Source organism: Sturnus vulgaris, chromosome 2, assembly GCF_052056855.1.
Source record: "Sturnus vulgaris isolate bStuVul1 chromosome 2, bStuVul1.hap1, whole genome shotgun sequence".
NCBI lineage: Eukaryota > Metazoa > Chordata > Aves > Passeriformes > Sturnidae > Sturnus > Sturnus vulgaris.
The window spans coordinates 112,733,924-112,878,102 of record NC_142244.1 but is presented as its reverse complement, the minus strand read 5'-3'; the positions used below and the strand labels follow the sequence as shown (position 1 = coordinate 112,878,102).

The following is a 144,179-nucleotide window of genomic DNA, read 5'->3' as shown; positions in this document are numbered from 1 at the left end:
AAACAGTGAAATCCACAGTTTAAAAGATGTGGACAAGTATTAATTAAAAAATTTATTTTCAACTCTGTACACTGTTCAGAAACTTGCATGTTGTATTAATTAAACAAACTATAACTGAGTTTTCTAGATTCCTTTGTGTGAAGATATAATGCCATCAGGTTTAACAGGTAATGGTTACGTAATTTGGTTATAATTTAAATTTTATTTCTCTAGTAGTGGGGGATTGTAGTGTAGGAGAGTTGGTGCCAAAAATGTGTCTGACAATCAATGGGATCTGAGCCTTTGAAATAATTTCTGGAAATAGAATTGTTCTCATCCTGCACTTAACCTGCCTGAGAGAAGGGAATGTGATTATGAAGTCTGAGCAGGACACAGAGTGGCTATTGCTGTGTACTCCTGGGCAAGCTGCTACTTCTCTCTTCCCAGATGTAGAAAAGGAGGTTATTCTTGTCAATGAAGTGTTAGAAAATCTCTGTCATCAGCACTCATGGAAGTACTTTGAGATTCTCAAAGGCACATGCTAAAGGAGTGCAGACCATTAACCAGTGTGTTCTGTCATGCAGGGAACTCCTCCAGCTTACTAGATTTCAAACATTTCCAACTCATGATGCTTGTTGAAACATAGGGAACATCTAAATTGTCTTTCTTTCAATGCTTCAGGTTGTCTGATGAATCAAGAGTAAAGGTAATTGCATTTATTAAATATAACCAGTGTGGAAAATGAAGTATAAATTAACAGTGATTTGACCCAAATGTGTTAGGGGGACAGGATGGAAATCGGTATTATTTAATATCTTTCTGCACACACTTACCAATGCAAGCATCATGCTAGATAATGCATTAGGAAGTAGATACATCTCTCCTGTTCTCTTAATATTGGTGTTGGTGGTTAAAAATTGATACCAAGAAGTGCAAAATTTGTGTAATGGTGTCTGAGTTTGAGCTAGGATCTCCAGGTATGAGGGGCAGTGAGCACCCACCTTGTGAAGGGGTTTTTTTTTTGGCATTATTGATGTCACAAGAGACAGTGAAGAGAAGTTGCTACACTGTGAGATTTCTCACTGAACTGCAGAACCAGGGAAGCTTTGAAATGCCAATATTGCACAGCTGTAAATGCCTTCTGAAAAATGTAATTTCTCTCTGATAGTCTTCAGTGCCATTCATTTGAACGCTTGCAGGATCTGCTTAAAAAGAAATCTTTCTACTTACCTTGATGGTAAAGCCATTGCTGTCATCATGCACTGTATTTTCTAGTAATTCATAGAATAGCAGCCTAAAATTTGCTTCAGTACCTAGGCAGCTCACTGTGTTATCAGAAATGCTTTGTTTGGAAGATTTTCCAAGCAACCTGCTGATAGTTTTGTATTTGATTTATTTCTTTACTTTAGAGGTCCATCTCTGCTTAGATGTTGTGATAATAAAAACGCCAAGCAAAGAATTTTAAATTTATGTGCTTTAATGTGAATTTCTGTTCTCACATTTCTGACAAATAAATCTACCTCCTGAAATCCATACATTTAGTTACTTATAACCTATACAAGTTTATTTGACATATTTTTCAAAAGTATTGGGGATTTTGCTGCTTTATATTTATTTATTGTTTTTAATAGGTGTTGTGTTTTGATGCCTATTTTGAAGAAGAAGTGCCTGAAAAAAATCAAGAGCTGTATAGAATCAGACACTGTAAAATATATTTCTACCCTGAAGATGATACAATTCAAGTGACTGAGCCTGTAGTGAAAAATAGTGGCTTAAATCAAGGTATCTGTTTTTATTTGCACCCTTTTTTCTCCCTTTTATATCTATTTTCAGTACAGTCTTGGTCCATTCCAAAGGATATATAATGTGAGTTCTTAAAGCTAAAATGGGGTATAAATGCACAGGTATAATTGTCTTTTCTTTTTACAGATCATGATGTGAACCTTTTTATTGTCTTAGTTTCTCAAGATGTGGATTTTGTAAGGCTGAATCCTCTCCCCTACTCAAACATACAATTTCTTCTCTAATATAATAGTTTGAAATCATATGGTGGTAAGGTCTTTGTCATTCCTGCAAAAACAATTTGTGTTCTAGATCTCCATTCCTGAGCCTGACTCCTCCCATCCTGGCACTGACAGTGTTCTGTGGCAGCAGCTCTGTAATTGTTCATGAGCTACTGCAGTGTCTCTGCCATTATTGAAAACAAGAGTCTTTTGTGCCTCTGGCTTTTGGTTCTTTTATGATTAAAGTGCCCTTGGCACAGTAATTCTTCCTTGATGCCTCTTAAGTTGAGAAGCTGCCTTGCCTCAGTGTCACATCCCTGCACTGGGACCAGCCTGAGGACTTCAAGAGGAGGGTTTACTATGCTGATTTACTGGGGTATTATTTGACTTGGTTTATATTAAGAAAATGTGATCTAGCAGTCAACATCCTGTTGCAGAGGGGGAACACAGCTGCTGCTTCTTGGTATTTATGGGTCACTGCCAGAATTAAAAGTTTTTAAGGGATATAATCCAGAGAAGCAGGATGTCTTGGGATGACTGCACCTCCTAGTCCCCAAAGATGTTTTGTACATTTTATATATTCTTAGCACAGCAATTTTCAAAAATAAGTTAACCATTTAACTACCCTGTTCTTTTCCCAGATCAGCAGGTGCTGTCAATTTCTCTGTCTACAGAGTAAGATAATATTTAAAGGTATTATGTGCATCATTACTGTTAGGACTGGGATAAAATTGCCTGTGAATCTCTTAAACTTGTATTTCAAATGCTGCTTTCCCTGTGTTGAGTAGTTCTTGCCAGAAGTTTTGTAGGCTCATCAACAGGGACTGATTTTGAATGCAATGAAACTTCCTCCTACTCCTTCCTGGGCAAGTGGTTTTTCATGTGGCAAGAAGCATGTTGAGGCTCCTTCCCTTACCCCCACCCTGCACCCCTATGTAAGACGTGGGAGACATCATCAGGTTTAGATTTTCCTTGACTTGTGTGCTCCAAGAGTGGGAGCAGCTGCTTCTGGGATTTTTGGCTTAGAGGAAATGTCCACTGACAAAGGAAGTACAGAGAGTCAGAGGTGATGCCTTTGAGAGAGAAGGTGGAAGCCAGATTCTTTAGAGCAGGATAAAGCGAATTCAAAGCTGATTCCTTTGAAGGAGTTATTTTCATTGTCTTTGTACTATGGGATGTGCAGGCTGCCTCTTCAGCCCTAATGTTCCTGGCAGTCTAGTCCTGTTCCTTTGGTGACAGGAAGGCTACAATTTCCTCCTGTTTCCTTGGTTGTATCTTGTGTTAATGATTGTTGGAGTCATCTTTGATACTGGGCCTAAAATTAACTGAATGATATTAGAGAGAAACAAGTATTTTCTCAGTCTTCCATACGAGGATGTTTTGAAAGTCTCTATGAGATTGACTGGGTACTTTATGTGGGATAAATACATATATGCAATGTATTTACATGATGGATTAAAAAGAAATGGTCCAGGATCTCCAAAGTACACTTAATTTATTTGTCACTGGTACCTGGGCTGGTAAGGAAGCTCTGTGTATTGGTTGTATTTAGGAAGGAAGAAAAACTGTGGATTGAAAGGCCCAAGGACTATTTAGAATGTGTTTCAGCTTCACAGTTGATACATAGATACAGGGCCTATACTTTATCATAAACATCTACATAAATATTCTTGTTGTCCTAGAAATTATTATGATGTAGAGTGAAAGAGATGATAGAGACACCTTCAGAGGATTCTCTACTCACATGCACTTGGAGTTTGACTTCATGCTCCGTTACTGAAGACCAATGACAAAGTTATTATGTTAAAGATATTTTTTGTTGAATACATGCAAAAACGTTTCTTAAAAATAGATACTTAATCATTAACTGCTAATCTTACAATTTTTAATAAAGAATTGTCCAATTTCTTCTTTTAATTCTATCTATCTATCTATCTATCTATCTATCTATCTATCTTACATTGTTCAAATTTTTATCCTGACTGGGAATTTTTAAGCCCAAGAGCAACAGGAGTTTAACTGTCTGCATTGTGAAGCTGGTAAACTGAAGCACAAAGGAATGAAAATCTTACCCATGATCAGACAGAAAAGGTCATAACAGAGTGAAGAGCTGAACTGAAGTTCAGGATCTTAACCATTATGCTGCTCTCTGCACATCTGCTGAAATAAAACTTTTCATTTAATTAAAATTCCAGAGATTTGTAGAGGAGAGTTCAGCTCTAGGAGAACTTGGGTTGCTAAAAGACAAACTGCACTGAACAAAAGAGCACAGGTGCGTGAAGAAAAAGGTGTGGGGACATCAGGAGGAGGGGTGAGCTCAGTCTGTGTGAAGAATTGGAGAGTTGCAGTGGGAGGAAAGAGATTGTGCAAAGGAGGAACAGCAAAAACTAGTGATGGATAAAGTAGAATTGAACTATTGAAGGCAGAGGGTGCTGGTCACCTTAACTTGGATGTTTGCCCTGTCAAAAAAGATGTAAACCAGACAGCTGGGATGGCTGTTTACAGGAGGCTTCTTGGAGAGAAGGTTGAGCTGTGACAGGGTAGATCAAAGGTAGATCTTATCTTGGCTGGTCAATGCCTTGATGCCATAGGATTAGCAATGCTTGTGGATTAACCCACAAATGAGACTCTGATGGTCTGAAGGGGTGTCCGGGAATGGTGGGATTGGAGAAATGCAGTAGTTCCCCATTGTACTCTTGTATTTTGTGGAAAGAAATTTGGAAAGGCTTACAGACTGCAGGAAGATCTGGTGAAGGAACAGTAGTCAAAGAATTTAGAAGAATTTCTAAGTTCAGTTATGATTTTACAAAACTAAAACAAATTGGCTTCAGAGAAAAAAAGCCAGAAAATGTGCTTTTACCATTGATGAAAATCTCAAAGCAATGAAGTAAATAATCTGTGAGAAATGTTTGTGACTTTAAAAACTGCTTTATGAAACTGGCTGCTGTACTTGGACATGAATTTGGACTTACAAAGTTGCTACTAAATAACTGAAATTTAAACATAATTTAATTTTGGATACTGCCTTGCTATTTGGCAAATATTAGAAACATTAGAAGAAATCTGCACTGAGGAAGGAATGCAGAAACCTTGAACTTGAGAAACCAGAATCAAAGCAAGAAACAGCAGGACAATCGCAGTGCACAAGGCCCAGGTCAAGATAAGGAGAAAAGGACAGTAAACTTGACCACATAACAAACTCCAAATGCTTCTTCCACAGCCAGAATGATAATTATTCTTTCAGTATAAAAAAATTCTCCCATGGAGAGCCAGGCTAGATATGGCAGTTGCAAGTGTTTTGTTCATGTAACTCCCAGTTAACAGGACTGTGGCTGGCTGATACTGTCTTATCAAAAGGTCATTTCTATTCCCGTGGGGTTGGCTGTAGCTTCCAGTGCAATCCAGACCCTGCAAGCCAGAGCAGAGTGGAGCAGCTGGCTGCTTTTCCCAAGGTCAGCCAGCTGAAAAAGAGAGTGGAGCTGCCTCCTGGCTGGGTTCCCAAGGCTGGCTGGCTGAAGAGGAAAGTACAAGTGGGAAAGTGAAGTTGCATCAGCTCCTCCAATAAAACAGATTATCTAAGAGTTTAAGCTTTCCCCAAGGCCTTGAAATAATTGTGATTTTGCCATATTTGATGGTGGCCAAATCATGACCTTGCTGTGTTCTGGAAGGGTGAATAAGTGAATGTAAGAAGCTTCCTTGTTTATTGGGATGAACTCTTTGTGTTGCAGGAATAATAGTGGTAGCTTCTCCTCCTTTCTGTGCAAGCAAAGCATGTGCAAACTCCAGGTATTACTCATTCCTCTCCTCTCTCTAAAACACTCTTGAGCTGTGCAGGGTCAGAGAGCTGTGCTGAGGAAACTCTGGATACCATTTAATTTCTTCTGCAGAGAAGAGAAGCAGCAGAGACCGAATCATTTGCTGCCCAGCTTTGTTGTCAAAAGGCCTTCACTACTAGTGAGATCTCCTTAAGCAACTGCTGGGGTTGCCAAATAATCCAAAGCCCCAAGAGAAAAGAAGATATGATACAAATTATGGTGTGGGAGCTCAGTACCACCACCACTGTCAGAGAAAAGCAGTGCCTCAACTCCCTTTCCAAGAGCACAGGAGAGCAGAGCTTTAGCCTGACCAGATGCAAATATTTAAATCAATGCTTGGTGGTACAGTAGAATGTCCTGCTCAATAAACTGCAATCCATTCTGAGCAGCCTGAAAACTGCACATTCAGATGCTCCTTTAACAGCTTGCAACAAATTTCTAGATGAAATTTATTATTTTCCAGAAGGAAGAACAATTTTAAAATGATGAGACCTAACCCCAGCTGATCAGGTTTTATTAAATTTCAAATTCAACCTTATGAAATGTACCCTCCACATGTGTACATCGGGCACAGTGATACCTAATAAAAGCCAAGGATTGCCAGAGATATTATCTTTACAAGACATTTTCCATTAGGAAAGAAATTCTTCTCTCTCAGAACAAAATGGTTATGTGTTTCTCACCCTTAAAAGTGATATGAAAAACAAGCTGAGGCTTATTCACCAAATCTGAGGTGAATATAATCTCTGAAAACACCTCATATTAGAAAATCATCAACCATTACATTTTAATTAAAGTGATGATTCAAGAGGATTTGCATAGTGTGACTTACCCCATTATCTGTTGATTGACCTAAGAATTAGCCAAAATCAGGTAAAATATTTTAAAGTATATGGTTTTGTTAAAGCTAATGCAATGCAGTTTTACATTCCAATAAAATGTGCTGCTTCCCACATTTTCTAACATCTTTCATGAGAATACATCCTAAATAGGTGCATAATATGCTTAAGCAGATAGAGGTCAAAGTTTATTTTACAGTAAAAGATCAGTAACCAGAATGTTTGATTTGGTACATGTGCAATATCAGGATAATGAATGGGTCTTAAATAATTATTTTAATGGGAACATAAAGTAAATCTGCTTTGTTGCTTTATTCCTCAGGAAAACTAAGGATATGTTTTCATTGTAGGAATTAAAACTTAACAAACAACTCTGATAATGTAGCAAAAAAAGGTATTTAATACAAATTAGTCCATAGGGAAATAAAATGAACAATAAAGAATTTCCATGGACTAACCTAGGAACAAGGCCCTTCAAATACCAAACAAAGCACACAGTGGTATCTTCCTCCCTTCTGCTCTTCCTCTCTTTATCCCTTCTCTCCCCAGGGCCCCTTAAGCTGGTTCTAAAATTCCTGTGAGTTATTTCTAAAATACTTGTGGTATCTCTAAATCACCAAGGTTGGAAGGGATTCCTTAAGCTTGTCTAGTCCATGCCCCTGCCCCAAGCAGAATCAGCTGGGGCCAGATGCCCAGAGCATTCTTTTGGGTTTCAGGTATCTCTGAGAATGGAGACTCTGCAACCCTTTTGGAGAGCCTGTTCTAGTATTTGATCACTCTCACAGTAAAAAAGTGGCTTTGTGTGTTCACCTAGAATTTTGTATCTTTTAATTTTTTCTCATACTCTTAATGGGCACCATGGAGAAATGAGATGAGAAGATGGCTCCATCTTCTTCATTCCCTCCCATCAGGTGTCAATAAACTTTGATAGGGTTTCCCCACCTTGAGTCATCTCTGTTCCAGACTGAACAGACCCAGCTCTCTCAACCTTTCCTCACATGTGAGATATTCCAGTCTCTTGCTCACATGCAGTGAATACTTTTGAAACATCACTCAATGTATTTGAGAGTTTTCAGCTGATAGGCCAATACCAGTTTCCTTGTCTTTTAATGTCTTTTAATCTTCAAAAGGTAATAAAATTCAATGCTTCAAGATAACAGTCCTTTCATTTAAAGACTATGAATTTAAGTATGTGATTGCTTTGTCAAAGTTAAAATATCTCTTTTTTTTTCTCCTCTCTCCTTTCTTTCTCTTTTGGATAGTGGTCCTGTTAGACTGTGAGTTGTGAGCTCCTGGCTCTGTATTTTTGAGATGGATTCTTTGCTTGAGACCAGCACTCAGCCCAACTCACCTCTCTTGTCTCTACTTTCCATGTGCTCCTTAAGGAAGCTCAGTTCAATGTCCCTGCCTCCATGCTTGATAAGTCATACTTTTTTCCCTGTTAAGGCAGGTTTTTCTTGTCTAAACTTTGTTCTATTGGGATTCTTAGAGCAAGTGTTATTTACTCTGAATTTATTCTGTTTTACAGGAACTCTTGTTCGACGGCACCAGATTCCACTTCCACCTCCTCATGAGGATCAGTTCTACACTATGTATGATTTCAATATCAACACAGAAATAACCCTTTATGGCCGAAAATATAAGATTATAGATTGTGATGAGTATACAAAAAATTTCTTGAGGAAGATAGGAATCAGACTAAATCCTCCTGCAAGCCGTCCAGACGACCCATACACCACAGAGCGGGAACAGGTCAGGAGAGACAGCACTAATGGAAACTTGATTTCAATAAAACTTGATTTGAATGCATATTAGTTATATGCACTGCATACATTATTTTTTTAATATCAAATACAAAGTAGCTATTTCAACATAGTAAATCCCAAGAGAAAACTTGGATTTAAAAATTTTGATATGTGGCTCATTGTACTATATAAATAATTTTCTGTTGATGTGTTCACACACCTTTTTAAACATAATAAAATTAATTAGGAAAAATGATATAAACCTTTCGGTATTAAACTGAAAAGAAAAAAAAAGACATTAATGTTTTACTGAAATTTACATGTTCTACTTAGGATTTTGCTGAAGCTAATCTAATAATAATTAACTCTTTTAAAGTGTTTAAAGGAAGATCTAATTGGAATTATGGATCCATCCCACCTGTGGCTTCCTGCAGACTCCTTTCTTCTATTGATATGTTATCTTTGATCTCTACCCCTTCATGTTTTTAACAGCCCTTCTGCCATACAGAACCCAGTGTTTTGCAGTTTTAAGACTTTTGAGGTTTTACTTGCCTCCTTGTTTTGTAATTGTGTGGGAACACAGATACACAAACATACACCTCCAGAAGTCTCACACACAACTCAGAGATTGTATGTGGATTCTCCTTTGCAAGATTTGGGTTTGCGGTTTTTGTTTTTGTTTTTTTTGTTTTGGTTTATTTTTTTGTGTTGTTGTCGGTTCTTGGATTTGGTTTTGGTTTGGTTTTTTGTTTTTGTTTTGTTTTTTTCCTCTGGGAGTAGTAATGGGAGTGATGTTTTCTGTTGGCAATAATGACAAGTTTCTTTCAGTCTTGTTTTTCTTGATTAATATGAGTGCAAATGGCACTTGACATGACTCTTAGGACTGTTGGCCCAAAATTTGCAGGCTGTTATGAGAGATCCAGCTTGGTCCTCTGAAAGTAGCAAATACTCCCTGTGTCTGTGGCATCCTTAGTGCTCCTAATGAGAAAACTGCTGCAGGTCTCAGCATCAGTAATGGAAGGTGACTATAACTGAGATGTGCAGGACAATTTCCATGTCTCTGAGGCACTCTCAGGCCAACAAATTGGTTTCTCTTCATTCATGCTGCCAGGCTTGTGCAGTCCTCCAGTGAAAAGCAGCACTTGTAATACATCTGGTTCTGTGTTGTGGTGACTCAGCCTGGCCATGGCTTCCTTTTCCCTTACTCAACCCCTGTAGGTAACAGCTGTGTATATAAACACATGCTGAGTTGTCTTGATATTGTCAGACTGTGTCAACATTATGTATGGTACTGCATAATCCACTCGCAGTTTAATTTTTTTATAACCACAAGCAAAACATTCAAGAATTGGGCTTATTGGTCCCTCAAGAGAATGGACAGGGGGAAAAAAGTTTGAGAAATAAGAGCTTCAGAGGACAAAAAATTAATAAAATCTATGTCTTCATGTTCTGAGTTATTGAGAAATTCCAGAAAAGTTATTTAGCAGATTCTGGCTGCCTTACACTTTCACTTTTCTGTGCCTAATTTGTGGAAGGTAATTTTTTTTTATTGCTCTGAACTATGAGCAAAATTAAATTGGTTTTCACTGGACTCCTAGTACATGGCGAGAAAATGAAGGCATGAAGGAAGGTAAGGAAAGGGATGGGATAGAAAATGAGGCCAATGGAAAGTGCAGTAAACCATTTAGACTCATATTTCACAGAATTACAGAATCATTTTGGTTAGAAAAGACCTCTGAAACCATCAAGTCCAACCTGTGGCCAATCCCTACCTTGTCACCCAGACCAGAGCACTGAGAGTCACATCTAGGTGTTCCTTGAACACCTCCAGGGATGGGGCCTCCACCACTTCCCTGGGCATCCCCTTCCAAAGCTTAAGAACCTTTTCCATGAAGAAATCCCTCTTGTATCACTGGAGATGGTATTTCATGGATGACAGTGGTGTTACCTGATTCTGTGGCTGTGTTTGGTTGTCTGTTGCATCTTCAAGGGTCAGGAAGGAAGAGAGCACTGGGAAGGTAAATAACTTGGTTCTGCTCTCCTTATTTTAAGATTTGATGCTCTGAAAGAATAGGCCTTTTCCCTCTCAGATTTTTAAGGCCAGGTGTGCTAGTGGATAAAGAGATATTTAGATAATTGTATAAACTGTCCACAGTCAACAATGTTTTCTGTTCAGGCAGTTCAGCTTACATTGTCTCATCAATGTCTGTCTCCATTCTTCTTTGGAAGCAGTTTTGTAGATGAGGATTGTCCCGTTCCTTTTAAAGCACTTTGGACATGTGGATTTTGACTTAGGAAAAACACTGTTCAGATCACTGTTTGTACATGTGAACTAACAGTATAGAAATGCAGTCCTTGGACTGGATCATCATCCTGGGACCCAGTTTAACCCAGTACTACTGGTTTTGCAGCAACCATGACTGCAGGAAGCAGCTTGTCATAGGTCACATCAGCTGGAAAGTTGATCTCTAGTTGAACATTTTCTGTTCCTTATCAAGACCTATGGGTGTGTTTTGAGAGATGAACAAATATACCCAGTACCTGCCAACTGTATAACATGAATCAAAAGTTAAAAATCTGTATTTTAAAGTTGACTGACAGAAAATACTTAAGGGAAAAGAATGAATTGATTCTTTACACACATTATCTATGAGAAGTACTTTTTAAGGAAGTATATCAAAAAGAGTGATGCTAGTTGGCGTTTTAGTCATCTGATTACAGGCAGTTTCTTGAAAATATGAACTGTACTGCAAATAGTTTAACAATTCTCTGATTCTAGAGGACCTTGCAAGTAAAACAAGGATTAAAACCAATCCAAAATTCTTTTCATGTTTTTTCTGAGTGCACAGCAATAAATACTTTTCTAAATATTGTAATACTCCTGTAAACACTTCTTTGATAATGGCATAAATCATGTTTCATGTGTGGTTTTCATTAGAAAATCCTTAACCCATGTTCTAAGGTTAGACAGCATCATGCAGTTGTGATCCTTTTTTTTAGTAGTAAATAATTAAAAATATGTTTTTCTTAATTTCTCCTTTACCAGAGACATCTGGCGAGCACGAATCCTTTTCACCCTTATGAGCGCTTTGACACTTTGAAACAGTTTCTGGAGTTTGATGGACAAGTTTTGGGGTTTTCCTGTGTGTGGAATGACCCAGAATCACAGCTTACTGGCCCACGGGAACTTGTTCTTCGTTATTATTTGTCTGATGATACTATTGATATAAGAGAAGTTTTACCACGAAACTCAGGACGAGATGTAGTTCCATTTTTCCTCAAAAGAGATAAACTTCCAAAGGTGAGGAATGAAAATTTCAAATTCTTCCACTAATTGAGAAATATTGAATTATTTGTTTTGAAAATCCTGTATTAGGATTGTAATGATATTTAGAAAGTGTTTTCAGAGTATTAATCATAATTGCATTATTTGGGTTTTGCACACATACTCACGTAGTAAATTAATAAGTGATGGAAAATTATCTTTAGGTTTGTCATGCTTAAACTAAAAGGAGCATTTAGTCACAGAGATGTCCTATGATTATCTTTCTCCTCTATTAATCTATTAAGGTAACTGTATTAATAGAACTCTGCAATAATGGAAGACAAGAAAATTAATTAATATTGATAAGCTTACGGAAAACTGAGGTGAATTCAGATTTGATCTGTGACTTACATTTCCAGCCTTTGGAAAAGTCAGTTTTAGTATTTGGTATTTAGTATTTACTTCTTTGTAGCAAATCTGGTGTGATTGAGTTTCTGGATTTGGGACCTTAAGCAGAGCCAATTAAAATCAATAGGAATCCATCAATAAGCTTTGTTGGGCATTAATCATGAGAAAGGCTCGACTCAGAGAAATCTTCAAAGGTTTTGTATCCTCTGTAACCTGTTATGATTATAAAATTACTGATCTGGATACACTTCTGTATCATTCCAGACAGATCCTGATGATAGAATAACATCAGCCAACAGACAGAATAAAATACTGGGAGTCTTTTCCTCCTTTCCTTCTAACATTGATAATCTATTTGTGATGCCATGAGATTTTATAATAAAAACCTACCAGCAAAATATTACACTTTTCTCACCTTGTAAGTCCTGTGTTCCAAGATGCTGATTTAGCAGTGGCTCTAGAATGCCAGACCCATTTGACCACTGAGGTGCATGTTGCAATTTTAAGCACTGGCATTTTTCCTCTGGAAATTTTGAGAATGGCAGCAGAGAAATCCAAAGATGTGGGGTCAGGAGAGGTGGTAAGACAAAATAACTCATTTTGATTACCCTGCATCAGCAGTATTTTAAAAAATGTGACATAAATATATACTAAGTTTGGTAATACTGGAATAATTTTAAAACTCACAATAGAAACAAAACCACTTCTTTGCCAACAGAATCATGCTGACTTGAATCTTCTGCATTTGTGCAGTGGATAGGACCAATCCTGGATGGTTCTTTGCATGTTTTTATAATTATTACCAATCAAAATAATAGCCTTTAGAGCAGATGTTGACAACTGTGGTACTTTGGATATGCTGACCTTTGCTTTCTGTTTGCTTCCAAGAGAAAGGAAACTTTACCCTTGGAGAGAGAGTAAGATTCTGAATACTGCTTTTGGCCTATGTACAGGCTTTTGGAATATACACTTTTGGCTTTTAGGTTTGGTGGTAGAATCTTAGAATGTAATAAAAATTATCACAGAAAATACTACAATAACAGCCAATGTATAAGAAACCTACTGGTTCTAAGGTAGCAGAGTTCTCTTTCTTCACTGTCACTCATATTTCTGAAGACTTGGTCTCTTTCCTTGCAGAATGCTCCTACTCCTCCATATCATCCAGGCACCATCACGAATTACACTCTGCTCAATGTGTTGGGAAAGCCAGAAAGAAACAAAGGCTATTACATTCGGGACGTTTTGCAGGTCAGAAATTACTGAGTGCCTCCAGCTGTTGAATATCTTTATTGTAGTTTTTGTAATTTCTATGGTTGTTATCCTCTGCAACAAAGAGTTATTTATAGAATTGTGCTGCCACTGGAAAATTGCTCAAATGAGAACTACTGAGATTTACTGTATGTAAATCCCACATTTGTAAAAGTGAAGGAGCTTAACATGAAGTGAAATATACTTGCCAATGGACTTTGAAGGTTATGTGTTAAATCACACACACTAAATGACCTGGGTTTTAAGAAAGGTTGTGTGATTCTGAGATTTATGGAACTGCTGTATAAATGTTCATTCTTTTATTAGACAGGAGCAGTGCATCGGGAATTTTACAAAGACAGTGACTTGAAAATAGGGGCAGTAATTAATGTTTGGGGAAGGCAAATATTACTCTGTGATTGTGATGAATTCACTAAAGAACATTACAGGAAAAAGTATGGAATTGGTAAGTAATGATAATTATCCTTTCCTTGTGAGCATTTTTATACTTCTGAATTTAACAGAGCTGTCTTCAAATTTTATTACTGACAAAACATGTTCATTAAAACCTTTAGCAATAACAATCTGTTGTAGGCTGTTAGCAGCAAAGCAGTAATTTTGCAGGTAATCCAGAAGGGTTTTCTTATACATTGCTCCATTGAAAACTAGCATATAACATGTGTTCTGCTCCTAATGCCCCTGTTTGAAAACTACAGTGACAAAATAGTCATATGGATAGACTTATATTTCTTCTTCTTTCCTTCCCCCTTCTCTTCCAATAGCTGTGTTTGCAGTCAGAAAATAATAAAGAGTGTGTAGTAAGTGGATAAGTAGAATGAGCTCAATTATTCCCCCTTATATTATATTTCATTTTATATGGATGTCAGAATCCTCACGTAATAAGATTTTCCTACATGACAGTTTTAGTCTATCACATTATTGGTTTTTACAATGCAGTTTTGTGTATTCTGGACTATTAGAGTGTGTATCTTGTGAAGTTTCAGTACTAAATTCTGGAGACATTTAACAACTATATCCATTATGGAAAAGCATTTTGGAAATGAATAACAATAGGGGCTTTCATTTATCTGTCTTTGAATGTCCTCAGTCAGACTTGCTAATGGTTCCATCATGGACATCTTCCTGCAAAAATTACTTAATTATTTTCTGGCAGTTTATTCATTCAATAAATATAGCTGAGCATCTGACTATTCAGAGATGGTTGGAAGAATCCTGCTATGGCCTTTCCCTGCCACTGTGAAATAAAACACCTGAGCAGACTATTTCTGTTACCTTGTGATCTGATAGTGTGTGTGTGTGTGTATCAGAGCTTGTCTGCTGCATTGGGGGAATTAAATGATGCAGCATTATCACTCAAACACTATATTTCTTAGTTGGCAAAATATTTCTCATGAGGACTTTTTCAATAACACCTTGGCATGTCCGTACCAAAGTAAACCTGATCTTGCTAGTGTGTGAGGAAGCCATGTTCAATAACCATGGTATTACCTGTAATAATAACAAATTTAACTCTAGAGATGCAAAATAGGGGGTTCTGCTCTGGGAATTTCTTCAGCCAAGACCACTGCTGCTTGATGGCAGCAATATCCTCTGTCTGAGCAAATTATCCTGAACAGAGAGTGGGGATTTCTCTGGGCAAAAACGGGCAGGCAATAAATGAAATGCAGCTGACCATCCTGGATCAAACCAGCAGTGCAACCAAGTAATACACAAATTCAAAGGCCCTTCCCCTCCTCTAATGCTGGCTCAGTAATTACTGTTTATGTCTCTGAATGTTAAAAGTTAGGTGGTTTGCAAGTTAGGGGAATTCAGAAGTTGCTGATGTGCAGAATTCTAGAAGACTGGGACTGTAGGTGGTCTAGTCTGTTCCTGTTCTGCAGTAAAAGAGATTTCTTTGCTGCCTGAGGTATCTTGTCCTAACAACATAGTTAAAAATGCTGCTTAAAAGCTATTCTGAAGCTAGTTTGTGTAAACTGAGAGAGTAAATTTATTCTTTTATCTTTGTCAGACTTGGGGAGCAACTGCTCAGTATCCTCATTTAATAACAACCTCATAGAGATCTGAGCACTATTCCAATACAAAACCTTACTCCCCTGCCCCCATCCCGGGCCATTTGCTGCTAAGGGAAAACCTTTCAGTCTTTCTCCATAGTCCATTCTTTTCTATCTGTGATAATTTTTCTCAGTGCTCTCTCCAGTTTCTCTGCCTTGTTGACACCAAATACACAAAGATGTGCTCTAGCTGAGGCCTTAGGGAGACTGGGAAGTGTTTTACACATACCTTTAAGGATATATGAATGGTAGAGACTCTGGCTGACATGGAAAACCATCCATCTTGATGCGACCTGTCTTGTTCACAGACAATACTTTCTTAGAGCTAAGGGATTCACACACTTTGCTGTAAAATTCTTTCCTGCTTTCCCCACAAGGATTAAAAAAATGTAGCTATGACTTTTCAACTGGAAGGGACCAGGAGTAGAATCAGAGTAGGTTTTGGCTTAAAAGCAGGTTTTTAGAGAGAACTAGTGAGTGTTCACCTTTTACTCTTAGTGATTTACATATTTTGTGTCTGTGGATGTACGAGGTACTCTCAGTGGGCTCAGTCCCACAAAGTGCTCAGAATTCCTCTCCGATCCAATTAAACACTGGAACGGACTTAATTGCAGTTCCAGTCCAGGGAGACCATTTACTTGAGCAAGAGTAAGCAAGTGGATAAATTAGTTCTTACATCAAGGCACAGTCCTCAGCACCTCATGGCATCAATCCAGCTGTTTCGTTATTGTGTTTTTACATTACTCCCTTTCAATTTATACTCTTCTGCCAAAGCCATTAAAGAAGCTGACATTTATTTTTGAGTCTGCAGTTTCAGCACAAGTTGCTTGCCCACAGAATTTGCCTTTTAGGAGAATGAAGAATAGTTTAGATTTTTCTTGAAGAACATGATATATTTCTAATGTGGGGTTTGCTTATTTTAATATGTTTGTGAAAAGCAGAGTTTTTCCATAGATGAACATATCTAATACTTTTCAGTAGGAAGCTGATGGCATTACTGTCACCTAGAAGTACTATGAATGCAAGAGAAAATGCATTAATGTGTGAAGTTACCTGTCCAGACTTGCTAGTTCAGCCTCAGAGAAGAAGAAAAAGACTCTGTAGCCATGTATGTGTTGTGGTCACCCTGCTGAAATGGGAAATAGGCTGATGTGCAATGGGGGGAAGCTGGTACTCATCCTTCTCACTTAATACAGTATCTTAGAGTATAAAGTATTTTTTCTTAAATAACAGATTACTCAAGATGGAACAAAACCAGGAAAATCTGGTTTCCTACTGTTTTTCTTCCCTGTCCCAGCACCTCCCAAGCCTGGCTGTTGAGGCTTTTCACAGCACCCTGCAATCCCTCTCCTGTGCCGGCTCTCCACCCCTCCCACCCCCTCATTTCTCAGGCTCCGGCCCTGACCCGCTGCTGGGGCAGGGCTGTGTGCTGTTGGCCAGGCAGCTGCTCCTGGAGAACAGGGAGAACAGCTGACTCCTTGCTTTCCCCTCAGCGGGGCACTAAAGCCTGCTGCCAATTTTCACTAGGCTCGTCAGAGGTCAGTGTCTCTGGTTTTAACCTCTCCACTACACGTGGTGGAGACTGAGCAGCAGCTTCTAAATATACTTGTGCATATACAGATGCTGTTTTTGCCCAGGTAACTGTAATAATGAAGAAGTAGGACTGTAAATGGAGATTTTCTTTTGATCAGGGTAAATATTGTCATGTTTTAGCTGCATGGACAGTTCTCTGAGCACTAGGTTTTCTTTATTCCTACATGTAGACATGTTTTTTTTTTCCTTCTTATTTTACTTCTTACCTCAGTTGTGAAGCAGACTATCACTAGAAGGTCTCAGCTATTTGTTATACATCTCCTCTGATGTATGGAGAGCACCATGCTAGCTGCCATCCTCCCAGGTTATCACCACCTCTTTATATTGTCCAAGTCTAGTGGGACTTCTCTTTCCTGTTCCTGGCTTTGGTGATCAGAGGTGTCTGTCCTCTTCCTCTGAAGATAGAATTTCATTCTTGCTTCTATATCCTGATATTCAGTAGAATTATCATTCTAATCCAAAGTATGTAGCACTTGGCTCTTCTTTGAAATATGGTCTTATCTAATATATGAGGATTTTCCTGCAGTTCTTCTATGAGGGCAGAAGGTAATCTCACACTCTATACTAAAATCTAGAATGTATATTGAAACTGAAAGCTGACAAACTCATTCAACCTGGTTTAATGCTGCCTCTCTGGCAACAAATTCTTCTTAAGGAATTTAGCTTTTCTTATTAAGAAGGCTTTGCTGTCTTCAAATTGTTTATGTGCTAAAGATGTGGTTGAAGCTGTTCTGTTTCTTGCTGTTCCCAGTACTTGTTTCAATCTCATTCAGGTTTTGATGTCGTGAGAAATCTACAAGTATGAGGTCCATGTTTGATAAATGAGGTGGAATAGCCCCCCAGGTTACTGCAGTAACAAGGGATGAAACTATACATGATAAAAATACCTGTGCTATTCTTTCTGGAAGTAGAAATTTGTAATCCCAGACTTTCACTTTATTCTCTATCCACTGTAAATTTACACTGAAAATGTTACAGCCTGGAAGGAGTGAGAATTGATTTCTTTTCCAGACTGGACAGAGGTAATTTTCTTAAACACCAGTGATCATCGTGAGAAGAGTGCATTTTTTATGTAAGTGCCAGCTGTCTTTCTGATTCTGCCCTAATGCTGTGAGGCAGAGCAAAGATGAAATGAGTTTTGAGCTGGGGAAGCTGGCTCTTCACAAGTTCCAGAAATGAGTTTTTGACTAGTTTTGTAACCTGTATGTCTCCATGGCAATTTCTTCCTGAATTTCCTCATTCACAGGAGAGAATATGAGTTTATAATTCTTGAAAATCCTGGAAAATATGGGTGACACAAGGCTGGATGTTTCCATTTTTTCTCTTTAGTGAACCTAGATAAGTAAAGGTTGGTCTCTTGTCTCAGGACAAGATGAAACAGTTTCAGAGGAGGATATATTGGATATTAGGAACCATTTCATGACTTAAAGGGTTGTCAGGCTAGAACAGACTGTCCCGGGAAGGAGTGGAGTTACCATCCCTGGAAGTGCTCAAAAAATGTATAGAGATGTGGCACTTAGGGACATGGTTTAGTAGACCTGACAGTGCTGGGTTAATGGTTGGACCTGGTGATCTCAGAGGTCTTTTCTAAAATTAGTGATTCTATGATTCTATGAATGACACAAGATATTTTACTTTAAGGATGAGATGGGAACCAACGGGCTGAACTTCCCTTTGGATTTCACTTATTCTAAGCTTCGCTTGTGAGGGATTCAACACATCTCCCAGGGATAAAACATTATTCCTCTTAATTTATAATTTCCTTGTACTTTATAAATCTAATTTTCATCCACATGTGCTAAAGTTTACAAACGGGAAATGCTTTAATGTCTCTTAATGAATGCCTTGTGCGGGGGTGTGAATGTGCCGACTGTGACCAGCGGGTAAACACAGGAGCTTCTTGTCTTCTGCGGCCAGGGTGCCCTGGTACCCCGAGCGCTTCCGGCAGGACCTGTGACACCTGAGCAAAGAGAAGGGACTTGTGTCTGCCCGAATACGCTGTTCCTAATTAATTGCCTAATCAAAAATTAGTGCTCGGGTTGATGAGCATCATCAGCCCCTGCCGTCTCCGCCGCGCCGCCACCGGGTGGCGCTGTGGGAGCGCGGAGCCGCCGCTCCCGGTGCTGCTCCCGGCGCGGGAATAGGGAATCCAGCGGAGAATCCAGCGGCAATCTAGCCCGGAATCCAGCGGGGAATCTAGAGGAGAATCCAGCCGGGAATTCAGTGGGAATCCAGCGGGGAATCAAGGGGGAATCCAGCCGGGAATTCAGCGGGAATCTCGCCAGGGGATCCTGTGTGCTCCCTGCGGTGCTCAGCACCTGCAGGCATCGGGGTTTACTTTCCTGCTCCATCTATGCCGATTTACAGGCTCCATGTTTATGGTATCAGGAATTACCTGTATCAAGCACACGCTGTGAAGCTGTGAAAATGCGGTGTTTTGATCACAAACAGTGTGTAGAAAATAGGAGATCTCATAAAGTTTAATAGGAATCTCATAAGGGTTAATAAGAACAAGGTCAAGGTGCTGCATCTGGGCTGGGGCAGCCCCCAGTATCAACCCAGGCTGCGGGATGAGCAGATCCGGAGTATCCGGGCAGAGAAGGACTTGGGGGTACTGGTGGGTGAGGGGCTGGACGTGCCCTGGCCATGTGCCCCCTCAGCCCAGAGGTCAAGGGTGTGCTGGGCTGTATCCAAAGCACCGTGGGCAGCAGGTGAGGGAAGGGAGGATTCTGCCTCTCTGCTCCACTCCTCTGAGACCCCACCCCTCTGAGACCCCACCTGCAGTGCTGCATCCAGCCCTGGGGTCCCAGGACATGGACCCATTGGAGAGAGTCTAGAGGAGGCAACAAACTGATTAGATGGAGGGAACACCTCTCCTGTGGGCAATAACTTGGAGAATTGGGCAGTTCAGCCTGGAGAAGAGAAGGCTTTGGTGTGACCTAAATGTGGCCTTCCAGTACCTGAAGAGAACGGACAAGAAAAATGGAGAGAGACTATATAAGGGCCTGGAGTGACAGAACAAAGGGGAATGGCTTCACACTGAAAGAGAGTATGCTGAGATTAGATATTAAGAGGAAATTCTGTGCTGTGAGGGTGGTGAGGCACTGGAACAGATTGTCCTGAGGAATGTCGGGCACCCCATCCAGAGCAGGTCCAGAGAAGGGCAATGGAGCTAGGGAAGGGTCTGGAGCACAAGTCCTGTGAGGAGTGACTGAGGGAGTTAGGAGTGTTCAACCTGGAGAAAAGGAGACTCTGGGGTGACTTTATCACTCCCTACAACTCCCTGACAGGAGGTTGGAACAAGATGAGGCTCAGGCTCTTTTTCCAGGCGAGCAGCAGCAGGTTGAGACGACATAGCTTAAAGCTGCTCCAGGGGAGGATCAGGTTGGACGTTAGGGAGACATTCTTCACAGAAAGGATGATTACATATAGGAATAGGCTGCCCAGGGAGACAGTGGAGTCACCACCAGGTTTCTAAGGAAGGACAGGACATGGCATTCAGTGCCATGATTCTGTGATTCCTGGAGGTGTTCAAGACCAGGCTGGATGGAGCTCTGAGCAACCTGGTCTAGTAGAAGGTGTCCCTGCCCATGATAGGGGGGTTGGAACAAGGTGATCTTTAAGGTCCCTTCTAGCCCAAACCATTTTATGATTCTATGAGTCTGTGATTTTGGTGCATGTTTACACACACATACTCTTTCATGGTGAAAATTACTTCGAAGATTTATGAGTGATCTTTCTTTGGGCTTGGCCTTTTTGCTTCTGAGTCCCAGAAAGGGCACATGTAATTTTTCATGGAGAAGAATGTTGGTGTGGTTTTGCAAAACAACTTTTTCACTGATTGTATCAGCTTTTTGAGTCAGACCATATTCTTCTGAGAGGTAAAGGCTAAAGGAGAACTCAGAGTGTTTTCAGGCTAAAAGAAAACTTGGACATCTGAATGCTTGCTTTATTTTTCAACTCACGCTGCAGTTAAGCAAGTCAGATTTTAGGAGTGTTGTGCTGTGATCTTCTGATATAGCCATGTTTAAAACATTTTATTCACAAACCAGTTCAGTGTTCCAAGTGTCAGCAGTTTTGTCATCCTCCTCTATTTATACTGAAACCCATGCTACAAGTTTAGGTTATCCATCTCTCTTCAGTTCTGGGTAGAAAAGTTAAGTTTTAAAGGAAAAATAACCTTTATTTCATGGGCTCCACTTTTATACACTGTTCTCATATCTCTTTTATTCCTCTGACCTGAGGCTGACTCTGTGCTGAGCAGAAGACCTCCCAAGGTCCTGTCCAACCTAAATTATCCTGTGTTCCTGTGGCTCATGTCTTCATTTGCCTCAGATCTGCCCATTTACTTTCTCACACATGCAAGTTCCTTGTTTTCTTCTCACCCTTTCCATTTTCCATTAACCTTATTTAAGCAGCAGACTGAGCTCCTCTGTTAAGTTTTATGTGGATGTACTGGAAGCTGCCCTGCAGCAGAAGAGCAGTGCAGGGGCCAGATGGGACAAGATTTTCACCAAGAGAGGAGTCATGAGAATCAGGGAAGCAGAACTTTTGGGAGGTACCTCTGTGGGAATTGAGTGTAGGTCCCTGACCAGATGTGCTTCTGCTGAGTCAGGACACTCAGCAGCTCCTGTTGTGTACTTGGGATAGTGAGGACCACTGATCACTGCAAGACAAGACTTGAGTCTGGGGGAAATAAAGAAAAACAAAGCTTCCCAAACTCTGGATATAGTGAGTTGTGGGCTGAAGTTATTTGCTTTAGTGTACCAAAGACTTTTTATATATGTGTTTTAAATAATTAATAAAATTTTATTTATTTATGTATTTTTTTTCTTCTGGCCAAAAGCGCAGGGCAGGAAAGTCATAAGACAGTTATTTACTTAATCATGTTGTCTCAAGGATGAAAGTGAAAAATTAATTTAGATTTTTTAATTTACTATTTTATCCCGTTTTGAAATTGTATTTGTCTTTCCTTTTTTCTATGTATCTTAATGATATTTTTCAAACATTTTAAGTTTATAGAGGAAATCCTGAAACCCTTGAAGAAATAATTTTGCTGTTGGCTCTACGGAGTCTTTTTCTACCCTGTAACAGTAGGAGGGATCCTGGTTTGGCTTTGATCAGTGGTCTATTACAGAAGTAGGCTAATAACTATTCATATTGGAAGTTTAAATTCTTGATAAAATGCCTTCATCACAGCAGTAACAATTAAGTCTTGCTCTCTTTGCTGCAGTGGATTTCACCCCAATTCAGTATAAGACTCCACCGCCTCCAAAACCAGAAAAAATTATTCCTCCTTACAATGGATTTGGTTCTGAAGAAGATTCTTTGAGCTCCTGTAGGGGTGTGGTTGTCAAGGCTCTCCATAAGGATTACAGGCAATTCCTGGAGAAAGACAGGTATTTTGTGTGAAAAATAATCTCAGTTTATAAAATTATGTATTTTTGTGAAGGAGACAAATGTTATGTGGGAGTATCATTTTTTTTTTTTAGCAAAAATATGCAGCTCATCAGACTTTTAAGGGACAGGTGCATGAGGCCTGGGTCAGTGACATGGTATTCCAATTTTCTGCAAACTGCAAAATTTCTCTTTGGAGACCGCAAATATTACTACTCTTTCATCCTCTACCTCCTTCCCTCTGCTGTCTTCAGTGGGAACTTGACAGAAATCTTAGTCCAGGCATTAGTCAGGAATTTTGGATGATCCAGCAGACCAACGCAGATTTGTTTTTGTTTAATTTCCTGATAATTACTTTTTTTTTGTCTGCTGAATTTCATGCAGTTTACTGTAGCACTACTAAACTTTAACACTTTACTTTCCATTATGTAATGGTTCATTAGGCAACAGTTGTTGAAGCTAAAGCAAAAAAGCAAGTCTCCTGTTAAAGATGCACCTGGAGAACCTTTGTAAAAGAGGAAAGCTGTTAAAAAAGGCTTGGGAGTGTATTGATAGTGCATATACAGACACTGCAAATTATTTAAAACACAATCACTTAATAAATATCTAGCTAGTAAGATCACCTGGTGGACCTAAATCTGTGAATTGCTATTCATAATTTGGTTTGAGAATATACATACCTAAATGTGTTCTTTCTTTACAAATTTTAGAAAAGAAACTTAGGGATTGATTTGCAACTCAGCCTGAATAAAAATTAATTCCAGACCTGTGGCGGAGAAGTAATTTTTCCCTGAAAATTATTCCTTTCTATCTGACTGACTCTATCTGGTTCTGTTAATTTAAGCTGAAAATGGTTTTTGACAAAGTAGTGAATCTTACACTATTTTCCTTCTTGGCGCAGTAATAACACAATTAATTACAAAACTTAGAGAAGGCATCTCTCAGGGGTGAAAACTTTTCTCACACTCTGTTTTTGACTTCTTACCTGTTCCTTTGCCTTTTTAGATATGGCATGGACAGTAACGTACTGCGCTATGCAGCGAAACTCGTCACCGACAGTGCTATTGACAAGGATCGTAAATTCATTATTTCCTTCTTCCTGAGTGATGACACCCTTTCCATTTTTGAATATGCAGAGAGAAACTCAGGTAAGATATAGCAATGTCTCTAATGGCTGGGCCCAGAGAGTGGTGGTGAACAGTGTTGCATCCAGCTGGGGGTCTGTCACCAGTGGTGTCCCTCAGGGGTCTGTGCTGGGGCCAGTTCTGTTCAATATTTTTATTGATGACATAGATGAGGGTATTGAGTCTTTCATTAGTAAATTTGCAGATGACACGAAGCTGGGAGCATGTGTTGATCTATTGGAAGGTAGCAGGGCTCTGCAGAGAGACCTAGAACGGCTGGATGGATGGACAGAGTCCAATGGGATGAAGTTTAATAAGTCCAAATGCTGAGTCCTGCATTTTGGCCACAATAACCCCCTGCAACATTATAGGCTGGGGATGGTGTGTCTGGACAGTGCCCAGACCTGGGGGTATTGGTCAACAGCCAGCTGAACATGAGTCAGCAGTATGCCCTGGTGGCCAAGAAGGCCAATGGCACCTGGCCTGTATCAGGAATAGTGTGGCCAGCAGGAGCAGGGAGGTCATTCTTCCCCTGGACTGGGCACTGGTGAGGGCACACCTTGAGTGCTGTGTCCAGTTCTGGGCCCCTCAGTTCAAGAAGGACATTGAGACACTTGAGCATGTCCAGAGGAGGCAACAAGACTGGTGAGGGGTTTGGAACACAAACCCTGTGAGGAATGACTGATGTAGCTGGGGTTGTTTAGCCTGGAGAAAAGGAGACTCAGAGGTGACCTTGTCACTCTACAACTCCATGGAAGGTGGTTGTAGTCAGGTGGGGTTGGTCTCTTTCTCCAGGCAGCAACTGGCAGAATGAGAGAACACCTTAAGCTGTGCCAAGGGAGATATTGGCTGGATATTAGGAAAAGGTTTTTTACGGAAAGAGTGATCAAGTACTGGAATGGTCTGCCCGGGGAGGTGGTGGAGTCACCATCCCTGGATGTGTTTAGAAAAAGACTGGATGTGGCACTTGGTGCCATGGTCTAGTTCAGGTGTTAGGGCACGGGTTGGACTGGATGATCTTGAAGGTCTCTTCCAACCTCGTCATTCTGTGAATTCTGTAATCAGCCCCAGTTCCCCTGCTCATTTAGTTAGATTTTACAGTAAACATTGTGGCCAGACTCAGAAGTAGCAGAAGCAGCATTGTGGATTTTTAAATGCAATGGGAATTACATCATCAGGCCTGCTGCATTATCCTGCATAGATGGATGTCATAGTAATTAATGATCTTCCTCTCTCAGAATTACATTGTTCATTGCATGATGGTACTTCACAATATCCTTTGTGGGATACTTCAAGTATAATGCCTTAGAACTTTTATTACATTTTAATTTGAAAATCTGACCTTTAAACATTTGCTTTTATTGTGGATAACATACAGGAATAGTATTGTAACTGATGATAAATAGGGACAGGAAATATAAGACATTGAGAATGAAAGACTAAATCCTTTGTTTTGCAAAATTGTGTTATGAAACCTATACAGCATCCGTTGTATAGAAGCAGCTCATGAAAGCCAAACAGCTGTGACACTTTCTAACATACTTTACCATTAATCATGGAGTGCTGAGCATTCAAAGAGGGAAGATTGCCCTATGCTAGAGTCTGGATGTGTGTTTGTGTACAATACTGAACTGTATTCCGAGCCAGACTGACAATGTTCAAGTGACAAGTAAATGCTTTGTTACTTCTCAGTTGCTTGACCACATTTATCCTATTGCTGGAGCATGGTCGCCAAATGTTGTCATGTTTAAATTCTGTTGGCCTCTGTTCTCTATTTTAGGCTGCCTCCAGCTGAGGATATGAAAGGTTTTGTGATTTTCAAGCACCTTTTTATTTTCCTGAAGTGTCTTGTGCAAGGATGGAAGGACATAGCAGTGGGAAGGATGTCAGGAAGTTATTCTGTAGTTCAGAGAGATGGGGGAGTTTTGGCTAAGCATGACCCTGTTGGAGAGATTAGTGTCTTTCTGTGAAGCCCACTGAACATCATCAACAGTTTCAGAGCTGATAACATCCAGAATTGCCTTTTTCAATCCAGAGAATTTCTGATGGCATCTCTGCTTGTATCCAACTATATTATGAGCGCATAAATAGAGGCCTCAACCCCAACTAAAATACAAGCAATTCTCTGAGAAGTGTTTTAATAAGGTGTAGAGTGCCTTGTTAGGACTTCAGTCAGTTAATTCTGCTCCACTACAGCATCCAGATTTAACACTTTCATGGCAGCAGCATCTTGTTATCAATATTTAACTCACTTCCTGGCATCCAGTGGCCTGAAATTTATGCAACTTCTTTTGTTGCAGCTAAATACACACACACACTTCTGTATATGTATATATATATATATATTTAATATGTAATGCTGCTGTGAGGCTCAAGAGCAGCTCAGTTCTCCACCACTGAATGACATGCTTGATTGGCATTTTTTATGTCCAGAGAAAGAAAGGGTGCTAAAGGTACAGCTGCACTGTTAAATTGAAGAAGCCCAGGTAACAATTTGAATCTTGGACTGCCTATGCAGTCACTTCTAGTTCTCCTTTGCACCATTTCAACTAGACAAGGCCCCAGAGAGCCTTGAACACACAGTAATAATAGCTGTGACCTGGGACTCCAGATTTATCCCACAGCACCCAGAGAGGAGTCAAAGCCACTCACTGCAGAGCAGATGTGGTCAGCTGGTCAAGCCATCAGCAGCATGACTGGCAGGCCAGAGATTGCTGCCTGCCTTCCTCTTATTTTGGAATGAGAATATGTGCTGGGATTTCTTCTGGGAGCCCACTGAACACTGCTGGTCAAATAAAATGTGAAACAATAAATTGGAAAATTTGCCCACTAATAGTAACAAATGCTTCAAGGCACATATGAAAGGCATGTGTAAGTGGACTTTTAACTTCCCTGGGTTGTTAAAATGGATGGAATAGCTGACTTTTAGAGGTGATAGAAAGGTGAAATGGAAGGACGTGGCTGAGACCTGGCCATTGGAGAGTTTAGTGAGAGCAGCATTGAAGAGGCAAGGAATGTGGAATGTGGTGGAGGAGTTAGAGCAGCAGCTGGAGAGAGGCCTGGGTCTGCACAAGGTTATTTGTTCCCACCTTCCTTTTCTTTCTACTTATTTTCTCTCACTATCTCCCTCTTTTTAGTAATGTCTGAAGGAAAAGTGAATTAATTTCTTCAATATCAAGAATGGGAAGGCTTTGTAGAGGTCAGGTAATTGTGGCTAAGGAAAAGGAGTAAGGCATCCAAAAAAACAACCTGGCCATCCCTTTTGTGCACAGGTTCACAGGGCTAATTTTAACTTTTTATTTACATGAACTGGTACAAATTGGCAAGTAATGCTTCAAATCCCAATCCAAAAATGGAAGTAGTAAGTTGCTCTTAGTTCTCTCTGTTCAGCAACCTGAAGGTTTCAGAGAAGTACTTCACTCTAATATTAGTAACAGTGAAACTCTAAGAAATTCACAGGGCTGGACATCTTGAAGCACTTCTTGAGATGGGGATCAAAGCATGAGAACTTTGGCTCCCCGTGAAGAAGATCACAACCTCTTTTTTACTCAGTGTAAGACCCAGCCAACAGCTGTACAAACACCTGCAAACTCTGATCTGATCTTAATGGAAGAGGGTCTTTCTTGGTGGTGTTTATTTTATGCTTTGAGCCTGGGTTTTGTAGATTTCCATCAAAACTCCTTATCAGGTTTCAGTGTAAAATCTCTAACTTAATGAGATATTTTCAGTCATTTTTCTTTATACCACTTGTAGTGTATTAACCTGTAACATTTAAAAAACCATTATGGGGCAGAAGTCGGTTTCCAAAGTAAGTGCACAATTGCAGGGAAATAGAGAGGCAAGAGCGAATTTCCAATCTTACAGAGACATATTAAATATTAAAAACAGTTGCCAGGATTATATAACCTAAAAAATTTCTTATTTGTTTTTATAACTGGGTGAAAATGAATGTGTTAACATTAGAGTCACATTAATGATTTGAATTGTTTTTTGGTTCAAGCAAGGTCTGATGATTACCATAGTGGAGGGTTTTTTTGTCTTTTATGAAGCTAATAAAGCAATTAAGACAGACATCTGCTCCAAATTCTGGTTTAATAAGTAGTTTGGGTTTCACATTCATTTATAATTTTGACTATAAAAGGCATTTGATTACACTGTTCATCAGCCTTTTATTGGACTTGTATCAGTACCTAATATTAAGGCATCATTAAATGTTACTAAAGTAAGCTTTTGCCTTTTGGCTTGGAAGCTGAAATATAAACAGGAAACAAACCCCAGAGCTGTTGTAGGGTACCTATGCCAGTGAAACTAAACATCAGACAGAAGGTTTTCCAGAAAGCTTGGTACATGTAATGCAGTCCTGTGGTATACCAGAAGTTAATACAGAAAAGTGAAATGTTCTCTTTAGCATCTTACCCATCCGTGAGTACCTCGTGCAGTTTCTAATGACACGAATAAAATCATTATACTGTGAAAAGGAACCATGTGACATACCCACCTCCCAAAGCAAAGAGCAGATCACAGTTAAATTGCATTGGCAGAACAATGTGTGTAAGACAGTATCATGGCACTCCTAAATTTTTTAAAAATTTCAGAAGCTCTTTAAAAGAAGTTAGAATTACAGTGCATCAGAATTCACAGTGTTCATAGGACAGCGCCCTCGAGTTGTGATTTTTATTTTCCTTTTTCTGCTTTTAACAGCTTAAAGATAATTGCCTGCATCTTAGTGTTTGGATCTTGGGTTTCTAGGGGCCAGTTCCAAGGCTGGCAGCAGGGCTATGGGAACGATTTGAAGAGGCACATTTCTGTCCTGTTTTAAAGAAAAGCAAAGCAGGGAAGGTGTTTGGCAGGCATTCAAATGAGACATATCACAGAATGTGCACAATGTCACTGTTGCTGTGGACACTGGCAGAGACAGTCCTTTTAGCAGTGAGAGGGAGGGGAAGAGAGTGTTCTGAGACAGGAAACTGGAATGCAAAATGTGGTATTTAAATACCAATAATCTGGTTTGGGGTGTCTTTTTGTTGATGACTTGGAGGTTTCTTTTGTGTGTGTGTTTTTGTTTTTTTTCCCCAAGTAAAGATGTAATTAATTATTTTTAATCCTGTTCCCACAGGGATAGCTGGTGGAAAGTTCCTGGAAAGAAGTCGCATTAAAAAGCCTGGGCAGAAACTCTTTAAGAGTGAGCCATCTGAATACTACAAGGCTCAGGATCTGTTTGTTGGAGCCAGAGTTTGTTTCCATGGTCACAAATTTCTTTTGGTGGATGCTGATGAATACACGTTCAACTACATGGAGAAGAATGCAAATGAGGTGAAGCAGGCTCTTGTTAATTTTTATTATCTCTCAGGACTGGTTTATCCATATGTTTTTTAGAATTATTTATACTCACCCAAAGCTTACAGCCCAGTGCTTTCTGTCTAGCAATGGATTTAGGGAGTGCATGCAAGTCTGGCCACTCTATACTGTCCATTCCCTTTTCCTTTCTCAGAATCCACTCAGTCTACATTAGGGGTTGTTCATGAACCTCTTGTCCCTGAGTTGATCTAACCCTTGCTGAACCTACAGATACTGTTAGCTTCTACAACTTTCTGTGGCAGTAGGTTGAAAAGTTCACTGCCTGCTATGAAAAACAAATATCTGATAAAAGAAGTACCTTTTATCTGTTTTAAACCAGCCTCCCACTAGTTTCAAGACCAGTTCTACTGTTCTGAAGTTTGGGGAAGATCCCATTCACTTATGCACCACCTTGATAATTCTGTAAATCTCAGACATTCTTCCCCCTCAGCCTAATCCTGTGCACTGAGTCTCACCCTTTTTAGTCTGTCTGTGCAAAGTAACTGTGAGATGTGGAGACTAGAACAGTGTTCAGTACTCAAGATGTGGACACATCCAATTTAGTCTTACTGATGAGGCTATTTTATGTCCTGATTGGATTTTTTGGATTCATACACATTTTTCTACCAAAACGTTTCCCTTTTAATATTAGAAATTCATATCAGAGTCAGGAATTCAAGCTTACAGTGTTTATTAAGTTTTCTTGTCTTCTCTTGTTGCCTTCAGAGGGGAGAGCAACAATAAATTGCCAGCTGGGGTGCCTTTGCTGCTTTATACTTTTCTAGAATGGTGCAATTTTTTGCTTTCCTTGGAAGAATGAGGAAGATCTGCAAGATGCTTGTGGATGTGAAATGCTAAGGCTGTTAAATGCTTAAAGCAGTAAAATACAAAGCTGAAATCTCAAAAATACAACCCAATGTGTTTTCTCTCTGCTGCATGGTTTCTCCTCCTGGTAGAATCAAAACCAAACCTTTTCTCCAAAATGCAGAGGTCATGCTTTAGACTGTAAATGTTATTTGGAATGTTGTTTGCATTGATTGTCCTGGATCAAATGGATGAGACTTCAGTTCTCCAGACTGAATGATTGTATAGTATCAAAATAAAATCTGCAAAATGGAAAGAGACAACATTGAAAATATGTCCTTAAAGTGAATTTTGAAAGGTTCTTTGCACGGTTAAGGTTTTAATGCAGCTGGTAGAAAGAAAAGGTTTATTCTCTTAGAGGTAGGTGCTTCATTCACATCCTTTGACTAGAGCTCCAGAAATCTGCCTCAGTTCATCAGGGGATCACATACTCAAATCACAACTTCAGCAATTACTAGAGCAGATCAGAGCTGGAAGATTGTTTTGAAAAAGGGGAAACAATATAAAGATGGTTATTTGTTAATTGTTTCTAAAATTAGAAAACAAGTAATTTGAATAGATCTCCTTCCAGCAAAACACATCAGGATGTTTTCTAAAAACTGGTGAAAGAAATCTGTACTGAATGCTTTTTCATGGAAATTGCCATTTTGACCACAGTTCTATATGCATATGGTGATTTAGATGAAATTTTGATTGGTAGTCATAGTGCAGGTGACTATTGAAAATTTGTTTGACACCATCGAAAATAGTTGGAAAATTTTAATTTTTGCTTCAAAATAATACTTATTATATTGTTTTTATGTTAAAGGGAGAGGAAAATCACAGTCTTGTCATTTTGATTGCCACCTTTACTGAAAGTAACTTCAAGGACCTAGTTCAAAACTTTTCAGTACTTCTGTTTTCTTTTTCAATTTGAGGGAAAAAAATATTTATTTAGAAATAAATATTTATTTATGTAGATTTGCTTGCAAAACAGAACAGGTGATGTGCACAGTCCTACTGGTATTATCCAGGTTTGGGAAGGACTGTTTCTAACAAGGCATCACTGGAAGGAAATTCAGCATCTCTGAACTTTGCTGTGTGCTGCAGCACAAATATGGAAAAGGATTTTACTTCCATTGAATTCAGCATAATAATCTCTGAGTTAAGCAAGATAATCAAACCAAACTGTGAGTAGAAACATGTCAGAAGTTACATGAAAGGGGGAAAGCTGGTGAAATTATTGCAATGCTGCTCGGATACTCAATGCCTGTTGGAATATGTAGTTTAGGAAAAAAGATGTAAAAATAGCTGTTTTGATAATGTAGAGAAGACAGGCTCTTAAATATTCTGAACACTTTGTCCATCCTGAAATACTCTGCTCTCTGAATCCTTCTGCTCAGTCTTTTCTCCCTGTTCTTTTGCTTGGTCAGCAGAAGGCTATGTGCTTATGCCTCAAACAGTAACATCTTGGAGAGGGGCCTGGAAAAGCTGCTGCCTTTAAAACCCTTTGATTGCTGGTCCAGCTGCTCCAAGCCTTTGCCTTGCAGGGCATTGCCTGCCAGGGCTGCACCTGGGGTTTTGGCATAGGCAGAAATTGTCTTCTTCAGTTCTGAGAAAAACCTGCAAGAGCTGATGTATTGATTAAACTAGGATCAATTTGTACTGCTCTGGCAGTGCCATAGGGACTTTAAATACCCTTTTCTAGATCACTTTGAAGTGATACAAAGCTGTAGACACACTTCAGCACAGTTGGAACTTTGGCCAAATTTTTATGTCCTGGTCCTTAATACCAGTCATACCAAATTTCAAATAATTGCTATTGGAAGAAACGGGAGAGAAGTATTTTCAGGCAGTTCATTGTACTTTTTAAGCTAGACAGAGCATGAAAGATATAAGGACATAGCAGATAATCATACTTAAAGTCACCCCCAATTTAATGACTAAATACTTCTATGTTTTATATTAAAAATGGATATAGCAAATAAATCTTTGGTAGAGCACTAACACAACAATCTGAATATAGATTGAAAGCCTTAGTGCTTCAGTTCTCTTTATTCTGAGTTCAAACTTATTTTAATGGTCTATTTAGGAAGAAATAAACATTTAAACATTTTTATACACAACGGGTAGAATTGATTCCTAAAAAATTTCCAATGTGCTATTTCTGAGTATGTAAGACAATGTAGTCCAAAATGAATGAGACTGTTTGATGGAACATTTCACTGGAGCCAATAGTGAAAAATTAGCTTTAACATGGTGAAATTTATGACCTGAGAATTCAGTGAGGTGCACCAACATAAAATAAGGACCAAGTTATTAGAACTGTACTTTAAATGTTTCTACTTCTGCTTTAGAAATGCAGTGTTTCAAGCAAAAGTTGAAGTTCTTTTATGTAGCTGCACTAAACTTTCTGAGAATGGATGATCTGATGATTTTTGTTTAATTGTTTATATTCTTGATAGTCTTGATAAACTTTTCTTGATAGACTGAGATTTCTGTGGGGCCATTTCTCCAGCCTGGACAGGTCCCTCTGGATGGCATCCTATCCTTCAGGTCTTTATAATCTATGGTTTCCTTTCCTCTTTTAAGTTCCCCATGGCTGATTTTTGTGTCGTCTTCAACAAACTGAAGAGCATGACTGAATCTCGTGCCAAAGAAATCAGAAAGACATTTGCTATTACTGACCCTGAGCATACCAGTGTGATTGGGTATGACACTTTCAGGTAAGACCATGGGTTTGAGGTTTTAATATTTAATAAAGGCATATTCCCCCAAAATGTATAAAGCATGACTGGGTTTTGATGCTTTCTGCCCAGTAGCTGACAAGTGGCATAGATTTGTTTTACGTTTACTTGGAGATAATGTGTGAAAAAGAAAGTAAACCCATGTTCCAGAAAAAAAAGAAGTGATAGTTTCAAGTAAGCTGAAAAGCACAACAGGAATCTGTCTACTTTTTATGGAGCTGACACAGAGTATTGTGAAGAAGGGCACAAGTCAGCAGTAATATATATGCTGAAAGATAAAGAAAAGTGCATCCTGGGAGTCAAACAGTAGTTTTGAATTTCAAGTAGGAATGTTCAAGTTGCCTCCTGAAAGTGATGTTTGGGTTTTGAACCATTGGTAAAGAGGACAGTCTTTACAGAACTAAGATGTATTGAAATTGTAGAAGGCAGTGCTAAGCATATTTAAAAAAGATTGGAAAGCAGTAGTAGGAACGATAATTAATACTTGCATAGTAATTGAAGCATAGATAAAGGGAGTAGAAATCTGGATTCTGGCAATGATCCAGATATGGCAATGGGCAGATGAAGAGATACTTGAAAGAGGAAATCATGTTCAAATACAAACTGTTTTCAGTTTATGCCACAGCCAGAATACTTGAATGCATGAATTATGTTGGGCACACTACTGGTAAGGTTAATGATGTGAAACAGAGGAGAAAACTTTACTTAGAAGCATTTGGTTTTCACAGAAGTAATAGTCTGTCTTTAGGAACTGTCATAATAACTAAGGCATGTAAGTAGATGAATATTGTATGCAATGTCATCTCCATAGGAATGCTAACCAAGGCTGGAATTGCTTCTGAATATCTCAGAAGATAAATAGATCAGCAGAAGGTTCTTTCAGCAATTCAAAGTGAAAGTAGTGAGAAATTAAAATAAGCTGGTATTCAGAAATGAAAAATAAGTGATTTAAAGGTAGGATTTAAACTAAAAGAGGCCACAGATTTTGGCAGCTTTTGGTCAAAATATTTCTGGACTCAGATACTGTACTCAGCAGAAGCAAGATTTTGAATTGCTAATTGCATTAAGAGGGAAGATGTTATTACTTGAATAAGAAGGGAGAAAATTGAAAGTTCATGTTTAATGGGAGAAAGTTTCTGGCACCTGGAAAAGGTTTTTAATTTATGTACAAGGTAATTATTTAAAATAAAAAAAAACATGGTTTTAATTCAGATTATGAAATAAGTATCTGCAAAACGTTGTGCATGCACTAAGAGCAACTCAAAGGTTTGGATAGAATTATGGAAGCAAACTTTTAGAAGGGATGATTGTGCTTTTAAATGGCAGGGAAAGGTTTTTATTTTATCCAGACGAGGCTCAGTTGGGTGTAAATTTAATCATGGACATAATCTGTGCAGCTGTGAACAGCTCAACTGTTTAATTTAGGGTGGTGCTGTTCTGTGACATGGAGATATGTCTGATTGTGTGGTATTGAGGGACTTGGTTTCAGCTACAAAACATGCAGGAGCCTTCTCCATGAGCAGAAAATCTGTGGAACCCACATAATCAGGGTTGTCTGAGCTTCAGAGCTCACCTGGGCCACTCTCAACACCCTTTAATGGTCCCCATCCCTCCTATGGGGGAAGGCCTGGGGCCTAACAGAGGATATTTACAATTTCAGAGGAAGAATTTTCCTCTAAAGAACCTTGAACATTTGTGCTCTATAGTGATAGTAGGTTTTGTTTCTGTTAGTTTGTATTACATCCAGTAATCTAAAGGATCTCATTATTATTATCCGTGTACCTTATTTTAGAATGAAAGAAACATTTTTAATGACAAAAACTAGAGCACTTCTTTGCATCTCTGAAAATTCCACGATACTTTTATGTGAACAGAATATTTTTTCTCTCAGTTTCTTATTGTGTACATCTCTGTTTATTTTTAATCTGCCATGACATTTGATGACTATAACTAACAACAAATGATTATTTTTAGTACAGGCAATTATCTGTATGACAGCATGTAAAACTACATCTATAAGTACGATGTAGTGAATAGAATTGTAATTATACTATTTAACTGCTTCCAGAACCCAAATCTTCAGTACTTCATCCAGGAAATGAATGTGTGATGTACACTGAAGCTATCCCCTAAGCTATCATTAGAACTATTGAAAGCTTTGTTTAAAAGAGAATTAAAAAACAACTAAAACTTGGATGTCTGTGCATCACACAGCTCTATCCAGTCTGTTTTTTCTCATAGGCTACTGGCAAAACTGTTTGCTGTTAGAGACAAAGAACCATGCAGGTCTAACAAAGATGCCTATCTTCAATTCAGCTTGAGAAGCAGCTCTCTTGAGCAATTAATTATGACTTCTTCTTTCTGTAATAAATTCAGATTGCAATCTGTCTTATTCTTCTAAAACAAAAAAAGAAGTAAAGGAAGAGATAGCTAAGCTGTGGGAACAATTATTGAAGCTTGGTTTTTTTTTTTTTTTTGTCAGGAAGAGTTTAGATGTCGTTCTGGTTTTGAGTCTTGGGTCTTACTCATTAGTCCCTCACAATACTAAAATATTCCTTAATTCCCACGTGAAATAAGTTTATCTGCGGGTTTTGGTGATTTGATTGTCACTGACTGGATCAACAAAAGAAAAGACTCTTAAATTCCTGACGCTGGAAAATCTGTTCCATGTATGGAAATCCAATCTGTGGAAATGTCTGATGCTATCTACAGTCCCCAGCTCTGCCAGCCCAAGCACTGGAGTGCCAGGCTTATCAGGCAGCACTGTCCTCTTTGTGTGTGCAGTGGTGTTTATTGCAGGCTGCAGGAAGGAGGCTCCAGCTTTGACTGGATCTCTGAATGCTGCTGCAATATAAATAATAATATCCAGCAAGTGGAAAAAATAATACTGACAAGATAATTAATGATAATATTAGTAGATGGACCAGGTCTTGGTCATTAAGTTTGTGTAATCTCAAATAAGGTTTGCTACTGTCAACAACTTGTCACTTCCTTGTATTTATTTCCTGCCACTGCAAATGAAAGATCATTCTGATTTATTTGATATATAAAAAAAGCAGTTGAATCAAAGTAGACATTCTACAGTATTTAACCTTTCTTTAATAGTTGTGTAAGTGTAATCATATTACATGAAGTGATCCCTTCATTTGAACAGGACCACACAAGCCTCTGAGAGGAAGCAAGTGAAGAACTGTATTTCTTGTTAAAAGTTTGCAAATTTGGAAGGGTCCTAGGTTTCTGTGCTTGCAGTTCACATGTGGATGTTAAAGAGATCCCTCATCAGATTAATTCAACAATTCAAGTATTCTCCAGGCAGCCATTTAGGTCTTGTGTCAGAACTTTGTACATCACTACTAATTTCATCCATTTGTTTTCAAGGATTAGTGTTTAATCACAGTGATTCAGTGTCCTCATGGGTTTCACAAAGTATAGCACTAATTGCACCAGCAATTACGATGAAGTTTATTCTTAGTGCAGTTTATCCAGAAGTATTATATATAATTAATCTAATTTTGACTGAGACACATAGGCCTGTGCTGATGCTTGCTTGTTAAAAAGCCTGGTTGAATGTGAGTGCACCACAGGCAGATGTTTGGGATCATAGAGCCAATGTAGTTACACTAATCCAGATTTGACAAGAGACTTTGTAACAGCTAAGGGAGGTGATACTGACCCATCAGATGGATCTCAGGAAAATTTCCTCTTCCTTGAGCTGGGCTGATTTGTCTGAGCAGCACACACAGGCTTGGAAGAGCACATCCCAGGCTCATCCCTGCATGGGATCTGATTTTGCACTAACAGCATCCAAGTGTGAGCTGCTCTTGCTGCTACCTCCTGTCTTACATTCCTGCCAGGGGATCTTGTGATTTAGTGTAATTCTCTGTATGGCATCTGTGGTAAAACACTTTAGTTGTGGCTAGGATGTATTTTGTATGTATAGACAGCTACTGAGGAAATTTGGACATCTTCCCCCCAAATTAGTGATTATTAATTGGTTTTAGCTTATTTACTTAAAACTAATGTAGACTGTTGTTCTTGTGAACAGAAATTGGGTAGTCAGTGTCGCTGGTGGAGGATTTTCAGAACATGAAATTATGACTCTTGGGCGTCACTATGGCATGAGAGATGAGAGTCAAACAGACCTGCACTTCCTCCTTTCAGTGGCTCAAGATAAACTAAAGAAAAATACCTTTGAAAACTTTGAACAACTGAATGCAGTGTTTTTGTACAACGACCGAGAAAAGTAAGTTTGCTCTATTTATCCCAAGCTGTTATTTGAGAAGCTCTTCTTGTAAACCCTCCTACTTTGTGTTTGTTGCTAAGCAAATGGCATATTGTAGCCAAAGAATATCATGTGTAATCTTAAGCCTCTCTCAGCACTTAGCAATAGACAGGAAGAGGACAGCCTTTTTGTCTATTTTACATTTTGTATGTGGACTTTTTATTGTAGATGATGTACTGAACATTCTGTGACATCAGATACCAGTTTCCTGGGCAAAACACAGGATTTTAAACCAAAGAGGAGAAATAGTGATTTAAAGGGAGGAAAAAAGAGAAAGAATTTGGATTCTTTATGTGACTCATTTGCCCTTTTTGTTCTCTGATATCACAGATAAAGAATCACAGAGAATCACTGAGGATCTCAGTATGAGAAAGGCTACAATGTGACCTTCAAGTTTCTCAGCTTTTTAATTGCAAAATTTCATAAAACTTTGTTGTCTTCTTCTCTATCCTGATATTCCTCACCTGTTTTCCCATGCACAGAAACATCCACTTGAAGTAAACCTGGAAAATACCTAATGTATATTTCTACCCCTCTCTTTCTGATGTGCAGATGTGGACTGTTGCCCTATGAGACCTGCAGGACTATTTTCAAATCCTTTAAGTTTCCACTTCCTGATGATCTTCTAGAAACTTTACTGACCAGGTAATTTAAGGGCAGATAGTATGACCTGCATGCATGGGTGCAAATGAATGCTAAATATCTACTGCAGACACAAATCTTCAGAATTTATCATTTATCTAATATAAGTAATCTCACCATGCAGATTTTGTCCCTACACACACAGACTTTCCTATTTATAGAATATTTATAATCAACTGAGATGCATCCATCTTAGCAACTTCTCTTCATATTGCCTAGCAGGGTAAATCATCTGGGGTTTGTCAGAGTTCTATAGAATTAATCTTTCCAGAGTCAGTTACTGATACTTATAATTTTCAATGAGATTCACTTTTTTTTTAGTTGTTCCTGTGCATAGATGTGAGTTAAAAACAATAATCTTAGGAAAGCATATTGTGTGAGTTCCAAGAAACACACTAACATGAATATAATGAAGTGTCTTTATCAAGTAGACAGCATCAGTAGTAAGCAAAATTGGTTTGCTACTCCTATTAATCTCACCTGAAACATATTTTATTGTCATTTTTAAAAAGGAAAAGGAGTGTTGGCATAGCTTTGGTACTTTTCCATAGCACATTTAGCTTTTTTGAGACAAATTGCTTTGCTAGCTGTATTAATGGGAATAGAAGTGAAAAGAACTGCTATTTAGTGCACTTGTATTAAAGACTAGAGTACAGAGCAAGCTGTGGTGCTCTGAACACTCATGTCTTGTTGAGTTTGGTTTTCCTGGTCAGATTTTCTGATAATAGATTTGAAGGCATACTAACTGATTTCTCTTTTCCCTTGAGGGAAATCCTTAAATCACGTGTTTTGTGTGTGCTTTCATACTGCATTAAAAACAGGGACAGGTCTTGTCTTCTGTCATGTTTAGATGCTTTCAGGTAAATATACTTCTTGATTTCAGGAGGCGTTGCAAATTAAGTATCTGGGTTTAGTAAATAATGAAAAGACTCTGCCTTGTCAGGCAGAAATGTGGAATCCATTTTGATAAAGTTTCTTCATACTGCTGTTCATCACTTCTGACACTGAGTTATAAGCATTAGTCTTCAGAAATGTCTGAATTTTAACAGTAATCTCCAGCTGATATTTTAGAACTCCCACCAAGCTGCCCAACACAATTGTTGAAGGACAATTGACATCTCATATTAGACAAGGGGCTCTTACAGATTCCATTTCTTAAGGGCTGAATTGAATAGATGCACAAGGCACTGGAAGCTTTCCTTTATGCACTAACTCGTTCTGATAAGAAGCAGACAAGCCTGACACATCCTGGGCTCTAGGGACAGGTTTATTGTTTGTGAATTTATACCAGGGAAAACTTCTGTGCCCTGAACTTCTACTTTCCTAAGGAGTGAGTGTAGGCAGTTAAAAAGAAAAAGCCCAATACACTATAGTAAAAATTAGAGATAAGCTTAGAACACAGGGAGGAGATCAAGGGCTGGATTTCATCCAACTTTAGCAAGGTCTCCATGACAGCTGGATGAGGTTTCAGCTGCTTTAGGTTCTTTCTGTAGGTGTTGGAGGAAAGAGTTACCTTCTCAGCCTGCATCAGAGCTGTATTTCTAAATTCCCATCCATTTTCCTTAGTTTCTAAAGGGGCTGAGGCAAGCCTGTTTTACAGATTTCTGTTTGAGAAAGGTAAATGAGAATGGTGTGAAGCTGGGCCTCAGAAATCAGTGTATGAAGTGCTTCATTTGACAGAGAGCCTCGTGTAAGGCACTTCTAAGTTACAGCATCAGCTGCTTCAAAGGTGGCAGTTTAGGTGGTGTCACAGCACTGCAGGTAATGTGGAAGATTGGCACTTTCTTCATCATGTATGCACTTGGCACTGCTTGGGAAGTTTGTTGTTTTATGAGGGTGCAGAGCCAGGGAAATATTTTTAAACTCTATTTAATAGGACTTAATTTCTAGTAGTCTGTAAAACGAAGAGTTGAGTGATCTTAATGAGATTTAAACTTTTCCTTTCTTTCCATTTCCTGTAGTTTTATTCAACACTGAACAATCATGAAACAGGCAGGTTTATTGTTAATGAAGAACAGTTTCATTCCTGAAGAGTTTGCAATTCAGCATGGGCCAAGTTTGTTAGCAGTATTCTTTCTTCCTGTCTTCCCTTTCTCTCTTTCTCACTTTCTCTCTTTCTCTCTCTCTTTCCTACCTTCCTTCCTTTTCATGAGGAACCATGAAGTTTTGTGTCCACTGATGTTTCTAAAACAAGTGGTGGTGGTTGTCCTCCTCTGTCTGTCTGTATTTATGAAGGAAGAAAGTGGTACAATAAAAGTTGCTGGACTGATTCCCACAAAATCAGTATATATAGCTAATGCACTAGCTGGACCCTATTCAGCTATAAAATGATGCTGGACAATGTGATCAGATAATGGTTGAAGGCTGAAGCTCTGTGTTTATTCAGCTTTGCTATCTGAGATTAGGTGGCAAAGACTTTCTCCAGGACTTAATGACTCTATTTTTCCATTTTGAAAGGTAGTACTCTTAAAGTATTTATTATTTACATTTGTAAATTATACTGCAATGATCTGTCACTTATTAAAAGCATGGGATGGGACTAGAAATTACGGTCTAATTTTGTGGTCACCTCCAAATGACCCAAGACTTTGTTTACTGTACCCAAAGACCACTCAGTTGCCGTGGAGTGAAGGGAGAGTTAGCACAAAAACTGGAGTTTCAGAAAACCTTTTCACATTGTCCATCTAGTGTGAATTTATGTTTTTAATTGTGGGATGTTGAAATAGTAGGGTTTAGTTACCCAACAACGTGGACGTTTTTCCAATTTACCTAAGCTGGCATGTTAAAAAGTATTTTCTTTCTCCATCAGCATTTTCTCACTATATTTTTTTACCACAGAAAAATACAGAATCGCATTGTATTAAGCAATGCAGACAGTACACACTTGTTTCTTCCAGAAAACTACAGTAGTCATGATAAACATGTCTTTAAATTTATGCAGTGATAATTAACAATTACAGTTTGTTTAATAAATAAATTTTGCGAAGTGCTTAAGTAATGAGTTTAGGATTTTTCTGTTATTTTTATTTACTGCAATGCTAAATTGATGCTAACAAGGACTTAAAACGAAGCAGTCCTTCCCTGGAGGATTTATAAACAGCTGTTGATAAAGAAGGAAAAAACTGAGAGAAGAAAGAACGGTGACAAGTTTAGAAGCATTACATGTTGATTATTCTGCATTAATTTGGTTGTTAATTGTAGGTCCTTAGTTTTTGAAATTATGTTTTAAAATTTCTATTAAAATCAGCTGTGTAGTCTTTCACCTCTCTACACTTCTGAGGTGAGTCTGTTTGAAGGGTGCTTGTTTTGAGAAGGTGAATCTCCAGTCCCTCAGGTAGCCGTGCTTGATGACAGAGGGCCTCCTACATGGTTATCCCAGTTCTCAAATGACTTTCAAGTCAGGTCAGGCCACGCCTGCCTGCTCAGTTTTTTCCAGGATTGTGGCTGGGTAATAATTTTTTTACCTGATTTCCTACCTGTAATGTTTTTTTTAGGGCTGACCTTTTTCTTTCAGGAAGCAAATCCTCTTTTCCTGCTACAGCAAAATGTCCAGTAGCAGGAGCAGCAGTGGAAATGATCACAAGATTTTTCTCCTGCTGCCTTGTTACTTTTGGTGCCTGAGACTCCCTATGCCATTTGTAATTAAAAGGCTCTCTAGAATTCATATTTGAATCTCTTAAGACAACTTATTCCTGCTACTCAGTTTGCTGAGGAGCTGATGGTTCAATTCATGGTTGTTCGATTCATGGTTGTTCAAGACATGAGTAAATGTAGTATAAATATAAATTTTAAAAAGGAGATGGTAGCCATTATTATTTAATTGTGACTTTTTGTGCATGCTGGTTTAAGTCCTTTACTATGACCAGTATGACAATTTAGGTGCACACCTGTGATAATTTAGTCCCTGTAGAATTGTGTTGCACAGAGAGTATCAAACAGTCTGAAGAATCTCAACATTTTCTCTAAGGTAAAAGCAGCAGATGCTTCTGCTCTGTTGTTATCAGATTACCTTGTTAATAAATATTGTTTGAAACAAAGGAATTAAAAAACCTCTGCATGTATATTAAACTTTCACATAATCTTTGGGGTGTAGATTTCCTGATGGGAAAAGAAAAACATACTAGGAAGTAATCTTTACTCACCAAAGCATACTCAGGAATGATCATAATATGACTTGACCAGATTTTTCAACTATTTGGAGTATTTAATTATGAATGTATTTTTAGAAGCAGAAATGTGTAATTATTTCTGTAATGATAAAAAAGATAAAAAGCTCTGCAAACTGATAGGGATGGAGGAGTGACTTTCATAGTCTAAAATCCCACGCATTGGTGAAGTAACAGGGCAAAACTGAAAAGAAAGGTGGTTTAAAACTATCTTTGGTGCATCTTCTTGATAGGACAAATCTAATTTCCTTTTCTGAAGAGCACTGTCTCAGCATTATTAACTCCAGCCACTGAAATGCATGGCATCTCTGTCCTAATAATGCACAAATTGATAACATCTCCTTAGTCCATCTGGGTGCTCTGTGCCAAATCTCTAGTTTGTGCTTTTAGTAGGTTGATACAATAAGTCACAGCAGTAAAAAGATCTAAAGAGTAGATTTTTTTTTTTCTTTCTGGGTTATTCTAGAGTAGTATTTTAAGATGCTTTCTGTAGCTATTTAATTACGGGATTTAGGAATCCCATTTCCTCTGCCCATGTTAAAATTCTTGGTTATAGATAATTTCAAACCCATATTGTCATCTCAGCTCACTAGTGCTGTCACATCAAAGGACTTTTCTCCTTGTAAATATTTGTCAAAAGTAGAAGCAATGTTTTCCTCAACAACAGAAAGTTAAAGTAGTTACACACCTTCATTTGTTCTTTGTTTAAAAGTCCTGCTTATACAGCTCAGCATCTTGGTGGAAGAATTAATATTTTGACTTTTCACAATGAGCAAAAGGTAACTACGTGATAGTAGAAGGAAAAAAGAATTCGCCTGATAGTTCTGAAATTCTAATCTGTGTGCTATTATTTTTCCAAGAGGTATAAGCTCTTTGATTGTCTTATTACATCTCATGCAAAACTTGTTTCTTTTCCCTATTGCCACCTGCAAAAAAACCCCCCAAACCTGAAACTAAGAATCCACTGGAAATGGGAATGGTGGTTTTCTTATTTATTGGATATATTCCCCAAAATAAGGCTTTATGGAGATGCAACTTGCGTGTGAACCATGATAAAGAAGCAGGCTGTCATAGGAGGGTTTCTTATGGCAGTGTTTCAGGCTCCATTTAATTCTGGTAGCAGTAGCATTCTTTTCTGACTTTTCTTTCATCTTCAGCATAACTCACTGTACTTAACATTCTAGTTTATCATTTCCATCTCTGTTTATGGCTCTCAGCATATATTATTATTATCTTTCCTGCTGACTATTAAATGAAAGGTGTGGGGGGAGGAGAAGGAAAGGATGAGTTGCAGTTTATTGCAGTTTATTTTTGTTACCAGATCTATTTCTCCTCCAGCATTGTTTTCCAAGTTTGTGCTGTAAATTCTCCCTTAAAGTGCCTTCATGCTAAATATTTTTTAGAACCAGTGATTGAAGAGTTTTAAGGCCTGTGCTTTGTGCACTGCTATTTCATTAAGGACAGGGCAAAATGATTTTCTGAAATACTTGTTTCCTGTGCAGCAGTTTTTGTCTCAACAGATGGCAGGGCAGAATTGTTTAACCTGGTGTCTCCCACCAGATAAGAGGTATTGAGTCTTGCTGAGTGTCTGTGTCTCACCATGGACCCCAGTGAAGCACAGACACTTTTAGGCTATGTTTTTGTGCCCAAACTGGGTCCCTTTTGCAGGTGGGTGGTCTTGGGTGAGACAGGTATCCTTCAGAAGCTGCCAGTGCTGTATTTATCACAGAGAATTCCAGCTGTTCTTTTCAAGCTTCAGCCCAAAGGTATCTTTCAACATTTGGTTGGTGACACTGAAAGAACAGTGGTTCCCAAGGGCCTGGGTCACCTCAGTGTTCTGCTGAATTGAGGACTTCTATTTCTGAAGCTGCTTCATCCAAATCAATGGCAGAAGGATGAAGTGACTTATAAATCTGTTCCCATGGGGCTTATTAGTACAGGGTAAGGATTTTAGAAATCTGAGGGAGGGAAATAGCATTTTCCACATGTACCTGTAGCTGGCAGCATATATATCTTCATGCATTTAGGGGACAGCCACAACTGATACAAATATATCTAATTTATCCTTAGAAATAAAGAACAATGCCATAAACCTGTTACCAAATGATTTAAAAATCTGGCTATTATTTGATATGTTAGCAAGCTCTGTGTTTGTCAATTGCAAATTGATCCCAAGGTGTGAGCAAACAGCATTTTTGAAGGATTACTTCTTTTCAGGAAATGATTGGAGAAGTCATAATAAAGCAGGTCAGTTGTGTTACAGCACAGATCTCCTGTATAATTCTGTTTCTTTTCTACACAAAGGAATCATACACTAGTCATCCCAACTCTATGTTTGTCAAAAGCTGTGAGATCAGTGTTGGAAAAGACTGAGCAGTGCTTCAAAACTAAAATGAAAATAGTTGAAATTAAGTAAAACATGAAGAAGTTGAATTCTACTATTAGACACAATAATGTGTAAGAATATGGAAAATAATGTATAATATAGGAGTTTCTGACATTTTGTACTGTTTTTTCACTGCTGCCAGTGTTTGGGAGTAAAGTAGTATAAAAATTATTATCCCAAAGGCAATGATTAGTATGCTGTAGATAACATGACATAACTTTGTTAAAAATTCTCTTTAACCTTGAGTCATCTTATGGATAATCTGCTCAGGTTTGAAGATAACCAAAAGCAAGTAGACTACAGAAAGTTTGTTCATGCACTGAACTGGAGAGAGAATCAAGTCCATGTTTTCGAGGTGATAAAGGAGCCCCCCAAGGTAAAACCAGTGTCTCAATATAATTTCTCCAACTTTAACATGACTGTTTTAGCCAACACACACTACAACATTCTTTCATATTTGTGTATTTCTGCCTGTTTTCTTCAAGTAATTATTTTTAATAGGCTTAATAGGGGAGGTTTAGGATGAAGCAGACAAATCAAACAGGGACAAGAAGGTGCCTAGTAGGTATCACATCTCTGGGACATTTTAGAGAAGAAAAAAGAAAAAGAGAAGGGGAAGCAGGTGTATTTATCCATGGACAATGGGCATGAGTACTGCTGCCCCCACAGATATCATTGTCACATGCCAAATGTCCTACTCACTTGCTGAGGTAGTCAGAAAATACTTTAAACTCTGCTAACACATATGCAGAAAATAGCTCTGCATTTTGTGTAACTCCTCAGAAACCTGTACATAACACACCACATCTCTGGCAGGCGTGCACAGAGAGAACTGATGGATCAGCTTTGTGTATCTGTATATCTTCAGCCTGCTACTTAGGGTAAATAAAAATGCAGTATCAACAAACTGCAGAGACTAATCTGATCTTCCCATCTTGTGCTGAGTGGAACATTTTAAAATAGAAGGTCCATAAGGCAATTATGCTGAATTTTAAATACTTTGTTACAGATAAATCCAAAGGCCTTCTGCCAACACATCATTTTCTGTTCTGGCCTGGCCAATTTATTGTACAGAATATGTTTGATTGTGTTCTGACCATTTAGAAATAGAGCATTCCTTTAAATTCAAGTTCACTCATGACATAGTTTAGACCAGTGTTCCTCAGGCATTGTGCTCCTGACTCCTCACTGCTTCCTGACTTACCAAGACTTTCTTCTGTAGCATCTCAGACTGTTGGTGGTGTCTGAGGGCCCAGGGCTGTTGGTTTGCTCTGCTTTACATGGATGATTATTTTTGCTTTGTCTTAGTGAAGAATTTTTGTCTTCTACAGATGAAATCAACCCCCTTCCACGTGTTTTATACAACACTCCTGAGGATCATGATGTTTACTAGGCTTTGTTGAGGGGGTGTTCTTTGTTTTTACAGATGAATTCTGTGCTTAAGTGGTAATTAAATATTTAATATTTAATATTGTAAGAGATGTAACTACAAAATGGAAAAAAATCAGAGACAGGAAAAGTTTTAAATCTTGTTCAGCTTTTAGAATTCAATTGTTATTCTGTGCATGACTTACCACAAATTAATAGCAGTATTTTGAGGCTACAGTACCTGTATATGACAGATAGATTTCAGCAGCAGAGTTGAGCTTGTTTAGCTGTCTTTCTCTTTTATTCCTTCTCTTTATCTTGTTATTTTGTATGATTTTTGCTGTTGAGACACAGATGACTTTCAAGAATTTCAAGTATAAGCATTTTAATGAAGAAAATATAGCATTATTTAATTTAAAAATGTCTGCAAAAGGGCTAATGGTAGAAAATATTTTTAATAAACTCTTTTGCCACATTCATAAATTTGTGCATGTTGTAATTTTTTAGGAAGATGTGCTATATAAAGACCCAGTCTTTCACAGATTTTTCTGTGGAATTGAAGTTTATTCAATCTTATGTTGACCAGATTTAATAATTCTTGCTTTCATTATTATGTGCTAAGATATTCTCTGGGTTGCTAATTTCAGAGGGAAGATATCTGGAACCAACTACCACGATCCCCTCCTGTGACTGGGATCAGATACCCTCCTCTTCTGGATGATCTGTTTGGCAAGGAAGAATAATCTCATCTGTGCAAGGCACTGATTTAAGATTGGTGCTTCAGCTCTGAAGATTACTTGGAGAGATACAGAAAACACTTCTTGTAAAATAAGAAAAAATCAGATATATGTTTTATTGCATTTAATTTCTTGTTCCAACAGAGATGTGTACTTGTGTGTTTTTGGAACTCTTTCTAAATCAACAGCACTCTGTCATACAAGCATAATTAAAACTAGATCCTCTAGCTGCATGGAGAATTTGCCAGTATTGAGAAATCTTTGAGTCAAACAGTGCAAAATCTGACTGACCCTGCTTTGTTCTGCAAAAAAAGGTTGTTGGATGACCTCTTAGAATTGGGTCATACTGCATTAGCACAATAATGCCATTCCATTCATGTTTCCTCCCTTGCTCTTCAGCTCTTACCCGTGGTTTTGCTCTATCCCTGTGGTGATGCTCCAGGGCTATTCGTGTCAAAGTTGGTTATTTTGTGGAGGAAACGCCAGCAAGGTTTTTGCACACTATAAAGCTGCTCTGATATCAGAGATAATGATAGCCTTCCAAAGTGGAAGCAAATGTTTTGCAGGCATGGCACAGAAACTGCCAGTTCTTGTTTTTTGTTTTTGATGTGACTCAGGTTAGTCCCACCCCCTTTACTTGGTGGGACATGTCTGAAGAGAAGGGGTTTCAATGCAATTTCACTGTGCAGCAAAATTCATTGATGCCCTTATCTTTCTCTATGGCTTAATGGAGTTCCTGTTAGCATTTTAGTATCTTTTTAAGCTCAAAGCTCTGATTAGATCTGGATTTACTTCGTGCTTTTGTGAGAGGAGTAACTATCCCACTCTGAGGAATGGAAGAGTTGAGGTGAAGGTGGAGCTGATTCATCCACGAGATTCCACTGGGGAGGGGGAAGAGGTTTGAGCCAGTACACCTCTTCTGGTGCCTGGGAAGACTTAGAACCCTGTTTTCTCTTTAATCTGAAATTGCAGTTTTGGGGAGGAATTGTTTGATTTAGAAAGATGAGAATTCAATGTATCTAAATACCCAAACTGAGGGAAAGACAATAGTAATTTTTTGGAAACTTTGAGATCCCCTTACAATTATGATTCTTTATAGAAATGCCTTCCTACACTTTTGCATGATAATGTAAATGAAATCCTTATTCTTTGTGTACCGTATAGGAAAAGATGAAGCTTTTGACAGCTTTTTGCCTTTTTTGCAGCAAAAAAAGATCTTGAGACAATGCATAATTATGTTGCTGCTGCTGAGGAGGAGTAGCAAGAAAATGCAAGGAGTACCTGTATCCAGAGGCTCAAAATTAAAAAGTCAAAAGCTTAAGGTGCTCCAAGTTGTAAAGACCATAATTGCTTTTTGATCCAAAAGAGGAAAATAGTTCCTTATATGACAAGAAATATCTGACCACAGGGACAGTGTCAGGATCCAAAATTCATGTTTGAAGCCAATTTGGTGACAGCTGGATATTTTTATAACATACCAGCAAGACTGAGATTGATACTAAATGAGTGCAGTTTTCCTTACAAATTTTAATGTTCCCAAGACTTCAGAAGGATTTGTTTCAGTTGTGGAGATCTTGTGCAGCTGAGGGTTTCCAAGAAAAGGGACTCTGAATATTGAGAACCTCTCAAGTAGCTTCTAGAAATGATAAATTCATTTAGTTTGTTTCTCATTATGTGTATGAGACAAAAGAAACATTTTGTGAAGAAAAAATTAGTTCAAGAAATATTTTATAATTTCATGTGGAGCCATGTGCATAGATCTATTCATTCATGGTCTGGTCCTGTCTGGTCGTGGTCAAGAAAGGGTCTGTAAACTGGATCAGTGCACAGAAGAGCTGGAAAGGTGACCAAGAGAATGGAGATAAGAAGGGTGACTGAAGGAGCATGACTTATTTAGTGTAATAAAATGAAGGCTCAAATTGAATGAATATCCTTTCTCTCTGTAAACACATTGTTGCCAGATAAGGAAAATTATCTGATTCAGGTAAAAACATTGGTAATCTTAAGGAAAAAATGGGTATAATTTGCCATGAATAAATTAAACCTGGACAACAAATGGTGGTTTCTCACTTCTAAAACAACGAGGGTCTCAAACTGCCTTCCAAGACTGAGGCATTCAGTTTTAAGGTTGAGATGGATTCATCTGATGATGGCAATTTTAGGAGGTTTATAATACCATTCTGAATTATTAGTCTCACTTCTGGTTTTCCCTTTTTTCCCATGCATCTTGCATAACCCTGACAAACATAAAACAAACTCCTAGGAGAGGGCAGACAGGGCCTGAAAAATATTTTCATTGCTTGTCACTGTGCTCGGTGTGTCATACATTGTGCTCCGATGTGCTATAAACACTTTTCACCAGGTTTTCTCTCCTACAAGCAGCAATGCTTCCAGAATGGAAGCATGGCCAATGAGCAGCCCAATAATCCTCTTTGTATAATGTGACTTACAGCATATGCTGCCCAGAATATTTCAACCTCTCCTCTAATCCTGCCACCAGCTTCTTCTCTCTTTTCACATTGCTGATGAGGGGCCTGAATGAAGACAATACCGCAGGGTTATGTTTCAAGATGGCAGGAGGCCACGGCTTTAAAGCACGCATGGCACAGAGGGGAAGGCAGCCCCCACAGTTGCCATTAATCTCAGCTCTGGATCTCTGCAGGGCAGCCAAGGGTATCTCCTTTCCACAAGTGTCTGCGCTGGCCCGGCAGGAGCGGAGGGATTCACGTTACAGCACAGGCTCCCCATCCCACGGCTGGGCTCTGCTGCGTGCTCAGTGTTAATGTTTGCTTCCTCAGCCTGGCATTTGGGAAGAAGAGGCTCCAAGTTCTCTGGAATAGCTGCTGCTGCTGCTGCTGCTGCTGCTGGCAAGGAAATGGCTGCAAAACAAGTTGGCTCAGAGTGCCTGGGCTGTCACCTGCCCCCTTGGACACGGGCAGCCACGGACATCTCCTGCTGGCAAAACATGGGTGGACCTCACCAGGCAACATTTTCTTCATCATATAGGCAGCTACTGGATTTTTCCAGGCAGAGCCATCTGCACCAACATCAGGCATATGTTCATCTGCATAAATGAAAGGATGAAAGTCATCCTGCATTTGCTCCTCGTATGCTGGTGTGAGTTCATACTACTTCATGGGAAAAGTTTGGGCTCAGTTGGCTCCTGTGTCTGCTCTCTCTGTTTTGTCCTTTTAGCCCAGGGGACATCGCTGCCTCCCAGAGGAAAACTTGCTGTGGGAAAGCTTCAGGGATCCTAATTCCACAATAACCAAAATACTGGATGTTCTCAGTCACTTGAGTGCATTCAGAGAACGGCAGTCCGTGTATCATTAGCAGTAATTCACCAGGTGTGTGGTTTGAGACATGGAACTAGTAGAAGAATTTTCCAGTTTTTAACATTTAGTAATTCAGTGTCTTGGAGGGAAACATTAGTTCTTTAAGCAATAATGTCTTGTACCCGTCTTAACTGAACTATTGCATGTTTACTGGCAGAATTTCTTCATCTTCAAGGCTGTTTAACCATCGAGCTGCAGTACAATGAGAAAGACAGAATGGTTGCTTGTTTGTGAAGAATTTACTATATCAGGAGGAAAAAACTACAACAATCTGAGTTCAGTCAGATTTTTAAAGTTATTTTTTGAGTTTTAGAGAGCAGTATAGACAACATTTAAGAGAAAACTATATGGAAAGAAGACTTTTTTAAAGTTACTGTTTTCTCTAAATCAATTTCTTCTTGTAGTTTGTTTGGGGGAGTGACTCAGACCCAGTGAAAAGCAGCACTCCTGATTTGGACAATGGTCAAAGAAGCCAGAGAGAGGGGTGGAGGAAGGTCCATGTCCCTGCCAGTCTCCAATTTAAAACTAGGAAGCATAACCCAAGATTAGGAAGTTAATATAGCTATAATATAGTAAGGTTATGGATTGATTAAATGAGCTCTTCCCCTGCTCATTTCTCTGGTCATTTCTGAATCATCTGGAAGTATTTTCTGGTATGTATTACAAATGCACGAGCTATCCTCATCTGCCCTTCACCCCAGCCATCTGTCCTCTCTGCTCTCCTCTTTCATCAGGAGAGTTTCATATTTGGAACTATGAACAAAGAGAAGTAAAGGAGCTGATTCACAAACCTACCTGAAATCTGATGCAGATCCCTGGCAAGCAGCATGGTGGGATGATCTGTAACAGCACAAATTCACTGTATCACCTGACAGCACTTGAGAGAGCTCCCACTCCCAAAGCAAATCCCTCAGGATGGCATTGCCTTGGAAGATTAAAGGAGGACCCTTTGCAGAGCTGCCATGCTGCAGGTGGGACAAGGCCACCTCCGAATTAGAATGTTTCTGGGTGATACTCATGTCCCCTGCTCTCAGATGTTGGCAAAGAAGATGTCTGCACCTGCACTTGCTCTCTGGATCCCTTACTGTTGATGGAAGGGTGATCAGCACCTCTAGGGAGTGACCAGCCCACAGGAATATTTAGAGATTTAGAGGATGCCTGATATCCCTGTCCATCCCTCTGCAGGGATTGGAAACAACCAGTTAATGTAGATGTTTGCATTTCTGCTGGGGGAGAGGAGCCCCACCCTTGGGGTACACTGGCATTGTGAGAGGAGCTCTGAGGCCAAGCAGGGTGACCTTGGCTGCTCCCCACCCGTGGGCAGGTTGTGGCTGATGTGTAGGATGGGCCAGCTGTGGATAGTCTGGGCTGAGCTGGGTGGAATGGGCAGAGTCCATGAGAACACAAGTCCATGAGACAAGGAGTCCATCCATGTCTGTGAACCTGCACAGGGTCCCTCTCCTGGGATATTCTGGAGCTCGGGATGAGAAGATTCAGCCCCGTGTTTATCAGGTGGACCTGACTGTGCTTGAGCTTGACTCTGCCTGGTGAGTCTTGCTCAAACTTCACTCCAGCTGGGTAAACAGGAATATCTGGGTTGACTTAAATGGAACTGCGATTTCTTTTGTTAGAGCTCTCTGAGAATCTGATTTGCAAAGTATTTTAACGTGTATGTAAGGCTGTCCTGTTTGTTCAAAGCCACCCAAGTGTGTGCAGGCAGCTCGCTAAAATCTGTCACACAAAGCACTGCTGGAAATGCCTTCCTAACAAAGAGAAATCCCTAATTTGAGGCATTTAGGAATTAAATCATTGTAATAACCCCCCTCCATATAAGAAGGTAGCAGTGAAAGGAGGTGATATAGAACTGTCTGGACATGTTTATAGGCTATATATTGTGTGTTGTTATTGCAGTTCTTCTACAGTATAAGCCAGCAATTAGCAATTAAATTCCCATTATGGGATCATGTTGGTAATTGAGATAAACTGTAAGTGTGTAACTGTTTTGAATCTGTCTTTTAACTAACCCAAATACTATAGTACTTCTATAATATAGAGATAATATTCCCATTAGTAGAGTTTATGACTCAATAAACAGCTCCCCCAAGTTCATAAAAGCCCAAACTGTAAACACCAGTACTATTCATGCAATAGAAATTCTGTGCTTCCCTCTTCTCTTGGTGGTCTGGATAGAATAAAGGGAAATTGCTATCTCAGAAGGAAAAAAACAACCAACATTTATTTTGGCTATATAAGTATAAATGAATTGTCTTAAAACCCATCTGGAAATTTTCTCTCCTCCCCGTGTCCCAGGTGGTCTGGCAACAGTGATGCATTCTGCTTTTGTCTGCAGGCAAGGGCAAGAGCTCCTGTTGGAAATCATTTACATGAAGGGATTGCATTGAAAGCCTGGTGGTATCCTCACCCTGCCTCTCCCTTGGGAGGAATAGGAACAAAATCTTCTCTAGAGCTGAGTTTCAGTACTTTTCTATTATTATTGTTATTACACTTATTATTGTTTTAAAGGAAAATCATCACCGAAATGCCTAGTTCACAGTTTTTGAGCTCTCTGCTGCTGGCATTTTTTTAACAGCTAAATGAATTTTAGGGAAGTGCATGTACTCTCCTGGACATTAATACAAGCAGAGCTTTTGTAGCTCAAGCCTCTTTCCATTTGGGGCTGCGAGTAGTGAGTAATTTAACTATTTTCAATAAAAAATGAGCACATTTCTTTATCCAAAAGAACTTCATTTTGCAGTGTGGTAATGCACTGTTCTGCTTAGCAAATCCTTGTGCAAGGAACCACTTCTATCCAGTGTCTTGCTTTGCTGCTGAAGGACATTTCTTCCTGTGTTGTTAAAATCATATTGCTCAAGTTCATCTAAATGCAGGAAGTTTTTTTCCTCACTCACCATCTGGATTCAAGTGGTTGTGAAAAGCTGGGGGAACACACAGAGCCACTGCTCCTGCACTCCCTCTCCCAGCAGGTAACTCAGCCTGGGATGGAACACACAGTTTTCATCTGTTCTGCCATTGCATCAGGTCTCCTGTTCTTGCCACTTTTGTTGTGAGTTTGTTTCCAGAGTAAGCATCTCAAGTGACTGCTGGGATTCGTGTCTATCACCTCGCTGCTGCTGGATTCCTGACCTTTACGCCTACAAGGGAATTTGGCTTTCAGGACTGTGGAAGGCTCACACAAGGCAGAAACACAGACATTTTGTTCAGCAGAAGCCTGGTAAGGAGTGAGAAAATGGTCTGTCCTAGGCTTCCTGGCATTTCCATTTCACTGGCCTTCCTGAAGTTTCGAGTTTCCATAACAATGGTATCAAACAGGGAGAGCACTCCATTGGGAATGTGCCTGCCACTTCCTCTCACCCCACGCATAACATTGTCCAGTAAAGTTTCATGGCCTCGCAGCAGGTTCAGAGATGCCCCTTCTGACTCCCTGTTGGCCCCTTTTGACTCCCTGTTGGTCCCTTTTGATTCTCTGTTGGCCCCTTTTGATTCCCTTTTGTCAGGCGCGGAATGAAGACAACACAAGACCCGAAGTGAATCAAATATGTGAATTAGAAAGACTCAGCATCCTAATGAAGCAAAATTCCTTTTTGAAGGCAAACAATCATGAAGGACCTGAGCTGTCACTCCTGAGGCCCCAACAGTTTCACCATTGATTTCGGTGAAACAGGGAAACAGGTTTTCCTGTGGGAACAGGGTTTGGCTTTACTTTCTGGGAAAGAGTGATTGCTTTGCTGCATTCCTATCCTTGCACACAAAATCCCTGACTTCTCTCAGGATAGTCCACATGCTTCAGCTGCAACAGCCAGGTCCCAGGACTGGGTCAGATCCTGGCAGATCCCACCGCAAAATTCAGTATTGCAGATATTTAGGTGTGGGGGTTTGTGACAGATGCACTCGTCCCCTTAACAAAACTAGTGGTTGGCTCCAAAGGACACAAAGGCCTAAGCCATAACTGGGCCAAGAACTCCAGTTCCAGCCTGTTCTCTGCAAACCCATGAAGGAGCAGGGTTAGAAGCTTGTCCTTTGAAGTCTGCACATGGCCATGGGTCTCCTTTGTGCAGCTCAGGAGCTGATGGGGGACTTGCTTGCTTTTCCCAAAGCAAGCCCAGCAATTATAGGATTGCCTCCTCACCAAGGAGGTATTTCAGCTTTTTGATCGTTCTTTTCCCTCCTGGTTGCTCCTCTCAGTGGCATATACCTCCCCCTTTCCCTGGGTAAGAGGAAACACTGCCTTTCTTGGGGGTCAGGGTGAGTGCACAGTCTTCCTCCAGCTTCATCAGCTGAGGTTTTCAGATACTCTGGGCCTGTTGAGCCCTGCCCTGTAAACCCCAGGCTGAGCTTTTCCTGGCACATGGCACTGGTGGCACAAGGAGAGCTATCGAAAGCACGAATGGCATGAGCATTAACACCCAGCAAGCAGGGGGAAGAGCTGCACCACGGATGTGTGGATGCTGATGAACACTTCCCTCCCCTCATAATCTTTTTATAAAATAGTACCACTGGTGGCATTTGAGGCATCTCTGGCTCAGTGTGCCAAAGGGCTCTCCTCTTGCAGGAGGTAAGCTATAAATCGTAGTGCAAGAGACATTTTTTTGGATTTAATATTGCTAATTTAATACATGTTAGTGATGTTGAGCATGCATCAACTAAAGAAAGCAATCACTTGGCCATGTCTGGGGAGCATTTTCAGAATGTTTAAGGTCCAAAAGCTGAACCCCAATTTTATGGAGCAGGAGGTTTACAGCATAGGTGAACAAAAAACATTTTCATATAGTATAATGTTGCATTTATCTCAGGAATATAATAAATGATGTACCATTGCAAATAGATTTTAAAGTATGATGTCATAGCAGCCTTTCATCTGTATGTCTAAATATTCAAACCATCCTTGAATGAAATGGTCACTGTCTTTCTGAAGGGTAATAATGTAGGATTCAGCATTAAAAACTTGCCTTGTTTTGGACTCTATCAGTTCATACGATGGTGGTAAACAGAAGAGAGGTGGGTTTATTAGGATAGTAATTGTTGCCTCTTCCCTCCTCCTGCTCGCATCACTCCCTGTATCTACTATGGGTGATGCAGGGAAAATGGGAACCTGTGTGTCTGCCAGGAAAGCAAGGGTGGGTTGCAGCAGGACATGTTGTTTCCAAGAGCTGGTTTTAGGAATGATGAGAAAGAAGGACTGGGAAGGACTGGCTGCACAGAGATGATTACAGTTGGGTGAGTAAGCCTTGGATCACCCTCTGGGAACTCATGGCCACTGCTTCAAGAAAATCAGATGGCCAAAGGTGACTCATTAGACAGCATGAACTGGAATTGCTCTGGTGCAGTGGTGAGAAGGATCAGGAATGGAAAGTGAAAGAGACAATCAACAATTATTTCAACAATACTGAAATGAAGTTTGTTTTTTTTTCCTAATTTTCATGAGGTTGCTGTAGTCCTTGAACCTCCATCCAGAGTGGTTTTCAACATAAGGTGAAAGCCACATTATGAGCTGGGCGCTGGCTGATGTGACCAAGGAAGGCTCGGTCTCTGCCAGGCTGCACTTGCCATTCAAGTGGTAAAGATTTCAGTCTGGCTTTTTTTCAGTTTGTGAGTGTGATGCTGTAATGTTGGCCTGGTGGAAACACTGCTGCACACAGTTGCTAGGGAAACATCTTCAAGTTCATTTTTCTTTGAGTTTTGTCATTCAACTCACAGCATTGCTGTAATTATTCTTTTAAAAGTGGGACGTGGGAGCCATGAAGGGGTGCCAGTCACTGATGTAAGAGCTGGCATTGACCAAACACTCTGGCTTGAATCTCACCAAGGGTCTCAGGGTCAGCAGAGAGGTTTCTGCAGGTGCTGGAGGGGTGTGGGAAGCAAAACAGCTTCAACATGAATTTGAATAATGTGTTGAGAAACCCCTTCAACTATGCCTGCATCAATGAGTCAAGTTCAAGCTTATATGAGTGAGATGTTTGGCTAGACTTTGTATTTACATTTCAGTAGCCTTTTCTTCTGACAGTGATGCCCCTTGTCTTGTTAATGAGTCTGCTAACAGTGTATTGGTGGGCTCTCTAATGAAAAGAAATGTGACAGGATTTATTGACACAATACCCAAAACTGATCAGAAAATTCTCCTCTAAAGAGGAAAGGAAATGACAAGCCTGTTTCAATTATTCTACTTTAATTGCTATTAAAATCACCCCCCATCAGATGCCACAGAGGTGGTGATGGATGCTGTAAACACAAACCTTTGAGGAAGAAGAGGCCTCTCAAAATAGGTGCATCTTCCAAACACTTGTATGTCTAAACTCTACCTGGAAGAGATAGTCAGGCACAAAATCACTCATCTCTTTGTGAGGAATGAGCTGGGGACTAATTTTCTAGTGGACAGTTCCAGGAATTGCTTTGTGAGCAGAGGCAAAGCAGAGATTTTGGAAAAACAGCCACACTTTTGTCATCACCCCTCTGTAATGCCTATTTGTCAGCAAAGCTGCTCCCCCAGACTCGTTGTCTCTGCACAGACACAGCAGGAGCTTGGTTGTGATCCACAGGTACTGCCCTGCAATACATCCAACAAAAGCCAGGAAGGGATCCTGAGCTGTGAGATGACGTGGCACATCTGAGATCAGCACAGCAACCCCAGGCAAAATCCTGACCCTCTGAAGCCCTGAACAGCTCCTTCTCCAGCGTCTTCATCTTTACCTTTTCCCTTTTGTGTCTACAGCTCAGGTAATGTCTTCAGAGGCCGGATGCTCTTCCCCAGGACTTGCCAGCTGAACCAGCTGGGCTCTTCTGTGGGTTTTGTCTTCCCTGGGGCCCAGTGTCCTGCACTGGGTGATGATGTGCAGAGAGGGGACACAAGGAAGGTCCCCACATGTCCCAGGGCCATGCAGGAGGGTGACAAACTCTGGGTCATGAGCTGCTCCTGGCAGGCTTGGCTTCTCCTGCTCCTGTCCTTGGTATCCTGCACAGCTACAGGCTGCCAAGCCCAGAGGGGCTTTTTTGGAGTGAGGTGGGATCCTGGGCTTTGGGAGAGAAGAAGAATGATCCCCTACCAGCTCTCTCATCCCCCACCCCCGCTCTGATGGAAAGTTGGGTCAGTGTTGTTTTTGTTTCTGCTTCTTTCTCCCTTGCCAAAGAAATCATTGTGACTAACTCCTCATCATACGTGTTCAACAGTGTTTCTGGGATCAGGTCCTCCTCACGAAAACAAAAATAATCCCTCTTGTTTCTCCTCCCAACTATCCCATAACATACGTAAGTGCTCAAGGAAGCCAGGAATGTATTTTAATTCAGATCATTATTAATAAGTTCAGGAGCTATGAGTTTTCCTCTCTTCATTCAAAATGAATTATGGCTTGGAGAAAAATATATCCATCTTATAAAATTTTAATCCAAAGGGGCACCTCTTAATTAAATTAACCAGCAAAAAGGAAATACTTGTAATAAGGGTGCAAGATAAATATTTGTATCATGCACGTTCTAATTTATCATAGCCTTAAAAGTGTCCATAAGATTTGTTTTTCTTCACTGAAATGTGATGCATTCAGATATCATTCTCATTTATAAATCAGTGTGTGTCACATGGGACACCCCCCCATGGGTTGGGGTACTGGCCTGCCAGTGATATATTGCAGCTGGGAGAGCTGAGAGGTGAAGACGAGTAGTGCTCAAACTCAGGCCCTAAATTTAACATTACCCAGAGACAAACAGAGCCCTGAACTGACTCAAGGCTAGAGGCAAAGCTGCACAGCTCTGATGAGTTATCTTGTGGGATTGCACAGTGCAGTGGTGCTGCCAATTTTGAGGGAGCGAGGGGAAAGCACCTACAGTTCCTCCATTAATCTGCTTTTATTTACCTGAGTGGTACCATGGTGGTACTCACTGAAGCCCTGGGTGGGCAAAATATTTAACTGGGAGCTTATTTTTAAGGCAGCTGATAGATTGTATTAATTTCACAGGCTGTCTCTCATATTTGTAGTTGTGTTCATGATTAAATACTCGATGCCTTTGCTGCTATAGGTAACTTTTACATATTTGGGTTTTATTTATCAGTTTGCAGGAAAAAAAAATCCCCAAACCACCACTTTTGTATATATGCATTTTTTTGTACACTTATCCTCTCCAGTGTCTGCATGAATGGTCATGGAGTATTTTTCATACTTACACATGTGCTCAGGTATACAGGACATACAGACATGTCAAATATAGACTTTCATGTTTTTACCCAATCTTATATATCTGACTACATTTTAGAAGTATGCAAGTTTCTGGTTTGCAAAACTGGGAATAATCAGGCTGAAGGAAAATATGCGAAAATATCAGTAAATATGCACAATTATTCCAGGTTTTGAGTGTGCATAAGGAAAGGTCTGACTTAGACTAGACTAGACTGGAATAATTTCAGTTGGAAGAGACCTACAAAGATCCTCTAGTCCATATGCCTGACCACCTCAGAGCTGACCAAAAGTTAAATCATGTTGTTAAGGGCACTGTCCAAAAGACCCTTGGACAATGACAGGCTTGAGGCATCAACCACTGCACTAATATATTTGAAATTTTAGAGGCAAGACAACACTAGTGCATTTCCCAGTGTAGGAGACCTCTAATTATGAACTCAGAACACAGCATTAATTGCAGATGCCAAACAGTGTGACAATATCTGGATGTTCAATTGGTGTCTTATGTTGTGTTTGACCCAACACAGGGTGAAAAAATTGTCAATACAAGATTGGAGTTTACAGGGGAAAATTTTCATGCATTTTGTGGAAATCAATGCTTTATTCAAGGAAAAAGGAAATTTTTCTAAGTATTTTAATTGTGGATATACTTTGGCCCAGTTTGTGGAAACTGCTGCAATTTTAACAGGAAAATTAGCACAGATAACTCAACTTGTCTACAGTGAATATTTGTTGTCCTTTTAATTATCAATAAAACCTCACATTTGAACATTTTATTCCAGGTGTATAAACTATAACTAGAAATAATTCAAGAACAAACCTAAGAACTGCAAACTAATGTGCTGACCTTCTATACCAGTAAGGGAATCGAAAATTCTATCACACACTAGAAGTGGCAGACATGGATGTGCATGAGAGATGATGGGAAGAAAGAAATGTTGCTTTTATTGGGGAGATCCAGGCTTTCCAAATTTGTTGGCAGGCTTTGCAGAGGTCAGTGAGGATGTGCCTCAGCAAGGCATCACTGATAAAGCACATCCAGCTTTCCAAAAATGGCACTTTGCCCCAGGCACATTGGGGAGCCAAACTGTGGATGAAAAAGGGCTGGAGTTCTCTCATGGAGATGCTCCAGTCTGGAAAACAGTGTAGATGTGTGCAGTGTCCTCCAATGGGTTAATCAAATGTCAGTAAGATGGGATAAAAGTGAGTTGATCACATTTGTGGATTGTGCAGAACTCTTCAGAATTGCCAACAGCAAAGAATTGCAGGAGGATCTCACTCACTCCCAGCTGAGTGACTGGGAAATCAAATGACAGCAGAAAACCAGACGGGGAAGAGCAAAGCAATGAAACAGAAGGGAAGTGACAAGGATTTGGAATACTGTTGGAAAATTTTTCTGGGAGTTCTGATACTCAGCAATGGAAGGAAAAAAATAGTCAAATGAAGTACTGGATACTACAAGGAGTGGAAGTTGTCATATGAATCATAAGCCCAAGCCACGCCATGCTTCAACCACCCTAAAATGGATATGAGGGAGTCTGAGGTAGAGAGATAATTAAATCAAGGAGGCTGTGACCAAGCCTGCACAAGAGGGGTGATGGAACAGCTTATGAAAAAGATCTGTGCAGGAAAAAAGAGCCTATTCAGTGTTTCTTGTAGTGTAAGAACAAAGAGTCTCCCAAGGACATGACCAGGTTTAAAAAGAGGGTGGGGATGAGGATTTGCTGATTTCACAACATAGCTGCCTCATGCCAGTGCCCTCACCACAAGATTCTGCAAAGGCCAAGGGGGCAGAGGGGCTTCAAATTAGAGTCAGAGAGGACCAGGCTGTTGGTGACTGTTAAATGCAGCATTCCAACTCAGGAATCCCAGTGCCCATGGAGTGGTGGGAGCACAGCAGAGACACCAGGAAAGGCCCTGTGGCACTGGTCCTGTTCCCTCTTTGCTGTGCTCTGAGCATCTGCCACCAGCCATGGTCAGAAACAGGACCAAGGGTTGGACCAACCCTTGCTCTGACTTCACAGAGCAGCTCTTGTGTCCCTCTGTCTCACCAAGAAGTACAGATGTGCTGTGCTGATTTCTGAATAAAATAAAATAAAATAGTCTAACTCTAAATAAACAGAATGTTCTCCTTGAACTTAAAAAACAAAACAACAAAAAGCCCCAAAATAAAACCAAGACAATGTTTATACTGGGAAATGTGCATTTTTTTCTTCCTGGATAACTCAAAAACAGCTGTAGGGGTTTTATTCAGACTCCCCCTCTCCAAAGTTCACTTTTAGGTTGAGACAAATGTTTTCAGTGCCAAAGAAGACATTTGAAGAAGACCGTAAATGAGAGAAAACAGAGAGTTAAGATGCAAATGGAGTTTTGCTGCAACCTTAACCAGAAATCTCATGATTTACAGTCATTTTGCTAACATTTGCTTATCTTCAAGGAGAAAGGGGCTCTGGTTTAGAGGAAGCTGTGTTTTACCAGGAGGATAAACAATGGTCTTACTGACTAACCAGCATTTCCCAATGTTGTCTCATGAAGATTTCAGGAAAAATCTCAGAATAATGCTCTTGGTGCTAGGGCAGAGAGATTTGAGAGAGAGCATTGGACCTGATAGCACTTAAGCAGTGCTGGGACAGGCCCTGTGCATGTCACAAGAACCTAAGGAAATCTGGAACTAATCTTGGTGGCAGGCCCAGTGGGGAATTTTGCCTTCAGTAAAGACAGGATTGCCCAACATTTCCCATTATAATCTCTTGCTTATGCTTTCTCATAACATTGGCAAGCTTTACCTCTTCAGGCTCGTATCATGTACAATGGATGTCTTTCCCTTAGGAAAGACATTTCCCTTGGGAAAATGTCAGTGCAAATGGAAACTTCTGAGGAGGAGGAGAGAAAGGAAGCAGAAATGGGAGTTTACAACCTACCTGCCAGCTTACTCCTGTAAAAGTCATGAAGTCCCTGTGGAGGTATGGCAGTGACTTGAAACCTGGGAAGAATTTTCCTGCTGTCACCACAAAAACTAGTTGTCATTTAGACACATGATCCTCTAAAATCCCAATTTTACATGTTCAGAGATGAGCAGAGAGGCTGCCAAGGCATCAGCAGAGCCAGCAATGCTCCCATCCCGTTGTACCATTGCTGGGTGGTGGGCACTGTGCTGGAGAAGAGGAATTATCCTAAACAATCTTTTGGGGGGTAGGATGAACAGTACCTTATTGGTTTGGCTCTTCTCCTTGCAGGTAACTGGAAGGTGATTTTGGAAGAGCAACAGTGGTGTCATTTCAGGCCCTGCTGCATGAGGGAGTGCTGGAACACAACGAGCAACCTTGGCAAGGCTGGATTTCAAGGACAAGCTCCCAGAACTTCAAGAAGTCCCAGCACTCTTCCATCTTCCAGGTGAGGTCAGCCTGGCTCTCCAGTGTCAGAGGCAGGGCTGTGTGTTAGCAGGCATGGTCATCCCCCTCTGAAGGGGAGATGAGAAATGACCAAAGGTGATAAGTACCAAAAAGCTGTTGACATGCATTAAGGACTCTGGGAGAGAATGTAGGAAATTTGTGTTTCCTGTTCTGCCAGAGACACATTTGATGAAACAACCATAATATATATGTGCAGAAGGTTTGAATGAAGGGTCATTATATGTTAAATTAACTGTACTGCAAGAGCATTAAAGAAAACAAGAACAGGAGAAACTCTTCAATCCATGAGAGGATTTGTGTGATGCCTCAGAAAAACAGATCTTTGTGTTAGCAGGAGGCCTATGATTCTTGCGGGGTCATTGGAAGAGACCCAGGGCCTTTTGCACTCTGCATGTGCAGCGTAAAATAGCTTTGCATTTGCTTGATCTTTTCCATTATATTATACAACCTTGAAGAAAGAAAAGCAAGCATTGAATTTGTGATTTATGGCTTGATATTTACTTGCTGTATCCGGGTGCGAGACCTCGTCCAAGAAACAAAAAGAGACCGTGAGCCCAGAACGAAAAATACACTCTTAAGGACTAAATGTATTTTTCTTGGAGCACTGTCCCAGAGAGCTCTGCTTGGAAAGCCGACCGCCTGCTCACCCTGCGAGGGTTTCCAAGTTCAGCCTCCACGCTGAAGTTTCTCTCTCTCAACACTCTTTGCACTTGGCTCAGCAGACCTTAACCCCCATCCCCACTGCTCCTTGTGGAGGAGATCCCTGCACCCCTCGGCTGGGCTGAGAAAACCCCTTTTTAATAAATTAACACAGTGTGATGGGATGCGGGAGCATCTGGTGCTCCCAGTCCTGATTTATTTCTGCAGGAGCACACAAAGCATCGAGTGATAAATTATTGAGAGTCAATGGGCCCTTGGAGAACAGGGCTGTGATGAATAGTGAGCAGTTGGCATCCCACATAGCCGTGGGTCCCAGAGGGCTACCTAGGGAGAGGGTAAGGGGAAAGAAAAGGCCAAAGCCTTTGAAGGATACAGCTGTAGGGAAAGTCTTCCTTTCAGTGAGACATTAGTTTTATTTTTAACGCCTTTTTCAGCAGTGGGAAATGGGGTAAGGAATCCTCTGGGGATAAACAGTAACCACTAAACCCATGTTACCTGTAGCCTGGTCTGATATAGGACAACAATAAAGCTGAGTATTGATCCACCTAAGTGAATTTTTCATTAAGAACATCAAGGGCTCATTCAAAAGATGTTGCAGTTATCAGAGCTGTCTTTTGCAACTTCCAAGGCAGAGAAATCCAAAGTCTGTGTCTCACCAGCAAAGAGGCCACAATGTGCTTGTTTGGTATGGAAAACAGAATTTGGAGTCAGTGTTTAAAGACACAAGAAAAAAGGCCAGATAATGTAAACACCACCTGATTGCCTTGCTTGTCGGGCACTTTCACAAGGCAATGGAAAAACCATTAAGAAATATCTTTCCTTAATGACCCTGGCTATTGTGGTCATAGGGAAAAATTCCCCAAGCGTGGGGAGGTGGTGACTGGGATCACTGCAGGGGACTGCTGGGTGGCACAGGGGCAGGAAATCAGTCCCTGTGCCTCCATCCCATCACTTGAGAGGTGGGTGCAGAGAAAACATCACTGATCATGCAAGACCAGTTGGCAGAAGGTTTGCTGTACATCAGGTTGTGAGAGCAGCCTTTTCCAAGCCTGTACATATCATGAGTTATACGCCCTCCAAAGCAAAATACACCCATATCTGGCATGCAGGGGTGTGAGAGTTAAAATGAGCCTTGTGCCCAGAAGTGAGAGAATTAATCCAGAACGAGAGCTAAAAAGGGCAGTGCACTGGACACTGACCTCCCCTGCCTGACTCCAACTTTCCACCCTTCAGCAGGGCATGAAGGAACTTGTTCATGGACATCTGGAGCATCCTTATGGAAGCACTTTAAAAATCTTAAGCTGCTTCAGCCTGTCATACTTTCTGAGTTATCTGTATTATAATTGGCAGGCAGGTTATATCTCACACTCACCTGGCCATTAGTGACAACTTCACTTTGGCTTGAAAATTTTCATTTTAATTGCCACACAAGCCACCAAATGCTACATCTTCCTGGCTGCTTCTGCTTCAGACAGCTCTGCTTTCACATACTTGAATTTGGAGGAGCTTTTCATATGCACAGCTACCACAATGAGGAAAAAAAGAAAGAGTATGACATTCTGGTGTTTGTTTTCTCTTGTTTGCATCTGGAGCTGGCCACATTTGACAGTATGTTGGCTGATAAAATTCAGCTTTGACTGTCCTAATCTAACCGGGTCTGCTGTGGAGTCTGGAGAAGACAAACTTGTGCAACTCCTCTGGAGGACTTCACAGCCCAAGCTGGGCTTTGAGCTGGCAGGGGTCAGTTCAGACTGCCTCCAGTGATGCTTTATCCATTTCTATTCACACCCTTAGCACCATTTTACTGCAGCTATCACAAGGCAGTGTCTTCTGAGTTGCCCCTAGAAAGGTGTTTATAACACACCCATGACAGGACATTTTGGTGCCCATTCAAAACCTTCCTTGTTTCCTCTCATCCTCTCTAACTTTCAGAATTCTCAGAGTCTGAAGTGACATGAAAGTCTGAATAACTTCTGGCAGTCTATTTCCTTTGCCAACTCTGTGAATCACTGTGAATCTGTGAATCACCTCCTGGGCTGGGAGACCCCCTCGGGGTGTCCAGCAGGAGGTACCTACTCTGCCCACTCAGGACTTCATTTTTATCAGAATTTAACCAATGGTTTTCATTAGTGCACTTCATGAAAGAAAAACACAGCACAGATATGTCATTGAATGTATTAATTAGAATAAATGCACCACCAATGTTATCAATAGTATCCTTCTTAGAGCATGAAAAAAAATTCGTTCTTTTTAATGGAGTATTTTTCCCCTCTGCTTCCCAAGTGAACAGGGGTTTATTATCATCGTTCCCACTCCTGTATTCCATATGTGACTCCAAATCAGACCCTGAGGTATTTCATCTCTTACCTGGCAGGGTCAGTTTAACATATCAAAATCAGCCTGACTTCCATCTGCTTTGCAGATCATCACTGGCATACTTTAAAAATTGTTATAAGTCTATAACGATGCTTTCCTCCCCTCCCCCAGTGCTCCAGTAATGTCAAGATTTATTGAATCTGAAGGTCCAGTTGTGACCTTGGCTCCCACTCACTAAATCTGAACCTCTGGGGTCCATAAATCTTTGTGTGCTGCTCAATTTATAGAAGTGAACATCTGCTTATCATACAATATTTAAGTTGCAGGTGTATTCCACCAGTAAAATAAACACATGGGTTCAGTTGCCTGGGCTATAGGACATTAGACAGACGTTGAGGGGATGGTGATGGTTTTGCCTGTTGGGAGAGCCCTCACCATTGGCAGAGCTGCTGTGTGGTGAGGTGGCTCTCAGGATTCCATCCCTGAGAAGTGAGGATGGCACAGCTTTAACCCCAAAACTCTGCCTAATCCCGCTTGAGAGCAATGCCTAAGATGCACACAAATCACACAAGAGAAAAACTCCTGTCTTCCTGCCTCTCCTACGTCTGGTGGGAAAGGCATCAGCCCACGTGAGGATGGTTCTGCACAACCTGGGGAATGAGAGGCAGAGCAGTGGTTCTGTTTCTTCATTCACGTGATGAAAAATACAGTGCACAAGAGAACCCTGTCTCAGAGAGGGAGAAGCCTACAGACGCCTGAATATGATGAGAAAGGCTGAAAACTCCTGCTCCACAGTATAAGCAAAGCACTGCTGACCCCAAATCATTGGAAAGAGAGAACAAAAGGAGCAGAAAATATCCACTGTGAGTGAAAAGGAGGGAAGAGGAGGTGACAAAGGAAATATAATTGGAAGGTCAGTGGTGGCTGAGCTGGGAAACAGAAAGGCAGCAGAAAAGCAAGGTGCCTTTTTATGACCTGTAGGAGATGACAGGACACAGGATTTTTGACAACAACTGAAGAAGCCAGAGGAGATGGCAGATCCACAACAAAAAGAGAGAGATGGAACAGTGAGATCACCCAGCTCCTCTGCTCTCCCCATGAGCTGTACACTCAAACTGTACACAGAAGTGCCACTCCAAGCAGTGTCTGGTGAACAGCTGAGCTCAGAGTGTTGTGGGCATACACAGAGGCTGGGGCAACATTTCTGTTTGCCTTCCATTCCAACAGCCGGCAGGGAGAGTGCCTTTCTCCTGCTTTGCCCAAGAGACTCCTCCTAAAGGGCTTTGGTTCAGTGCAGGGTGAAGTGTCAATTGCAAGCAGGTAGTAAAAGCACCTTTGGGCACGAAGCATTTTAAAAAGTACTCATGGTCCCTTGGGGAGAGAAAAAGCCCCTCTGCCAAAAGCCCGGCTCCCATGCTGGAGAGTGGGGCTCTCTTCTCCCTGTGAGCAGCTGCCTGGGGAGGGAACTGGCTGGAATGGAAGCAGCTCCTCAGCACAGCCTGTGCTGGGTGAGGAGCTGGGCAGGGGGTCCCTCAGGCCACGGGGCTGTGCCAGCAGTGAGCTGGCACCCAGCTCAGTGGCCCTGTTTTGCAGGAGGACAAAGGAGGAGCAGCACTGCAATATTTCCGAGGCACACCCTATTCTGTCCAGGTACATGGTTGGACACTCTCCTTCTTCCTGCTCACTCCTCCCCTGCTGCTCCAGGGTGTCCATGTGGCCCTGGAGCAGCCTGTGACACTGCTGGAGATACCTTGCACAGCCTTGCACTGAAAATGGGAATTCTCTAACTGGATATGAGTTGCAGTGGTGCAAGATGTATTTTCCATTGGTTTTTTGCCTGTCCCAGCTGCCAGAGGTGTCCTCGTGAGCCCATTGTACACATGTTGGAGAGTGACCAGCTCAGATCATTGTTGCCCACAAAGAAGGGCAAGAGGGCATCTAGTTAACAATAACAAAGCACCTGAAGAAAAAATATTATGAAATACTGTAGCTCTACTTCAATAAAAAACATCTATTAATATATTTCAAGATCTTCCACAGTTGCTTTCTCCTCCCTTCAGGGTAGTCTAACCCCAGCCATAATTTAGTGTGAGGCATGAATATCTTCACTTATTGTACCCATAAAAGAAGAAAATCGAGAATTTGCTCAGACTGCCAGGAATCTGGAATTTGTTGATGAATGGACATTTGGCTGAACACAGTGAATTCCCAGCTAATTGAAAGCAGATAATGAAATAATGCATTTACCTTGAAAAACATAATTTTCTTAATAAATAATTGAAATGGCACTCTTCTGACACATGAAATAAGAAAAAAAAGAAAAATTCAGGATTAATTTCTGTCCTATATATAGTAGCATACTTCAGTCATACCTTATGAGGAGATTAAAAACCATAAATCTTTTTTTCAGCACAGTGCCAGAGAGTGCTTTGGTGTAGAAAATGCAAGGGCCATCCTGTTCAGGGGAGTGTGGTTTCAGTCATCATCAGCCTGTGCTTCTGTCTCCAAATATCATACCTAGGGAGAAGAATGCAGAGGCCAGGGCAAAAAAACAACCTTGGAAAAATGTAGGGGGGTATGCAGCATGATCACAAATACTTGAATTAGCATATCTGTATGTGCTCACCCTTCTCATCCTAGGGGTGGGCCAGCAAACCTGTTTCACATTGCACTGGTGGGAATCTGTGGCTAGGATTCAGTCAAGGAGAATGATTTTCAGCTGAAGGGAGGCTAATGGCTGAAAACATGTCAGCTTGAAACACTTGCAGATGATATGATCACACCCTCCATTTTAAGGAAAAGATTAGCAAAGGATCCAAATAAGAGCATATGGGTCCAAATACCCCAATCTGGGTAGGGCTATGACTTGGAAACCCTTCTGGATCTAGAAGTAGGTTCCTCCCATATTTATGCAACAGGACAAAATTAAACTGCACAACTGAACTCCAAAGTGTGGAGCTTACAAAATGCAAAGGTGGATTTTTTCTTTTAATAGCTTTAGTTTGACAGTAATAATTTCTTGTCAGATTGTGGTTTGAGTGGAACACAATGTTCCCAAAGAGACACAAAACCTGACAAATTTTAATCTGCTAAACTGCAAAACTTGGCTATCCTAATTGGAAGCATTATTAATCTGGGTTAAGTTTGGAATTATTTTTCAATGAATTTGCAGCAGGTTGTGGTTTTGGGCAAAAGCCATGGAAAACTTGGTAGTTACACAGATTTTTAATGGGAATAAGGGGGAAACCACAAAGATTTTGCTTGAGTTGTGATTTAGAACTTTAGACTTGGTCAAATTGATGGGCTGCGAGGCCATGTGAAATAAAAGAACAAGTCTTGTAAATGGAAACTTCCCCACCAAGTGCAGCAGATCTGCTTACAGAGGTGCTTCCTCTCAAACTCAGACTGAGTTTTAAGCACAAAGACATGTCCAGCTTCTTCCTACAATCAGTGGGCAAGAAGTCCTACAAGGCCACAAAAGGAGCTGAGGTATATGAAGGAAAGGAGTGAATGGTTTTGATTCATTGCTGCAAAATGTTCACTGATTTGCAAGACCTGTTAAGTCCTCTGCCTTGGGGAAATTTGTGTGTGGTCAAGACAAAATTAAAAGAATAATTACTGCAAAACTTAACTGACTAAGCATGGTGGTTGCAATAGCTAAGACGTTTTATTTTGTCTATAAGAGCATCAATCTGGTAAAAGCAAAGAGTAACTTTGAGAATATTTGAGCACTCTAAGTTGCAGAACAGAGCCTTCCCAGTTGTCTCAGTGGTGGGACAGCCTGATGGTTGAAAGGCTCACTGAAAGAAAGTATGTGTCACCATTGCCACTCTATTTTCTCAGATTTTTGAAGGGTTAAAATAGATCTTAGGGACTTCTTGAATGATCTTCATTGTAATCCAGCCCATGGAACCTACATCAGACTCTTCAAAGTGAGCTTTAAATTCCCAATATCAATGTTTTAGAGTACCTTTTTAAAATTTTTTATTGTTTTGTGGTGGTGGTGGTGTTTTTTGTTTTGTTTTGTTGGTTTTCTTTTTGGCTTTTTTTTTTTTTTTTTTTTTTTTTTAGTTTAGGGAATACTCCATGCTTTATTAGAAACTGATTAATAACAAGTACTGGCAAGTACTTCTGGCAGTTAATTATTTTCCCCTCTGAAGAAGAATGCCTTATTTCCATCAGAATGAATCTATCCATCATCAGACCATGAGATTTGTTAAACTTTTGTCCAAGAAGTGAAGGACTTTGTCTTTGGGCAAGTTCTGCTGTCTGTGCAGACATAACTCATTAGCATCATGTCATCCCTGAGCCTTCCTTTGTAGGAGTCACATAAACTGAGCTCTTGAATCTCTCAGAGTAAGGCACGTTTTCCTATCTTTAATCAAATTAGTGTGCTTTTTTGTCTGAATCCCCTTCATTTATTTGATTTTTTCCTGAACACCAAAACAACTGTAGGAGCCATCACACCATTGTGAAACACAGCAGATACCTGCTCCGTGGTGAACTCTGCTTTGTACAGCCAAAACCTGTCTTCAGACCCCGAGCTGAAGTTTGTCTGCTTTCTACCAGGACCTGGAGATCTCTGCAGAATCACCAATCTCCTCACCTGGAAAGTCTGGCCTGCTTTGCTCTCCCTGGCTGTGCTCTGCCACAGTTAAGGAGCAAACAGGCTCTGCCATTCACCAGTCCCTCAGGCTCTCTCTTCTTTGCCATCAGCAGGGAACAGTTAAACAGTGATGAGCCAAGAATCCCACTCATGAAATTGGACAATTCCCCAAAGACAATTTTATCTGAGGTAAAATAGTCCAACAGTATCATTTATATCAGCTCTATCACCTTTACTGATTAAACATGTTCATGTTCCAGCATTATAAAATATTTTGATAGGGTCTGTTTTTGATAAGCTCAGGATAATTTCAATGTAATTCTGTTTTCCCCCTGTAATTCTTAAGAGAGTTCCCAAATAACCATTCTATTATTTTGTTCAGATTGGTGTCAGGCTGACAAGTCTATATTTATTCACATCATCCTAGTTGCTGTGTTTAAGTGCTGGCACGATTTTATCTTTGCTTCACATCTGTAACTTCTCTAGTGTTCCAAGACCTATTCAAAATCAGCAGCAGGGGTTTAGTGAATATCTTTCCCTTTTGGATGCAAATTATTCAGGAACTGCCAATTAAAAATTTCCAAGTTTAGAAAGCATTGTTATAAAAGAAAGGCTTGTTTTTCTTACATAAGATGCAGTGCATTATCTGGCTTTCTCCCAAACAGAAGTGGGAAATATTTACTCATAATTTTTACTGCTTTAGGTTTATTATCAGCAGTTTTAGCCAATAGACTTTGTCCATTTAGAAGCAATCTGGTACCTTTCTAGTGATCCCATTTGTAGCTAACATACATTTAAAACTCCTCCTGACTGTAGATGTGTACATTTGTCCTTCTCTTACCATGATGCTATAGTTCACAGCCTGAAATTCATAGTCATTACCACCAATTCACTCAATTTTTTTGATTAGTGACTTCTCTGGACTTAGGTCTTTAGTACAGGTTCTGAGCTGACTAGGCATCAGAGAACCCCCTCCAGAATGTTTGTCCCCAAGTTGCTAGAAATCTGGAAGCAGGCCAAAACCCTTCTCACCAACAGTGCAAGTCCTCCTCAGATGGTGCTCAGCTGATCCTCCTGAAATACCCAATAAAGATTGATTGAAACATTCCAGCCATGGGAATCTTCCTGCCAGATTTCAGCCATGGTGACCAGGTCAAACTTGTGTTTCTAAAGGGGTAAAAATCGTTCCCAATTCACTCTACAAGCAATTACAGACTTTTTTTTTTTTTTTCCCTGCACTTTTTGATTTGATGCTAAATGAATGGTTGGATCTTCTCTTGCTTGTCACTCCTCTGCTCCAGTGAGGTCAGGCCCTTCCTGAGACAGGCTCTCCATCCCACCACAGCCCCTGCACCAGAGAGCAGAACCAGCCAAACCACAGTGTCATGACAGCTGCTCTTGGTATTTAAAAATGGCCAGGGGTGGTTTTGTTTATAAAATAAAGTTTCTAGCTGTTTCTCACGTAACACAGGAGACAGCCTGTCTCAGTGCAGATTGGATTATTATAATGAAGCAATCATCCTTTTATTGCAAGTCTACCCAAGTGATAAACAGAAACAATACACAGCTAAAATATTGGCTGGCTCCCTCCAAAAAGTGCCCTCAGGTCTTTACAGAGATGTGGAAAAATAGTCTAGGTTAGGCCAATGTTCTGCAATAATTAGGATAAAGAAGGGAAACGTGAAGTCATTCTTCTTTGAGCGTCTCATTCATCCTAATTATTAGGATTATCTGGCTGGCCTTCATGTTGATTTAATGGGAATGTATCACTTCTTAAAATTCTCAACTTTATTTCCTTGTTGATATTCAGTGTTGGATGAAAAACACAGAAAGAATAATACAAATTGAAACAAATTCGTCATCTAATAGCAAATGCTTATTCTGCATTTTTTATATACAAAAGTGGGATAGTAGTGGTGAGGTTGAGCCCAGTCATCTTAAGAATCATTTTCTAGAATAAATCTTGTGGTTCATGGCTTGCTCAGGTAGATTCAGGTGGAATCTACCTGAAGCAAGTGGGCACTCAGGGTTCAGATGAACTCAGGGCAGGGTTCACCTCACCTGGTTTTAAGAAGATGGAAGGAAACTTTTATGTCTTCAGTGGAGAATGGCAGTTTTGTCAGGGGTGTCAGTTCTCCTTTCCTGTAACAGGTACCTGCACAGAGCAGAGCCTTCAGTTTTAATTAACCATTATTGTTTGTTCTTAAAAGCCCCAAACTGTGGGGCAGTGCTGGGCCCCTCTACAGGGCTGTGCCAGGAGCAGAGTCCTGCCCAAGCTGGGTGAGGTGGGCAGAGAGCAGATCTAAGCCAGCTCATCATTGTGCGCTGAAAATGTGATTTGATCCTCTTACATTTTGGAGTTTGAGAGACACAAGGGAATTCCCACAGTTCTTCCCTTCCAAGTGTCCTGCCAGATCTGGAATGTTCTTCAGCAATTTGGGAAGGTATTAGACTTGCAAATCAATGTATTACTTTGACTTTGGCATTCTCCTTAGGGCCCTGGCTGTACTCTGAACTGTTACCCCAGCTCAGTTTACCTTCTTGTAAACTTCACTGATATGTGAAGTGTTGGATGGGTCCTTCCTAAAACATATTGTCCTATTAAAACACATTTAAAGAGTCTTGTAAACCCTGGAGATTAACCCCAATGTTTATGGAGAGTTATAGATACTAATTCTTGCATATTTGTCATTCCAAAGCGTGGCCTGGTGGCAAACATTCCTCCTATACCACAGCATTTGCGTCAGTGGGATTTGTCCATGCTCTGATTCCTTAGGACAGAGAAAAGAAATGGTGGGAAAGTGAGGAATATGGGCATTTACCATCCTAGACTACATTAGCTGCTCATAAAATCTTAGCACTAGCTCATAGCAGGAGACTGGGAAATTGAAGGATCATCCCCAGAGAATGGTTTTGATTAAAAACACAGACATAAGAGATGGTCTCACCCTGAAGAAGAAGCAGAATTTTCTCTTTCAGGGTTTGTTAATGTTCCTGTTTCAGAGCACCTTTGTGTATGATCTCTCTCCCTTGTCTTGCCATACAAACTGAGTTGGCAGCAGCAACCCCACAAACCTTCATCTTCCTGTGGTGACAGCTGTGGGTGTCTTAATCTGCCCAGAACTCATCAGTTTCCTCCCTTCTAGGGATGGAAGATTTTTGACATCTGCAAGCTTCTGTCTGGTGGCAAAATAGCAGATAAAACAGTGAGAGAGTCAACTGTTTGGGGTATAAGGGTATAACTGCAGGGAAATATGTCCTGTGTGATCATAAAAGTATGTATGTGTATTGTTTTGGTGTATATATACATATATACACACATATATATATAAATACACTTGTGCACACACAGTAAGAGTTTAGCACATATTTGTATGGCCAACACAAATCTGAACAAATTCAATTTGTCTGAGTTAAACCTTTATCTCCATAAATCTAATCCTGGCAATTTTTTTTTTTTTTTTTTTTTTTGAGAAGGCACATTTTGGGTGATATAATTTCTTTAGGTGACAGCAGATGTATCAATTATGACAGAGGAGTCACAACTAGCTCAAGAATGCAAACCTCATGGATAGATGGGCTTTTTGGGGAAAACTGACATTGGAAAGAGAGACCACTATGGAAGGAGACATCATGATGATGATGATGATGATGATGATGATGATGATGATGATGATGATGATGATGATGATGATGATGATGATGATGATGGAAAGGTAACGCAGCTCTGACCAAGCACTTTGTGAACAGCTGCTGTTCATAAATGTTGTGAGAGGTACCTGCAAAGAGCTCCATTGCTGATGTTGATTATTCCTACCTTCAGGAGAACAGGACTTCATAGTTTTGGTGGTTTTTTTCTTCATGTCTAATTTGTTAAATAAACAGATGCTTTCAGTAAATCAACTGGATTTATTATCTATTTAATTTGACAGTCTTCTGCATCCCAAATTTTGGCTGACCACTGTGACGAAGATGAGTAAAGTAGATGGAAATTAATTATCCTCAGGCTAGCCAACTCCAATTTTTTTCTTTTTGATGGAAAATTCTTTTAAACTCAAACAAAGAGAAAAAATTCGCTATACAACTTGGAATCCAAGAGGCAATTACAGGACAATTACAGGAAAGTAGCTCATACAATCCTTTGTTGCTACTTGAAAAAGTTGTGTTAATAATATATCAGCAGAAATTCGTCTGATAAATTTCATATATAGATTTTTTTTTTTAATGCATTTCCATGAGAGCTCATTATTTTGAAAACATTCATTAATCAACAGTATTTTCTGGACAACTTCTCAAAAATATTTCTTACTCTCCTGGCTAGAGCAGACCACGTTGAGTAGTCGATACTTACATGCCTTGTTTATGTGTTTCATTATGTTTCACACTTCTGCTCTCTGCCTCAGGAAGTGCAGCTCAAAAAGTCAGGTTTCTAGTGACCATATCTCTTACCCAGCTACATCTGTGATGTAACTCAGAGAAAGGTGCACTCACTTGTCTAAAAAAATTTTATGTGCAACATAGCTGGTAAAAAAGACAGAATCCTTTTGGATTTTGGAGCATGCTAGGGCTCTGGGTTTCTAGTAACAGTTAAATCGTTGGAAGCTCTTTCCCTTAATTCCTTTGCTGTGTCCAGCCTCAATAAACAGATATAACTAAGAGAGGGCAGCCTGTGAGCAGCAATGCAAACCCCAGCACGCTTTTCTATCTGTTTATTTGGTTGTACTTTTCAATAATTAGGTTCTCCTGTTAACAGTTGTGTGGGCACTGCATAGAAATTTTACTGATAATGCTTGAATTTCACCTCTTGCCCTTCCTCAACATCTCATTCAGGAAACTTGCCTCGTGTGGGAGCAGCTTCTGTGTCCTGCTAATCCAAGAGCACAGGTCAGAGTGAAAATGAAGCCATAACATAAAGACAGTTTGGCCTTAGGATGACTAAGGAATTTGAGTTTGTTATCTCAAATAGCTAAAACTCAGGAAGCCAAATTACTTCATCTTGGAGCAGTGTAGAGCTGGATGAAGACAGCTCCTCCAGAGGCAGAGAAGAGGGAAGGCTCTCCTTCCCAGTAATTTATTAATTTCACGCCTGACACAGGACGGGTGATAGCTTCAATAACAAATCCAGTCAGTGCATTTCCTTATGGGAGCAGACTGCAGCAGCTGATCCTGCAGCAGGGTGTGGACCAGGGAGCTGCCTGCCATTCCTAGGGCTGTGCAGGATCCTTCCAGGCCCTGGGGCTGCCAAAACAGAGCCAAGGCTATTCTGAGTGTGCTGCACCCTGACTGGGTACAGCCTCTCCACCCAACGAGAGAAAGCTTTTTAACTGCTAAAGGGGTCAGTAACAAAAGCCTGTCAAGTTTTGCTCATATTCTGAGATTCATAGTGGCCCCCTCAGGGTTTGTGTCTCCACATTCTCTCAGTAGAATTCAAAATTATTTAAATTTAAAATTTAAACCTTTATTTTGCAACACGTGTTATGTGCAGGCTCCTTATGCTCTGCCTGAGCTGGAATTCCTTCCATGGTCACAGCAGGTCTTTGTGTGGACAAACGTAATCATGGAAGTGATTTCAGTCTCACTCCTTGAACATGTCCAGAGGGTGGGGAAAAGCCTCCAGGCTGCTTTGTGACCTCCTTCTGCAAAGGCCTTGGGACAAGGTGTTGGGCAGCAGGAATCAGGTTGTCAGCATTACAGGGAGAACCTGAAACTTCAGGATTTCCCAGTCACTTACAAATGTACCCTGACTGTGTAAAGGTGGTATTTGCACCACTTGATTAGTGTCTTGTCTGAAGTTTCTTCTGTCTTCACTCAGAGTCAGGATTAAAAACACAAAGGAAATGGATTATTCTCATGTTCAGACTTGGTTGTCTTTTAAATTTTATCTCAAGTGCAGAGAGTTCTGCAACACTTCTAGCATCCTGCTAAAAGTGAGCAAAACGGAGGTGAATCCAGTTAGTTACAAGGTCCCTTAAAGCTAAACAGTCCAATAGAGAATTCACACCTATATTATTTACACTTTTGACCCAATGACCAAACTCCTGTGACCCACAGTGCAGCACTGACTGTCCAACCAGAAACTCCCTGAAATCACGAAGAAGGAAGATGAACACCAAAAGGAGACAACACCTACGTCCTCCATCTTGTCCCATACTTATTACTATATTATAAAAACCTCAAACTTAAACTCCTTCACCATGTGAAATCACACACTTCTATTTAACTACACACCTGTGATTCTGAGCCCATCACTCAAATTTGGAGCCTTCTCCAAGGCCTTAGGCCAAAAGCAGTGTTCTCCAGGGGTCAATGTCAGAAATCACAGAAAGCTCAAGAATTCCAGGTGTCTGGGATCCAACATCACTGTACCTGGTGTCTCTCTTCCTTAGTGGAGAAAGGAGAAGATGTGGTTGGTCTACAGTGAAGACTAATGGGGAAGATACCAGAATAGTGAGTGTCTAACAAGCCAAAGCAACTTGATTGAGTTTGGTCCAGGTGAATGAGCCCTTGATTGTACCTCAAAACATGGCATGAGTTCCAGTGCAAACAGCTCATCATGAAGCCTTGGGAGACACTGCATTCCCAATAACCAGAGAATTCTACCTGTCCTTGAGACCACTGGGAATCAGGAAAGCCAGATGAGATTCCTATTGGGACCACAGGCTCTTTGTGGAATCCAAGACTGCAGCACCACCAAGGAAATAAAAAGTGGCAGCCTCAAGTGAAAACAGGCTTCTCTGGCTTTCTCCTTGTGAGGAGACACAGACAGCCACCAGCTCATTGTGTGCAAGGAAGAGCCTGTGTTAATTACTTACTCTCCCAAACAATAGCTTGTGGGAATTGATCTGTGGCTCTTTGTCCCTCACTGGAGCTTGTGGTGCAGAGCTTTAGCTGGTTGGGCTGCAATAGGATGACTTGATTTCAGCATTTTTACCACTTTCAGCCTCCCAGGCTCCCGTTTAGCACTGCAGGGCTGAGCCAGGGCTGCCCACAGCAGCTTCTCCACCTCAGCTCTGCACAGGAACTCCTTTGGATGAGCAGGGCTGGAGGGATGAGTAAGTCAGCTTGTCTGGGCTGACCCCTGGATGGTGTTTCCCTGCTTGGATGAGCACAGGGGAAGGAAGAAGATGCAGATCATGGGAAAATGGTGAGAACCACCCTCGACGAGCCAATTACTCAAACTTTCCCCCTTGGATTGTGTCAGGTGCCTCTTTCAAAAACCTTAACTCACACTGTTAGGAGTTTAATTTTAGGTTTTTGCCTCCCACATATGGCTTTTATACTGTGGGAAGCCTTCAGACATATCACACTTAATCACTGTTTATCCTTACTCATTTTCTTGCCATGCTGGATATTTGTTTTTAATCAAGAACAACTTTTCTGTGTCATGCATTCATCCAGCTAAATGATAATGTGCAATTCTGCTCCAAGGAGTCACTATATCTTGCTGTATCATTTCAAAGCAGGGCTTGCTGAGCTGAGTAACAGCTTCTGCCACCCTGGGGCAGCTGGCACAACTCTGAGGCAATAAAATAATTTTTTTTCTTGCCTTGTCCAAAGAAATATAATATATATTTCCTGTCTCTGGCCAGCTGTGTGGCATTTTGGGGATGTAGGACTTTTGCTAGGAGAGAAGTAAGGACAGAAAGATTCCTGTTTGAGTGGCACTGTCTGACTATTAATTAGAAAAAACACGAGTGAAATCTTGGCCCTTCAGAAGCCAGCTGCAGACTGTCATAAAACCAGGATTAAACTTATATTTAACATTAATATAGCAAATTTTGCACCCAAAACCTCTGACATGTTTCTCATTGAATTTACTATTAGCTCAAGTGGGGTATTTGGTCTGAGAGATAGCAAATTCAGAGTCACAATCGTATTCCACTGGGGAGCCAGTGCTCTCATACCAAGCTGATGTTGCCAAGGCAGAAGTATGTGGAAGACAAAAGCAGTTTTAGCTCTGTAAACCTTGGATTTAAATTGGAGGAAGAACTGGATTAAAGGAAAATACACTTTTGGGTCCCATATTGTCATTGAAACAATGAAGGAGAGAAAAGAAAATGCTTGCCCACAATATGTGTTAATGCAAACATGAGATTGCAGGGTGTTAGGGGAAATAACTTATATGAAAACACCTTTGTGAAAAGATAATGAAAAGAGGGGATTTGGTTTTGGTTGTTTGAAGTTTTTTGGGGGTTTTTTTTGTTGTTTTGGGGGTTTTTTTGTTTGTTTTTTTGTTTTGTTGTTTGTTTTTTTTTTGTTCAGCCATCACATTCTAATCTGGTTTTCTACTTCCACTGTCTATTTCCAAGAATGAGAGTTGTTTGGGAATACCTGACACACACATCACATATTTTTCATATCAGAATCACCAGTAGGAGATATCATTATGTTGTTGAGAATTCATTTTTATCTATTAGTGAAAGAGATGAGTGGATGAATGTATGTTCCCAGCAGAGCTGCCTGGGTGGGATGGACATCCTGTACACACACCAGCATTTTAAAACTGCTTATCTTTCACCTTCATTTTGCCTACAAAACACCCTGCAGAAAGTGTATGTTCTGGAGAGATGAAGGTTTATGTGAGACACAACCATATCTAATTACTCTTTAACCCTTCCCCTCTCACAGACACTACCCTCCAAGCCCCAGATTTTAACATCTGGTTTATAAAGAGTTTACTTTTTCTGCATGGCCAAGTTTTACAGCACCTGCACTGATGTTGGGCAATTCCTTCTCTGCTCCTGGGAGCATCAGCTTGGTGGCCAAGAGGGCAAAGCTGGGGTGGCAGGGGAGGACAGGGCACATGGGGGCTGCTGCTTCACTCAGCCATAGATAAAAGAATAAGTTTTAGCTGATCTGTATGTAACCCTTGGGAGAGCAAAGCCCTGGCCTGAGGCTTTTTATCTTCTTGGAGTCCAAAGCCTTGGCACTGTCTCAGTTCCCATGTGGTTTCTGGAGCTGACAAATGAAAATATCGCCTACATCTTGCATTCCTGGATGGTGCTGCATTCGTGGGACAGCTGGGAAAGTGGTGGCATTACAAAAACCAGAGTGACCACAGGGCAGCTCCAAGGGAAGAGATGCTCAGTCAGATGGTTTGCTCTTCACAGGGTCAGAAATGCTCCCCTGCTGAAGGGATATCTCAATCTCAATCTCCGTCTCAATGTCTGTTTCCTGTTCTGGTGACAGACAGTTTTGATTTTGGTTTCTATCAACACTCATGTAAGCCAGTGACTACTTCTTTATGGAAATACCCATTAAGGACTCAAACTATCTGACTCTTCACAGGCATGTTTAAATGACGAATAAAAAAATCCATAATGTCATCAAAACTTCTAGAACAAAGATGACATCTGATGGGTTTTATTTCAGAGACAGAAATCACGTCTTTGGACTTTGATCATCATTAGCTAAAGCAACTATAATCCTAGGTTAAAATAAAATATTCTTCTCGAGTCCTCTTTAAGTTAGTCTTACATTTCAATCAGGTACCAAAGAACAAAACAAAGCAAAGCAGTTCATAAATCCAAAAGCTCTTCCCATCTTACTAAAGTTTTGTGTCAGAATGTATTTTATAGATAAATGTACACACATGTTCTTTCTGAAACACCCTCAATTGCTAGAAAACTGAGAAGCATTGAAGGATTAAAACAGAGCATGGGACCTGCAAATAAAGATTGAATAATTAGGTTTTTTTTTCAATTCACTGGCAGCACTGAAAGAATTAAACCACCGTTAGTTTCAGGTTGCCCCAAAATAAGAATATTCAAATTGTTTTAGATGAACCAAAGACTGAAAAAAGAATTGTGACTGGAAAAATTACTTTTTGTCCCATAATCAAACATTACAATTACCTGACTGAAACTGAAACTATGTTTTCAGACATGAAGCAAAGTATTTAATCCTTAGAATATGAACATTTAATTATTTTTTTCACCTTGTTAGGGTTTTTTTTGGGTCTTATTTATCTGACCAAGTCCAAGGCAACATTGGGCATAAATTAGAACTTTTTCTTTTCAATCCGTGCCAGCAATTTCCAGGAAGAAAACTATAGTTGTAAACAACATTCCTCTGTCCAGGCAGAAACCATGATGTTAACTGCTTTTAATTTGTATGACAAGTGTGATTCACTAATGACATGCAACTGTTTGGAAATGATCATAAATTCTCAGCCTTCAGCAGACCTCTAGTTTTTCACCCTCCTACAGTTATATTGTACTGAAGAGGAGATAGATGACACTGGTCTCTGCTACCTTCTTGGGAGATGTTTTTTCCCTGAACTCCATTTCCCATGCCTTTATGTGAATCATGGAGTTTGCTAGGGCTGCCTGGCATGATTTAGTTTATAAACCTCAAGTGAAAAAGTTCTTGAGTGTTGCAAACAAATAGCATTTTTTAATGCTAGGAAACCTCCAACTCACAATGGGTTCTTATTTAAAATTCTGTATATGACAGATTTTACCATCCAGTCCTGAGGTTACACAGAAAGCTTTTGAAAATGCGTTATACATGTTATTTTACACACTAATGTTCTATGTGCAGCACATATTCCAGATTATTTTCTGTGCAAAGACCTGTGGTAACACTGCATTGACTTGAGCAATATTTTCTTAGTCCAATGTCCATGGCTGTTGGAGAGCCAGGGCTTCCCTATCCATGACAGCTGCCTTGCATTTCAGGGCCAGGATGGGAACAGAAGGCTCATATAATGGAGAGTTAAGATATCTACCAACTTCATAACTCTTTATGACATATTAATCACAGCTGGGGATGCAGAGCCTCAGTTTCTGAATATTGGGCCCCAATATTGAGCAATTTTTTTGTTTGTGTTTCTTCTGTATTGTGTACTGTGAAGTCCAAAATGTAATACTAAAAAAGCAAACCCACTGAGCCTGGAGCAACTGCAGAATTTCATAACCCAGAACATGAAAACAGTGGGATGTCACTAGGACTGTCAAAGAAGCTGTCCAAACTCACAATTCTGATGGGTTAAAGCCGTGCCTCAATCAATGGAAATGAGGACTTTGTGAAAGTCAGCATTTGCATTAATTAGAATAACTGAGACACTTTGTTTTTTTCATTTGATCTCTACTTTCCATGGATATGTGTGCTCAAGCTGAAGAGTATTCCTCAGACTGGGAAGCCCACAATGCTTTTTCTGTCTTGGTATTGCCTTGACTATCTTCCTGGACTCAGTGGAGAAGGATTTTCAAAGGGTGGCTCAAAAACCTTTTCTTTGCTGGAGACTGTGTACAACCCCAGGAAACAAACTCAGGAAAGGGCTGGGAAAAGCAGCAGACATTAAAAGCACTCTCACACGCTTCTCTTCTGTTCTCAAAAAGCCTGGTTGTATACACTGCTTGCTCCCTATGAGGAAGAAGTCATGGGGGTGAGGGCAGGGAGGGCATCTTTCAGTTCCCTGAGGAAACAACCTCCCCCTGCCCTTCTCCAAGCTGCGATGGGACCCCTCCAAGACAATCCAAAGGGATGCACAGTCCCAGAAGATGTGCTAGCAGTAAAATACAAGGCTTTGCACAGCTTAGCAGACGTGCATTAAATCATGTTCTTTGATGGGAAAGACATTTCTAGCTCGGGTAAGATCACAGTGCTGCAGATTTACTGCTCGGTTGGGGCGGGTTCATGGAAAGTCCTGAGTATTCTGGTATGAGCTGTGCTGTGGAGGGGGGAAAGGTTTTCACCTGCCGAGGGCTGGGCCATGTCAGAGGGTAGTGGAACTCTCTAATGTGATCCAATCGTGGACTACAGAGGACAGCTACTCAGAAAATTAGTCTGAAAGCAGCAAGTGCATGAAAAATCCAGAAATCAGCAAAAAATGGTCCTCTTCAGTTCCAGTATCCGTCTTGAATGATTTATCACTAACCTTCTTTCACCAGGAGTGGTGTATGGGTGAGGGAAGATTGCAGGGCAGTGTAAAAGTAGCCAAAGGGCAATTGTGAGTAAGAAAGTCCCTGGACATTTTGGTCAGTACAGTGCAGCACCAGCCAAGTAGTGACACCATGCTCTTATTGTCATGATCTGCAAAGCAAACAAAGTTCATGGTCACTTTGTGAGCATTTCTTTCAAGAAAGATCCAGGCAGAGAGGGCTGTCATGTGAAGCACAGGAAAAGCGAATGAGATTTTGGTTTTCCAAAGGCAAGCAAGTCTAATTTTGGCAACTGCCAGAGACACGTGTGATCTGTCCCTCACCCTCCCACCCCAAAATGAGTGTTCCTTGGCAGAGATAACCCCAGACTGTATTGCTGGGAGGAGATACCCTACCCTCACCCTCCAGAGTGATGTCTGTTCATAGGAAGACAGTCCTGGACAAGAGCAATAACCTCCAGCTCAACCTCTCCAGCTGACTGGTTCACTCATGGAGATAACCCACCTGCAGCTTCACATTCAGAAATTATTTGCTGTTGCCTCTTTTGTTGGTTTTTTGGTGGTGGTGGTTTAGTTTGGTTCACCTTTTTGGGGGTTTGGGGAGTTTTGGGGATTTTTTTTTTGGTTGGTTGGTTTTTGTTGTTCTTTTTGGTTTGGCTTTGTTTTAGTTTTTGATTTTGCTTTTGTTTTTTGGGGTTTTTTTTTGTTTGTTTGTTGATCCGTTGGTTGGTTTGGCTTTTTGTATGTTTTTGAGTTTTACTTTTCAGGAGACTATTATTGCTGTACTCCTGCCCAGCCGCCCCAGGGTGCCATGTGGCAGAAGACAGACTGAAAATGGGGTCTGTCCTTCCCACCCTGCATGCCCAAAGCTCATCAGGGCATCCTCAGGGGCTCAGCATTTCACAGAAGTCATACATTGAAATGCACAGCATGGGACTCGCTTCCTTGGCTCCATTCAGCAGAGCTGTCAGCTCAGAGCAGCGTTTCACAGAAGGTGGTAGCTCTGGTGGGTTTGGATCTTGGTCAGGAAGAGGATGGGACTGTGAAGCAGTGGCCTGTGGGCTCAGCAAGCCCCCATGTATCTGCTTTGTCTCTGGAAGCCTATTTGTTCCCAAGCATTTTGAACCAGTTCCCCACTTCTGTGCCTGATGTCTCTCACAGATGACCAGTGTAGCTTCCCCGTGCCAGCAGCCCCATGAATTTCCTCATTTAATATTGTTCTGTGCATTAGTTATGACAGAACCCTTTTTCCAGCCTAAACAAATTACTCCTTCATCGTTTTCCCGTACAATAATCCATTTCAGTCCCGCTGCTCCTCTTCCCTATCCATTCTCATCTGCCTAAATCCTCTGCAGAGCCTGGTGCCAAGGTTGCAAAGGGATGCTCCTCAGGGTTGTTCAAAGCAGAGCAGAGTGGAGTAATTGTTTACAGCACTTGCTGGCCTGTCCCAGAATGATATTTGCCTTTTTCCCAACAATATCATATTGTCAATTCATGCTGGATCCCTGCTTTTCTGTGGTGCCCAGACTGGTTTGTGTAGCAGCCCAGTCCATCTGCTCAGCTTGGCCTTCATGTGGGCACCTGAGTTTTCCTTCCTGAATGCTGCCTTCTCACCGAGTTTCACCCTGCTTATTTCTAGATCAACTTTATTTTGTTTTATCAGGGCTGCTTTGAACTCCAGTTCATCTGTGAAAGTGCTGCTCAGACCTCTCCAGCCTCATGCTGTTGGAAATCTTTCTGAAACCAAGATGTACCACATCCACAGCATACCCTTACCCACCAGCCCTGTGACCCTCCCAAAGAAGGAAATTCAGTTGATTTGACACAATTTGCTTTTCACAAATCCACGCTGGCTGTTTTCCTTTATGCTCTCAGAGTCACTGACTGATTGTCAATAATTCAGCTGAGTGTTTTTCGTGGTGTTGAGCTCCCACTGACTGCCTTATCATTGTCCATGCAGACCTTCTCTTCCATTCTAAAGCCAGGTACAGTGCTTTTCCCTTTGGTTAGAGAATCTCACATCTCAAAACTCATTCATGCCTGACTTTTTGGAAGCACTCTTCCTGGGATTGCCATACTTGCAATACTCAAGGGGTACATGGCCAGTCCTGTACATAGATCAGCGTGCCCTTACTAACCAGCTTTGAATGAGCTGTGTGTTTTTAAAAAGCAATTTGCTGCTTTCCAAAACACTGCAAGCATGATGTCATAGGAAGAAATGCCACTGCAAATTAGTCAAGTCAAAAACTTCTGTGTAATTCTGTGAATTGAATTTGTCCCACAAGAGGTGGGTCTCTGTGTACTGGTCTGGGAGTGATCCCTGAGCTGACCAACAGAATCACTGTGTCTTGCTGTATTTTTTGAAAGTCTCATAGGAAGACAGCTCAAAAAGATCCTCCAAACCCATAAAAACCCCCACAAAACAACAACAACAAAGTACAATATCCTCTCTTTCACCTCTGCCTTAAATAATTTTTCTACTGGAGTTCTCCCCATTCCTTTGAGATTCACTCCTGAGTTTTCTGAATTTGGGAATGACGTAACTTCCTTAATCTTAGCCTGGTTCCTCAGCCACCTAATCCTGTGCTACTTGCACCTACCCAGATGACTTAAATCCCTGTGCAATACCTTTCACAGGCACCTTCTTTAAAGATAAACATATGTTACAATAACAGTAAAATAACACATTACTCTCACAGCCCTTTGCACTTGTTAACACTCATCTGGATCTATGCAACCTCAGTTTTACGTTTATAATTTTATTTCCATAAATTTTAAATCCATACCTGGGCTGTGGGATTTAATCACAGGTAACTAATGGCTTTCTTTATGAATCTTATTGTTGGTGCACTTCAGTGTAGTGCAGAGTACAAAGTGTAAGAGAAAATTTCTTTCCTGGGGACCATATGGTAAAAGAATAAAGCTCTGACTTAATGTCCTTGCTTTGCAGAGTAGCACAGACAACAAACCCCTATTAGATCATGGGATAAATATCGACAAGTTCCAGAGTATGGTTTCAGCCTGTTGCTATAGTAATTTGAAATTTTGTTCTATGAGCCATATAAAAAAAGGGATGAAATAACACATTAGTATTTAATTATTCCCAAATTTGCTGCACTGGTACCACTCAAACCAGAATCACCTGCATTTAAAAGAAAAGTAGGATGTGGGCATTTCTAGGCCAAATTGCTCAGTGTAGGCTTTCATCCTGAAATTATTTATTCATATTAATGGGGAAGAGCAGGCTTTTCCCTGGCCTTTAAGCCAATGATTTAAGGTTCACAACTCCAAACCAGATGACACTGTGTATTTTTGGAGCCACATGAGCTTATAATTTCATGTGAAGGATAAGTGCTTTCTTGGGTACTCACAGAAGGCCAAGGGGTCACGTAGTGACCTTTCCTGAGCAGTGAGTGCCGAGGCACTCAGGCACAGTGCAGGAAGGCATGTATCATCCATAATGCATGGCTTGCCCCTGAGCAGGCTGTCTGTGGTGTGAAAAGATGCTGTGAGGGCATCAGGGAGCAGCAGAGACAAAGGTCAGGAAACAGGGCAAGCCTGAAGGGACCAGATCAATTGTAGGATGTGACATGGGATCAAGTGACTCTTATCCAAGTTACTTCTTCATAGCTGTAGCAACTGTGTGATGCTCATGTCCCTTATCAGGACTTGACAAACTGACCAAAAATATTTTTAACTTATGCATTTCCTTCCAAACCCATAGTAAATCACAGAGGAATCTTCTGAGACTGCTTCAGTCCCCTCCTGCTCATACAAGTTACTATAAAGTGTGTGTAATTTGAGAAGAACTTTCTTTTGCATTTTCTCTGAAGTTGGCAATATTCTTTAGCCCTTCTGTATTTTAACTGCTACCTTTATAATAGGTTAGAGATGTCCTGCTAGGTTGTTTCTAAGGATTTTATAGTTGCTCTTTCTTAACATAAAGCTGTAGTTTAGCTCAGCATTTTGTAATGCCAAGGCTCTGGAAGGGAAAGTGCTTTTCAGTCTGTGGTACACAACTCGTTGTGCTGGTCTGTGAGGCAGCAAATGGGTGGTCTGTAGATGGATAAAAAAAGTAAGAAAATCAAAGCGTGCCCTTACACACCTAACAAACAAAGAAACTGAGGGTGGGGGTGCAGGGGAAAGAGACTTAAAAGTCTAGAACTGCAGATCAGCTGCATTTGGCTACAGTGGAAAAGCAAACTGACAGCACTGTACAAGCTAAGCTGTCTTTGCCTTCTCTTTTGCATGATGTATTCTTTTGGAATGAGGAATGCTGAGCAATGGGGCACAGAGCTGCACAGAGTTGTGGAGACTGCAACACCACCCTGTGAAATATGGTAAGGGCCTAAATGTCTGGGGCTAGTATAATTTCTCTTGTGCCTTTGATTTGGCACCACGCTGCAAATTATTAAATAGATGTCTCTCTGCTCTGGAGATGCTGCATAAGGGCTTTTCATGCCCAACTCTTGTAAAAGTGATCTTCATCAGCTTGTGCTAGACAGGATTTGTCACTGGTGAGTTTTGGTTTTGGTACACTGGGCACACCAGCTGCCCCTGTGACATTCTGCAAAACCAACCAACCCTGGAAGGGTTAAATCTTTCCAGTGCCTGTGTCCAGCCTTTCTCCAAGGAGCAGCCTTTCCCCCTTCAGAAGCATGCAGCTGGCACCCTGCCCACGGCTTGTTTGTCAGAAAAGGGGGTCCTTTCTTTGCTGAGAGCATGGCCCAGGAGTGGTGAGTGAACACAGTCTGGCCTGGCACTGCACCCACTGCAGGATATTTCCCTTCCCTTCCCTTCCCTTCCCTTCCCTTCCCTTCCCTTCCCTTCCCTTCCCTTCCCTTCCCTTCCCTTCCCTTCCCTTCCCTTCCCTTCCCTTCCCTTCCCTTCCCTTCCCTTCCCTTCCCTTCCCTTCCCTTCCCTTCCCTTCCCTTCTTTCTTCCTTGCAGTGCTCCTGGCAGGTACAAATCTTCTATTCACATCTTGTTCAGCCAGATTTTTCATAAGGAAGGGTTTTGTCCCTCTGCTGTGCACTGGTCCTACAGGGATCACCCAGAAATGAGGGAATGGATAGAAAGGGGAGCAAACACTCTGCTCTCACCCTGAGGACTTGTCAGGAAGACCCCGGAGGTTTTCCCCACAAAGCTGAATTTCATGCAAAATGGGTAAAGAGAACTCAAATGATCTTATTTGCATCTGCAACTCATTTGTAAAGTGCCACGTTTCAGGTGCAACTGAAAGCTTTGGGACAAGATTTTTAAATTATCTGCCCTGAAGCACTGCTTGGGCCTGCTTGGGCTGCTGGCAAAATCACTGGCTCTGTGGTGGGGCCAACAAATGCTCTTGTACATTCATTAGTTTTCATAAATGCAGGGCTCCACACACAGCACTCATCTGGATCCTGGCACAAAGTTTATAAATGTTCAAAAGTTGTTGATCTAGGGGTTTTTTTGCATAAGTAAGTTGTCTGGGCAATAGTAGGTGCTGTTCCAGCCTGGAACTGAGGTAATTTGTGTCTCTGTCTCTTTTTTCCACAGGAAGTAATGGCCAAAAATCCCATTCAGCATTACCCACAACGTCCAGCCCCATCTGCTCTTGACCACCTCTTCTGCAAAACACATCTGGGGAGTTTTCCTGTAGCTACACCTGGTGATGTGCAAATTTATCCACTTGCCTACACCATACAGCCACCCTGAAGCTCTCCATGGTTGCAGAGGAGCTGTCTCTGAACCCTCCACAGAAATGCCCAAGGTACATAACCTATCCATAGCCATTTTTAACAGATTTCCATGGTTTTTGTGGCAATGTGAACTTTATGGGCCAAACTCCCTGTTGACATCAAACAGGAGAGTGTTTAGGACCTGGTTAACCAAAACTAGTTGTGCACATCAAAGCACTTAAACCACTGAGGACAGCTGTGGTTTTTCTCTTACTCAGCATAAGTTGGACCGAGTTCAGTTCTGCTTTTCTCTACTGGATGCTGTTGTCCCCTTGAAGCTTAAAGCTGTAAGGAGAAACCTGCTCAGTATTTTTTACTGGTGAAACAAAAGCATAAGACCCCTCATTTTGGGGCCACAATCTTTGTGCTTCCCTTGCAGCTTGCTGGAGTGGGCTGGAAAAGAGAGATATTGCAGGTCCTCATCTCCCTAAGTGTGAGAATTGGTCTTTTCCCTTAAGTCCAACAGGAGTTTTCTCACCTCCAGAAAACCAAAGTTGTCATAGCTGCAAATTTTGGGTGCGGGAAAAGGAAGAACATTGTCCACTAAAAATCAGCACTGTTGGGCAGGTGGAGCTCTGGGGCAGCACTTTGCAGATGCTACTGACAGCATCAGTGAGAATTAGCAGAAAATCTGGACCACTTTGTGAAGCAGCAGGTTGAATATTGAGGAAGAAAAGAGATATTTAATGAAGCTGTTCTCTATGCATGAGAGGAAAATATGCTAAAAAAAAAGTGATCCAAAAAAAAGTATGCATTAAGTAATTAAGAGGACAGTTCACCTAAACCCCACAGGAAAAACATTTTTGGACACTCTTAACTCACTAGCACACCCAAAGAAGTGTTGCAGGTGTTAGTATTCTTCAGATATGACTATTGTTTTTGTTTTTAGCACAAATTCTTTGTAATGCAGGGATAGTCTCTGCAGTGCCTCTGTAGGGAACTTTAACTCTATTTATGCTTATCTGTGGGTTGAGGGAGAGAACAGAAGCAGGTGACTGTCCTCTAGAGAAAAGGCTCTTGAAAAGTGAAAAGTGACTCTGTAAAACTGAGATGCTCTCTAATAACTAGGAGCTGTTGGAAGGTCTAAGCATTGGACAGGGCTGGAGGCAGGTATGCATAAGCAAACATGAAAACAGATATGGAACCAGATAATATTTATTTTGCTTAATCCTTGGTAGGGGCACATTCCTGAAAGTAACTGGAGCACCAGGGCTCACGTGCATTTCAGGAAAGCTGTTTCTGCAGCAGGGACTGTGCCAAAGAGGCTCACAGCCTCAGGATTGCAGCTGCATGGGAAACATGGACATGGGCATGGTGGGAAGAGCAACCACTGCCATGGGTGCCACACGGCACAGCCAGTGCAGCCAAACCCCTGGAGGAGGGGTGGGAGCAGGGAGTTTGTCCCAGCTCTCAGAGTCCCAATTTGCTTTCTATCTGTAAAGGGTGGTATTTGCACCACTTGATTAGTGTCTGGTCTGAAGTTTCTTCTGTCTTCACTCGGAGCCAGGATTAAAAAACACGAAGATTAATTTCTCGTGCTTGGGCTTGGTCGTTTATTAAATCTTATCTAAAGTACAGAAATTTCAGCAATACTTCCAGCTACAGGTAAAAGCGAGCAAAATGGAGATGAATCCAGCTGCTACAAGGTCTCTTAAAGCTAAACAGTCCAATAAAGAATTAGCACCTATATTACTTTTACTTTTGACCCAATAACCAAACTCCTGTGACCCTCAGTGCAGCACTAACTATCCAACCAAAAACTACCTCAACTCATGAAGAAGAAGATGAACAGTGAAAGGAGACAATGCCCAAAATCATCTATCTTATCCCATATCTATTACTGTATTATAAAAATCTCAAATTTAAAACTCTTCACCGTGTGAAATCACACACTTCTATTTAACTACACACCCATGACTTCAACTCCATCACTCAAATTTGGAAGCCTTCTCCAAGGCCTCAGGTTAAAAGCAGTGTTCTCCAGGGGGTCAGAGCCAGAAAGCACAGAAAGCTCAAAAATTCCAAGTTCTGGGATCCTGATTTTTTTTGTTAAGGTTATATCAACTTCTACCCGATTTGAGTGTATCTTTCATTTCTCACTCAGCACAGGCCAGTGGGCATGAGAAGCACCTGAACTCTGTTCCTTGTGGCCCAGGGAAGAAGGTGTGTGGCACTTGTGTGATGTGTTTTTCCCCAGCAGTATTCCCTGGACACCTCATTGTGCAGTGAGGGGCTCGAGAGATTGTGAAATCTTTCATTAGACCAGCTGAAATTAAAAAAAAAACACAACCCCCCCCCCAAATCCTGACAGTTATATTGGTGGACGCACAACTCTCACCTCATGACTTAGAAACCAGTAGCAGCATCTTCCAAACAGGAAGCCAAAACACAGGTGAGAGACAATAACTCTTTGTTCAACACAGTTGTGCCAGATGACCAGTCAACTTGAGAGAAGAAGGGTGGTTACAGTCTGTGACCAGATGAGGTTTTAGCAAGAGGAAGCTGATAACATGTTCATTTCTTCAGAGAAAAGCAAGGGGAAATACATTGGCAGGCAGCCCATGTGGAACAAGCTTCATTCAGCCAGACAGAATGAAGATCAAAGCAGGCCTTAAGTACATAGACTTTGTAGAGTCCATAATTTCCTTTTTTTCCTTTTTTTTTTAATATACTCTAGTAGATTTGAGCATTTTCCTTTCCAGTGTTGCCTGTTGGAGTTGTAACAGAAGCCACTTTTCAGGATGGTCCTTTGAGACATCAGTGGGAACAGTTAGTGAAAAATATCCTCTGAATGGTAACTGGGTGCTCTGGTCCTTTATGGATTGTCCAGCAGAGCTCACTGCAGCACATAGATATTGTCCAACTGCATAATTTCCATCAGTGCTGTGCTGCACAGGTGTGGTGTGTGTCAGGTTCCATGGGGAGCATGTGAAGGCTCCCTGGATTGCAGTGGGGCTGCTTGGAGGGCACTCGTGCCAGTGGCTGCAGAAATGGGATTACAGACTTTATTTTCTGCTTGCTGCTGCTCATTTTTTCACGGGAGGGTTCAGTTTGTTTTGCTTCTGGTTATGAGTTTGTTGAGGGTGGCAGTTGTTTTTAAGATAGAAATGTAGATGCTGGGGGAAACTTCTTTAAAAACACATGGCATTCTATTGCTGGTTTTAGTTACCTGATGATTTTCCATTTGGATCCCATTAGGGTTTAGTATGTGAAACCTGAGGGATAGAGGCAGTTGGTTGGCTTGGATTTCTGCACTCAAGCAAGCTTCTGGTTCCACACAGAATATGCTGAGTTGGAAGAGACCCATCAGAATCACTGAGTCCAGCTCCTGGCCCAGCACAGGACACCCCAGGAGTCACACCCTGTGCCTGAGAGCATTGTGCAAACATTTTTTGAGCTCTGTCAGGCTGGTGCTGTGACCACTGCCCTGGGGAGCCTGTTCAGTGCCCAAACCCCCTCAGGGTGAAAAACTTTTCCTGATATCCAACCTTAACCTCCCCTGTCTCAGATCCATGCCATTTCCTCGAGCCCTGTCACCAGAGAGAAGAGATCAGTGCCTGTCCCTCTGCTTCCCCTCATGAGGATGCTGAGACAGTGAAGTCACTGTGAGGTAAGAACAGTTCTTTTGTTCTTTTGGTAATGCAGAGCCCAGCCTTACACCAGCAAAGCAAGTGCCATCATTGCTCTCCTCCAAGGGACCAGTGCTGCCTGAGAGTCTCCTTTAAGGCACAGCAGTGTGATAACTTTTAAATATATTTGGTTGCAAGTTCAGTGGCAATATGTGTGTTGATCTGCAGGCATGCTTGTGCATGGAAGATTTAGGGTCTCACTTCACTAATGATAGTGCCCCTGAAGTTGATAGAGGTGTAAGAATATTTCAGAGACAGCTTGATGGCATTGTTGATGAATTGTTGATGGCTGAATTTGTGATGGGAACTGAAAATAAGATACAGGCTTCCAATCCAGATGGTGAGCATGTGATTTCTGAATGTTGGTTAAGGCTTGGTGACAGTTATTTAAAAAGAAAAGATCTTCTGTGAAGTTGGTTTATAAAGAAGTTGGAATCTTTTGGGGTAAACTGGGTTCCTGTGGCCTAAATTTATTGAAAAAAAATTTACAGAGTCAGAGATGCAGTGGGTGAATTTGGTGGTGTGTTTGAGTCGGGAATCTCTGCATACATTTTATTTTGTAGGTTCTTAAGACAGGCTGTAAGACTCTTACTGAGGATGTAGTTGCACAGGCTCTTCTTGGCTGTGGCAGCATGAATGGTGCTAATTGGAGTGCTTCATTTTACACAGACCATGGGAAAAATCCTCAGATTTCTGAGTGAGGAAGGGCTGAGGATGATTTCTCCTCCTTGTGATAATTCATTGGGAAATCTGGAAGAAGTTGATCTGCCGAAGTTTGGGGGGAGGGGGGGGAGGGATTTTTTCATTGGCTCAGGAGAGTAAAAGCACTGAATTTAGGATTGTTGTCTCCGTGCAACAGGGCTTTATGTGCCACAGAGCTTCCCAAACTCTGCAGCCAGGCAGCCCCTGGCTCCTGACAGCCAGAGCTATGTGTGCATGCAAGCAAAGAGCTCCTGCTCTGCCCTCTGCCTGAGCCCCCACATCTCCCCTTCTTTTCCATTCAAATCCTCCCACCGAGGAAGAAGCTGCTGCACGGCTGAGGAGTTGCACAGGCAGGGAGCTCGGGGGATGTGCTGGGATTTTTGGTCGTGTTATTCTGACTTGGGGAGCTGTTTGTCCTCCTTGTATTCCAGGCAGCCAGCCTGAAAGGAAGTCCTGATCCTTTGCTGCAGGCCAATGGTGTTCACAAAGATCTCTTTGTTACACCCGTGTCTGTGGCATTGTTCCTCTCCAAAAAACTCCCCTGCCAAAGCCCTGATGTGCTTGGCTCTGAAAGTGCCAGGCTGGTAATTCCTGCTCATTCACCCCATCCTGCTCCTGCATCCTTCTGCCCTGCTGCTTTCTGCTTTCTCAGGCTGTGATGGTTGGGAATACAGGCAAGACATGGTGGTTTATCCTCCTTGCAGCCCATGTGTTACACAGGCCCCACATTATCAAGTCCTGCTCTCCAGTCAGGTTTGCACAGAACCATAGAATCATTAAGGTTGGAAAAGACATCTAGGATCACCAAATCCACCTGTCAACCTAGAACCACCACCACCATGTTCATCACTAAACCATATCCCCAAATGCTTGGAATATTTCCAGTGATTCTACCACTTTCCTTGAGCAGCTTGGTCCAATGCCTGACATCGTGGACAGATTGTTCGTGGTATCTAACAAAAACCTCCCCCATTGCAACTTGATCTCTCCTTTCAGGTAGTTGTAGAGCACATTAAGGTCTCCCCTCAGCCTCTAGGTTTGCCCTCTGTCAGACCCAGCACTTGGTTTCTGAGCAGATGATGGTGAATGGGTTTTCAGAACCAGAGCTGACCACTCAGCCTATGGGGAACAGGAGCACTGAACTCTGCATCATACAGGGGTTTTTAATGCCTGTGTGGAGAGATCCTTGGTGTGTGTGTACAAACCACAGAACCACACACACTTGGCAGATTTTTAATCTAATACACCTATTTCTATCCCCTGGGGCAGGACACAGTCAGGACAATGAACTCTGCAATCCCAGCACAGCCAAAGGCTGTGAGCTCCTGTTGCTGGAAGCTTTACCTGGCTTGCCAAGCAATATTGGTTTTTTCTAATCAACTTGCCCTATACTCCTTCATGTATACCCTACTACACTTTTCACTACCTTAGAGGAAAATCTGGAGCCTTTTCCAATCAGTTTTTCCATGCAAGCTGACTTGCATTTCATAACATGAGGCTTAATAGTGAGGGAACACAGGTAGGGAACACTGAAGACCCTCACCTTTTCCTCCTCTGTCTCTGCACTGAAAGGTCACTCTAAGGCATCCATCTGCTCCTGGCAAACACCAGTCACACACCTGTGAGACAGATGTAAACAGCTGCATGGTAGGTGTCATTTGTGATCCAGACTTAATACAAGCCATGCTAAGGATTGGTTACAAATGGCTCCATTAAAAGACAAAATGCATAGCACAGGTAAGTAGCACCTCGTTTCATATTTCACATTTCCTTTTATCTTATTTGCTTTCATATCTATGCTCTGGAGGACACTCTTGTGTGGTGGGATGAATAGCATTTGAATTTCATTAGTCTGGCCAGGGTGTATTAAATTACTTAAATAAACACTTAAGCAATATGCACACTCTAAACATTTGTTTAAGTTCTTACCTGAGCAGGGATACTTCACTGCTATTCCTTACCTGCACCCCGGTGACTAACCTGGCAGGCTGGCTAGTTCTCTCTTTGATATTCCACCTGGTGCATGCAAAATTTCCTAATCCAAGCGTTTCTAACAGCAAACCTCTTTAAATATTGCAAGGGCATTGCCTTACAGCAAAGCACCTTCTGAAAACACTCCAGGTAAGGTAATGTACCTGTTGCTTTTGAAATATTAGTGCTGCAGTTGCCCCTGTTCACCCCTCCACTCTGGATTTAACACTACTTGTTTCCCATTAAACTTTCTAATTTTGAATACTTTGGATTGATATAAGAACGCTTTAATTTATTTTTACTTTGAACTTGCAACTCCTCACCTTATCCAAAGAATGCTGGTAGCAGCTCTAGGGAATGCACTGACTGTTTTCTAATGGTCCATGTTCCTTTCCTGGCAACTTTAACAAATATATTGATTTTCAATCTGGATCATGATATTTTATTATCTCATGTTTTATAATCTCACATTCCAGACAGTAATAATTTGATTCTCCTGTCATTATGAGCTATTCATATTTTTACTGGGCTGCTGAATAGCTCATGCTGTGTCAGATCGTGCTGGTTTCTCTGTAGTAGTTGCATTATAAACCCCCAAGGAACCATATTCTGTATAACAGGTCTGGCTCAGACTGGGTGTTAAATCAAGGTTATAAAACAGTTTGCACTTTCTTTTCTGCTTTTCTTTTTCTTTTTCTTTTTCTTTTTCTTTTCTTTTTCTTCTTTCTTTTCTTTCTTTCTTTCTTTCTTTCTTTCTTTCTTTCTTTCTTTCTTTCTTTCTTTCTTTCTTTCTTTCTTTCTTTCTTTCTTTCTTTCTTTCTTTCTTTCTTTCTTTCTTTCTTTCTTTCTTTCCTTTCTTCTTTCTTTCTTCTTTCTTTCCTTCCTTCCTTCCTTCCTTCCTTCCTTCCTTCCTTCCTTCCTTCCTTCCTTCCTTCCTTCCTTCCTTCCTTCCTTCCTTCCTTCCTTCCTTCCTTCCTTCCTTCCTTCCTTCCTTCCTTCCTTCCTTCCTTCCTTCCTTCCTTCCTTCCTTCCTTCCTTCCTTCCTTCCTTCCTTCCTTCCTTCCTTCCTTCCTTCCTTCCTTCCTTCCTTCCTTCCTTCCTTCCTTCCTTCCTTCCTTCCTTCCTTCCTTCCTTCCTTCCTTCTTTCTTTTTCTCTTTCCTTCTTTAATTCCTTCTTTCTTTCCTTCTTTACTTCTTTCCTTCTTTCTTTCCTTTTTTTTTCCTTCCTTCTTCCCTTCTTCCTTTCCTCCCTTCCTTCCCTCTCTCCCATTCCTCTCTTCATCCATATCTGATTCAATTGCTTTCATTCTCCAGAATTCTACAGAATGGGAATTGTCAGGAAAAAGATCTTTAGTCTGTTCTCACCATCAGCAAAAGTTGCTGAAATGAACTTGTAGCCACATGAGGCAGGATCAGAAGTAAATGCGATCCTCTCAGATACCTTTCAGAAACCTTTAGAAAGTGGAGTGCCTTTAAGGAGATTTTAGTGGTTTTCTAATCAGACCTCAGTAAAGCACTGCAGACTCGATACTTACAGTCAATTGCTCGTGTTTACTTTATAAAACAAACAGCAGCCAAGAACTGGTACCCTTAATTGTATCCTTACTAAAAATTGAAGAGGTAAATAAACACAAATCTAGGCATAACAAGCACATGTCTATCAGCTTGATTTGCACAGGAATAGAGACCTATAGCAACTGCTCAGCACAGAAGGGAAGCAGGGCTGGAGATTTTGTCAGTGCTCCCTTTAATCAGGAGATGAATTAGTTGTGGTGGTCTCCTGCATGGGTGTGTATTCCTGGCCATCTCCTGATGCTGTTTCCATAGCATCCCTTTGGCGACAGGTCCTGCAGAGGTGGGGAGAGACTGGAGTCAAGTGTGTGCTGGTACTATCACACATAAACATGATTTACCTAATCTTCAAACGTCAAAAGAAAATGTATAAACGTCAGGCTTGGCTGGCAATAGCAGTTGTAGGTTGTAGGTTGTAAACTTGAAAATCAGAGGTTCAGTAAATGCAAGACTATTTTTTTGCCTTGTTTGCTCTCAGTATCTCCCTGCTCTTTTACCACCAAGTACTCCTCTTCCTAACCAAGTGACAATTTGAACCATTTTTGTTCTGGTTCCAGGTGGTTTTAAGAACAAACTTCAAACTTTAGTAGAAAGCAAGAAATGGGGCTTGGAATCTTTTTCCTGAGAACAAATTGGCAGAATTTGTAAGGTAATCTAATTTATAAGGACATAACAGAAAATGGAAGATGACATTTAAACATGTCTAGTGTCTGGGCAAATTCATGAAAAAATCACTTTGACTTTCTTTGAAGTTCTTGCATTAAGACAGAGGTTTACTACTGAAGGAATTAAAAAAATGTGTAAGGGGTGATAGGTATGTTGGTTTTCCCCATGAAAAACACGACTGAAAAATATTTTTCATTTGGAAGGCAAACAAGAAAAAACCTCGACTTTGCAGGGTTGAGTAACCCTTGCTACCAGTGTCTGGCACTTTACTTGAATCTAAATGAGAAGTGAATGTTGCATTGGTCTGTGTGCTCACCCTCTTAAGCTGCACAGCAAAGAAGGAAAACAAAATTGTGCCATCTCTGCAATTGATCTAAAAACTTATTTTGGGAAAAGGAGTGATAGAGTAGTACAGATGGACCAAGTAAAAAAAATATCATGCAATGATTCCTGAAAAATTCCAAGCCTGTATGCTTCTTTCCAGACCCTGTGTAAAAATGTTTCAGAACTTCTGTTTCAGAGCAGCAAGACCCTATAGATCCCAAAGGCAATCACTCTCTGGTCCTTGGTGTTTGGTGTTTGGAGGGTGGCTGGACAGTGCAGGCATCCCATGGATGTGTTGGCATGTTGTGTAAGTCCTTTTTTTCCACCTCCCTTCTTGGGCTGTGGGACAAGTGCCCTCCTGAGAGAACCCATGGCTGCCTAATGTGAGTCAGAGCTGCTCCAACCATCCCCTCTGAGTTTTGCTTTCTCACAGAGGGTTTCAGTTCCCTGAGGCCAGATTTCCCCATGGCTTTGTAGGTGGCACTGCCCCCACTGCATATTCCTGGTGAGGGGACTGGGTACAAAGATCCAAGTTGGGAAGTAAGTTTTGGGGGGAAAATGCTCCCAACTGACCCTGGCACCTCTCTGTAAGGGTAAAGCAGGATGCCAGACCATGCTTCATCCAGACTTTTCTGCATGAGAGCTGAAGGGGCTGTTCATCCTCCCCAGCCTTAGTGTGAGTTGAAGACCAGAATGAAACCTTTCAAATGAGATTCACAAGCCCCTGTTGTGTCTTACTTCTGAGAGCTGCAGCATGCATCATGGCAAGTAGGGATTTGTTGTCTACCAAAGATCTTCACCCTCTCACCCTGGATATAAAGCTAAATACTTTGAAGGACACAGCAGGGGTGACAATGAAATACCTTAAGTCTTTGCAGTAATATCTCTTTGGTCTGCCTGACACACAGTGCCCCACAAACATGCCATGTCTATGGAGGAATGGAAGTGCAGGATCCTGATGCCCTGCATGTCATGAGGGGATGTGCCTGGACCCTCCCAGTGCAGTGACTGCTGCTGGGACTGCCCCATCCCTGACACTGCAGCCCCCAAGCCCATCCCACCAGATTCCTCTGGCAGTAAACACTTGCTTTTCCTCTGCCCATTTTTTAAGGTGGCCCCTGCCCACCTAGAATCTGCCAATGAATGGACGGATTTTGGTTTCCCTTCGCGAGCTGGATGGCACCTCTGGATCATCTGAGGGACCTGGAAGTGTTGATATCTGTTAGTGGGAGCTGGAACTCATCTTTCCAGACAACGTTCCTGCTCATTCCTGTGCATCTGGGAGGATGCTGGGGTATTGCTGCTAATGGAGTTCTATCACCTGAAGATCTGAAAATTAATTACATGTTGACTGGTGGGTTTTGCTCTTATCTTTAGATTTCTGGTCCTTTGTACACACGAGACTGACCAGACAGGTTAATCAGATCTGGATATTTTATTTTTCTTTTGGTAGCACTATATTGACTACAGGCATTCTTTTCATTTAAGATCATATAAATGAAGTCACTGCACAGCTCCTGAAAAGAGTTGTGTATTTGGGAGAAATCCTATTTTATTAAGTCTGTCACAAATTAAAGGTATTTGTGCCTGTGACTACAGCTACAAAAATTTTTTGCTTCTTGTTATCTAATGTGACTCTTTTATGTCAGACAAGATGGTAATGTACATAAATTATATTTTATATAGTCTGTCAAGCTTCATAGCAGGTGGTGCTTTGTCTTACCATACTGTAGATAGAATGCTTTGAGATCAAAGCATATCTCACTGCACAGGAGGATGCCAAGAGACTCTTCTTCATGACAGGCGATAAATGATTTCAACATTTGAGCAAAGTGGCTGCCTTTACCTGGAAAATCAGAATTGGCAATGGTAATTAAACAAACTGTTCATATAGAGACATCAATGCTTGAGTGTTATGAGCAGCCTGTGCTGTGGGGAGCAGGGTTGTTCATCAATTCATTACAAACTGGGTGGATAGAGCTGGCCCCTCCAGCTCTGCAGACCAGGCCATTAAAATAAGTGTGTTTGATTTACAACTGCAGACAATCTGAATGGTAATTTTACTATTGCAAAACTCCAGAAAAGATATATTATGTTTTCTAATGACAGCATTTTCTACAGTAAAATATGGCATAAATGCAAATGAAATGCTCTGTGAAAATGTAATAATCTCAAAAAAACCACAACCCAAATCCTTAGAAAAACAAAGTCATCAAACCATGATATTGCATTTCTGTATCAGAAGGCTTGATTTTAATTATTTTGAGAATTTCTGCTCTGAAGAAGCAAAACCATTTTGTATGGACTTCACTGTTTAATTCTCTTAATTCAGTAAACTATTGTGCCACGATAAAACACATCTTACTGCATCCATCACAGAGCCCTAAGCGTGGCTGTGCTGATGTGCACCCATCCAGAATCCTGCTCCACACTGGCCAGCAGTGGATGCTGGAGCTGAGGAGCAGCCAGGATTTTGGGGAGGCTGTTCCTGGGGGCAGCTTCATGGTTTGGAGTCCTCTGCAAGATGTGACACAAGGGCTGGTGTTGGTGCTGCCCTGCCCTGGTGGCAAACTCCTCCTGCCCTCTGCATTTTCTGAGGCTTAGCACTGTGACTTTTCCCTACTGTGGAAGCTGCAGTCTGGATCTGGAAGCTGCAATTCACCCCAAGTAACAACAGGAGAGAGCTTTGGATGAAGAAAGGACAGGGATTTCTCCTGACTGTAAGCAGCTTTAGAAGACACAGTTCCAGAGATGCTGGTGTCTTGTCTACACTACAGCTCCTTGTGCTCCACGTAGGTGAATGGGCTCGATCTACTTTCAGTGTGGCCCTACAGCCTTAACTCTCACTTCAGAAGCACCAGAAAGGTGAGTTTGCATGGCTATTTACAGGTGCCAGATCTGAGGACAGGCAGCTCAGGCACACAGGAACTGCAGCTCTGATAGCAGGGACCAAGGTGCAGCTATCATTTGCACAATTCCCAGAGCCTTCATTGTACCACAGTCTGCTCTGTGACATTAAAATGATTGGTCTTGTTAATTATGAGTGTATCTCTCTTTCGACAACTAATTTTGAAGAGCTCTCATTTTTTTTAAGCGAGAACATCAACAATGAAAGAAGAAAATAACAACAATTCCTACAGACTGATCATCCTTTTTCTGTGTTCAGCAAAGTACAATAAACTGGAGGTACATGCAGGTACCATATTCCCAATCTCCAGAGGGTTTTAGGAAGCTCAGAGCACAGCCTTTCCTTCCCAAAAGTACCATGAGAAATCAGCATCACACAGTACTATGTTTTAAGCATTCAAAAAATGCAATTGCACCATCCCATTAATTGGATTCACTAGATCAATAAGTATTGAAGATACCAAAGTAGGTACTATCATTGTATGGCTGGAAGGGGAAATTTAGTGTGATGTGAATTTAGGAGCCTCACTGATGGAATTCAGGTTAGGCCTCCTGTTTTGCAAACAAGGGATACAGCCTGGCTGCTTTACTTTCCAGAGTGGTCTTTTGAAATGGAAGGGTGATCTTAACTGGATGAGCCCATCCAGTTCTAAATCATCACTGCAGTTATTCCAAAGAGAGTTCCAGGCTGGTAGAAGATTATGACCTCAACCAAGTCTTATAGAAGCTGTATCTGCCCAGGGTCTCAGTGCAGCCCAGGGGCAATACATTCCAATGCCTCACCACCCTCACAGCAAAGAATTTCTTCCTAATATATAATGTAAGCCTACCCTCTTTTAGTTTAAAGCCATCACCCCTTATCCTATCCCTATATGCCCTTTTGAAAGTTCCTTTCCAGTTTAAATCCCTTTCCAGGCACTGAAAGGCTGCAATAAGGTTGCCTTGGAGCCTTCTCTTCTCCAGGCTGAACAATCCCAGTTCTCTCAGCCTTTTCTCCTATGAGGTGTTCCATCCCTCTAATCATCTTCATGTCCCTCCACTGGACTCCCAACACCAGAGCACTCTTTGGTGTGTCAGGTGTCATTTGTGCTGTCAACTGTCCCCTAGAAGCCATTCCCTCTGGGCAGAGAGGAAAACTCGTCCTGTTCACATAATGACTTAATTCTCCTTATCTGCTAAGGAAGCAACATTTCTTCCTGTGGGTGGATGTGGAGTGTCTGCAGGGCCGAGTTTCTCCCTGGACCACTGATTCTCACAGCAGTGTGCTTCAAACCTCACCCTGGGCTGGGGCTGCAAGGCTCCAGCCACCCTAGTGGAGATGGGGACAGTGAGATGGGGAATTGAGGAGTAAGGAGGTGTTTCTGTGCTCTCTTCTGCAGTTTAAAGAGTCCTGCAGCCATTTCTGCTGTTGTTCTGATCCAGCGTGCTCACCCTGGGGGTGAGATCAAGGATGTGACATTTTAAAAATCCTTGACATTATTATGAACTCTCTCTTTCATTTGCACATGCCTTTATCTCTTTCAGTGAGGAACAGTCCTTCTGAGCCCTTCCTTCTCCTCCCTTATGCTGCCTGCAGCTTTTCTCTCAGTGCTCGTAACCCTGTCAGACCCTTATCAGCTTCTGCAGCTCTGTCCAGATGAAAATTGATTATTGCCATTTGCCTATGGGCTGGTTGTCCTTTTGTCTTGCCCCACAGCATTTTTCATGGCTCCTGTAAATAAGCCCTTTGCCTCTAATGGTGCTGTGACCATTCTGCTCTCCCATGCTATGCCCCACAGGTTCACGTTGATTCTTTCCCAGAAAAGGTAATCTGTTGTTACTCTTTTCCCAAATTCTGGGCTCAGCTGTGGCTTGCCAAGGTATGTACATGATATGTGGTTTTCAGTGTCTCCTGCTGCAGCAGACTGGGCTTTGCTTTCCATTTCAGGGCTCTTTTCAGTCTCTGTGCATCCTTGCATCAGCCTCAGCCTGTTCTGATTGACTTCCTTTGCTTGGGAAATCCTAGTTCCTTGCTCCAGAGTTAATTCTGCTTCTTGCAGTAGCCTCCAAGTTCAAACCCAGGCAGTAATTCCAAGAGAGGCTCTTGCCAAGGGTGTGTTCCTGAAGCTCCTGGAGTTGTGCTGTAGCTTTGGCTCTGCTAAGTGAGGGCAAACTTTCCTGTTTCTAGCCTCTGTTTGATAACCTGGTATTTATCTTTTTAGTTTTCAGATGAAATACAGGACTCACATTTCTACAATGATTCTTTTGCCCAGAAGAACTGGGGATAATCTGGAACCACCAATGAGTGGCTCTTTCTCCTGCCTCTCCTGCCTTTGTCTTGCAAGCTCTCTCACCCTTTACCATGATCACTCTCAGTACACCACAGTTTATACCCTTTTCTGGTGTCCTTTCAACTCCAGCATGCTTCAGCTCTGCCAGGACTTTTCCACCTCTGGTCTCACACAAGTAATGTTTTTTCAGTTTTTTTGCTCCTGAGGCTGGGTGCTGATGCTCTTGCTAACCCCCCAAAAAATCCCTCTGTTGTCTGACTTATCACAGCCCAAGTAGCAGCTCAAGGAGGATGGTGAGTGCTTTGGCTTTCCATGACCTCTCTGTGCCCCAAGCATCCACTGCAGTTCATAGGGCCCCAGGAGGTGGAGAGTGACTGGCTTTTCTTCTGGGGTCCTTGGTCATGCACAGCACTGGGGCTGCAGAGCATCTGTCCTTGTAGAGAGGAATCCAAATCCCTCTTTTCTAAAGGTAATAATGAGGCAGTGGTTTAAAGTGCTTTTCTCAAGCTCAAAGGTACTTAAATGTATAACTGCATGAGTCTTTAATCTCTTTCTTTACCTGAAGCCTGCCTCTGATTTACACTTGCTGTTTAAGACATATTCTATATTAGAAAAATATTTCTGTTTCTATTCAGAAAAAAACAAAATCATTAAAAAATTGCATAAGATGCCAAAGCTTTACTCACACCAAAAATCCATAGCAAGAGCTATTTAATTCCTTATTCTAGGCTAATGTTATGGTGGAATAATTAAGTTCATATGTCCTTTTGGACTGAATAAAGGGCAGTACTGTGAGGAACTTCAGTGAGCTTCACCTCTGCTGTGGAGACCAAGTAGCAAAGCATCCATCTGCCAAGAACCAGGCAGTGGTGGCACCAGATTTGCCCCTGGTGCAAGGTCACAGCTTTTAGCAGAAGTCACAGAGCATTGCTGGCTTTCACTAGGTGAGGACCCAGCCCCTGGGCTGTCTCATTGTCTGAATTGCATCATTCTGCAATTTTGGTATCTGCCAGGTCCTCAAGCACATCCTCGTGGCTCTGCTCCCACGTCCTTCTGGAATTCCTCCAGGCTCACAGGAACCTGTGTGTGTAAAACTGGACACCAGCATGGATTTCAGTGCAATTAGGGAGTGCTAAAAAAGTACTTCTTTCTGGCTCTGTCCAGTAGGTGGGAGATTTGACTGAGACACTGGTGAAGCTGGAATTTCATTGCATTGGCCAAAATGACCAAATGTCTGAAGAGTTACCTGCAAAGAGGTATTAAAATGTGCAGGCTTTGCAGCTGAGGGCGCAGTCTGAGCATCTGACCCTTCCACTGTAATGACTTTTGTCCTAATAATAACTTAAATGGTTTCCTAAACATTAACTTGAACTTGCTCAAGGGAATGGCCTTTCTTTCCTTATAATAATTTCGCATGAAGTACAGCATGAACATTGGAGGGTAACTGGAGTTAATGTCAATTATGAATCACCAATTTCCTGCTCTAAATAGCATTTCTTCTCAGCAACTTCCCATAAGATGAGCTGCCCTGTAGATTTAACCCAAACTGCTTAGCTGAGACTGAATTTCATTTAGTGATTCCTTTTAAAACATGAGGTGTTGCACAGGGAGTGGCCACACAAACCTGAGTCACAGACAAATGATTTCACTTTAATTTTTCATAGTAAATAGCACAGAAAAACATCATCTCCACTTTCCTTATTGCATTTTTACTGCAAGAAAATAATATTGTGTGGGTATTGGCAGGAGACCACAATAAAATAAGGTTGCTATTCTTGGTAGCTGGCTGTATCTTTCCAGGTCAGTTTTACAGCTCTAAGCAAATTTATGGGTAGTTTTTTGCCATTATGGAAATGTTGTTCAAACCACAATCATAACCTGATATTATCCTGAGGAAGGCAATGATGCTTTTCTCAATTAAGTGGAGATATTCCTGCTACCTTAGAGTTTTCTCCATCTTGTGCAAAGCATCCTAGAAATGAATGCAGTTTGATGCTCAGTGACATGGAAGCTTCAAGGGAGCCCTCATGGTCTGACCCTCGCTGAGGGAAGCTGCTTCAAACCACATTCAGAATGCTTAACCCTCACTTTGTATCCTTGCAAAACTTCCAGCTGTGCCACTGGTGCTGTTTAGGACTTTTCAAAAAAATTCTCGAGAAACACTGGGGAGAGGAATCAGCAGAAATGCTATTGTTTGTGGTTTGGGATAAGGGGCTAGAGAGCTCAGTGTTGATGCACAAGGTGCACCACACTTCAGCCATGTGGAAAGGTGGAGATGCAAATGCTGGAGAAGCATGGGAGAAATTTCCAGAAATCCCACATGTAAGCTGTACCCCAAAGTCCCAAACTCCACACTGGAAACCTGGGGGCCATGACTAACTCTTTCCTACAAGAGACTGGGGTTAATACAGCTGCTTTTAGATATGGCTGGGGATCCTGAAGGACACATCCACATCTTTGGTACTCGGATAAACATCTGACTTATTACAAGTTTTCACAGAGATATCCTTTTTATCAGGTGGAAGACATATGCTGCAAATTGCACACTGCACATCAGGTGTCATTATCCAACAGTGTTTGATCAAAAGTTTCCCTGCAGCCTTGGAAAAAAGTGTGGTATTTAACACTGACCTACATGCAACTGTAGATTGTTAGCTGGTATGTTAAGCATCTACTGCATATGATTATAAGATAATTTGAAACAACCTTAAAGGTGGAATTCATCTGCCCTAACCAAGGCATTCAACAGCTGGATGACTAAATCAAGCTGACTCTTGGCTCCTCTTGTTATTAATAGAGATAAAGAGATACTGCCAAAAAGCAGCTCCACCTCATCCCATCACGAGCAAAATGAGCAGTACCTGTTTGTGGTTTCCACTGACAGAGGAGCCCAGCTGGCACAGCTGCCTTCAGGAAGGGTGGATGAACCTCAGAAGTGCGTGCAGAACTGTTGATCCATGCTGTTGAAATTCAGGCAAACGCAGTAGCTTTCCTCTTTCTCCATTAGGCATAAAGTAGTGGCAAAGGACACCAGAGAGGTGCAGCCAGTCACTCTAAAGGTGATGGGGACAGGGATCAGGGAAAAGGCACTCCACTTCCAGCAGCCTGAAGGTAGAACAGAGATATTTTTACTCTTATTTACAAATTTCTCATAGTATTGAGTTGCTTTTTGTCTCAGCCCTGATATTAGTGTCTCCCTGCAGCTTTTCATCCAGCTTCTCAAATTCAATCAATTTTAACAGCAAGGCTGAGATCTCACAGAGAAAACAAAGTTTCTGGACAGTTTCTTGGACATGTGAGGAGACGTAGTGCATCCTATTGTTGTCCTTCAGACAGAAACCAAAGCACCCATAGTTTGCTGCCAGAGGAGGCAAGAAGCCACAGGATGTGTTTGCTACTCAGTGAGGGTGTGCTGCCCTTTGCTCAGCCAGCAGTCTTGTAGGGGCTTTAAAAGCAGTTGAAAAAATGGTGGGAGTGAGCAAAGGGCAAAGAGTTTAAATCCACATAATCAAGAGATGTGGGGAGCAAGGAGCTGATGGTTATGTAGGGGGAAACCTGAGTGGGTAACACTGAGGGACATAGGGCAAAAATAAGTAGGAATCCAGGCTTTTTCACTTGTCCTATACAAACTGTCCATCGGGGCTCTTGGTGAGTGCAGGACAGCCTGGCTGTGGCTTTGTGTGCCCAGATCACTCATGGAAACCTTCCCATGCCACAGCAGTGCCCACCTCTCCTCCAGACATGGCCAGGACGCTGTTCATGCAGGATCTCCCCTTGGCACATTGTTTGCATTGTCAGGCTCCTCAGCTTGTCTTTTTCAAGCACTGACAGTCCACAGTAGTTTGTGCCTTGTGGGCAGCACACCTCAGAGAAGGCGACCCTACCTGGCCAACTGCTTCTTCCTGCTGCAGGAGCCAGGGGGACACCTGGTCCTTCTGCAGCTGCATTTTCAAGTCAGCCTAAAGGCTAAGTATTGTCCACAGGCAATATGTCTTTCTGTCTTAAAATTAATAAGCATATAATTTAGACCTAATTTTCACAGACTTCTCCATAGCAGCCTTATCCCCAGACGACAGGAGTCTCGCTGAATGAACATTTCCATTTACTATTTCTTAACAACACATATTCATTAATACATATAAACATTGAAAGAAGAGACCAGTTTAGTTTACAGAAGATTATGTGTGTTTAGGTATTTAAATATCCTTGCATAACAAATCTGAGATAAAGCACCATGGGGAGAAAGATAAAAAGCATTAAGTGTCTAAACAGACTTCTGTGCCACCTGCTCCTTCGTTGCTGATGTGGTTATGTAGTTTTATTTATTGGGAATATTATTTGCCTAATATTTATTTTTATTATTAGAATTATAGAAAATAATTCCCCTAAGAATCCCGAGTTCCTCTTACATATACAAAGCATAAATTCATTATATAAGTATTACATTTTTTGTTACAGTAGATTGCCATTACAATGCTTTCAGTTCCACCTACATTCACAACTATGAGAGGAATACTGATGGCCAATCCCCAAATATAAGCCCTCCTTCATCAATTCAGTAATGGAACAAAACATGGCCTTTCCCTGAACTGCATTCCTGTGCATCCCACTCTCTCCAACTGCTTCCAGCAAAAGGGTGCAATGTTTATGTCTGTGCATGTGCATCTACATTTAAAGATTGTCCTTGCATTTGTACTCCTTTCCTGGTCTTTGCAGACACAACCAGCACAGATTCCAAGCAATGCCTGTTCTGACAGCACGTTTGATGATCTTGAGGTCTGTTACCTGCTGTCTCAGAATGCAAAAAATTGCCTGGGGGAGGCTACAAAGTGGCAGCACTGGGAAATCCTTAAGATAAAAATGAAATACTGAGTTTTCTGTACAAGTCTGAATGCATTTCACAACACATGCATGATGGAGAGGTGAAATCCTGCTCCTTTGAAGAAGGAACATGGGAGTTGATGATGCCAATAGGGCAAACATTTGGGTCCCACTGAACTGCAGCTAATGGTAGTCCAATGCTTTTCTGAAAACAAACATGAGTCTTGTAGGTCGTATGGTGGTGGTGAAATAAAGAATAGGGTGCAGGTCTCCAATGCACTTTATGAGGATTAAACTAGGGGAGTTGGTAGAACTCCATGAAGTAGTGAATATCCATCTCTTCAAAATTGCATCCTGAGAATACAAGGATTTATCTCACCCAATTCTCTATTTAAAAAAAACCCCAAACAACAAAACAAAAACAAAACCACACATATATTAGTTCAACTGAGTCAGCAGTTCTATCTATGGCTGTTCACAGAGAGAAAAACTGCTATTGATGTCTATCTGAAATGGGCCTGTACTGGAAGTAATTTGGAATGGAAACTCTACATTTGCTTCTGGAAGAGCCTAAATTTAGTTTTCAGGCCAATACTTCTAAGTGAGATAAGCCTCTTTTGAAGGGAACACAGATCAAAACTGATGGGAGCAGAATACCTTAAATCTTCTGGAAATATTATCTTATATCTGGGGTCATCTCAGATGTCTAGTGGTCTTTGAAAACTGAGCTCTGAGCTCCTGTTCTTTCTGCTTTTATTTGTTTCTTCAAAATGTCTGGTTTTATGGGTGGGATTAAGTCACAGTGTTTGAGAGAGGCTAAAGATTTATGAACAGCTATGAAAAAGTTATGGGCCAGTGTTCTTGAGTTGGGGGGAGAAACACTGGATGTTTCTACTTTTGTGCTTATGCTCATATGCAAGTTCATTCAGAAGGCCACAAATGAGAGTGTCAGTTTATAAGTCACCAGGCTGTGCAGGCAATTAATTGCTGATTAACTTCCACTGGCTGCCAAACAGAGTCTGGAAGCTGAAGATAAAAAATTGAAAGTCACTTTTGCTGATTTCCCTGTACTAAGAATTTATGTTGTGGTAGCAAACTGCTGAGCACTACATCTCAAAAATATCACTGTTTGAGGAATTATTGATAATTGTTGAGTATGCTCAGCACTCAACAACAAAAAAATTATACAGATATTGTCACCTGCAGATGACACAAAGACAAGAAGCCTAAGCAGTGCCAGTTAAAAAACCCAAAAGCACCATTTTCAGGGAGAACCATGAGTAGGATATCTACAGTCTACTGGAGGATTTAATCCAGAGGCTACTTTGTCTTGCACATGGAAGGTTCTTAGTGAAAGTAACCAGAGTATTTAAATCACTTTCTTGTCAGTGAAAAAGACAGATAACACAGCAGTACAATGACCAAAGAGCCAGTAGCCTTCATTTTAAAGAAGGGTGTTGGCTAAATTAGAAATGTTGCTGTGTGTAGTCTCTCTGTTTTAGGTGAGTGCTGTGCCAGAGCAGAGGTCTCAGCCTGTGGTTACAGCAAGGTGAAGGTGCTGATGAGCTTTGCCACCACCCACCCTGGGTGACCTCAGTGGCATCTGCGAGGAAACAGAGAGCTGGGACACATTTGGTCAGGGGAGAAACACTTTGGTGTTGACTCAAGAGGCAAAACAATGTAAACATTGAATATGAAGGGAAAAATGTACAGCAAAACTCACATCCTAAGAATTTTGGTCCTAAGTGGGTTGTTTGTTTATCCCACCAGTCAGACCTGGCTGTGCAGCCAAGCAAGCCAAAGAAAGTCTCCTTTATTGTTTCCATGATGCTTACTCATCTAAAAGCCATTCCCCTTTTAGATTATTCTCTTTTTAAGGCGCGATTCCCATCTGTTCTTTGATCTTATACCACATAAGACATTTAGCTAATAACATCATCCATCAAATACCAACTTTCTTTTAGAGTTCAAACACAATCGAGACAGAACCCAGTCCATCTGCTGGCCAGTGCCTCTGAACAGATCCAGCTTGTGAATGGCCAGCTATGTTGCCTATTTTTCAATTAACCAGCTTAGGTCTGTGCTTCCCATGATCCTGCAGGATGACTAGGGGGCACTCCACAGGGAAGTGAAACACCCTCCTCTGCGGAGAAGAGGGTTTGGTGCATCCAGATCTGTGATGTGCTTGTTGTAAGTGGGGCTTTCCAGTGGATGGAGCCTGCCTTCAGCCTCTCAGGGCATTTTTTTTTTTTTTTTTGCACACACTCATAGTATTTAATAAAATATTTTAAGGATAACTTCTTTCAAATTTGGCCTTCTTCAGAGAAAGGTGTGTAAAGATAATGTTTTCTTCTCTGAGCAAAGTTCTGAGTTTATTTGACAGAAACTTCAGAATTTCTGGGCAGGTTGTCTGAAGCAAGGGAATTGCAGATTTGCAGTCAAGTACTTATACAGAAAATGCCTGCCTGCTTACCCAACTGGAGAGCTAGGGAATGTCTGATGGTTTAGTTGACCAACTGTACTGAAGCAGCACAGCTTAAATTAAGGATCACAGTTTTAAAAAGCCTAAGAAAAACTGGTCAGGAAAAAAAAGAAAAGGAGATTAATGAGTAATCCAGGGAGCAGGTAGTTTTTCTATGGATATTTTCCAAGTGCAGTTATCAAATTCTTTAAATCATTACTGTCAGATTCTTCACTTAGCTCCATTATCTTGCTTCTCAGTAGTTTGCTTTATCTTGCACATGGTGCATTTGTTTAGGAAGGAATTTGATTCAGGATTTATATTCCTCTGGCTTACACATGCCACAGCGTCCTTATCTCCAGATCTGAAACAATAACAGCAATAAAAAAGCGCCTACATTTCCTTCTATTTCCTGGCTTGCCAATAATAAGAAGTCCCTGCAGAGGGGAGCTTGGCTGGTGGTGTTTTGTGATTTCTCAGATAACAAGAGCTTCACATTTCTGTGGAATTCCCATTTGCCAGTGAGCTGCTGCTGCTGCTGCCCTGATTGATATATGACTGCAATGGCACTTTTCCATTTGACATTCCCCCTCTCTCCCTCTCTCTCCCTCTCTCTTAAACAACAGCCCTAACTTTTGTGTGTTGCAAATATAAAAGGCAAGCCATGTGACGGAGGGACAGAAGAACAAAAGCATTTGGAAGTAACAGGACCTCTTTTAGCTCTCCGAAGAGTTTGAGGGAAGGAAGGAGTGGTGCATTTTCCAAAGGTAAGCATGCAAATAAGAGATTCCTAGAGATTTTGAGTATTACATGGATTTAAATCGGGTGCTTAATCTCTTTATCTGATAAAGACATGTTCTCCTTGTACCATTTTTAAAATTAAACTGCATTTAAATGGAATCAACACAGCTCTAGTCCCTGTGTCTCTTTACCCTTGTGTCCTTACCTCCTGTCTGAAGGTTGCTGTATGTGGTCAAATAGGTGGCCCAGGCTGCTTCTGAGCAACTTGGTTAAACACCTATTCTTGTGAGCATGCTGAGCTCCATTCTGCAGCTCTGTGCTGGTCATAGCTGTGGCCTGGGAGTGAATGGACATGCTGGACTCTGCCCTGAATTCACCGAGAGGGCGCTGGTATCGCCAGCACCCTCTTTGTCCCACTACAATAGGGCTCTATGAACACGGGCAAGCCTGCTACTTTAAAGTTGGACTGTTTACTTTTATCACTACTTACGCCTGCTGTTCTCTTGCCAGTCATCTGCTGGAGCCCTCAGAATAATTTGAAACAACAGGCAATATTTATTCCTAGCTTTGTGTCTCACGCTTCCCGGGAGCGCTCAGAATTCGCACATTATTATTTACCCGAACTTCCGCAAGGCTTTCCAACGGACCGGACAGCGCTGGCTGTGGATTAGGACAGATTTAACACACACAGTTTGCGGTCTCAGAGCTGAGAGGGAAGCGCCGGTGCCTGGCTTTGCCGCGGTGCCCGGGGTGTGACAGCAGCGCGGCGCGGCTGTGCCGCCCGGAGCTGACACCGGAGGATGCTGCGCGACCCCAGACCGCCCGCTGAAGGACAGAGGGAGGCTCTCCTGCCTTCCCGGCAGATCATTTCCCTGTGTGTCAGCACCAGAGGCACGAGCATGACTGGTCTGTGCTTCTCTGGGACGGAAGAAGAATTTGGCTGCTGCGAGCCTGGTGACCAAGTGTCAGTGTAGAGTAACTGCGGGAACTGCCCCGGGGAGAGCGGCTGAGGAGCAGAGCCCCAGCTCCCTGCTGGGATTCAGGTGAGTGAATTCATGCCACAAAAGTTTAAGGGAATGGGTCCAGCAGCAAAGAACAGAGTAACAAAGAAAACCAATCTCAGGACTGCTGCAGTGTGGCACACAGGGTTTGCTGGGGGGCGATTTTCTTGTGACAAATCTGGATTTGCAAGACGTGTGAGTGTGTGTGTGTGTGTGTGTGTGTGTGTGTGTGTGTGTGTGCACTGACTGTCGTGGGACTGTCAGGCAGATTTCTTATCCTACCTTGCTAGTTCACTGAAATTTCTCTCATAGCCTCCCCATAACACATCTTATTTGTTTCTGCCTGGGAGAGGTGGCATGACAAGTAACTCAGGGTTTCTGTAGCTTTTTAGAGATGAAAAATGTATTTCCTATATGCTACATGTTACTTACAGTTCCTAAAGCTTTATAATTGTGGCTGAGAGGAAGGAACTCTGCCCATTGGAAAAGGACTGGCAAAAGGTTTTTTAAAACCAGTAATAGGACAAACTCACTTGAAGGCAAATGATTATTTAAAACCAACAGTGGGAACAAACTCACTTGAAATCAATACTTCATTGCAAAGTTTTTTTCTAATAGAAGCAACTCAGCTGCCTGGTATGGCAATAAGTGTGGCTGCAATAATCACAGTGCTATTATTTTCCCTCCTCAAAAGAATATAAGAATATCTACATTTTAGGACCTGTATCTATCATTTTTTCCCCTTGCCTTTTGAATTACTAATAATGCTCACTTTTGCTCTTGCTGTGGGACCTTACTCATATTTGTGACATACACATGAATAATTTCCTGGACCTAAATAGAACTATTTGGTGAGTAATTACATACCAGCTTGAATCAGGGGTTCCCAATGTGACTTATGCATACATCTTACTACTAATTAAATCTTATTTTTTATTATAAAACAATGCTTTAAGATTTTCCAGTTAAAAACAAATGTGGAAGGAATAGGTATTTCAAGCTTCCAAAGCAAAATGCAGTTTGATTTAGGAGCACGGTATAATTAGGGGCTGCTGATGATTAGTTACAGGCTCATTTCTCTACCTGAAGGTGTCCCATGTAGGTTTCCTGGGTTTGTGCAGTGCCTGGTTTGGATCAGATTAATGTGTGCTGATGACTGGCCTTTGCAGAGCAGGATATTTGTTATGGACAGTCTTGGGTACAGTTTGCAGTAGCAGTACCCCAGGTAGCTCCTTAGGCATGGCTGATTTCCACAAAAGCCTTCTGCCCCACTGGAACCATCCCTCACTCACCTTTGAGGATTGTGGTAGCATCTGTACATTCTTCCCTTTTTGCCTGGCCAGGATTGCAGTGTCTCTTGCCCAGGTGGGAGGCAAACAAGCCACCTCCTTGGGAACTCACACTGATGCCTGCTGTGACTCATTTGACAGGGAGTCCTCCCGTAGTTACCTTCATTCCCTGTTTCTCCTGGGGCTGACTTTGTTCCCTTCCTGGCTTGTCTGCTCTCAGATGCACTAGGAAGTGCTCAAGGTTGTCCTTGAAACTTGGAGAGAATTGACTATCTATGGCGAAAGCTTGCATGAAACCACTGAGATATTAATTCTTGCAACTTTTCTGGTGGATTATTTGTTTAACTGAAAGAAAACAAAATCTTTTCTTTCCCCCTCCCCACCTCCCAATCGCTATTGTAATTACAATTATAAATATTTGATAGTTGTATTATAAGTATTACCAATTTTTCTGTCTCATACTCTTTCTGAGTAGAAGAGACTTGTCCCTGTGAGTTCTGGGAAGGTTTTGCTACATGAGACTGTAGCTCCCTGTTATTTGAGGAATCCACCTCTGGAAGTGGCCACATCAAAGAGAGACACAAAGACCCTGTGGCAGCAGCTACGGGGTAACTTGCTGGGGCAAAGGATTTTTCCCTAACCCCATCCACTGAACTCTCAGAGTCCTGAGGGTTTATAACCCTGCCAAAAGCTCTTCTGAAATGAAACCCCTGTGACTGTAACCCCCCATACACAACAGGCCCGTTCGCTGAGCACAGCTCAACTTTTGCCCTCTGTGATATCTTGTTCCCCCGGATCATTGTCGGTTGTGTAAACACGTGTTTCTTTTCATCAGTGTTAAGTGTTCTGCCTCTCAGCTCCCCTGCCCTTCTCCATGTCCCAGTGTCTCGGGATGGGGTGAATAGCCATGTCCAGATCACCTTTTTTTCTGCTGCCTGACTTCACACTTGACAGTCCTTTTGCTGAAACTCAACTCAATGGCAGGAGAAAGGTTTAGTTGGGTCAGGTTAGCTCAGGTGTCTGAGCCAAGTGCACCCCACTTCGACCACACTTCTGAGCATGCATATGAAGAGATGTTGCAGTCTCTGCTGGCTGTGATCAGCTGTTATTTCCCTTTTATATGTGTCAGTGTGGAACATATTAAAATTTCTCAGTAGTGGTATGTTAGGAATCCCTCTGATGCCCCACCTCTAACTTAGCAGAACAATAAAAGCAAGGTTGTAGTAAGCCTTTGAGCAGCTGGTCGTCTATAAATTCCTCCTTTTCTCACATAATCTAATTCAAACTATTATCCGGGTAGCAGTGGCACTACCACTTCCAGACACCATCAGTCCTTGTCCTGTTTGCTGGAATTTCATTGTGTGGCATGGAGATCCTTTCTTCTACAGGCAAGTGTAACCTCTATGCTGGTGTGAGAGTAGGGGGCTGCTGGTGCCATGGAGACACTGGTCCCAGGAATTCCTCCTCCTCATTGCTATTTTTCAGCTTCTCTTTGTTATTTTTCTAGTTGCATCAATCATTTTTACGGCTCACGCTTGTCACATTTTCGTGCTTGTTATTACCGAGCTGCAGACTGTGTCGGGCCGAGGCAGCACAGGTTACATTGCCCTTTAAGACATGTGGGTTGAGGATCTGAGTTAATGCCTCAGCTCTGGTTTGGCAAAGGTTAAGCATACCATGGCAGTGACAATCACATTGCTGTCATAGCAGCACGGCTCAAAGGGAGTGGGACTTGGGGGAACGCTGCTCCCCTTGTTAGAAGACACAGAATTGTTACCATGAGCCAAATATTTAGGTTCCCTAATTATCAGAGGATGAGATATATGGATGGTGGTCTGAATGTTGCCCGTGTATAAAAGAGGAAAGGATTTTGCCCCTGGGGTTAGCAGAGAGGGAACATCCCCTTCAATCATGTGCTGTCTGCTGGTCCCAGTGGCAGAGATGTGTTTGCTTAGTGTTAAAGAATAAAAAGACCCATTCTATGGTGTGTTTTTTATTCCATACTCCTGCATCTATTGATAACTATAGGCCTTTGAGTTGACTGGGAAATGTGCAAAAGACAGAGAACAAAAACTGCCCACCTGCTTGTAACACACTCCAACAGGTAGAGGACACATGCCTGAATGCTCTAGACCTCTCAGCGACTTGTAATTTGGCCAAGAGTAATTTTGCCTCATGTTGGGTCATAAGACTGAAGTAGAGGTAATTACTGAAGCAAATCCTATAGCTAATGCTTGGCTGGGAACAACTGCACTGTAGCCAGCAGCCACCCTTGCTGGTTTGCCTCCTGAGAGGGATGGGCAGCCCTGGACTGCTCAGCTCTGCACCTGGTGCTTCACCAAGGAGTAATCCCATGCAGCACCCTCTGGATGCATGACCAAGTGGAAAATTGTATTCCTCTGCTGTCTGAGACTCGAGACCATGACTACTCTGATATTCAGCGAGACACAAGAATAAAGAAAGAATCCAAGGCTGGCATCACCTCACCATTAAAAGGCTCTACTCCCTCATTAGAGAGATATCCCATGCATGCCCCTAATCAATCTATTTAAAGCTTCCTGGAAGCAGGAAAAGGAAAGAATAAAAATACAAGCAGTCTTTTGTGCCCCAGTAGTTATTCTTTGTGAATGTATTAAACCCTTTACTCCGTGCCTGTCTGCTGGCTGGGCGCCAGCCTGCTGTACCCACTGGAGTTTGTTATTTCAACCACCGAGCAGGAAGGCACCTCCTGCTCCCCCTCTCCTACTACCTGAAGGGCTGGAAATATTCTTGGGATCTTCAAAAGCAGAGGGAAGTTTAGACTGCTCAAGTGCCATTCAGCTGGATTTGTTCCACCTCATGCACCGGGTCCCCACGGCGGGAGCACTTTTAGAGCCTTAGCCGAGCCCAGGGAATCAGTCCCATGTATTCCCACCCCACGCCTGCTGAGACTCCCAGGGTGCTTCCATTATGTTTGCTGCAACTGCTTCAAAGGCCATGGTCTTCCTACTTTTCCTTTTTCAGTCTGCTTACAGTCACAGGTATTCATCTCCTGAAATATTAACAGACTTAAGGAAGTCTCCCAGTAAAAAATTCTTGCCACGGACAAGCAGATGAAGAGGCTTGAATTTCCTACTTTTGAGCCCTGTTTTCCTTCTTACTGCCTTTTTCCTTCCCCTCTCCTCTTGCCCACCAGCTGCTGCCAGCTCTGGCCAGGAGTGTGTGTTGTTTGTGTACCCCCCATGCAGGCACACACTGCCCTGCTGTGTAGTGGGAGGATGGAGCTCCTGGACCATGGATGAAGACATTCCCCTTGGCATGGAAATGGACAAGCTCCAGCACAGCTGGATGCCAGTTGAGCAAACCCTCTTAAGAACAAGACCTTGGGGGAACATTCACTTATTTAGACTTGTAAGGGTCTCACTCAAAATATTTGGTATGATATTTGCCTTGGCCCAGGATGGAAGAAACCTCTTTAAATGCTGTGTGGAGGCCTTTCTCACACAACTGGGGGTGCCTGTGTTCACCTGCTGCTGCCTGGCTGCTGCGTGGCCACTCAGTGGCTCTGTCAGGTGTTATGACAGGCAGCTGCAGAGTGAAGTGAGGATCTTTGATAGCATACACAGGAGGCCAGCTCCTTCACTGCTGGCACAGAAATGGCCAATAGATAAAAAGATGACAGCATTTATTTACAGAGCTAAAAGATAAGCTGGAACTGACAAAGACTCTGAGATGGTTCTGCAGAAAGCAGGGTCAGACACAGCATCTCATCTCGGGTTGCCCCTCCTGCTCCATGAACTGTTCTCTGGAATGACTCAGATTGTTTCAGTCCCACAGCTCTCAGTGCTTCCCAAGCTGTTCCCAGGCATGGTGTGGATGGCTGTGTGGGCTGGAAGCCACCCGAGTGCTGTGGGTGCTGACGGATATTTGGGAACAGACCATGCTGCCTTTGTCATGGCAATGGAGAATTTACAGAACAAATCCTTGTGGAGCCTGACTAAGTAATTTGCCCATCAGAGTTGTTTCCACTCCAAACCAGATCTTGGAGAGTGAAGCCCCCAAATCCTTATCTTCCTGGAAAATCAAAACTTTTCCAAATTCCATAAAGGTCTTGAGGAATCCATTTTCATCTCATGAAGAACTTTGTGGCTTTTATTTTTTTTTAATCAGAACAGCAGCAGTGAATTGACATACACGCACATATATATACACACACATGGTTAGTGACACTTTTTTAGGTCTGGAGTTTGGAGAAACTGAGCAGTCTTGCGACTCTTCTGTTTACATAACAAATTCAGATTGAGGGAACCACATGGTAGGATCCAAGTAATTGTGTTTATTAAATATGCACAGCATGCAAGGCCAGGCTTAAGTTATATACACACACTGCTGCTTCAATGGGATTTTGGCAGCCTCCAAAACACAAAAAGCATTGAGTGATTTAAATGGTGCCCTCATCTTCAAGCAGGAGTCTCAAACATAGAAAATGCCCAGCAAAGGAAGGTCAAGCTGAACATACATATATAGGGGGACTCAGGGAACAACTAACTAGAAGAAGACCACCACAAAAGAGCTTTTCCACTGCTCCCTTCCTACCTCCCAGGGTAAAAGCTGTGCAGATCCATAGACCTTTGGAGAATTGCTCAGCTCTTTATTTTTTCCAAGATACATAGCAAAAAGGGAATTTCTGTTTATGTTCTCACAAAGTGACTGGCTAAATAATTCCAGATGATGGAATGTTCTTCTGTCCTTAAAGTAAAACAAAACCTTAGCCTTCACCACTCTCTAAATGATATTAAAATTATGATAAGAAATCTTTATTATTCAGAAAGCAGTTAATAAGAACATGGAGTTGGAAAAATAACCCTAACTTTGAGCATATGTCCATGTGCAATACAGTCTTAGCTGTATGTTAATATGGTTTTTCTTTGGGATGTCTTCTATTTTTCCCTCAAGTTTTTAGGTTAACAGCTGTAGCAGTTTTAGGTAACAGCTGTGACAAGCTTTAATATGTTATGTCTCTATGAAATCCTGGAAACTAGTTACATGGAAAAGAAACTAAGCCATTGCACACAAAATGTACTTCCCATATCTCAGTGAATTCTGAAAAAAATATGAAGTAGCAATTTTCATCCACCGTTAGGCCATATATATTTGTAGCAAATTTTCAGCTTGAAAAGATGAAGTCATGTTTGCAACCTTTTCTTTACAGGATGCTGTAAAGAGAGAGGATTTAGGCTTGCTTTTTGTTAGCTTGGCAGATGAACTGTCTACCACAGTTTTTGCATGAAAAGAAAGTGAGGATAAAACAGTTGAAATAGAAGAAAAATATTTCTCTGTGACATTATTGCTTTTAATAAAAAAGTATATTTTCCGAATGAAACAAAATGTCATTGTAATGATGATTTATGATCACAATTGTACTTGGTTCTGTTTTTTGGACAGAACTATAGACTGGAAACTACTTATGCCAATCCTGATAGCATGTGCTATCTAGGATTTTATCATTTCAGACAGCATTTCAAAAGGAATGCAATTTTTAACTTAAAAATAATAATAATAATGCTAAGTTCAAGTGAAGTGCCATTGGGCTTCACAACATCAGCTAGAAATTGAAAATATCATGCCAACATACCTCATCATGGTGATGTGAGTGAAAATATTTTTTATTTTTTTGCAGAATCAAAAATCCACACCCTAACTTCCATGTGTTTAAACGTCCCTCTCAGACTTTTTCTTCCATATATGTTATATATATATAGCATATATGCTGGAAAAATGTCTTTGCATGCTTCTCATAGGTACGTCAGGAGATAAACCTACCCATTGTACCGGTATGTCTTTTAACAACAGTAACCAATTATTTCACAAGAGATGGATCATATTTACAATGGTTTTCTCTCTTTTTTCTTATAAATATATGATACTTTTTACTTCTTTCAAAGTATTGTTACAAAAACCTGCTACATTTCTTTGTTACTGAAGTATCAGGGCAATTTTAAAAGGTTGTGGAAGTGTTAATACTTTTTGTACTGTGCTTATCCTGAAGAAGGTACAGCTATGTTCCTTTTCTCACACTTCCCTGTGTCTTTCCAGCTTTCTCAGAGTGTTTTCATGAGGCAGACTCTGTGTCATCCAATTATTTCCTGAATAAAACTAGGGAGATAAGCCTTTGAAAACTGAGCCAGGACTTGCAGATTTCTCTCACTGTATTAAATCATACTGATCAAAACCATGGGAAGATATAGAAGCACAGAATTAACAGTGGGACAGAGAGAATGGGAAATGGGGATCCCTGGGTGTAATATCACATGAAATGAGACCGTCTAATATCAAGTAAATTTATTTGGACAGAGAGGGAATTACTGGGTGTGTAATAATGATTAACTATGTTGGAGGGAGACCTTGCCAAGCAGCATGTTTTGGTCAGCCTCTTTATAAAAAAGAATAGGAATCTAGGTAAAAGGTTAAACATGGAGAAAATAATAGTGCATCCCTCCTCCTGTTAGCTCATCGTTGGGCATCATCTGCATGAACTGGAGTAGCACAGTTCACTTCAGGGAGGGAGTCTGTCCCAGCTCCCATGACCAAGAGATTTCTCTCCTATGCTGCTAAAATGTTTGGACGAATATTTATTGACATGAATGAGGCTGTGCATGAATGTATCTGAGATCCTAAGTGTTTAGTGTTGTTTGTTTGAGTTCTTTATATTGCAAAGACACAGTAAGGTTTTTAATGCCCCATTTGCTGAGGAAAACATATCAGGTCATATGTCACTCTGGGGGAAAAAAAATGTCATTTAAATCAACAGTCACATAATTCTTCCTTTCCTACTTAAGCACATGGATAATATCCTGAAACAACAACAACAACAACAACAACAACATAACAAAAACAACAACAAAAACCTCTAATACACAGAGCATCTTTGTCTGTCTAACACACAGAGCATCCCTAATAACATTTCTTCTCAGCATGAGACTTTGGATATCACATCAGCACCATCCCAACTTGGATGAACCCTGGAAGTGTTTGTCAGTGCTAGGCACTCCTCTCACAGAGGTGCTGGAGGAGGCTATAAAGCAATATACAAATCATCGAGCACTCTGGTGGGGAGGCTGTTTGGGAGATGAGTATCAGCCGGTTTAGAGGACTGCCAGCAAACCAGAAAACAGTTTTCAAAGAGGCTTGTATAAGGCAATAAGGGCACACATCAGCTCTTTAAATACCCAAGAGGCTCTGGGAGTATTTCTCTGTGAGTAGGGAACTGTTTTATCTTAAGTTTCTTCAGAAAGTCTTTGCACTTTTAACTGTACTGATGAGTATCCTTTGACTATCCTTCATCGGGCTGTGTTTAGATAGATAATTCACAGCTCTTTCAAGTTATATCTGTTTGTAGTGAAAGTGAAATTAATCACCCAGTTGTGACTAAGGAACTTCTGACAAGGATCAAGGGACTGTGAAGAAGCAGCGGATGAAGATATTCTCCTTCCCCTGCTGGCACAAAGTTCCGGGCAGCATTTCAGGGGCTGTCCTGTACCTGTTTCCTGGGGAATCTCCTGATCTCCAACATGAACCAGAAATCCACATGACTGGGTAGATAGCCATATGTCTCCACCTGAACATATTTTTTCCCAACTGATAGCTGGGATAGTACTTATGGAATAATCAATGTATTTTTCAGATGCTGCTCTTTAATTAGCGGAGAGGAGACTGACACCGAGCAAGTGCTGCCTGACAAGTAAGCAAGCAAAGCCTGTCCATGTGTGTGCATGGGAGTTCAGTACTCAGAGGGCAGGGCAGCCAGAGGCCTGGGTAGTTCCTCATGCAGTGCAGGCTGGGGCTCAGCAATTCCCTGGGGGACCACTTGGCTCATGCCTTGGCTGGGACCTTCAGCATCCCTCCACCCTGGAGGTGTCCCTTGTACAGCCAGGCAGCCCCCAGAGCCCCAGCTCAACCTGCCTCCAGCCTTTCCATGGCCTGACATTCCCGTCTGCCAGGCTGAAAGCAGCCAAGCTTTGCACTTCTTTGACACTTTGAGTGGATACAGATTTCAATTTGCAGAAATTTCTGATGTATTACTAATCACCAGTTTTGAGGGGAACTCTATAGGGTCATCACCAAGTGGAAAAGAATGGTATTGCACCACTTGTGATGTTAAAAGTCAAAAGGTTCTCCCTGAAACGATAGAACAATGCTAAAAATAACAAGGCCTTGACATCTCCTTCTTTAATAACATATTCTCGACCTTCTGTGGGGATGATGCTCACTCTGAGCAGGTATTTTGGCTAGCAAAGGTCCTGAGCGCCTTAATATTATTTACGTCTTTTTTCTCCAGAGATCTTTTTCCTCAGGATTGTGATTTATGCTGCTTTTATTCCAGCTGTGCAGAAGATTCTTTGATGGATTACAATCTCATCAGACTCCAACTTGAGAAGAAGAATGACAGCTCAGACACTTAAACCAGACTTTTCACCGTCCTGGAAAGGAACTGGCTTTCAGAATTTGGAGGGTTTTTGATGCTCTACCTCCCTCTGCTGTTACCAGCGAGAAGTTCCACGACAATGGGAAATCATGTACTGGCGGCTTCGATTTCCATGCTCTCGCTGCTGGTGATGGTGGGAGACACGGACAGTAAAACAGACGGGTCCTTCCTGATGGACTCCGACCCCAGCCGCTGTATGAGGCACCACTACGTGGACTCCATCAGCCACCCCCTCTACAAGTGCAGCTCCAAGGTAAGGCTTCACATCCTCACAGTACGATGCTGCCAGGGAAGAGTTGTTAAAACGAGTCCTTCTGCGTGATTTTCTCGGTGTAAATTCCTACCTACCAGAATCTAGCAGCAGAGACGTGCAGTTGTGAAGACATCTTGTGTGTACAAAAGACCTGGGACTGGAGGTAAAGGCTCTTGACTCGCTTTTCACCTTTTCAAAGGGAGAAATTCACAATTCACAAGTTTACATGCAGTAAGCTACGAGATTCAAAGGAGCACATTTGGGATCTCAGCTGATGGTCCCAAGGAGATGGGCTAGTTTGGATGTTTAGATCACCCCGTCCTTCAAGAACATTGCTTATTTTCTCCCTGCCCACCCCCTTTTCAAAGCCTTTATTTCATGGAGAATGACACCTGGATGGTAACAGTAGGGCTTAGGAGCAGACAGAAATACGAGGTTAACTTTCATTGGGGATTCCAAGCCTGGAAAGTTTTGTGTCAAAATGTAGCCTACAGCCATTTATTTCATTGTGTGGAGAAAAAGAATTGGGAGAAACAATGGCAAAATCCTTGCTGGTCCCTTTTGTCTTGTCCTAATTTGTTCTGTCTGAATTAGAACAGTGTACATTCAAATGACTGGGCCACTCCTCTGTCCCATGGGAAGGGACTTTGCGTCAGGCACTCACATCCCAGGACTAAGGAGAGGGAAGGACTGCTAGCTCCAGTGCTTTTGCCAGCCCTGTGTTGGGTAAGAGAGGGATGGGAGGCTGGTGTGTGACAGGATTTATCTCAGGAGGGGTGCCTGCCTGGTGGCAAAGCTCAGCAGCAGGGATCCTGGGAGAATTTACAAGGAGAGAGGATCCAGAGTTGAGATGGATGCAGTGCTGGCTGCAGACACCCCCAGATGCCTTCGAGTGCAGGAGGAGTTCCTTGCTTCCCATAATCAGTGCAGGGGCGAGGGAACACCACAGGTAGCTACAAATCATAAAAGCTAAAATAAACCACAGAGAGGAGTGTCCACCGAAAATAAGACGTGCTAGGTGCTCTGTGCATCAGACAGCTGCTGCCTTGGCCAAACCTCTGCAGCCAGGCTCATCCTGTGCCTGCTCAGCAGAGAGGGGCTGACAGCCTCAAAAAAACTGGGCACAGGGAGCCTGCTCTGCTCGGGCTGCCTTACACTGTTCTCTCAGCTGTGCTCTCTGCCTGCTTTTGCATAACCATGCCTGATTCACAGCAGTGGGAGCCCAGAGACTTTTGCCCTACTTCTTCTGAATCCAAACAGTAAAATCAAGCATTACTTGAGATTCAGCAGAGGTCTTTTGATTTGCTTTTAGGCTGGACTAGAACTCCCTGACATCTGGGAGACATATAGCATCAACACAGAGAACTGCAGAGGTGCATCTCTTTGTGCAATATTGATTTTATTGCAGTCGACTTCAGCAAGAGGCAAAAGTGACAAAGTGTTGGTGTGTGGGTGGTTTTCATTTACAGGTATCTGTGTGCCAGCAGTCCTCCCCTCTCTGCACTTTTCTGATCACCTGTTAGACCTAAAACGGAGAAGGAAGGAAGGAAGGAAGGAAGGAAGGAAGGAAGGAAGGAAGGAAGGAAGGAAGGAAGGAAGGAAGGAAGGAAGGAAGGAAGGAAGGAAGGAAGGAAGGAAGGAAGGAAGGAAGGAAGGAAGGAAGGAAGGAAGGAAGGAAGGAAGGAAGGAAGGAAGGAAGGAAGGAAGGAAGGAAGGAAGGAAGGAAGGAAGGAAGGAAGGAAGGAAGGAAGGAAGGAAGCCTATTAACAAGTCATTTTTTTTAGCATCCCCAAAGTCAGAGAAAAGTGACAAAATAATCAGGCCTTTAGGAGTGGGGCTGATGGAAATGAGAACACAGAACACATTGTAATGAAAACCATATAATTTCACAAATGAGCTTTGAGGAAAAAAAGCTGTTGACATAAACATTCACATTCTGGCTGAAAAAGTCAGTGATTCTTTTCAAATCAAGCCTTTAATGGAAATTATGTTTGACAATATTATTACATATTTTGGCTTCCCAAATACCACAACAATTTCAAGAACACTTCTATAACAATACTGTGAATTGTATGGACTTTCTCATTAAGTGGAAAATGAAAACAGTTTCCATACAAAGTGAAATATTTCCTAGAAAACTCTCTGAATTCAAGCTCTTTTTAATCCTGTTTGGGTTTTTTTGTTGTTGTTTTCAGGGGATTTTTGTTTGCTTTTTTTGTTTTCTTTCTATTTTGTTTGTTTGGTTTTTTGCTTGGTTTTGGTTTGTTTTTAAGGTCTTGGGGATCTGAATAATTCTGGTAGACATAAGGCTTCTGTTCCGGATATAGTAGCATATAAATATAAAGGAATATCAGACATGCTAATTAAAACTAGATACAATGCCAGTTTATATATATATATATATATATATATATATGGCAATAAAATGTAACCAAGACAAAAAAAGAAAGTTTTGTCAGAGTAGCTGTGGGAATTGTAGTACCTCTTGTTTCCACGAAGTTTCCATTGTGGAAGTTTGGACACTGTCAAGCAGAGACTTTGCCCTTTTTTGGGATGATAGACTGGTTTCACTCAGATATCTTTCTCACTCCATATGTTTTCCCTTTTGGTGCAGCGTAGAGTTACAGAAGTTAAAAGTGGCTTCAGAAATTGCAAGACATATTATGTTTGCTGTCTGTCCTGGTTGAAAAAGGATTATGTCCACTGGGGTTCTCTGTGGAGGCTGCCAATTGTACCCACACGGGAAGTAGTTTTGTTAAACATCCAGCCAATATAATTTAATCATTGAAATCCCTTTTGCTTATGGCCTCAGACAGGCGATGAATGCAGTTTTCCAAATCCTTTAGAAACATAGCCTGTTATAGTAAAAAAACATCCAAAAGAAACACAAAAGAGGGATGGAAGAAGGCCATTTGTTCCAGAAAAGCAGTGTTTTCCTTTGTCTTCAAGGAAATGTTTGTATCAACTCATGAGATACTGCCTTTCCTGACTATACTGGATTTACCCTGGCCTCTGACATGGAGACCCACTGGTCTCCATCAGTGTGCTGGGTTTCCTCACTGCTCTCAGAGCCTCCCAAATTCCAGTTTTGGCTGTCACAAGTGCTTCATGCAGATGTGCCAGAAGTGTGCTACCACTGACAGTCTCTCACTAAAGAATCCAGCCCAGGGAGACACAGAGCAGATGGAGAAAGATTTAGCAGATGTTTAGAGACATTAACTCCAGAGGTAGCTCAGGAGATTTTCAGTAATGCCTGCTTGCAGCCAAGCCACGGGAACTGTGTGAAAATCTGTTCTCAGGCACCTCAGCCCTTCTGCTTTTGGGCTTCAGCTTGTTGCTGAAGGTGCAGAAAAGAGGACTACAAATAAACTCCTAGTAACAAACCAGTTCATAGCTTCACAGATTTCCAGAATACAGCACAAAAAATAAGAGTCAAATGTTGCCTCAGATTCAGGTTGCTCTCTTTTGTATCTATGAGGCCACTGACTTTAAATAATAATGATAATGATAATGATAATGATAATGATAATGATAATGATAATGATAATGATAATGATAATGATAATGATATTCTTCCCTAGCTGCTCATAGGCCCACGTGGTTCCCTTGTTGTAGGACACTGCTTCTGGATCCAGCCTTGCAAGGTGACATGCACAAACCCACGTGTGCAGGGGCCAAGGGGAGCCAAGAAGTGTCAGGTTATAAAATACCCACATGCTTTTACTATATATACACACCCACTGTATCATTGTGCTATGCCATCATAGCATTACTAATTATTTAGGTGATAATTTCTATTGCACTATAGTACACTAAGCAATAAGCAGCAATTGATTAAAAGGCAAAGCACATGCTATTCCCAGCTCATTTGCACACCTGCCAAAATCCACTGGTGCTGTTCTGGATTTATGAAGGGGAAGGTAAATTTTGGTTAGGACTTTAGGTAGCCCAGAAGGTTAGAAAGCTATGAAAATGGGAAATTTTATTTTTTTTTAGCCTGAAAGTTCAACTTCATAACCTTGGGTTTGTGCCAATGGTAAGAGCTTACACTACTATCCAAAAACAAGGCATGAAACCAACACTGTGTGATTCTACATTATATAAATACTGACCTTAATCTTATGAAAAACTAAGTAGCCAGCAAAATCGCAGACTAAAATTAGAGCCTTCACAGATTAAAACAAGTTTTTAAAGACAAGGCTTAGAAATTATAAATTGTAAATTATAATTAGGAATCAAAATTTAGAAATTAGAAATAGAGTGGCACATTGACTAAATATCAGCTGGGTTTGCATTAGGAAGCCAGCTGTTTATGAGAAATGTATTGAGACAGAGATATTGGCACATCAGATAATTCTACCCTATAATTACTCTGGATAACTCTTCTCTAGTCCTGCCAGTTTCTTGAGGGCATGTTTTATTTTTATTGGCATTTCTGAAAGTACCTGCAGAGACAGGAGCAGAAGTGTGTAATAAAAATTCTTGGGGTAACAGTACCAGAAACCTTTTTTCTGGAAAGTGATTTTTCCAGCTCCAGAAGCATCAACCATCAGAAGTCAGCCCCACCATACAGCAGTGTGTCCTGTCACATTTGGGCTGAAATCATAGAATTGATACCCTGAACTTCCCAAAAAGCAATTTCTGGCTGTTGTACCACTCCTGAGGAGAGTTCAACTCTGTTGTCTTTGAAGCCTTCAAACAGTTGTCAGAGGCTGTTGGATTGCTCTTCATTCCCAAAATTTATTGATGATCTCCAAGGTCTGTTCCAAGCTGGTTAATTCTGTGATTCTGTGATTTAGCCAAACATTTGGGAGCAACCTGTGACAGAGAGTGCACAGTCTGGTGAACTGATCAAAGCAGGGGACCTAACAAGAGCTGTCAAGATGCTGGGAAGGAAATTACTGGGTTAAATGTCCCAATGTTCCCCTTTCCTTTGCAATACAGGCAGGATTAGATAGCTGCATAGTCTAATTAGGTTCCTCCACCAGCTGCCTGCCTGGGAAGTGAGGTTTGTTTACCAAGGGGGAAAAAAAGTGGATCTTTATCTGAGTTATGGGGTGACAGCACTGCAATAATTGTCCCTTTCATGTTCTCTATACACTAAAGACTCTGCTATTAAGGAGCTTGGTGTAGCTGATAGCTCAGGTGTGACTCAACAATACACTGAAATTTCCCTCCCACCTTATTATTACAAACAGCTGAAGTTAATTTATGTATGAATATGCACTACCACAGGAAGGCGAATTTATGTTACAAATTTATTTTATTAAATTTATGCTACAAATCTTAAGGCACGACAGATTTGTCAGAAAGCAATAAAAGACCATCTCTAAGAAGCGAGATGGTACCAAGAACAGATCATCAGCTCATGAAGACATCTTCTTTGTGACCTGTGTTGACTGGAAGTGTAGTTGTTAATATATTAATACGTTTTCAAGCAAAACATTTAGCAGGCATGTGCTCTTGGAAGAGTAATTTTTAAGCACTGTACAATGGACAATAAGAACCTTTCCTGTGGACATAGATAAGACAATGCTGGCATTTCCTACTTGATTCAGGAATATTCTCTCTCTCTTTTATCTCACCTTTCCTTACAACCCTGACTAAAGAGAAAATGAAACATTCAATGTACCTGCCTGCATAACTTAAAGATTTGCAGCCAGTTGAGCTTGTATAATGAAAGAAGGCCAAAAAGGTTTAACACTGTAAAGATTTGCTGCCACATTTGTAGTTTTTCTTTCAGATTTTCTGGAAAAAAACCATGAGATATGTGTAGCATGGTTAAAATGTAATATTCTCCCTTGGTTATAGGAAAAATTTAAAACTGTTTTACTACCTTCTTCAGATGATATAATAAGCTGATATTGAAGTTTATATTGGTTAAACAAAATTAGCTGACATGGATTTAATATTTCCGTCCCCATGAAAGTAGAGGAGTCTGTTCAAACTTGCACAACACCCGTTATCAAGGTGGTAACAGCTGTTTCTAACACATCATTTGCTGAGCTTTAGAGGATCCTCTCCAAGATTTATGTAGTGCTTAATGTTGTATCTCTGCTCAAGGGGTTGTTGGGAGTAGATGGCTGCTCATGGATTTTCCTTCCTTAGTGCCTCCAGTTGTGCAGGTTACCTTGTTCTGGTCACAGCTCACATTTGAACTCCGAAGAAGAAACCTGGAGCTGCACTGCTTTTTGAAAATCTCACCAGGGAATCTTCATGTTTGGCGACCAGTTCAAGTTTTTCACTGCCTTATGCTATACAGTGCATTTTATATAGATACAACTGATGCAATGATATATAGATGTGTATCTATATACACATATAATTGCAAATACATGTTCAAGGTCATCTTTGTCAAAGGAATGAGATAGAAACATACTTCTTTAAAGCAATAAACTGAGCATCTTTATATTTCTACTTCACACGTTCATATATCTAAACTTGAGACATGAGAACCAGCTCTGTTGAACAGTGGTGTGTACACTCAAAACACTGGTAAATACCCAACCAAAGAATCAGCCTGACTGATGATTCAAGAGCTTGACTGCCGTGGATCTGGACTCAGCACACTGCAGTTGCAGTGACAGTGTCTGGAAAGCAGGGATGGCTGTGATCATTTGGAGCCCTAAGGTCAGTCCAGGTCCTGCAGTCTTTGGTGTCAGTGACAGGTATTAGTGGCACCACCTATTAGTGGCTAATCTTCCTTTTTCCTCCTGCCTTCAGTCAGAGTCGAGATTGAAAGCATGAGAGACAGGATTTTCGTGTTTGGACTCAGTTGTTTATTAATCCTTATCTATAGTATAATGAGTTCTTCAGCACTTCTAGCTAACAAGCTAAAAGCTAGAAAATGTCGGTGGATCTAGCTAGTTACAAGGTCTTTTAAAGGCTAATTATCCAATTAAAAACTAACTTTTATATTATTTATACTTTTGACCCAATGACCAAACACCTGTGACCTGCACCGCAGATTTTCCATCCAACCAAAAACTACTACCTGAAACCAAGAAGAAGAAGAAGAATGAACAAGAAGGAAGAAAAGACTGCCCTAGAATGTCCATTTTGTCCCATACCTATTACCATATTCTAAAACTCCAAATTCCAAACCCTTCACCATGTGAAATTACACACTTCTATTCAAACTACACACCAGTGATTCCAACTCCATCACTAATTTTTGGAAGCCTTCTCCAAGGCCTCAAGTCAAAAGCAGTGTTCTCCAGGGGGTCAGTGCCAGAAAGCAGAGAAAGCAGAGAAAGCTCAAAACTCCCAGGCTTCAGGGTTCCAACACCGGGGATTTCAGGGGTAAATTTTGCTTTTCCTCGTGCCCACGTTATCTCCTGTGACGCAGCCCAGGGCAGAGCAGGGTGTGGGGCTGGGATGCGGTGACACAACCCCAGCGGGGCCGGGAGGAGGCCGAGAGCAGGCCACGCTTCCTAACGCTGTGTTTGCCTTGGCAGATGGTGCTGCTGGCTCGCTGCGAAGGCCGCTGCAGCCAGACGTCGCGCTCGGAGCCCCTGGTTTCCTTCAGCACCGTCCTGAAGCAGCCATTCCGCTCCAGCTGCCACTGCTGCCGCCCCCAGACCTCCAAGCTGAAGGCCATGAGGCTGCGCTGCTCGGGGGGCATGCGGCTCACGGCCACCTACCGCTACATCCTCTCCTGCCACTGCGAGGAGTGCAGCTCCTAGGGCACGGCCAGAGGGGGACCAGGGGTGCTGCTGGCGGGGAAAGACTCCCAAGGGACAATCCAAGGTCAGGCCGGTGCTCCCAGCACAGGATTGCGGCGAGGACACGACTAACCGGGCTGGATTGAATCTGGGAGCAGAAGCACAAAATATCATGGGTTGTTGGATGGTGCTGGTTGGTTTGGCAGCGTTGGCTGTGACAAAAGTGTGAGGACTTGTTTTTAAGAAGCCTTTCTTTTTTTCTGAAAGGATATTTTTGAGAGTTTCTTCTTTTTCAGACTCAGCTCTGACTACAGAGAGGTGCTTTTACTTTAGGCAGCAGGGGAACAGAGAAGAAGGTCAGCCAGATGACGACACTGCAGTCTGGAAACTGACATTTGGACAGAGGATGGGCATCAGTTCCGACAGACAACCTCTTAACCTAGCAATTTATTCTCGGTTTTCTAGTTATATTGGCCTTCAAAGCAAACTGTGCTGTTGGCAAGGGTCGTCTGTTACTGACCTAGTGGCCAAATGCTGGATAACTTTAAATGTGGTTTAGCAGAAATTACAAATAAACCATTGAAAAGTGAACTGGATATGAAATGCCATGCTTGGAATACCCAGCCTAGCTGAAACAATTATTTGCACCATGTGTCATCAGAGTTCAGTGGCTGAGCAACTCTTGGGAAGGGAAAGGTCATGAGACTCACTATTCCCTTCTAAAAGCCCAGAAATGTGACACATCACATCTGTCACAAAAGCCATTATTCAAAAGCTACAAACTAATCAAATATTAAAATACCACATACTAGATGGAGTAATTTCTTAATTTGAGTAGAGCTGTTGATGTGCAGAACCAGAGACACCAAAATGATGACTATACCTAGGACTTATTTTCATCTACAGTTCTTAGGCCATTAAGCAAGTACCATTTTGCCTTTTAAAGACAAGCAACCTCCAGATCCTAAATCTCAAAACAACAGGGGATCCAAAGTTTGGGAATAGTATTTGGTATTTGCTGAGAAATTCTGTTCCTCCTTCATTAATATGAGTTTTTAGGAAGGTTCAGTCACAGTTTATTGTGACTTCAAGGGAACGACGTAACTGTTTTTATCTCATATTAAAATTCTTATGTTCTTAAGTCGCAGCATACGCAGTCTGTGCTGTTCACAGAAACCTGACTGAACTGTTGTTTTGGTAGAAGTCATGAGGGTTTTGAGAGCATCTTTGCTGTGTGAGGATTCAGCGTCAGTACACCCATGAGCACAGTCCCACAGTTACTGTCTGGGATAGACTGGATTGGCTCCCAAGCACAGCAATGTCTGGCAGGGTCCCATGGCAAGGAGGGGAAGTCCTTTCCAAGAACAGAGTTCAGCTCATCTGTTCAGCTCCAGCCAGCTGATTTGCAGCAGATGCCACACTCGAGGACACGCACTGCTGTGTGTGACAGGGAACCCCCAAGGTCTGACAGGGACCCCAGCAACAGGAGTTACTGTGCCTGCTCAGGCAAAGCCTAATGTGAATGTGTGGGATGTGAATGCAGAGGTGACAGACAGTGCCCTTGCAAGCCAAACCCTGGAGTAGGATGGCAGTCAGCAGTGGAAAGACGTGGGGACAGGTATGACCACAGACACCACTCAGAGAGGCTTGTGACACATGGGAAGAGCTCTGTCTTCTGGAGGTGACTTGGAGATGGTCAGTTTTCAAAGAAAGAGCTGTGAGCAAACTGAAGGGTGAATCCAACCCCCAGAAGTGGAGGGGCTCAGATTGAAATGTCAGAACTGGGAGTGATGAGCCCCAGTGAGCTCATTAGACACCATGTGTTGTCCCAGGACCGTCAGTCATTCCTTTCACATCTGATACACGGTCTGAACATCAAAGACCCAGTCCAGGGAGCATGAACTGGGCATTATCACCAGACTACTTTATATGAAAGATCATATGTGCATCCCTTTTTCACTCTCTTTCAACCTCCAGCATCTAAAGATCTCATTATCCAAAAAAGCACCACCCCCTACTGTTAATTATATATAGCAAATTCCAGTCCTTATTCAAAACGTCAGCAATACCTTTGATAGCCAAATAACTACACTGCAAAATATGCATGACCTCTAAGAGTGAGTACAGACACTGCTGCACACCAGCAGTACAATGCAGCTATCTAAGGAAGGGGAATGTTTGAGGGATAATTGCTATATCCAGCATCACCTCCCCTTGGGCCCTGCTGCTACTGGTCTCCTTTACCAGTGCAAAATGGGGGGGGCTGTGACACAAAATCTGGGGGCTGCAAGTGGCTAAAAGGGTTGGATGGGACCTGGCAGAACAGCATGGCACTGATCATGGTCCTCAGGTAAGAAGAGACAGTAGGGTTCAGCAAAGACCATGCCTGAGCCAATTTTTACAAAAAAGAGAGTATCTGTAGTGAGACGAGAGCTTGGCTGGTATTTTTACCCACATTCCCCTCACTAACACAGACCCAGAACTGTAACTGCACAAATCAGCCTCACAAAAGAAATTTGTGTTTCAACAAAAGCTTTTTTCCCCCTTTCCCCCTGCCCCATTCCTTCTACTTTTCCTCAGTTCCTCTGATGAAATCATCTCCTTGTGACCTTAAAGGCTGATGCCAGGCATAAATGTTGAGTTGAATTCAACATCATCCAATTGAACTGTTGAGTTGAACAAACACATGGAAGGAGTATAACCAAAATTATAAATGGCAAAACAAAACAGTTGTAAATATCTACAACTTGATATTAAACAATGAATTGAACTTCCAAATTCTTTTGGCTTGGTTAGACAATCTTCATACTAACATTTAAGAAAAGGAGAAGCTATTCTTCATAACCAAATTCCCCAAAGTCAATTATGAATCCGTATTTTGATACTTTTTTTGGTCAGTATTTTAGGAAACTCAGTTCTGAATGAAGCACACAAGCTACCTCAGTTAAATTCAGATGGTGTATTGAAGCAAACAAAAATGAGGCTTCAGGTAAAAATTACAGCATCTAGGTCATGGTGAGAAAGAGTCTAAATGGTGTTTGGAGATGATCTGGCTTCCTGATTTCTTAGTCACACATTACTCTGGATACTAAAGCTCTGTTTTTCAAGTCAGACTACTGTGTAAGTGCTTCTTAAATTGAACAACAATGTCCAGCTTTCCAGATAATGTGGGGCTTGTTCTTTCCTAGAGCATCCTCTTGCTGGGATTTGAATGAGAAGGCTTTGTCCCTTTTTTTCCTCTCACTGTACCTCACCCTTCAGGCACCATCCTCCCCCACAGAAAGGCTGCTTGAGCTGTGATCATCCTGTGGTTTGCTCAGGATGAAGTGATACAGATTTCCATTGTCACCTCCCTATGCCCTCCTCTCTTTTGATTAAGTTTCTGAAATGAGCTTGGCTTATTTGTGAAAGTCACCTGTCCTAGCAGTGTTGGGGTTATGCTTCAGCTGGATTGACTGTAGTCATGGTGTCTGTGAAAAGGAGAGATTTCCTCAAACCCTTGGTGTTTGATTAGTCTTTCAGTGCCCCAGTGTCCTGGTTTAGGACAAAGTTGGGAGAAAATTTCCAAAGGGCAACCCCCCAGAAGCAAACCTGAGTGGCCCCTTCCCCAGCTGGTTTGGGAAGAAATTTCCTCAGAGAGAAGTGGAAAAAACCTGTTTATTCAACAGGCACAACACTGCCCAGCACCAAAAAAAACCCCAAACCAATACTGAACAACAAAACCTCTCAGTGCTCTGAAGAGATGACAAATCCAGAAAGTCTCTCTCCTGTGGTGGTAGCTCGGCTCAGTCTGTTCTCTGTTCTCAGTCCCTCCGGTCCTGGAAAATGCCGAGGCCAGGCCCCGGTGGCTGCAGGTTCAAGCTCCTGGTGCTCCCCCAGGTCCCCAGTCCAGAGCAGGTTCCAATAATTCCAGGAAAAAAAAGGAAAAAAAAACTTTCCGGGGAACTTCTCTGCTTCAGTTAGTCAGAAACTAACAAGAAGCAAAGGAGAGCTCTCTCTGCTGTCCACCACGGCGACACAGTCCAGGAGGAGGAGAGGATGGAACTGCTGTCTCTGTGCTTTGAAAACAACTGCCTCAGACATTCCACTGCTTCTCCTCCCCCTCCTTCACTCTGAAATCCAGCCTTAAAGGTACAAAACTTATTTCTGGGCTAAACAGACAAATGGGGATACAATTCAACATGACAAAGTCACCCCAGGACACCCAGGAAAGCCAAGACCCTTGGGCCCAACCAGGCTGGCAGTGTCCTGTTATGGAGACTCTTCTCAAAACAGTCCTGCTGTGCCAGAGGATGCTTTGGCTGACTTGTTCAGGGTCACACATCAAACATAAAAAACCTCCTTCTACATCTCCAGCATTCACCCACTATCAGTGATTGGCAGCACCCATGAAAGACTCACATTAACAGTTTATGGAATAATATTCTATTAATAAAACAGTACAGGTTGAGGTTCAAGGATTGCAGGTGATCATATCTGACTGCAAAACCTATTCAAACAATATATTACACCAGAGCTTCAGTGGTGTCCTTTGCTTGTAAGAAAAGCCTTACAGTGGCCCCACAGCTGGTGCCTATCAGAAATAATCTGTGATTTGCTAGAATGAAAGAGCCCATGATGTAGCAAATTTTAATTATTTTGCTCCCGGTTTCAAAGCCACTACACTGGTTCAACCTTTATAAGAATCATTAAATTAAATAACTCACTGCTTTCTTGGAGATATCCCCTCTCACCTTGCCTGCTGACATTGAAGAACTTTTGCAAAGAGTTCCTGAGCCTGGCTGTCTCCCAGTGGCCTTTATTAGAGCTTTTGTAAGCTGTTGTCACAGGGCTCATGCAGTAAAGGAGAGGTAAAACTCACTGGCATCCATGGTACACCCCAGCCTGTGGTGGGCTTTCATGTAAGTCTTAGTTTAAACCTGTTCACCAAATCCTTCCAGACCTACCACAAAGCCCTGAAGCTCAGGCAGGACTGTGTGACTTGCAGGCAGAATGTTTTTGTGAAAGAGGGGGGAAAAAAAAGAGGAGAGGTTACTCTCTCATAGGAACAGTCTGATGCTTTGCTGCTCTGTGTGTCTAAACTCAGTTCTTAGTCCCTGATGTGAGAAAAAGAGAAGCCCCTGAGCTCCCTCCTGTGGGCGAGTGTTTTTTCAGTGTCTAGTTCTACTTGTTTAGAGACAGTAACTTCGTACAGAAATTGCCTGAAGCAGGATTAAACCGTCTACAAAACACGGTTCTGCTTAGGGCCATAAATATTTTTGAAAAATGCAAATGCAATTTAAAAAGCTTTAAAAAGTAAGGAGGGGGAGGGAGGGTGTGTCTCGCTTTCTTTGACTAATTATTTGAAACACAACGAGCTGACAGCTTTCTAAGATAGATTGCAGTATGGCTAACAGGCAATGAGACTGATATTCTTACAAAAGTACAGCAGACTGATGGAAATGAGCATCCTAGTTAAATTTGTTGTGTTGCAAACTTGCGTACAAAGAAGCTGATTGGAAATCCAAATTGTGAGTCTATTCATTTTATTTTGGAAGGAAAGGGTCACAATTTCTATTTATTGTTTAAAAGAGAGAGAACAATCACCAGTAGACTGTAAACTATGTTAGTAAGCAGTTTCATGCACTGAAAATGGTTCCTGGTGGTTCTATACTAAAAGGATGCTTTGTGTATCAAGATAAGAAAATTCAGAGTTCATTAAAGAATTAAGGAGAATAAGTAATCTTGTTTGGCTTGGACCAAGAATGATATATTGAAGTGTTTTGTTCTGCCTTTTTTTTTTTTCCTAATAGACCATTCAGAAAAGGTCAAGGAATCAAAAACATGTATGAAAAGACAAAAGGACATCTATCATTTATCTGAGTCAGAATTAATACTTCCTTTAGATGGTAACCAGCAGCGCATCCCATGAAATATTAAAATAAGTTAATCATATTCCCACCTAATCTACATATATTTACATGATCTTTTATTCTTGAAAGAATTAAAGAGCAGACCCTAACTTACAGCTGTTTTTATTCAGATGCACAATTGGTATTCCGAGCTCTACATGGATCTCAAGACACGATAATTTTCCATTCTTTTGAGTTTTTTCAGTCATAAAAATAATGGAGGGTTGCACAGATATTTTGTACTGTAGTCAATCACTGTATAAAAAAGATTAATCTGGGGAGCTGCAGTTAAGTTGTGTGCCAGGATTAATTACCCCAGCTCCCTACCCTAAGCACTAGAGCTTCTGACTTGTTGGATCTAGTTGGATCTAGTTCTGCCTCCAAAACAATTCTGGGAGCTGAATCCTCTACCCTGAAATGTTCAGTCATCAACTCTATAACAGGTGGGGATCAAAACCCATTATTTGAGTGGATGAGAGCCTGTGATGAGTCTCCACTGTCTCGGTGATCATGTTTTCACACAGAAGTTGTGCATAAGTGAGGAGGTAAAATCACCAGAGCAGTTGTCAGTAAATGCAGTGCAGTCTGAGTGAGCTAAGCAGGATCTCAGCATTGGCAGAAATATAAAGCTGCTTTTTGCACTTGAGTTTGCTGAGTTTTCTGCAGATGTACATTCCCAGCTAGTCCCTGTAGGAAAGGCAGAGACAACCTCTGCTGGTTAGAGAGACTTTTATCTAAAACTGTGAGGCTGAAAATGTCCCAGGTAGGTGTCTGAGTGAATTAGAAATCAGATTTGAAGAACTTACACTAACAGTATTGAAGAGTTGAATTTACATGCTCACTGTCTGCTTTGTTCTTTGAAAATGTTCTAAAAATGCTTTTGCAGAACTCAGACACTCACAAGGGCAATCAGCCCCACAGCTTTACCAAGATTCAGTTTTATACTATTAGAAGTAGTAACTCTTGATCTTTGTGCCATATTCCTGTGTATATGTATATGTACATATATGCACAAAACAAGGCTCTATTTCACAGATCTCTCTTCAGCCTCACAGCCCTCTTCCATTTCTGAGAGCTTGCAGAAGAGCAAAGACCTCTACTAGACCCTCACCACTGCTCTTAGAAAGCAGCTGTGTTTCACCACTATTTGCAAGATGGACAAACTTTAGCAAGCAGGTGTCCTGAATCACTCATCATTCTCCTGAAGGGAAACATCACCTGGTGCCCAAATCCTCTCGAGCCCCTCAGCTGGCTGCTCAAACACAGCTCTCTGTGGCCACCTCAGGGATCACTCGTTGGAGCCAAATAAATATTCCAGACAATGTTTTGTAGAAAAGGGATCAGGTTGATCCCATGAGAAACTGCATGTATGTGTTTACTCTTTCCATCTGGGCTTTTTATGGGTTGAATTTTTTTTTAAAAGGCAGATTTTCCCAACTCTTATTTAGTTCCCCTTTAGCGCATTGACAAAAGATTGCTGGAGCTTCAACAAAATTGTTTTAGAAATTGTGCCATTTCTCAAATCTGGTACAATATTAGAAAAGGTAGTTCTCTTCTACAGCCTATGTAACTATGAGGAAAAATACATCAGAAGATGAAACACAGCAGAGGACACTTGGGGGAACTAAGACACCATATTGTATACTTTGATGAAAAGACAGTAAAAGATTTGCTTTAGCCAAAGAAATCCCACCATGAATACTCAATTGAATAAACACTAAATGAATTCTGAGTGGGATTTTTCAAGGGTGCTCAATATTGACTTAACTCCACTTTCATTCACACAGAAGAGCAACCAGCAACTTCAGTGAGAGCAAAGTCTGGCCAGCAAAGCCTCCTGCCTGAGGCTGCTGAGGGAGGCAGGGAGGGAAGTATCCATTCCTGCAAAGAGCCTGCTCAGGATATTGGCAGTCCTCAGCACCAGATATTCATAAGTCAGCTGCTCATAACTGAGGAAAACACAGTTCTATTAATTTTCTTCATCCCTCTTGCCTACCTTGTTCCTCCTCACCTACCCTGCACCTCTTAACATGTGGAAACAATTGCCCTGCTGATGTCAGACACATCTCCACACTGTCCAAGCATTCCCAGTAACTGGAAGTGTGACCTGCTGCAGCAAGACTGTGCAAATTTAAAGTGATTCTAATCTTATATGAGCTACAGATGCTCAAATATGTACAAATATGCTCATATGTATGCTCAGAACTCCAGAGACTAGAGTTGCTACTGCCTCACATATTTCATTCCCTTTGATGCACAAGACAGTCCCTACACTGGGAGAACCCATTCCCATGCTCCCTGATTTCTTCCATGCTGTTTCTTTGTTTATATTTGATTCCTCCTTAAAGGAAGGCCTTGAACAATGAGGAGCAGGTAGTTCAACACTCTTCATCTGTATTCTCCAGCTTGGAAACAGTCTCAAGAGGAAAATATATGTTAATTGTGGGTTTTCATCTGCAGGCACCATGAACTTCAGAACACAACATTGTGATATTTTCTCCTTAAGCTGCAATGATAGATACAGGAATATGATGTGTATGTGCACACACACACATAGAGAAGATGAGATGGTGTTTGTTCTGGGATGTGAAATCCTGTAGTTTCTAGCCTTGACTTGGATAATCACAGCTTTTATGGAAATGATTTATATTACATCTTTTGATGAGTTATAAAAGAGAAACATACAGAGACACGCACAACCCTACTTTTACATATTCATGAATATGTTTTTATGCATTTAAGCCTCGACAGTGCCATGGCTGTTAGACAAAATAACTGTATGAATGACCTTGAAAAAAATAAAATAAATGGTGATAAATACAAAATGAGGCTGGGTCAGCAGCACAAAGGGCTGCAATGGAGGCAAGAGGCATTACTGATGGTTCCTAGATTTTGCTGAGTAACCTACACTTTCCCCTGGAGGTGGAGCACAGCGTGAGGCTCAGGCATGATGAGATCTCTGTGAATCCCTCCTTCCTTTCTGGGAGAGAGCTAAGGATAAGCCTTTAGGTGGAGCTCACTTACCACTGCTTTCCCTGCTGGACACAGCCAGCCTGGGCCAGCCCTGCAAGGAGAGAAAGCAGAAATAATCTCTGAGCTCGGGTTAATGGCCAGGCTCTTCACAAGCTAAAAAATTAGATTGGAGGTGTTGTGTGCATGGAAGCACAGGACGGTGGATGCACCCAGCACATTCCACTGGATGGCTGGAGAGGGCTGCACTGGGCTGTGGGACAGGGAGGGCAGACACTGTGATTGGGACAGGAGGGTAGGATTTGTGCTCAGCACAGGGAATCAGCTGAAAAGTGTGTGGTTCCTAATTCCTCCATCCTTTCTGGCATGCTGGAGAGTAGTAGCAGGAATAAGTGGAAGAAAACTCTATGCTAGCAGCAAACCCCAAATCAACTGGGGACTTCAAATAGTCACATTTCGTCTAACAAGGCCAGGCTTGGAAAGGCCCATTTGTTTCACACTGTCAAAGTTCTACCAGGCATCACAGGTAGGGTCTGTGTCAGCTTAGGAGGATGAAGAATGAGAGTGTCCTTGGTAGCATCAGAGGAAAGCTCTAGATTGCAGTAAGGGACAGGAATGGTCCTTAAATCTGCAAAACATGAAAAAGTCAAATCATTGCATTCCACTTTTCTTACACATGAAGCTGCCAGCAACATCAAACCCTACTCACAGAAGATCATGACATGACCGCAAATGTTGCCTACCATACTTTTACACTCAAGGGTTTCCTGGGGTAAGCAGATATTTGGGACAGCAAACTTTTACAGCAGCAACTTTACACTGAGGGCATCCTGCTGCCAGCTGTGGGATAGTGAGGATCTTGCACGGATATCAAAGAGTGATCAGGAGATGCTATTTTTCTTTCTTGCTTTTTAGTGCCTGCTTGTTTCAGCTGGATTCTCATAAGTTTCTCATTTTTTAAATCCACTTGTGCAAGAAATGCCCCCCAAACAACCAAATAGTTGAAGATCTGTGAAAAAGCACATTGTTTACTGACATGTTTCCCAGAAAAGACTTTATCGGCTGAAACTACATTTGTGCCAAAAGTCCTTCATTATTTTGTGATCTCTCACAACCAGTACCCTGACCTCCTTTTCGTGTATGTAAGAGAGGTTCTGGAAGGAAATCCAGTTGCAAGGAAAACAAATTTTAACAGTGTTGCTTCTTATTCTGTTACTATTTATTTTACTCCCCGGACCCTTGTTTTTTTTTACAGGATAATGCCTAATCACTATACCTACAAGCAACATTAGTAATTTAAGATGATCTCATAGGTCAGTTAGGAAGATTCACTGCCCCTTTCACATTGCAGGTCACTACTTGCCACTGTAAGCAGCTATTGAGATCAGCAATAACAAATTCCAGTGGTGCAGCATTACTCCAAATTGCACTGTAAATATTATCCTTTCTCTGGTTTTCTTCTACACTCTAAAAACGTTCAGCAAAACTTGACTAGAACATCCTGAAGACAGCATGTTATCCTGTGTGTTACACAGAATTCAGCAAGGATTTGGCTCTTGAATTAAGAGACCCAGAATCAGCCCTGTGTTTGACTTCCTACTGCAGGTGAAGAAGACCCAGGTAAGACAACTCAGCCTAAAGTCAACTCACCTGAGCAGACATTCGGTGTATATCTCTGGGTGAGCTGAGTAGCCTTCCAGCCTGATTGTCCTGACTAGATGTTTATGGTCAATAACAGGAAATTAGACACCTATTTCAGAAGTAGACATATCCTCTCCAGTTTGAATCTTCAAGGTGAATCAACTTATTTCTTTCTTTAAAAAGAAGAAAAAAAAAGAGGAATAATTCCATCACTCTAATTTATTATTTTGCCATCATTCTTATAGCAGAAATTCACAGATGCAGATCAATATACAGTACAGAAAAAAAAAAAGGAGAATTTTAACTCAAAGAACCCAGATCCATGTACAGCTGTACAGCAGCCCTGGAGATCAATAGGAATCACAGAGATGTTGTTAATGTAGTCTCTGCTGATATCCTCACAAATAAGATGAGGAAACATTGTCTAGATGTATTTTCTGAGAGGTGAGTAATACCTAGAGCAGCTGCCAAGAGTAGCTACTAACAAACGCTGTCCAAGTGTGAGATTGCATCAGTTCAGGCCCTTCACATTTCCACATTTTTGAGATGATGGAATAGAAAGGATGCCTATTGTGTTTGCATGAGGCATTAGGCAGGAGGGGCTGCAAATATAAATTAGTATTCAAAGCAATCCTGACAAATGGAAGGCACTGCCTAAAGCAAACAGAAGGGAGACCTGAAAGATGCAGCGAGACAGGAAAGAATAATCAGCAGTACAAATACAAACCTTCTCCAGGAGGAGATATGGGGATTATGGTGAGTCACAGCAGAGCATAAGTCAACATTATGTTGTTATGAGAAAGCTAAATGCAATACTCAGCAGCATCATGAGGTACCTGAAGCAACCCTTCTATTTTATTCAATGTTAGTGATGCTTCAACCAGAATAGTGGGATCACTTTTGAACTCAAGAAAGAGGTTCACTAACTGGGGAAAGTAAAGAGGAGAGAAATCCAAATACTCAGGGGGAATGATAACATTGCCTGCAAGAAAGAATTGAAGGAATTGGGCTGTGTAGTCTAGAGAGAAAAGGATAAGGGAAAAATCTGTTGAAAATATTAACATATGCAGCTGCAGGGATTAAACTCACAGTATCCATAATGAAAGAAATATTCTTGCCCAGAAAACATGGAAATACAGTAGGTGGCTGTTAAGACACATCCTTAGGCGCCTTAAGAAGTTTAGATAAATGTTTAGGTATAGCAAATCCTGCCTCCAGATGGTGCAGTTAATTAAATGACCTCTTTAGATTTTTTTCCATGCCCTGGTGTGTAACAGTGCATCATGACCATTTTGTCACAATATCTTTCTCTTGGGTAAGCTCCTGATGCATGACCTCCAAGGAGAGGGTTCAAACAATTGTGCCAGTAAACTAAGCAGAGGATGTCAAGGCTTTTGTATTTGGTGGAGGGACTGCTGCAGAAAAATTACATCAAAAGTACTGATTGGGAAGCAGAAAAGGAGAATCACTTGTGAGCTGCCATCAAAACTGAGCTAAAAAGACAGCAGAGTTACAATATTTATAAAAAGTAAATATACTGTGAATTTGTTTCACACAGCAAGGCAGCCTGCAGAGGCCTGGCAACATTTGGCACATTGAAGTGTAGGCTCAGGTACCCTATTTTTTCTGACTGTTCTTTGGCCAGAAAAAATCCAGCTCTAACTTGCAGCTGTGAGCATGAACTCTCAGTGCCTGCTGCAGATGGCTGTACATCAGAGATGGATTGAACCCATAGTGTTGAAGATGCCTCTCTACTTGTGCTTTTACTCCTTTTTTCCCTACTATTTATTTCCAGGAGTAGTAATTCTAAACAGCTATGCCAGTGGTCTGAAGTAGTGTCCAGACCATAAGAGGCTTAGGCTGTATAACTGTGAAGCTGTATAGGAAAGCAGATGGTCAAAAAGAAGGGGAAAAGGTGTTTTGAAACCTCACAAAGCAGTCCAAGAGAAAATATTTTGATGGGAATGAGTAGTGGTGAGCATAGGGAACTACAAATCAAAAATAAGAGGCAAATGCTGGCTCCATAGAGAACACTCATGGAGCTGCACTCCCGGGGCAGCCCTGTGGGGGTGACTGGAGTCTGCTAAAGGCAAAGAGCCAAGGTTAAGTGAAGCTGTTGGGTGAATCCCAGTCTTTCCCCGGGTGAACTTTGTTGTGTGTATGCCCCTGCTAAAGCACTACAGCTCTGAGATCCAATTCAGGAGGCTTCTGGGCAGCTTCACTGACTTCTGGTGTTGCACCATCACTTTTGACTGATCTGTGATGATTCCTCAGGCTTAGAGATGACATCCAGGATGAGTTGTTCTATCACCTTCCTGAGGATGAAGGTGATGCTGATGGGCTTGTGGTTTCCTGGGTCCTCCTTGCTGCCCTTTTTGAAGATGGGACTGATGGTGACTTTCCTCCAGAGCTCAGGCACCTCTCCTGGGGGATCACCTCCCTGACTCATGGGCAGTGCTCCCTGTGTCAGGGGCAGGAATGGAGATTTCTCCTGGCCAGGGCTGGAGTCCTCAGAATTGAGAATGAGATTATTTGGTGGCCAGGAAGCAAGACCATTATCAGGTTCTTGTTCAGGAAGCACTTTACAGTTGGTAGAATGATGAAGGCAGTCTATGAATGTTAGAAACTGTTTTTTAGAAATGATCCAGTTCCTGTCCATTACAGCATATAAACAGTTGGGCTTGATGATCATAAGAGGTTTTTTTCAACCTAAGTGATTCTATGATTATCTAGCCTTGGCCATTTGGGGAAGAATTGTCACGAATGCATAATGCCATCTTAAAATATAAACCTCAGAAACAGGTTCCAATGTCTCCAAGTTTAAGAAAGTCCTCAAATCCAAAAATGAGTGCCCTGGCCATATAAGATTTACTGCTTGCCTGCAAGATTATCCACAGAGGAAGAGTGGCCTGGGTCTGTGGAATCATAGAATGGTTTGGATTGGAAGGGACCTTAAATGTCCATCTCACTGTGCTTGGCATTATTAGGGCATGTCCCATTCACAGGTGCCATGCCTGTTTCTACAGTTGTTGGCCAACTCTCATCTGGAGCCCAGGACCCCTGGCATAGGCTGTTTTCATCAATACTTTTCAGAGGGGAGGGAAGGCAAATTAAAGCTATTCCTAATGAAGAAATCCATCAGCACTGAACATCTGCCATGACGATATTCCACATCTGGATCAATTAAATGTCACTTCCTGCACTGCTCTACAGTACCTGTAGAGGTGCCAGTATTTGTGTTCCTGCCACCATAAAGTCTTTCATGTTAGCTTTACCTACATCACCCTGTGTGCTGTTCACTGCCAAAGTCCTGTACATCTGCTACCTCTTCCTCAGGAACAGCAAACCATTGTGGATGTAGGCTTAGCAGCACTGCCATATCACCACTAGATGATAACTAGACAACAAAATTTCACAATCCAGTTGCGAAGGTGGCCACAGTTTAAAAAGGATTGCACAAGGGGAAAGCAGCTGTGGAAAATTCCAGACAGTAACTTGGGAGAGAAAAGTCAAACTCTTAGGCAGAGCAGAGTCCCCTGGTAGAAGACTGTCATGGTTTAGGGCATGGCCCTCCACCAACACAGAGCTCATATGAAGCCTGCATGGATTTAAAGGTCAATTTATCTCTGACCTTTTGATCAGCCTGAATAAATAGAGGCACTGCTGGCCAGCCCAGCTCTGCAACACAGTTTGCAGAGGTGCTGAACCTAGAAGAGGGTTTTATGCATAGTGATCTCCAGGAGCTGTGCTACTCCATGCTGTGCAACACCTGGTTCAGGGGGAAAGCTATACCTGCTTCTCAAGAGAATGATATTTTATAATGTAGCAAAAGCCAGTGTTCATGGGGACGTGGCTATTTTAGTTTAAAAGATACAGGCACATCAAAGTATCTCATTCCTTCATTAAGCAAGTTTGTGGTTGTACAATGTACAATCCCAGAGCCTCGTATGAAAATGTCAGGATTTTTTTCAGAAATACAAAATACCACATATATTTGCTAATTAATCCTAGTCTGTTTACTTTGCTTATCTCTACTATTTTCATTGGTCAGTCAATCCCAGGTGAAATGCTGACTTTTCTAATGAACTCAAGGTATTTGAAATCACTAACCAATATTGAAAAGGCCAGTTCTTCACAGTGTTGTCTCTACACATTCTTCAAGTACAAAAATATGCAAATACACTCAGTTTATTAAAATCTTACCTCAATGCCAAGGCATTTATGATTGTGAATTCAAAAGACTTGACTGATAGAACTGCTTTAATTGCTTCACTTGACTGACATAGACTAAAAGTCATATTTAATTGTCAAAAGAATTACCAGATGAGATATTTCTCGTACCTTTGTCCAGGTATTTCTGAACAGGTACCAGTTCCAGAAAGCACTGTGACTTAGACAAATGTCTGTCTGCTTGCACACGTTAAGGTTCTTTTCATTTAAAATCATACCTGAAAAGCAAAACAGTTTTTTTCACACACAATTGTTTTAGAATAGCAATAAAAACCATAAGAGGCTTTCACAAAGCAATCCCTGACACCAGCAGGAATTGCTCCACTGACTCTTGACAGTTACCAGAACAAGATTGCAAAATATATCAGTGATCAGCAACGTGTCAAGCAAAAACATGTGGCAGAAGCTGCAGACAAACCAGCCCCTCCCACCACAGTCTGCAAGACTAAAACCATCCAAACAATGAAACTTACTTTGTGACCTATCTCCAAAGTGGTGGGAACATGGTGGATGGATCACCCCTCAGCTGAACAAACCACAGGTACAAGAGCAGGAAGGAGTGTCACTGTTCTCAGAAAAATGCCACAGCAGTTTTCCAACCACTGTGGTTATGTTGCAGATTCATACAGGGAATGGGAGTAAAGGCTGAAGGGGTTCAGGCTCACACAACAGAAGAAGAGAATGCCAGTAATGTGGAACCAACCAGAAGTAAATAATGCAAACCAAGACAAACCAAAAGGATGTTTGAGAAGCAGGCAAGACTTCAAAAAGGGTACAGACCCAAATCAGTGCATGGTCTGATCCCAGATTTCCAAATATCTGACACATCCCCATCAGGTATCAACCATTCCCTAGACAGGCATGAGGGAAAGCAATGGCCACTGCATGCAGAAAGGAGTCCATCAGAAAAATGCACACAGTGGCTCAGGACAAAGACTTTAATCCCAACAGAGGAAATGCAGCAGAATCACCTTGATTTCTTTTTCTTTTTTTTCCATCTGCATGAAATGAAAATTGCCAGAAGATGGAGGATCACCGGAATCCTTCTCCCAAGCCTGCAACAGTAGGGTCAGGTATTGACCCTATTGACCATGACAAGCTTCTGTTTTCACATTGCAGCCTAGATGGTTGATATTCTAGATTCTAGATGATATTCTACATTCGAGGAGATATTCTGGTTCAAGGATCTAGTTCATGAAGATAGAGCCAGGACCAAGTGAGATCTTTAGGTAAAATAGTCAAAGTTGTCCTTGGCCCTGGCAATTCCATTCATTGCAGTCAGCAGCAACAAGAAACTATACATCCTTAAGCTGAGGAATGGGACAAAACAAGGAGCCCTGATGCTGTCAGGATGCTTGATCACATCAGTAAAGTAGTAGCACTTTAAAACACCCTGTTTGGTACTGATTTATTCTAAAATCTGCTATTTGTAAAATACAAGCCACATTAACTATGTGTTGGCTACCTCATGAAACCAAAATACTGATCATGAGAAATGTGAGAGAAGATTGAAAAATATTTCAATTTGAAAACTATTGTTCAGTGCCTGTATGGGACAGTAGTTAAAATCCTGATGTATCTAAACTAGTTTTTATGGTACTGAAACTAGAAGATTGGCTTCAACAGGAGATGTGTAAACATAAAATGAATACAGCAGCTTCATTCTGCAGAAAACAAAGAGACTTATGTGTGATCCTAGCTGCCCAATACAGAAGTCCTAATATAAACAAAGCACTTTTGCAAGTTGGTTATCAAAATAACCAAGCACTTCAAAAGGAGACACCTATAAAGTGGAAGACAGCAAGCAAAGATAGCCCTAAAAACTTCGAGAGACTAAAAATACCATGAATATGAAAAGCCCTGCTTATTGTCAGATCCAGATTCTATGAATTTTAAACTATTGTACATCTAGCAAGAGGATACATATGCATTTTTTAAATTGTTTAGAAGAGGTTTGTGTTTATGGAAATGACATAAAGGAGGAAGTATAAAAGGAAATTTGATGAGGAGCTGCACTTCGGAATTTATAGAGTAAATAAAGATTTTGGAGGTGGTTTAGGCCTGAAAAGAATGAAAACTGTATATAGAATAAAAAAGGAACATGTGGATGGAAAATCTAAATCAAGCTTCAGAGAATGGGATCAAGCCCTGACCTCAGAAGATTTAGCACAGAATGCTTTGGATTAAAATCAGCACTTGGCAATGCTGGGATTTTGAGTATTTAGAAAACACAGAGTGCAAAGGGCAATTATAAGATAAAAACTTTATTCTGGTCCAGCACACAGCTCATGTTGCTTGTGTCTGTGGGTGTATAAAATCTGTGCAATGACATTAAAAACTTTCCCATGCTAAAGGATCCTTTTTGCCCACTCAAGAAGGTGTTTCAGCTTTGTCCCAGGGCACTGAGGGGCACTGAGGATGAGCAGGACAGCACAGAGCTTTGCAGGGTAGTCCCAGACCTCCTGGAGGAGCAAGGAGCCTTGAACTCACAGCCTCCTGCTGCTTCTCAGGAGCAAATATCCTATGGTGAGTATAAAATAAACCCAGTGTAAGTTTCCAGGGAAGTTTTGTGTTGATCTCTCCCTTTCTCCTGGGTTAGA

General features: G+C 41.5%; 2 protein-coding genes and 1 long non-coding RNA gene across 14 annotated transcripts in view; 2 read left to right on the top strand and 1 right to left on the bottom strand.

The window, feature by feature from the left end:
- Positions 1-48,052, top strand: part of EFHC2 (EF-hand domain containing 2) — a 58,534-nt gene extending 10,482 nt beyond the window's left edge. For 3 of the 5 annotated variants that reach the window (XM_088160403.1, XM_088160401.1, XM_088160404.1), the window contains exons 3-15: positions 1,611-1,761; positions 8,165-8,388; positions 11,428-11,682; positions 13,192-13,302; positions 13,630-13,768; positions 22,201-22,366; positions 23,370-23,512; positions 28,605-28,801; positions 32,261-32,394; positions 36,461-36,658; positions 37,250-37,342; positions 44,162-44,267; positions 45,907-48,052. In XM_088160403.1, coding sequence (XP_088016529.1) covers positions 1,611-1,761; positions 8,165-8,388; positions 11,428-11,682; positions 13,192-13,302; positions 13,630-13,768; positions 22,201-22,366; positions 23,370-23,512; positions 28,605-28,801; positions 32,261-32,394; positions 36,461-36,658; positions 37,250-37,342; positions 44,162-44,267; positions 45,907-46,002 — 2,013 coding nt within the window. In that variant the 3' untranslated portion in view covers positions 46,003-48,052. Of the gene's footprint in view, positions 1-61; positions 686-1,610; positions 1,762-8,164; positions 8,389-11,427; positions 11,683-13,191; positions 13,303-13,629; positions 13,769-22,200; positions 22,367-23,369; positions 23,513-28,604; positions 28,802-32,260; positions 32,395-36,460; positions 36,659-37,249; positions 37,343-44,161; positions 44,268-45,222; positions 45,338-45,906 lie in introns of those variants that run through there. The other 2 variants (XM_088160402.1, XM_088160405.1) reach the window with 2 other exon arrangements.
- A 36,530-nt stretch (positions 48,053-84,582) lies between these two features.
- Positions 84,583-127,438, top strand: NDP (norrin cystine knot growth factor NDP). Of its 8 annotated transcripts, none has more exons than XM_088160400.1 (8): positions 84,583-84,733; positions 85,931-86,144; positions 89,621-89,722; positions 108,062-108,202; positions 108,742-109,219; positions 118,130-118,186; positions 118,829-119,183; positions 126,641-127,438. In XM_088160400.1, exons 7-8 carry the CDS (start codon positions 118,965-118,967, stop codon positions 126,866-126,868), a joined length of 447 nt encoding a protein of 148 aa, XP_088016526.1. In that variant the 5' UTR covers positions 84,583-84,733; positions 85,931-86,144; positions 89,621-89,722; positions 108,062-108,202; positions 108,742-109,219; positions 118,130-118,186; positions 118,829-118,964; the 3' UTR covers positions 126,869-127,438. The 8 variants fall into 8 exon arrangements, with proteins under 8 accessions (XP_088016526.1, XP_088016525.1, XP_088016524.1 ...); XM_088160399.1 differs by having other exon boundaries at positions 108,687-109,219; XM_088160394.1 differs by lacking the exon at positions 84,583-84,733 and adding an exon at positions 85,431-85,558 and having other exon boundaries at positions 108,687-109,219.
- LOC148224974 (uncharacterized) lies at positions 93,960-108,541 on the bottom strand. The gene is made up of 4 exons (XR_015801854.1): positions 108,382-108,541; positions 103,015-103,258; positions 96,700-96,822; positions 93,960-94,261 (listed from the first exon to the last, which is right to left on the bottom strand). It is a non-coding gene; the product is annotated as an uncharacterized LOC148224974 (long non-coding RNA).
- Positions 127,439-144,179: the final 16,741 nt, after the last annotated feature.

Excerpts from the sequence above, each read along its gene's own strand:
- NDP (XM_088160400.1), top strand. The coding sequence starts at position 118,965 with ATGCTCTACCTCCCTCTGCTGTTACCAGCGAGAAGTTCCACGACAATG. Across the intron at positions 119,184-126,640 it reads TCTACAAGTGCAGCTCCAAG|ATGGTGCTGCTGGCTCGCTG; the intron begins GTAAGGCTTCAC and ends TTGCCTTGGCAG.